This window comes from Lasioglossum baleicum, chromosome 5 (genome assembly GCF_051020765.1).
Source record: "Lasioglossum baleicum chromosome 5, iyLasBale1, whole genome shotgun sequence".
NCBI lineage: Eukaryota > Metazoa > Arthropoda > Insecta > Hymenoptera > Halictidae > Lasioglossum > Lasioglossum baleicum.
Genome location: NC_134933.1, coordinates 9,714,250 through 9,826,981, shown reverse-complemented (window position 1 = coordinate 9,826,981; position 112,732 = coordinate 9,714,250). Strand labels below are relative to the sequence as shown.

At 42.5% G+C, this 112,732-nt stretch overlaps 1 protein-coding gene across 1 annotated transcript; it reads right to left on the bottom strand.

Annotated features, from left to right (window-relative positions):
* Positions 1–488: 488 nt before the first annotated feature.
* LOC143208660 (uncharacterized) lies at positions 489–103,794 on the bottom strand. The gene is made up of 11 exons (XM_076423256.1): positions 102,991–103,794; positions 17,797–17,842; positions 17,332–17,499; positions 14,036–14,255; positions 8,663–8,746; positions 7,132–7,265; positions 5,725–5,861; positions 4,819–4,973; positions 3,563–3,804; positions 3,253–3,439; positions 489–2,768 (listed from the first exon to the last, which is right to left on the bottom strand). The coding sequence occupies exons 1-11, from the start codon at positions 103,023–103,025 to the stop codon at positions 2,572–2,574; spliced, it is 1,605 nt and encodes a 534-aa protein (XP_076279371.1). The 5' UTR covers positions 103,026–103,794; the 3' UTR covers positions 489–2,571.
* Between the last annotated feature and the right edge of the window lie 8,938 nt (positions 103,795–112,732).

Sequence of the window (112,732 nt, the reverse complement as noted above, 5' to 3'; positions counted from 1 at the left end):
TATCGAAAAGGTTTTTAATTTTAATTTTTCACTTTTTCTAGTTTAAACACTTTTAATTTTACTTTCAAACTTCTTTACCTAATATTTTTATTAAAATCCCAAAATTATTGCAGAATTTTGCGTTGTTAGACGATCGCTAAATTACGGATTTTACACATTTATGATTAAAGTGAAAAGACAGAAACACAAAGTAGTAAAAATATAAAAATTTCAGAATTTTAAGATTTCAATACTTCGAGAATTAAAAATTTTAAGACTAAGATTTTTTCGAGAATTAGAGAGTTTATAAATTTACTTATAATGTTTGGTTGGTGCAACCAGAGTTATGCCGAATTAAAATTGAATTACTCCAGGAATTATAATTACAAAGTAATTTTGAATTGCATTGTAATTATGTAATTGCAATTGTGTAATTGAATTAGAATGTAATTGAAATAGCACAGCTCTGGTTATAACAACTGGACAGCCGCGCCGTTGATCACCAAAGTGAAATGAAGACTCGACGGGTACTCCTTCTAAAGTTTATTGGAAACCTTGATACACACGAGCTTAATTATAAATATTATGCCATCGTACAGTACTATATTTACAAGTAATTCGATCGAGCAGTGGATCAGTGGATCGAGTAGATCCTGCTGATTGGTCCGTGTGAGAATTGGGATATTCTTGACGTTGTTGTCTATGTTCGATCTTCCCGAGAACGAATGAAACGGGCTCCGGAACGACCAGGAGGGGAAATTAATATTTCACCGGCTGACGATTAAAAAGTGTCGCGCGAGTAAGAGATCGGCGAGATAATCTGGAATAAATATTAAGACGAGAGCTGGGCTACGTTTCTTTGGCTCCCCCGATTACGCGCGGGGTGGTCTCGCAAAATATTATTTAATCCTCGCTGGCCGTTCCCGCGAGATCCTGGCGATTCTATCGATTCTCTATCTTTCTCTCTTTCTCTCTTTTACTCTCTCTCTCTCTCTCACTCTCTCTCTCTCTTTCATACATAAAAAGATGAAGACGATACAAAATATTGAAGGAAATCAAGACACTGGTCGCTGTATATACCGTATATGATAGTATAAACCTAGATATTGTGGCTGCTTGTTATATAGCGTAATGTATAAATCATACGTTAATGTATTATTCGCGAACATTCAGAAACCTCGAGTTTCCATTTTGCCTCGACGAAGCAGCCCTTCCTTCATTTTCTTCTTTCACTGTCATTTCATGTAATATTGCTTTCTTTATCAAACAAGAATATAAGGTGTTAATAAAAATTTCCAAGCAGAATTCAATCAACACGTCTGGTTTGCTCAGCTGCGACGACGAGGCTCCGCTAATTTTTGCGTTCCTGAATATGGCGAGTAATGTGATTGGACATACTTAAACTACTGAATCTCATCAACGGCATTAGGTGCCTGTTATCTAGATATTTATTTTAATCTCCTGTGACGCCGACCGTACGAGCAAAGAGACGTCTCGTTGATACGATCATTAAACTAATTTTTACGCATTTATATTGCATGCGGAACTACGGACTACAAGAAAACACGTGTCACTAAAAATCGACAGTATTTTCATTTAATCTTTCTTTCGTTTCTCTATTTTTTCATGTATCAGGTCGGTCGGAAAGTAATTTCGTTTTTCGTGTTGCGATGACAATCCATTTGTTATTATACTACCATGATCATATACATATTCTTTGTCTGTGGATTGTATGCATTTATTGCAAAAAGGGAGTGACAAATATACTGCAGATCTTTATGCATTTATAGCAAAATTGAGTAGATGAAATTCAAAATTGTTGCAAAATTTAAAAAATTGAATTGCCTAAATAATTCATAAAACTGATTCTATTGTAAATGGTAAAAAATTGGCTCTTATTTTCCCTGGAGAAAACGAAATGACTTTCCAAATGATCTAACATATAAAAGAACCTACGAAACATGATGATTTGCATAAATTTGCAGTCTAACCACCATAAAATCCTCCGTCGTGTCGTTTATCTCTGAACATTTTCAAACTACGTTCTTGCTCGCGCGCTCGACAAACAGGTCGTGGCAAAATCCTCGACTTCTAAATTCGCCTTTAATCGTTATTATCGACGGACGGCAACTTGCTTGTACACGCGATAAACGAGAAGGTTCCTTCTCCATCTGTAGGAGAAGAAGAAGACAGATTATAAAGAGAAAGCGTAGTCGATAAAAGGACGAGCGAGTTTAGTCGGCAACTCTGTATCTCTTTACCGACAGTGTTTCCTAAATCGTGTATACCTAATTACACGATCATCGCAATGCTTCACTCCTCCATTTATTTTCTGAGCGTAAAAATTCGCACCTATTTTAATAATCCTCGACTTGTTAATTTTCAAGTACATTTCTCGTGGTGTTCCTTATTGGCTGTCGACACTGTCGTTCACAATTTCTTACCGACTACTGTCTACATTTACCGAGTGAGATTGTCCTTGTGTTATCGACAGGGATTTTCTCCGGTCGCTCGGCTGGTACACGCGTACCATAGAACGGTCAAGAAGAGGGAAGTAGAAAAGGTTCGCAAGTACAGTCGTAGAGGCCGCGTTTAGTTAATTCTACCCTTGTGGGTCATGTAGCTTATGCTGTCGGACAGCAGCTTCTCCCTGGCCTGTCTTCGCATCCGTGAGCACATGGCCAATATCGTTCCTGCCATTATGCAGAGGAAACCGCAGGTGATCCCGACCATCGTGCTGAGGACTGTCGATCGTAGGCACACTCTGTCGTTCGTCGCCTCGCTGGGTCCTGCCAAGAACAACGTACACAGAAATCAATAGACGCCACATGCCCATCCACCCCCTTTCTTCCCTGTTAAGCAATCTTATTTTAATTTCTGGTTCATTGCGAACTTTACTAATAATCATATCATGAAATGACAAATTATATATTATCACTAGACCTACCGAGCACTAAAAGCGATTAAAATGTTTCAGCTTATAAAAATGACAAGGCTCAATTTATTTAGATTTTGTGCCATTTTTATCGCAATATATGGTTGGATAAAAAATTTATCAGATCAATTTCCATGTAGATAACTCCAGACTTTCAACAATCGTAAAATGAAAAATATATAACTGGTCATTTATTGTATATTATATATTAAATATTTTTTAATTATTAGTTCCATTATCAAATTGGACTTGACTCTCCGTTTCAGAAACAACAAAATGTCCACCACGATCGTGGAAAACTGGACAGAGATGAAACCGAAGAGGAATACCGAAATTACCATTTCTGTAGGCCGTGGTCGAGTTCTGGAAGAACTCGGTATCGGCCTCGCCTTCCTGTAGAACGCGCAATGACTGGAAGAGATTCACATTCTCCGACAAACTGGTCGCAGGTGTCGATGGACCGCCGATTTCCGGCAAGGATCGTTTGGCCACGTTCTTGGCGTTTCTCCAGTGGCACGGCTGGCTCTGAACATAGTCGTAAACCGCAACAGGTGAGTGGAAAATATGAATGAACCGTTCCATTCAGATACCGGCCAATTCAACCGGACTCGGAGAAGTTGTTGCTTATCAAGGTATGTAAGTACGTACCGGACATCTGCCGTGGCACATTCTGACGTCACACTCGATGTACAAGGCTGGCGAGCCGGTGAACCTGAACGTCTTCATGTAAGCGAATACTTGAGTCTCGAAAAGGCCGCTCTCCGACCAGGATCCGCGGAATCTGCTGATCAATTTGTCATCCACCGGGCAACCGTACTGATCGATCAGCTGGATCCGCTTGTTGCCGCCGTTGTGGGCGTAGCAGTCGTTCACGACGATGTCGAAACCATCTGTTAAAAGAAGTAATCGTTGCACTGATTGATGAAAAACGATGTGGATGCGAGAAGTGGATCAAGAGAGAAGGATTTAAACATCAGCAAGGATCCTGAACGATAGAGAATCCTAGAGTCGTTTCCACAAGCATCATGAAGAATAGAGGATCCTAGAGTAGTATCTACAAGCATCAGGAAGGATAGAGGATCCTAGAGCAGTATCCACAAGCATCCTGAACGACAGAGGATCCTAGAGTAGTATTCACAAGCATCCTAAAGGATAGAGGATCCTAGAGTAGTCTCCACAAGTATCCTGAACACAATAGAGGATCCCAGAGTAGTATCCACAAGCATCCTAAAGGGTAGAGGATCTTAGAGCAGTGTGTCTACAAGCATCCTAGAGGATAGAGGATCATAGGATAGTCTCCATAAGCATCCTGAAGGATAGAGAATCCCAGAGTAGTCTCCACAAGAATCCTAAAGGAGGAGGATAGAGGATCCTAGAGTAGTGTGTCCACAAGCATCCTAAAGGATAAAGGATCCTATAATAGTATCCACAAGCATCCTAAAGAATAGAGGATCCTAGATTAGTATCCACAAGCACCCTAAATGATAGAGGATCCTAGAGTAGCATCCACAAGCATCAAAGTGGTTACTCAAGTAAAACAACCAGGCAGACTGCAGAAGGGACAGAAACGCAATAACAATGTTCCCGGAATAGAAACTCGCAATCTTAAGGTCTACCCTTCAAGACCCTCCGACAGAGTCATCCCGAGAAAGGGACGACCCTTCATCATCGGAAGCGGAAGTTCTCAACGGCATCGATCCGGGGGAAACAGTCTAATATTAGTTTCCCGGGAGGGAAAACGACGTTAAGCTAAGTGGGTCTCGGCGTTGTCCCGTTATTCCAACGAATAACACTCGGCAGATGTTACGGGGCGCCGCGCGATTAGGTTTATCTCTCGCTAGTGGACGGCGGCGCGTAGGGTAGGGGAAGCTGTAGCGAAAATGCGTGCAGTTATGCGCGCGTACCGTATTTGCTGCGCATGTAGATAATGAGAGTCAGAGGATCGCCGACACGAACTGGTCCAGCCACTCTAGTTCCAGTGGTCCCGTAACCGTATCTGATTTCCATGTAGCACTCCGGTGGCTGCAGGGTGAACACTACGGGATTTCCCGTCGCCACTCTGGAAGAAGATACTCGCGTTAGGCTCATGGGAGGAACGGGTGCCCGTTATCCGGCACTAGGACATCATCCATTTCCTGGGCCACCTAAAATCTGCTGGAATGCTTGTATCCACTAACCTAATTTCGAAAGTACACATTAACGCGGTAGCTACCACACACCCATTAACCCCTTGCACTATCATTTATCTTACTTGCGAGGTCTTAAAACTACTTTGACGTTCATAATTTCCTAGAACAAAAAGAATATTCATATTTATCGTTGTATTATCTATTGTTTGGATTATTCGAATTTCAAAAGTGATCAAAATAAAAATTTTTCCCTACGGGATATTAAAACTACTTTGACGTTCATAATTTCCTAGAACAATAGCAATATGAATATTTATCCTTTGGATTATCCATTGTTTGGATGTTTCGAATTTTATTTAGTCTTTATGCGAAATAAAAATTCTTCCCTGAATTGCGACAAACTGGAGTGAAACAGAAATTTGTGTCCTTCTATTCGTCTAACAAAGTGCACAGGACAGTAAGAGTTAATAAATCAAGATCATCACGATGATTTCAGATCGTTTCCGTTCCCTGTCGAGTGTTACACAGTCATTATTCGCAGATCTCAATTTTAATTCAGCGGAAATTCTCGGATCGGTGTTTTTCGTCGACGAAGCGAACGAAAGTGAATCGGCAGTCTGTCGGCGCGGTGGCAGCCGATTTGCCGGGGCGATTCGCGTGTAAACCGATTTGCACACTTACTCGACGTCGAGGAATGGGAATGTGACGGTCTTCCAGAAGTCGTAGCCGTATTCGCAAGTCACTTTGAAGTGCTCGTCGAACTCCTCCTCGATCAGCGGGTTGTACTGCACCGTGACCGTGTTCCACATTAGGTTTTTCTGAAAGGTTTTACGGGAGTGTCGTAAATCCCGTCTGGCCAGAAAGAAAACGAGAGAAACAATGGAAGAAACGAAAGCCGATCGGAGAAATAATAAGAAATCCCTCGCTTGCGCGCCCGAGCTATTAAAACAGACAAGTCTCGGGCGGATTAATCGCGTTTCACGGGCAAACAAACACGTCTCGGTGCGCCGCGCGATAAATCATGGGAACGTTCGCGGCCGGGCGCGTTTAATAAATCGTATAAGCAGAACGTAACAGAATTATTAACATGAGGGCCTCTCCTTTATGACTCGAGCCGACCTGACCGTGCCTCGGAGAGTCGCGTGTTGTATTAACCCTTAGCACTCGAGCGGAGACTCAGAATCGCCACTAAAAATTGCTGTACCATTACTTAAAATATTGTTTACATTATTAAACATTTCGGTGTCTGAACGATTACCAAACATTTAAATATTGAATCAGGTATTATATCAATTTCATATGCATGAAATAAAAAAGAATGGTGAATATACAGGGTGTGGTCGCACGGGTGGTACAAATAAGTCGAAAAAATCGAATAACATTTTTTCTCGAAAACGAAGCGTCAAACGAAGAAATGTTATTCCTTTTTTTCCGACTTATTTTTACATGTAGTGTCACCCTCCGCTCGGTTGAACCACCCGTCCGGCCACACTCTGTATAATTGATTAATAAAGCTGTACTCTTTAAAATTTAACTATTGAATTTTATTTTCAAATCGGGCACGAACTTACGCAATCTGAAATCTTTCCAAATGTTTAACACTAAACCTACCACCACCGGTTAAATGACCGATCCCAGATTTTTTATTTCACAATTATTGAAATCATAAAGATGGCAAATGATTGCATAAATATATTTAGTATAGCGCAGATATTATAATATGAACCGTACAAAGTTCAAATGAATTTAATCTTGTTATTTTTATAAGGCAACATGTGCCGGCTACTTTTAAAGCTCGGTAGATTTAGTGTGAATTATCGAGTGAAAACAGCTCCGAGTGCAAAGGGTTAATACGTTCGAAGCAAACGGACATCGAGCCGATCGTTACACGTCCAGATCGCTCGGGCGATCGCGAAATAAGAGCTCCGAATGATCAGGGGCAGGGTATAGGTGAGGCAGTGATGGTGGTGGTGGAAGGTAGATGATTTTTCCCGCGGGACGTTAATCATTATTATTCCTTGTCAAACGACCCACTCACGCTGCGATCCTAACGAACCGAGAGGAGAGACTATATTCGGTTTTACGTACTGTGGGATTCTTTCTGCTGTCCTGATGATGAGTGTTCTCGCCGAGGGTGCCGCAACGATTCAGCTGAATGTAGAACTCGTAGTAATCCCGGCCCGTCCCGTTAACGTACATGCAGTCCGGGTCGTAGGAATAGCCTGCAATTAAAATCGATCGGTTCTTAACTTCTTAATGCTTCGATATTCCACGATGTTCGCCAAATGTCCCTAATAACGCTTCATTCGAAAGATATGATGGTTCACTTGGTCCAGAACATCGACTTCTAGAAACCGTTTTATTCTGCATCCCGCAGCTTTATGAATATAGCTACATGCGCAGCTGTATGCTTGTATGCAAATTACGCCTTGTAAACATAAAAATAGGACTTTTGAAGGCGATCGCGGCCTGAATTGATCTTCTTTCTAGTGCTTTTGACTACTGGAAAACCCCATCTTTGCATTATCGAGAAATGAGACATACTTTACAGTTACAGTTATTTACAGTCACGGACTCAGACTCGGCCGATCCTAGAGTAGGCAAGATTCGTTACCGAAACCGTTTGCCATATTTTTCAATATTAATAAATAAATGACAAATTTTAACGCCAAAATCATCTTTCATCGTTGAAAAATATGTTAGGCAAAACCTGTAGATCTGGACAGGCTGCGTCTTTTTGTGGTGTTGTTTCACTATATTTTGTCCATAAACATTTTTTCATCTTGCGGAACTTATTTCTTTTTAATTGTAGATTATTTTGCAGGATTTTCCATATATGTGCTTTTTTGAAGTGTTAAAAATTTTCGGGTTTCACTTTCTCAAGGGTTAAGGTCTTATAAAGGTACCAAAGTTCACGTGGACTGATATAGTTCGATGACGGTGAATTAGAGGAATTGCTCAACGAAAATCCGGCCCAGACGCAAGAAGAATTGGCAGAACGATTGGGAGTCGCCAGACAATATTTTATTACATTTTATGTAATTGTATGTAATAAAATATTTAATTTGGAAAAAAGGGGAAATAACTTATTTGCACACCTAATAGAATATACGTTCCACAGTATTAGTTTTGATGGATACGGTAGGATGAAACACGGAATGGTAAGAGGGCCCTACGAGCGTGAGAGAGAAAAACACATTGGTTGATTGGTCTACTCTTGTACCTCGTCTGTGCTATAGTCACAACCGTACGATGGTCAACAAGGACGCGCTATTTCCAGGCGCATCGCGTGCGCCACGCGTACAAGCCTCTTTCAAAATAACGGAAGCGCACCGTCGTCCGACCGTTCTGGTGTGGCTGGTTCGCGAAAAAGGAAAATTCGCCGGTCGAACGATGACTCGTCACGATAATTCCTGCCATTAGCTCGTCACCGCCAGCATCAATCGGGCCGTGAGCCTCGCGCGGATAATTACGAGATAGATACTGCGGTGTGGTGTGGCATGGCGCGGTCGCGAAAGGTTCGAGACGTGATACGAACGGACGGTCTCGATTGGCTTCTTTCGCGTCACGTCCGTGATCCCAGATCGTCATTTCGCGAGTCTTCTCGAAAACCTCTTACCTGCGGAGTACAGGAGACCGGCGAACGAACCGTTGAAGCCGATCCGGATCTTCATGTAGTCGTCCTGGCACTCTGCCTCGATGTCTGAAACAGTATTAAAATTCCTCTGATCAGAGCCTGATTTGTTCCAAGATCCTTGCTGCAATAGAGAATTTCACTTTGCGTAAAGATGAACAGTCTAATTATCACTGTGGATTATAGTGTCAGATACTCTTACTATTTTATACTTGTGCTAGCCTTCTTAACGATAAGGGTCTGAGTACCACACGTGTAGCACATTATAGTAATTTTCCAAACGCAAGGTTTCCCCCTCATACATCTGAACGATCCTCTTCAGTCTCTCTCTCTCTCTCTCTCTCTTCTGTGTCTTTCCGTTCTCCCATTACAACCATATTCCTACAATATTTTATCTCATCCTTGACATAGACGAAAACCAGACGTTCTCGCCAGTGACCATCCCTTGTTTCACTACCAACTTTCACTTTTCCTCCCCTACAACTCCACTACTCTAAAATCGTACTTCCTTCCATTTTTTCAGACTATCCTAGCTCAGAATTCATTCGCATTTGGTACTGATCACATCGCTAGAGTTCTGATACAAAAAATAAAGGTTTTCAGCAAAATTCTAAAGTTGTTCTCCTTCCGGGATCACGACAATCCATTTTTCCATTTTTCCTGACCAACCAAGCTCAAAATTCACTTGCACTACGTACTGTTCACATCTCTAGACTTCTAATATAAAATAAAGGCTTCCAACAAAATTTGAAAGTTGTTCTCCTTCCGGGATCACGACAATCCATTTTTCCTGACCATCCTAGCACAGAATTTATTCGCACATCATATTGTTCATATCGCAAGACTTCTGATAAAAACTTTCAACAAAATTCTGAGGTTGTTGTCCTTCCAGGATCATGACAATCCATTCTTCCTGACCATCCTAGCTCAGAATTCATTCGCACATCGTCCTGTTCATATCGTAAGACTTCTCATACAAAATAAAGACTTTCAAGAAAATTCTAAGGTTGTTGTCCTTCCGGAATCACGACAATAGACAGGGTGTGCAGAAGGTTTTTGAATCGGTGGTCCGGTGTCGAAATGATCGGAAAAGTCGAGCATCCGGCGGAAAAGCCGGTCGCCGATTACCGAGTGAAAGTGAGCCAGTAGAAGAAAAAGAAGAAGAAGAAGAAGAAGGCCCGGCGTAGGCGCTCTTAGTGGTAAGGCAGCCGTTTCCATCGCGAGGCGACGTAATCCAGGTGGGAGTGTGGAAGATGGACGGCGGAAGATGCAGGCTGTAGATAGTCACAGTCGGTGGTACGGGCCGATGATACAACTTTTGAGCGCTCTCTGTGCCGTCGATGCTGCCGCGCGGACTCGGACCTGTCCGGTGCACACACGTTGCACGCGTTGCAGGGACCCAGGTATGCACGCGGCGCTGATTAGAATTGCGGATACGTGCTTTGTGTTCATCGGCCGGCAAAACGTCCGAGCGTAAACAATGGAGGCGGTTGCGCAACAAAGATATACTCGCTCGAGTACGCGCCGTAGACTGTTTCGGAGATCTCGGCCGTTCCTCGCTTTCAGAGAGATTGCCACCGTTTCTGGGACACTGCCGAGAGGATTTTCTATTATTATACGCTACAGCAGCATGGCATTATTTTTGCAGCCGTGCTTCGATTAATGAATCCTTCTTTAACCCCGTTTACTGCAGTTCTCTTTCGACAACTTATTCATGTTCCTCTAAAAGTATTACAAAATTTATTTATAATGAGAATTTGTGTAAACATGTTAAATACAAAAGACAAGGGTTGTCCTGTTCATTTAAAGTTACAGTGTTCAAGGAGATTTCGCGATAAAAAGAACAATAATCCCGAGCAAAACGAGAAGAAGAATTCAGTTATCAGAAACCTAGCATCGGAGCACACCAGGAGGTTGCGCCAGCTTTTATGCGCTCGTCCTCGGCCTGCTGTCCAAAAGATTCGTCCGCGTTCGTGTTCACCGATGATGAATTCCTCGGGGGCCGCGTTCGTATCTCGAATGAAGTCGTAAAACCCATCTCTGCGGGAAACGCAAGGCCACCCGCGGTATCGTCAATTACGCGAAAGAAGGCCCATTAGGTTTAATGTATCCTCGTCTGGACGCGCGATTCTACGACCTCGGGCACCGACTTCATTTCGCTTCTTCTTCTCCTCCGTCTCTTCATCATCATCAACATCCCTCTAGTCCACCGCGTCCACCACCCACGGAATCCTTCTTTCCTTTTTTAAGCAAACAACGGACCTCTTCGGATTTAATGCATTTATCGTCAAAATAATAATGATTTCTATGTAGAACGATTCTGTAGACTCTCCCAAATACGATGTTATAGTTTTGATTCTTCTACCTTGATTATGTGCGTGTCTACGCAATTTTCACACTGGTTCTGTTCCGTCGTAAAACCCTCTGCGAAGGGACAAACGCGCGACCGTGAAGGTCAGCTAGCGGCATTACGACCGTGAATGCACTTGTCTCAAAGCACTCTGCAAATACTTTAAATATTTGTTTTAATCTATCATCACCAGACTGCGGATTTTATGCGTTTATGATAAAAATGGGTAAGCACAATTTAAAGCAGTGGACATATTCAAGAGATTTAAAGACGTCAGCGTATCGGCTTCAGCTTAATCAGACGATTAAAAGAAGAAAGAAATTTTTATTTCGCTCCTGTGTCTTGCCATCAAACATTTTCTTATTTTGCATGAAGATCCGCAGTCTACTCATCACCTTTCGAAGTTTCTGAAATCGAAGCTTCGAAACTTCGATTCTCATCACTGAACTTCGGATGTTTATGCAATTTGCAATTCTTGTAGACGAACTTTAAGAAACTCGAATCAAATAGAACCTTATTTTCCGTGGTGGTAGCCTTTTTAGATCTGAAATTGATTAAACTCGTACTATAGCCTGCATATATTATGTCCTAGCATTTTCTGAAAATTTTCAAGAGTTAAATTTCAAGAGTCACATTTTCAAGAGCAGTCTACTCATCACTTTCGAAGCATCAAAATCTTCGACCGTCGAAGGAAAGTAAGATGAGTCTAACTTGGAGACAGCAAGCCAAGTCTTGCATCTTGTACAAAAAAGAAACGTGTTTTCCGGTGTTTGTCTATAGTCTATACATTCGCCGTTAACCCAGCTGTGATACGACCTCCGAATTCCGGGATCGCCACGATATTACATGTTCTTTGTCCAGTTTATATCGGGTGCCATGATCGCCGAGAATACGAGAGCACGCGAGCTATTAGCCAAATGGCTGTTTAACGACGGAGCCTCCGCTTCTGTGAGAATCGTATCAAAGGAAAAGTCGGATTGGCTGCTGGGTAATCGCGTCTCGATGGCCCGCATCAATCTGTATTTATTCGTTCCGTTTCATCTGCCGCAATTTTCCGACTGACAGACCGTAATGGGATTTAAATGGGAGTCCGCAGCGATTCCGCATCGGGACCGTTTACATTCTTTGTTCCGTCGAACGCCGCCTCCTCTTTTCATAAATGCAACCGGTTTCCAAGCAGGGCTACCATTTCCTTGGTACCCGGGTATCCATCAATGCTTCACACCTTGATATTAACTCTAACGCGTTGTGTACATCGTTAAAGATCCCTCCGCGGACTCGCTCAAATGACGAAGGTCGTACACGTCCTCTATCACGGACAGTTTCTTACTGTTACCTGATGGCAGCGGCCAATGGCCGTCGAGCTGGAAGTGGCACTTCTACCCTTTAGGCCTCGGCGACGTTTTTTCCGGCACGTAAGAAATATGTCAACTTTTCGTGCTGCTTTTTCTCAGTGATCGTTCAACTGATCGAATTAGAATTCAGTGTATTTTTTTGAAATGAGGACTATAACCAGATCGACAGCATTATCTAGATCGAAGGTAAACAAAAAGATTGCTGTCTAAAAAATTTGTAAATGAAGAATGATCAGTGTACTTTTTCCAGTAAAAGTGAGACGTGTTTTAGCAGAAGAATTTTTTGAAATGAGGGCTATAGTCAGATCGACAGCAGGCAGAAGATTGCTCTCCAAAAATTTGTAAATGGAGAATGATTCATTTTGAGTGCGTATTTAACCAATTAGAATGTATGATTTCGTTAGTCTAAAAAATTCTCGGAATGTATTGGAACGTGTACCATCAAGTTTCCGTCCTTCTCGATCATGTTTTATTGCAATACAACTCGAGTTGGACAGTTGAGGCGTCTCACAACAAATTCCAAGGCTCGATTCAGCGAGAAAAAGTCAACAGTAACCAGGTAATTTGAGGAATTGCAGGCAAGGGTCATCATCGTGAAGAGGCAGGATTCGATCTAGGCGTGATCCAGGGGATAATAGCGATCGAACGATCGAAGAGGAGTGGACGTTCAAGGAGAGGACGAAGAGGACGTAGCGTCGAAGGTGTACTCTCGATGTCAGGAGTGCCGTACGACTCTCCAACACCGTTTTAATTGCGTCCACTCTAACGGTAGCTCTACTCGCCATCGCGTTCTGGATCCCGGAGTGTCGGGACCACGACGAGACCAGCGACGCTCGAATCGATTCTCCTGGATCGAACGATCAGACTCGATCGTTTCCTTGCAATCGATCGATCGATCGACAGACACAGAAACAGTAATAATCACGGGTACGTGTCGGGACTGTGGATTTTATGCGATTATTAATAAGCGCAATTTAAAACAGGGAAAACATTGCGAGACAAACACGAATTTACTATTTTTAATCTTTTAACATCATTGGAGAAAGGAGGAAGGATTTGCCTTCTATGTTTTGTATCAGATGATTGCATAAGTTCGTGCCAGATTTGAAAATAAAATTCAATGGTTATATTTTCAAGAATGCAGTTTTATTAATCTCAATTATTATCGTCAAACATTCTTTTCTACGATTAGAAAAAAATTCAGACTATATATAATTCTCTTTTTTTAACTCCGCCGTGCAGTACAGTTTGCGACATTTAATGAAAATTGGGCACGAACTTGTGCAATCATCTAATAGTTGAAACAGAAAATTTTTATTGTTGTATTTATTGTTTATTGTTGAAATGTGAAAAATTGGAATTTTGTTAAACAATTACTATAGTTCACAGTATTTTACAGACGCAAATTTTCTCTTGAAAATGGTCCACATTTGGATCGAACAATTTAAATTGCAAAATTGCTTGTGAGTAATATTTGATCGAACCTGTGGCGCCGAAATCATTAACTAATTTATTTGCATTATCTACGATCGACAAAACGGAATATTAAAAATTGGAATATTTGAAATTGTGAGTTATTGGAAATTGGAATGTTTGAAAATGTGGATTTGAGAGTTGCATAGCGCCTGATTAATTAGCAAATACTGGACTTACGTTGCACACGCGTCGTGTTGGGTCTGTACCTCCTGTGCTCACGGTCCCAGGGCTCAGGATGCCTTTTCCAGTCGTCATCGCCGACCACGCCCGTCCCACCTCCTCCGGCAAGACCTTGCAGACCCTGAAGTGTCTGAAGTGCTTGAAGGTTCGGGCTAAGAGGTCGTCCTTTCAACGAGGGAACCGGTACGTACGCCGCACCCTCTCCAACATAAACCACCTACACACAAATTACACCTCATGTTAACAATAACATCCTGACTCTACACTAATTCAACTACGCCTTCAGCCAATACTATATTTTCGCATTCGTTCCTCCTCCCTCTAATTAACCATCATTATCCCAAACCCTGCAGCGCTGGCCATTAACACGTTTACTACCAACATGATCATCACTTTCTCTCGCTTCGTATATAGAAAATCAAATTAACATCGCGCGCGTTGTTATTTCAACATTAAACGGCCCGACACAGCTAACGACGTACCTAATGTCTCTTTTTTTTATAGGAACAGTTTTGCAGTAACGTCGACTCGCAGGTTTTGCACTAGAAATTCACCCTTTTGCGAAATTGATTTATATAAGGATGAATTTGGAGTGCAAAACCTATATTTGAAATTAGGGAAACTTTTCAATTCTTTGGTGAAAGAAATCGCAGCATCCCCCACAAAAGCTTACCCCATAAGATTCCAATTGATCTCACCACCGTGTTCTTCGCCGTCTCGTTTCGGTATGCTTTCTATTTCCTCGAAATTATTGCTTTTCACGGATTCCGCGTTTGAGGAATCTGCGGAATTCGATCGCACAAACGCCGCGCCGCGGAACGACGCTTCGCAAGCGTTTATGGGCCACTAGAGTAGTTAGAGGATCATTCTTTCGCCGTATCCGCGCTGTCTCTCCGCTTTATGTGCGGCTAGCTGACGAACTGCCTCTTTAGAGGTTTTCTTTCCAGCCACAACACCGAGATAAGAATGCGCGGTGCCAGTACCGAGGAAGAGGATTCGGCTTGGCCAATCACCGGTTTCACAGAAACCGGATCATTTTCCCGTCCCTCTTAACCGCTTTTAGGAGCCATCGAGATTATCCTCGATGATCCCTGCACCGGGCGAAATGCACTCGGATCCAAATGCAAGCGGGTTGCATTTCACCAAGCTCATTCCGTATACACTCGTCTCGGTATTGCTGACCGCTTTGGGTTCTCAGAGTTGAGTCATAATCATTTGCGATGGCTATAGCGAGCGCGCGCGCGTTTCCTCCTGGCGCTAAATGAAGATATACAGGCTGATCTTCTATTTGTCAGTGTTTATTTATACGTAAAGGATTCATTTCTTTGACTGTCCGTATCGAAGAGTACATTAACAAATATCGTACAATTTATTTGAATTTATGCCTCCATTGAAGTTGTTCGTCAAAATGACTTTGATTAAGTTGACGATGAGAATTATTCAAAGAAACGTTCATCGAGAAAGGACATCAAAGTAAGACAGTGCAATTGTTTTCAATATGTTCCTCCATTAAAATTGTTCGTCAAAAGTCTTCAATTAAGTTATCGATAAGCATCATTCAATCAAGTGTTCGTCGAGAAAGGACATCGAAGTAAGACAGTACAATTGATTTGAATTTATTCCCCCTTGGAAATTGTTCGTCCAAAAGTTTTCAATTAAGTTAACGATAAGAATTATTCAAAGAAAGGTTCATCGAGGAAGGACAACAATTGTTTTCAATGCGATCCTCCATTGAAATTATTCGTCAAAAGTCTTCAATTAATTTAATGATAAGCATCATTCAATCAAACGTTCGTCGAGAAAGGACACCAAAGTAAGACAGTGCAATTGTTTTCAATATGTTCCTCCATTAAAATTGTTCGTCAAGAAGTTCGTCAATTAATTTATCGATAAGCATCATTCAATCAAACGTTCATCGAGGAAGGACATCAAAGTAAGACAGTGCAATTGTTTTCAATGTGTTCCTCTATTGAAATTGTTCGTCAAAAGTCTTCACATAATTTAACGATAAACATCATTCAATCAAACGTTCGTCGAGAAATGACATCAAAGTAAGACAGTACAATTGATTTCAATGTGTTCCTCCATTGAAATTGTTCATCAAAAAGTTCGTCAATTAATTTAACGATAAGAGTTATTTAAACAAAGATTCATCGAGAAAGGACTTCAAAGTAAGACAGGTTTTTGAGTTAGGCTTTACAGGATCGTTCAAAGATGCAGAAAAGTGCACAACGCGTCGACCAGCATAGCGTACACAGGTACTGATTATGGTACCACGGTTCTGTCATGTTTCCCCCGGGCTTCAATGGACGAAACTTTAGCTCGAACGCTTGTTGTCATCATCTAAAACCGCCACGCGTCATTTTAAACGGGAACCGACGTCCGCGGATGGCCTGTTCTTCTTCGTACGATCATTCTCTCTCGTCCGTATAACCCGTTGCCTTTGGTCTCTCGAGTCGGAACATGACACGCGCGCTCATGCGATGATTAACGGTCGCGCGGTTAGGGTGTCGAAAGTCATTAGTACGGCTACGATCGGTCGGACAAGCTGGGTGAATGTACCTATCCTGTCTCCGACGTTGCTGTCTGTCGGACTTGTCTCTGACCTACACCTGCTTTCCGACTGAAACTGGTTTAATTCGATCCAATTTGCGAGCCGCTTATGTCACTTCGAGGAATGCTGCTTTCCTGCTGGATCACTCTTACGAAATTCAAACTAGAACGGACCGGCACGATTCTCTAAAAGAGATTGTCAATTTTATTCGGACAATTTTATAATTATCTATATTATTAAAATTACATTATTGATCAGCGTTTCTTTAGAACGGGTCCAAATAAATTACAGTGCGATGCTGTTCCACGAGGAAGTCTTTAAAGTGTTGTTCAATTTTTATTTAATGTTATATCTCGTCGGCAATTAATATCGTGTCATTCCCGAAGGCTTCGATTCCCCGTGGCCATTAGTTATAATTATCAATAATTTCCGTCTAATCGTCCGATAATTAAGCATCGCTGACCAATCGGACGTAGCGCAGACGGCCAATCAATTGCCTCCCCGATCTTTCATTTTTCCCTATCAAGCGAATAATCGATGATGCATCGGTTACGCGAAACGGCTGCAGGAAATCGTTATTTTTACCGTCGGCTCGTCGGGATCTTTCAACTCTATCGAAGGAAGTCCGACAGCGGTTCTAACAATAGGTGTAACATGAGTAACGGCCGTTCAGAGAGGAGTTTGATTGCTTATAGGTGTTGCAACAACGATTCCGATCGCGAACGATCATGATACTTACGGCGTCGTGATCGCTGGCCTCGTGCGTTAACGCCTCTCTGGTCTCGTTGTGTAGCGAGTCATCATCTTCGGGGCCGGATCCACTTCCGGCCCAATAGTCCTCGGTTGCTTCTTCTAGCACCGACTCCTCGGCGTTACCCTCGCCCTCTGCGTTTTCGTGATTCGTCGCCTTCAAATGTACAAGGTCATTTTGATAAAGATGTTTTTATCAAACTATTTTGGTATGTTATCATTTCTCTTATTTTCTTAGTTAAAACTATGAGAACTTGAAAATTTTAAGATTGTTTATTTCGAAATTATTGAAATTATAAAGATGCTTTCGTGGTAAATGATTAAATAAATATATTTATCGAAGCAGATATTATAATATGCGTCGTACAAAGTTCAAATAGGTTTAGCTCTCCGTTTGCACAAAAATGTGCGCCACCCAACCACCAGCAAATAAATAAATAAATAAATACTGTACCTTACAGTGCAGCGAGGCAACGGACAGCAACCACACGATCGCATATCTGCAACAAAGCAACACAACCTTTGTTAATATTCGCAAAAAGATGTTCCACAAGAAATATACTCTGAAATAACTATTTCTATTCTTCAGCGACAAGATCAACCATGAAGAGCATCATTTTCTTGCCTCACAATATTCTAGCCAGACAAAGCAACAAAAATTCCTCGAACAAAGACATACGTCTCTGAGACCAGCAATACCGCAACGTCATAGGATCGAGGCTCGAACAATCGTTGCAGTAATTCAAAGCGATTATACAGCATGCATAAATGCAACAGCTATCAACTGTCAACAGAGTAGAACCTGCAGGAAGATATCGCTTATCTCGATCCCGCGATAACGACGATTTACCACAGTGATCACGCGAAGTGAAACTCAATTCGCTTGCAAAATCCGTAACGAAAAACCTTGTCTCACGGAATCCCGCAGTACCAAGAGATCAAGGATGAAAGCCAAGGCCTTCCAATTTCAAAGCTTGTCATCCGATGCTGTTGCGAGGGAAGGATTGAATGCACTGTTGGTTAATTTCTCAGGAGAAAGAACGGTCTGAGAAAGCGGCGAACGCTCACGTCGGTCGTTTGCACGTCCGTTTACGCGGCACCACGTGAATCCGCCATAATAGCGAAATACAACGGCCGATAGAATCGCGGGGAACCATAATCGGATCATTGCCACGCGTGACTCGGTTTATCGCGGGCAAGGATCGAGGGAATCCTCGTCGATGCGTCAGCGAGTACGCGCGGCCAGCATGCGAAAACCGCTTTCCGGGGACCCTGCGATGGAAAAGGGCCCGAGATCCTTGGGCCCCGACCCCCGTCGGACTCATGGGAACCGCTGGGAACGAGGAAGGAGCCGCGTGACTCACGCGCGAGATCGTCAAGATACTTTCCGGCGACCTAACGTCAAAACCGTCGCGTCGGCCCCCAAGTCACTTATAGAAATACACGCGTTAACGATCATCTTATAACAATAAAATGAATTTTATTGCTAAAAAGTATTCGTTCATGCTTAGAAAAATTCAAGAATATTGTCTTTAATGTTGTCTTTAACGCAACAAAGTCGTTAAGGGATGAAATCAATTTTTGTTCTATTCCTGCTTCCCACAATCAATGCAGAATATTTTTATTTTGCATAAAGATCCTAGAACGAGGCTTGATCGAAAGCAGTGTGCAATTAGAGAAAAGGAACACAGCAAGATGATGGATGTCTTTGGAACGGTGATCTAATGCGTTGCGATCCGTGTCGTGTTCGGTTCTCGTAGATCCCAGCCGATGAATTCGTTCTCTTCCCCCTTTCACGGCCAGTTCCTTCTCCTCCTCCTCCTCCTCCACCTCCTACAAGCTTTTCTTCGCGTCGACCGTCTCTCCTCTCTGCTCTTGCGCACTTTAGTCCTCCCCACTAACTCGCCTCTCTTCTTACTCGTGTTCCGTCTGTTGCACTTCATCGACTTCCTTTCTACGCTGTAACGGGTTTCCTTCTTTGACATCGATCTCGCCGGTTTTAACCCCTTGCGGTCGGCCTGTCTCACGCGAGTAACTAGCCGCCGCGCTCGCCTGATCGGGGTGAGTGACACTTTTCGTCGAGGGTTCTAACCACGAGACCGAAAGGGTGAAAATCTGGGCCAGAAATTCGTCTTATAGTTCTAGTCTAAATCAGCTTCTTTTTAACAATTTATTTTTGATCGTATCCGAAGAAACGTTCAACACTGTTCGATTGAATGATTTTAATCGGAACCTTTCGATCTTTCATTTCAGTTATTTCTTGAGAAGACTTTTGGCAGAGTATCTGGCAGCATAGTCAGCACATGAATCATCAGCACCAAATCCCGGGCGCGTTCACACCGTATCTACCTCGGTCGATTGGGTTCTTAGGTCATCGTTGAAAATCGCCCGTCCACTTTTCATCTCTCCCGCTGCGTCTAGTCTCGGTTGCTTCTAGCTAACAGAAATCCAAACGTAATCGACCTAACCGCACAATAACACGGCCTCGAACATCTGTCGACAGCTCGTGGAACGTTTCCATCGTCGAGAGCGCTACGCTTGGTCGCGGTTTGCTCTGTTGCGAAAACTCGGACGTCCGCCCACGTGTGCACGTGCGGATTGGAACATTGCAGAGCGTTGCATTTCGGAACGCCGCAATGTGGAGCCTTACAATTTGGGACGTTCCAATTCGGAGCCTTACAATTCGCGAAGCATCGCGGAGCAAAGCGGAGCGGATTGTGTAGCAGTGATTAACGGCCATCCTGGATCACCGTGCAACGATCCGCGAGCGCGTCCCACGACTAACACCTTCCGCTCCATTTACCAGCGCTGCCTACGAGCAAATAATTACCAGCCGGCCGAACAGGATGATACGCGAGCGCCACGCAAACAAGAAAACCGTACGAAATGTCTTAACGAGACCTGGCCGGCACAGTTCGCCGCCTTCCCTCGCTATGAACTGCCGACACGCGGATCCATTACTCAACCGGCCATTAAGCGCACGCCTGTCGCTGCGTTTTCTACCCCCCTCTCTGCCCCCACAATCCACCTTCCCTTCGCATACCGCGATTTATGAACAACCCTTTTTCTTGCAGATTGATCAATATTGGCTCCCCGGGACCTGTGGTTCAAGGATTTCAATCGGCGCGAGTGCACCATTGGTTCAGAGTGATTTATTGACTAGCCTTTCAAAGTGGGGCAACGATCGGAGTCAGCTGAAATATCCCTTCTGATCGCAGGGGATTTTGTGACCTGACTGACCCCCCTTTGATTTTCAGGGGAATTTGGAGCGTGATAGATCCCGCTATGATTTTGTAATTTGACCGACCCATCTTTTATTTTGCGGGAAATTTGGGACCCGACTGACCCCCACTCCCCTGTGGTTTTGATAGAAATTTGGAACCTGACTGACCCCCACTCCTCTTTTGATTTTAATAGAAATGTGGGACTTGACTGACCCCCACTTCCATTTGGTTTTGGTAGAAATTTGGGATCTGACTGATACCCACTCCTCTTTTGATTTTAATAGAAACATGGGATCTAAGTGACCCCCACTTCCCTTTTGATTCTAGTAGAAATTTGGGGCTTGACTGACCCCCACTCCCCTTATGATTTTGATAGAAATTTGGGACTTGACCGACCCCCAGTCCTCTTTTGATTTCGGTAGAAATTTTGGACTTGACCGACCCCCACCCCTTCTGATTTTAATAGAAATTTGGGACCTGACTAACTTCTACTCCTCTTTTGATTTTGGTAGACATTTGGGACCTGACCTACCTCGTCTCCCATCTTGATTTCAGTAGAAATTTGAGACCTTGTTTGCCCCACTTGAAATTCTGTTAAAAATCTATGAAGCTTAAGAAAACCGATATTAATCCATCATTTGTTCCACCCGGATTTTGTGAACACCCGGTATACAAGGCAAGTACACGATACGTTGGAATCGAGTTCCAATTCAACGACTAAATAGTTGCAGAAAGACAGGCGTTCCTTCGTTTTGGTCTGACATCATCTCGAACACTCGCCAATAAACACACGCTCGCCATAATCACTATTATACAGCGAGTAATGGGACGCTCGCGGCTCGCGTAATTTCAGTTATTCGCATAAACGCGCGCATCAACTCCTCCCGGCACGGCGCGGCAGAAATTGACTTTCCTTCTCGCTTGTCAAACGCTACTTTTTATTGCCAGGCCAGGAAAAGGCTTGGTAAAAACCATTAAACGTGAAATAAAATTGCAACCTGTTTCAAGCAGGACATCCCTCGAGCGAACATCTCTAAAGACCTAGACACACCTAAATCTATGCGACTACTCCACCTTGCAGAAAACGCTCATCTTTCATCGAACAACCAAATTTATCTTGAAGTGCCATCTTCCTGTAGACTGTTCTTTCCCGGTAAGAAAATAACCGGACGTACACCATTAGTCTCTCGAACTGTCCACCCCACTGTAATTACTCCGCGCTGATGACATCTGCGCAATGCTGGTGGTGGGGTGGACAGTTATTATGGCTGTCAACATCAGTTTAAAGAAGTTTTACTGAACTGGCTCCTCTGCAATTATTACGAAAACTTCGGCGAGAGCTGCTGAACTTGCGCCGGGGTTGGACCTAGTTCAGAACTAGTGTGCAACAGGAACATCAAGAAAGTAGGGTAAATGCACCTATTACTGCGGGTGTACGTTTTACTGCGGTATTTTCTCCCAATGAGATTAAGAAACGTACAAGTAAATACATTGCCTTGAATAAATTTGTACAATTCAATGAGGTCGGCGAGGCAAACAAAATTGTCAATTATTCTCGTCTTTTTACCGGCTTATATTAGCTTCCTGTGTTGTTGTTGTTGTATATGTCAAATCTTGTAATCGAATTATAAACCTCTTCCCATAGTCCAATCTTGCTGAAATATTTGCCGCCATACTCGTGGGATCAAAAATAACTAACCTAACCTCTTCCCATAGGAATATCCAAATTTAATAGGATATTTATTTATTGGCTATTAGAACGGGATAATAAATTATCTAATCATGACACAATATTTTCCCTTTTACAAAAGATCTTGGTTGAAGTGGTAATTAAAATCGTTTACAAGATATGTAAAGACTGAAAAATGTAATATAAAAAAAACTTTTTAGAACCACGCTTATATTAAAATGCCCTAAAAGGGAGAAAATAATTTTTTTCCCGGTTCTCCCAAAAATTTAATATAAATTTAAATAAAATCATGACATTAGTGACTATAAAATTAAAAGCGTGGAGCGCTAAGCCATAGTGACGTAATCTTCGTGTGTGCTCCACGCTTTTATTTTTATGTAGTCAATAATGTCATGATTTTCTTTAAATTTCTATTAAATTTTTGGGGGGAACCAGGAATAAAATAATTTTCTCTTTTTAGTGCATTTAAATATAATATAAGCGTAGTCTTTAAAAAGTTGTTTATAATCTCAGGATGAAGATTTATTACATTTTTCCCATCCTAGAGACACGACCTTCCAATGTATAGCAATAATACTTTGCTACAGTAATTCGACGTTCATCAATATTTTCTAAAAATTCCAAGGGGGTTGAAATTGACGATTCCGCTGACCCTAAGCCAGCGTCCCCGACCGAATCAACTCGCGTAATTGCTTCACGGTCGGAAATTGCCAGCTCGCGGAGCGAAATGAGTCGATGGCGTGGGAGGGGTAGGGAGCAAAAAGGAGTCTGGCCCGGAGGTGGATCGTCTTTTGATTCCGTTATCCGTGCGTCAGGTAGCGGGTGCCGGAGAACGCTTCTATCCGCCGCGGGGCAGAGCGGAAAAGCCGCGCGAGAGCGCCCGTGAATCCGCGCGTCCAGGTCCGCGGGAACGGTAATTGCGATGACCAGGGCGTCGCCGTTCGATCGAGCGCCGATTAGCGCCGCGACGCCCCCAGGCGGATCCGTCGGAGAGCTGCCACGAACGCGACCCTGCTGAGAATCGAAAACCTCTCATCTCGGAATATACAGTTACGTATTTGGAATTCAGCCTGAGATTGTTAGACGACAATATTGCTGAGGAAATTAACCCTTTGCTCTCGAAGCTATTTTAACTTGAAAATTGAACATTTCTTTCGATTTAGAATATTTCCATTCCCTGTGAATTTTTTTTTTTAAATGTTATGTATATGAAATTGGTATAAATACCTCATACAATACCTGAATGTTTAGTAATTGATAGTATTTAGTATTTTGAATAATGGTACAGCAATTTTTATCTCTTTTTCTATCATTTTTATCTCTGTCTCATCGATGCTGAGCAAGCGGTGAATCGAAATCAAGGTCATTTTTTCGAGATTTCAAAGTAACAAAAACTTGTAAATAATTGGCACTCCAGATCACGCCAAGATCGTGACATTGTAAATGTAAAATTATTTAAATAAAAATAAATTTTTAAAAAATACCACGATTTTAAAACGGACTACAAAGTATTTTTCTACTTTTTAGTCTTTTTTAAATATAACGCAAGATATAGTAATACATACTGGTATGAAATAGTAAGATATATATAGAAACGCAAGATATGGAACCACGCGAGATAGAACGAGGGTTTGACTCCGAGAGACGACGTCTCTTGGTGGAGTCCGAAATTGTCCGAAATGGAACTGAATGAACGGAACACCACGCTGACTGAGCTCCTTCGGTGCGAAATGGGTCAGTGGAGTGGGGATGAGTCGGAGTGGGAACGCGTAGTGGAGTAGGGAGCGCTGACACGCGGAGTGGGGATCGCTGAACGCGATGATGTACTCCGAGCGTCGCGCGGCGTGATGTGACGGTTAATATTAAAATATTTTTTTCTACTGAACGCACAGTTTTTTTAAAAATCTGATTTTTAATATTGCATTGTCATCCAGTTCTCAGCTATGTTTAAAGTTTCAAGACTCTAGCTCATCGGGAAGTGGTTTAAAATTCGATTACAAGATTTGACGCATACAACAACAACAACAACAACAACTCGGCAAGCTAATATAAGCGTGGTAAAAAAACGTGGTAAAAAGAGAAATACCCTTCAAGAAAAAATTACTCCCACCACAATACGACTACCTTTAAGCCAAATAGTTTGCAAAATGGCAGATCGCCCTGTAACAGAGTTAGTGTTACACCCTGTAGACAGCGTAGACACGCATAGCCACGCGGTTAACGGAAGAAGCACTCGAGGTTTCCTTCGAGCAGAGTTTCACGGGGGTGTAGACCCAAAGAACTGCAACTGCAAGGTAAGAGGGGTCGATATGCACGGCTGCATCGGTGCACACTGTCTACATGACGCGATCGCAAAACCTTCGAAGAAGGGTGAAGGATTGTATCTCGGGTCTCGGGGCCGCCTCCGCGACAAAATTCTCGCTCGAACGATCGGCGTCGGCTTCAGGTCGGGTTCTCACAGCTCAGCTCACAGGTCCTCAGCTTCACCAGCGGCCGTGGCAGAAAAGCAATATATATCCCCCCCCCCTCCCGAAGTTCCCGTGGAACAATAGACCCGGCTCGCGCGGCGGTAGATTGAGCGACTTTAACCTTGCAATCAGACAAAACCCGTGAAACGCGGACACCTGGAACCTGGAACCTATCGGGAACGGTAAAACAGCCATTAACGGCACGGTGAAAAAGGATCGCGGGCACGGCTTCCCATTCGACGGCAAGAAATTAGCGGCTTTATCGGCTTCGGGGGATCACACGGCACTTTTCGTTTCAATGGCTCGCAGGCCATTGGCAGAGCCTAGGCTTCCGTAGTTCCACTGTTCCCTCGGTACCCTGATCGATAAATAAATGGGATTCTTGGACGACGTACGTGCGCATTAGTGTCACGGTCCGTGGAGACGACCTGGCTTACACAGTAGTCCTCTCAGAATCCTGGTTCTTCGAAAGGCTCGATCTACAGGTGACTCGAAATCAAATTCGTTCCAGGAAATTGACGGTTTTATCTTCGTCTGGTGAACGTACAAAGAATTTGTACACCTTCTAAAAACGAATAACTTTTTCAACATTCGACCCAACAGCTTCAATTTCTTTCAGACGTTAGAAGGATTAGTATACTAGCTTATGTGTGCGTAAATAATTCTTCTTTTTAAATTGTTATTGGTCGGAACTTATTAATTAATAAATTTCCATTTCACTGCAGTTTGTTGCAATTCAGCTAGAAAATTTTTATTTTGATCCACTGTCTACATATATCACTTACTTAGATCTGTCAAAGGCATCTTCTAAATTTTCATTACAAGCACAGATAAAAAATTTAAAAATCGTGACATTTACTTTTCCTAAACTAATCCTTCTAACGTCTCAAAAAAAAAAAGAACTCAGGCTGTCGGGTCCAAATTCGAAATTGTTATTCATTTTTAAAAGGAGTGTATGTATTTTCTTCATTTAGTATACAATAAAATTTGCAGTCTACTAATAATGTGTTCGCGTTCACCGTTGCGTGAACTTTCTTGGTCCTCTAGTAACAAGTTCTCTCCCCTGCTTCTCTATAAGCTCGCACACGGTCCGGTTCAGTGGTCTCCTTGCAAGGAGGCGTAGCTGTCTCTCTGAATTCTTTCAGCGATTTTCAACAACTTGTTCATAATGTACATTCTTCTGCAACGTCGTGACGTAATGTGTGTTCTCCAAGGTGAAATAATAGTCTCTGTCTATTTTCGTTGACGGCCGCAGGCACGAGGGTCGCGTCAAGGGGTTAACTATAGCCAGCGAACCTTGTTACCATTTTCCAGGACTGGAAATTTGAGCCCTGGCAGAACCCGTCTGCCAGCCGGTTCTCACAGTTTCACCTGGACGGACGAGCTTATTAATCGGCCGGCAAAGGTATTCGCGAGGATAAACGCTGACCCCGAATTGCCTACAATCTTTGGAACTTACGAGGATGCGCCACGGTTTTCCATGCACCAGTAGACCATCAGGACTGTACACGACCCTTAATGATAGAAGCCTGATTAAGACGGTAGCTCTCCCACTCCCCTCTCTCTCTCTTTCTTCCTAATTATCGGATTCTCTTGGTCAGAGCGCGCTTTTATCCGTGGGATCCGCAATTGTGCGTGGAAGGAGCCCAGGTTCTCACTGGTTTTTGACGGTGACTAGGCGGTTTTCTCAAAGACTATGCTGATTCAGATGATTTTGTGAGAATGTTGCACGGCTGCGTCATCGCTGGCACCTTCCTCAGGATTTGCGACACTGATGGGAGTCTAAATCTGCTAGCGTCACCTTGAAGTCACCTTGAAAGTACGTCAAGTACATTTTAAAAGACGTTGGGTCGCGACCACGAAAACTTGGCAGAAACTCAAGATGAAAATTCAAGAATTCATGATTATCCGTCAGCAAATTATAGCTAAGAATATGCTCTTGTAGAATCAGTAAAAAATAATGATGTATTTTTCAAGGGTTTCCGATTATTTTAAGGAAAAAATGTTTCCAACAAAAGTATTCAAACATCCACCAACTTTTATATGTATCTGGTGATTGCATAAGTTCGTGCACGATCTAAAAATAAAATTCAATGGTTAAATTTTAAAGATTTGGTTAAAGATTGGTTACGTTAAAATTAGAAAATGATTAAACTTCCTACAATTAGAAAAGAACGGTGACTATATGTATAATTGATTAATAAAGTTGTATTCTTTAAAATGTAACCATTGAATTTTATTTTCAAATCGAGCACGAACTTATGCAATCATCTAATATATAAACTTTCGTGAAAAACATCTTTTTTCGATAGAAAATAAGGACCTGATCTTTTAAATATTAAGATGCATTTTTATTCCATAACTGTGAGACGATTTGAACCGAGCGATATTTTGAAGAATAACTATCCGCTACACTCGAACCGGGACACCCAGTACCTGCAGCATCATCTGAATTCAATTTTCCCGGGGTAAATCGTCGAAAGATCGCGCGGTGCACCGGTAAACGACAGGAGACAGGTCTGGGAACCTGTATTCCCATGGCGATCGTAGTTCATTACGCATCGTTAAGCACCGCTAACGTCGATCCGATTACTTCCGCCAAATATTATGCCGGTCCACAAGTGATCCCTGTCGAACGATTCGCTAAATCGTCGATAATGTCTGCGGCATCGCGGCGACAGGTTCGATTTATCGCCAGCGCGGCGATCCTTATCTCGGTATTACATTCAACTATCCGCTGTCAATATCTCCGGTCAGGGTAACGTTCCCGGTGATGAATCGCCCGTTCACCGGTCTCCGCGATCATCGTTGCCATTACATCGTCCCTCGAGGATGCTGGAAATCGCGAAAAAAATCGGTGTTACATAAGCCTCGTCTTCCGCTCTTCTAATTAATATGCCAAGGCGGTGTCTTCATTAAGTCCCGGCACGCACGAATCACGATAATCGCGCTCGCGCCGCACCATATTCGCCATACCAGACTCTTTTGCTCGTTCTGCTCGCGTTTATGCGCTACCGCAGCTCGCGAATTTGCATTTAAACGCAATTAAGACGAGGAAGCGTCGCGCGAGACCCAGGTGTGATTTACCGTCGAGGAAACAGTCATAATCGAACCGAAGGGGATGCGTGTACTCGGCCGAGATCATGCTACTGGGCTTATTCCGTTGATTGGAGCCAGTTTTCAAAGGGGCCGACAAGTTTATTGCGAATTTTGAGCGTTTCTCATAAGTAAACTAATTCCCGTTAATAGATATTAGGTTGGCAACCAAATTCGCGACCTTTAGTTTTGTAATTCTCTTATTGTATTATTATAACCTGATTCAGTGACCATTCCTTTTGAACGGTATATTTTGCAATTTTGCAATTAATTTGATATAAAATACTCATGCTTAAAAAATATATATAATTTTATAATTTTGAGCGTCTCTTGTAAGTAAACTAATTTCCGTTGATAGATATTAGGTTGGCAACCAAATTCGCGACCTTTAGTTTTGTAATTCTCTTATTGTATTATTATAACCTGATTCAGTGACCATACCTTTTGAACTGTATATTTTGCAATTTTGCGATTAATTTGATATAAAATACTCATGCTTAAAAAATATATATAAATGACTTTGTTTCAGAAAATGTGGAGGTCGCGAACTTAGTTGCCAACCTAATAAGTAAAAATAATTCCCACTAATTTATTTTTAGCACTAATCCCGAAGAATTTCCGGGATAAAATCATATTCATGCACCCCTTTGGGCTAACGGCTAGCTGTGTACCAAATTTCAGCTCTCTATGCCTTCTGTGTTTCGTGATTTTTCTACCATTACAGAGGACAAATAAAATTGTCCAGCTGAATTGCAACAAACTGGAGTAAAATAGAATGAAATTTTCTTTCTTGATGTGTTTGTTGACTTTTTATCTTTTCAGGTAAAATTTTCAACGACAGCCTCGATTAAATTATTAATCGTCGAACAGTGGACCATTTTAATAACAAGGTAACAGGCTGAAATGACAGAAGAGAGAAAAACGAGCCAAGATGGCGCCGGGAATCATGAACACCTCGCGAAGTGCTGAACATTATCCGACATTTATTACGAACGCAATTTCTACTAGCATAAGTGCGACGTCTAGAGGCAACAGTTTTACGACTGTGATATCAATGACGTCGACTGGAATGCTTCTCCGGTAGTGTAATGACGATACCATACCTCCGATACGTTTTTACCGTATCGTCATTAAAAATTCCATAAATTTCCCGCCATGAAAAAAATCGGATAAATAAATTATATCATTGTCCAGGGATCTACGAAGTGCAATGCTCGGGAGAACGTGTTTCCCTCGTGATCCAGGGCAAGAAACTGCTAAAGATAATGCTAAATTCACAGGCAGCGCGATACGGGACGAGGCGACGACGCTGCATTAAATTTCATCGACCTTAATTACCACCATAAATCGATCGGCGAGAACCATTAAACCCGCGAATCCACGGAGTCCTATTAGATTGAATTTATGTTTGCAGTGAACGGTGTAAATTGGCTGCGCGAATGAAATAATTAACTGGGAACGAGTGAAACTGTCGAATAGTTCAGAGTGGGAACGTAATGCAAATTATTGTGTTCTGTAATTAGCGTTTGATGTAAGGAGCTAGCTGATTAGCATACTATTGTGGTTCTAATAAGATGATTAAACCGTGATGGACGTTTTAATGTGCTGCCACTGTGTAAGCATTGCTTTATAATAACGTGATTGAACTCGGTCTTGCCATCTTCATTACAATATGTGCTAAACTAAACAAGTTTAAACTAACATATTTCATAGAAACATTTTTTATAATTAAAATAATTATGATATAATTAAAATATGTACTCGGTGTTTCATTACTGTCTTTATTTTTAGGTTACCCACAGTGTGTAGGTATTGCTTTATAATAATAACAATAACACGTATAAATAAACGTATTTCATAGAAACATTTTTTATAATTAAAATAATTACGAAATAATTAAAATATGACTCGGTGTCATTCCTGTTTTCATTTGTAAGGTACTCACAGTGTGTAGGTATTGTTTTATAATAATAATAATAATAATAACACGTATAAACAAACGTATTTCATGGAAACATTTTTGATAATTAAAATAATTATGATACAATTAAAATATGTACTCAGTTTCATTACTGTTTTCATTTTTAAGGTACCCACAGTGTGTATGTATTGCTTTATAATAATAATAATGACACGTATAAACAAACATATTTCATAGAAACATAATTGATAATGAAAATAATTACGAAATCATTAAAATATAACTCGGTTTCATTAAATTTTTATTTTTAATGTTCGTGGACGTTTAGAAGGCAATGTAAATCTCGAGCAGAAGTCGATTAAAAAAATAACCCCTCGTTAAAAGATGTTTGTTTACCAAAATGTCGCGAAACCGTTCGATCTGGGCCAGGTCTGTGGGACGTCGGAAAATAAATGAGGGAACGCAACGGCCTGCAACGGAACTCGTATCACTGGCATCGTTCGGAGGGGAGGATCCGATGAATCAGGTTCGACCGTTCAAGGTCATCGATCGGAGGATGGCTCTCGCGTGTATTTATATGCTCGCGGATCGGCTGTCGGTTGGTGCCGCTATTTCGAAGCGTTTAACTCTCTGGTCTCTCTCTCTACGGCGGTACACCAGTAGTTACATCATTACAAGCTAATAGCTCACGATGACGCACGGCCGACGCGGACGTCGAATTACGATCCCGGATTAATGTTCAGGCCGATAGCTACCGTTCCTGGATCCACCGAGCGAGAAGAGAGACCCTAATCGAACGGGCCACGACCCCGAATGCCTCGACGTGTTCTTGCGCCGACGCCTGCTCGCTGACTGAAACCTCATCTCCGCTGACATTTGACGGGAACCTTTCGAAACCGGTGGCCTCTCGACACTGCTCAACCGAGCTGCGAATTCGCCACTTTGCTAGAATTTTTTCGGTAGCTTCTTCTCGGTAGATTTCGAAATTGTAGACTAGCCGTCTAATTCTTAACCCCTTCTATTTATCTCCTCACAGTTAGAATGATTAGCAACTTCTTTGCGATTAATAGCTTCCCTGTAGCGAAGAAATATTTGCAATTATCCTATGTCTACATTTACATGATGCTTTTAAATGCAGTACAGTGAAGAACGACGATTACTTGAAATAGTATACTTCGAACATCCACCTGACAAATTGTACCCAACGAACGGTACAAAATCCCCGTAACAAATTAAACCTGATCGCTGAATTTCTTTCGCCGCGAATAGATATAAATCGCATTTAATAAACTAATGTATCCAGAGAGGCGGTTAGCAAAACAAATTACCGAGAGGCGAACCGCCAAGTGGATTTAATAAAGTCGATCGCGAAGTATTCAAGGGCATTAAGCTCCAGGGAACGTCTAAGAAGCTTCTAAATTCGACGATCTTTCCCGGCGATCGTAGCCGCCGTAGCCGCGGTATCGATCTTCATAAATCCCCTGTAAATCTCGGTCGGTTCAGCTCGGAAAGCCGGCGATTACATAAATTTCTTGCTCGGCAGCCGTAACGCTTCGCAAAAAAGGACACCAGGCGACTCGACGGAAAAAAGGAGCCGGGGCTGCACGGATCGACGACATAAATTCATATTTCTCAGCGTTTATGCACGATAATGCGCGCCTATAAGGTACGTGCTCGCCAACAATCCGTGATTTGCGGTTAACCGAACCCAAGAGCGGCGCGTTGTTCTGCTGGTTAAAGCAGAATCGACAAACTGTTTGAGATCTGGCCCTTGGATCGCTTCTTTCCATAGATCCGACGGTTGTGCAGGTGAATTTATGTGTTTAATGTACCTCCAGGTGAACTTTTCCGAATGTATTTCATACAACTTCCTCTGTCTGTGACCTGCTGCCACTATTAAGACAATTTATATATTTTGCATAAACATACGCGGTCCAATTAAACATAATGAAAATCTAGATCGGACACAACGTTCGAATTCTGGAGCAAACGTATGTATGTATATCGAAAAGATAAATTGTATAAAAAGTCAATTTTGATTGGAGTCATAAGAAATTGCGGACGTAGCTTAAAATTAGAAAGATCAACAAAAATACATGAGGTAAATGGTCAGAAAGAAATTCTCCAAAAAAAAAACAGACATGAATACTCCAAAAAAATTGTCCAAAAAAGATGGAGTTGACCAGGGAAGTCCGCGAGAGCATTTAGTAGGACAAGCGCTCGCATAAACGTGCCGGTGCACGCACCCAGCATGATCGCTAGCCTAACGGGTTCCCGTCGGCGAGCTAATTCCCGATAATCGCCATAAAACAGGGAGTCGCGCGACTTTAATGCTCGGTCGGTCTATACGAGAGAACCGGTGAATTTCGTGCGATACACGCGGGTCGCGTTTATTTAACATAATTAAATCGAACGGGCCAGCGCGGCGGATGCGCCGATCCAGGATTAACGGAATCCTTGATCGCGTCCTGCAGAGCACATGCTGTCCGAGTCCTCGCGAATGAGAGAAAACGAGAGAGCAGATGCTCTCTTCTTCGTTGGCTATTGCGATCCGTTTTCCCTGCGTTTAACTCCCTTTAATTCGATACGAATCCGGTCGTTAAAGCGAAATGCGCCGCGGCTGCAGCCTGTAATAATGTTCCATCGGCCGGTGCTTTACTTCTTGTGTACCTAACTTCTTCGATCTATCGCACGGGGCTGCGCCTTTGCATTCCTTCCGCTAGATCTGCGCTGATCGCCTACCATTTTTTATTCATTACGATGAGACCCGGCAGCACAACAAAATATTTCGTTTACTAAACTCCGTCTTTACATGTTTCACGTGTTTTATCCTTCACGCAGAATAATTTGAGACAGTACTTTATTTTATTTTGTGGATTGTGTACCCGGAACGAGACGGAACCCAGAAAAATTATACAAGATACTTATTAGAATTGTTCTGAATTAATTGATTCTATATTTCTTTTTAACGTCCAAAATATACGTCGATTTTTGCATTAATCTTGACAGATTCAAGACTTTGGAGAGCGCTTAGAGAATCCGCTAAGATGAAGAAATATACGCGGATCATTTTCCAGCAGAATGTCACGAGCACTGTCTAAAGCAGCCGTAAACACTGAGGCATTTTTCTCAATGCTCATGTTAAAGTCAGTACTTTATTTCCCGTAGCTCTCGAGCTTAAAATCAGCGTAGCGCTCGGAGTGCTCGCCTAACCGCGCGTCGAAGTCTCCGGCGCGACAGCAGCGCTTGCCGCGCTTAGAGTACTTTGCTCGACCGTTTCATCGTAACCGCTTGCGCGACCGCTATTAAAACTTCAAACCGCCGTGCACCGGGGCATCATCTCGGCAAAGTTATTCGTCGAATCTGGTCGAAAGGTGTCAGTGCTCGAAAAAGGTGCGGAGAGAAGCGAACCAGGCGGCCGCCATCTGTTCGTTTTTTACGACCTCGCCACGTTCCACCGGCGCTCGCCGGCAATTATGCCAAGTTACCGATGGCATCCGCGACACACGGGCTACCAACTACCATCCAGACGGTCCGCAGAGATGATTCTGACCCCGTTTTACGGAAGACGAGCCCGGCGATGGCCATCGGACCGTGAATAAATTATACGCGGCGGCGAGTTCATATTTCTTGCCCGGACGTAATAGGAATGATTCCGCGCGGGCCCGATTTTCCACCGTTGATTTTATCGATCTACGGTGCAGACCCGGCTGCGATCACCGCTGCTCCGATCGTACCGGATCGTAGCTTCTCTCGGGCCGAGCCCCATCGGAATTTAATTTTACTCTTATCGGCGGACGTTTATTAAAACGAGAGAGGGGCCTCGGGATGACCGTTCTTTCGAACGTGACGCGCGTTATCGAACCGTTCCACAGCGACAGCGGAATGAAATAAGGCACAGATAGACTGAAAAACCTAATCGGGAGTAACGAATGATCCGTGAGGCCAGTTACCGTTGCTTTTAATCAGCGACCGATGGAGGAGTACCCGCTACGAAAATATTTTCGCAGAGAAAAAGTGAGAACTGTGCAACTATCATTCATTTCACATCATTGCTCAGCTTCGTGCGTATTTCTACAATTATTTTATTAATGGATATTTTAGTACGTGAACGTTTATTGTCTTATTTGCACAGAGTGCAAAATTTAGGAAAATGGAGCATTATTTGAAATAATTATTTGTTACCAGAAATCGAATCGTTTCAATCAACACTTCCAATTTGTACACACATTAAGTACTATCTTACTTAAATGAAAGTATTTCAACAGGTGTTTCCACGATTTCAATTATGGAAATCAGTCAGCGATTCTAGTCATGAATATTTTAGTACGTGAATATTTATAATTTTGTCTGCACAGAGTGAGTTCAGGAAAATGAAACATTATTTGAAATAATTATTTCTTACCACAAATAGAATCGTTTCAATCAACACTTCCAATTTGTACACACAGTAAGTACTATCTTACCTAAATGAAAATATTTCAACAGGTGTTTCCACGATTTGAATGGTGGAAATCAGTCAATGATTCTAGTCATGGATATTTTAGTACGTGAAAGTTTATAATCTTGTTTGTACAGACTGAGTTCAGTAGAATGAATCATTGAAATAATTATGTCTTAACACAAATCCAATTTGTACGCATTAAGCAGACTTTCTGAAACATTCCCACGAGACGCTGACAAATAAAGTATATCTTGAAATACTATCTCACTGAAACGAAAGTATTTGAACAAGGTATTTCCATGACTTTTTATTGCAAATCTTGCCAGCCAGCCCCAAGAATCAGAGACGAACGAATGATCCCTGAGACGAGTTACCGTTGCTCTTAACCGAGTTCGATGCGAGCCCGAGATTAGGCTAATGCGCCGCTCGGAATAATTATTATGTCCGCGGGTCGCCTCCAGGCGTAAAAGCAAGCCCTGAAAAAGCCCGCTAGTGAATTCAATACATTTCATGCGTCGAGTGAATTTCTTCTAAAAAGAAACGACCAGTCTTGGAAAAAATCTAGAATCGTCTTAAATTGATCTTGATGGAGTACTAATTGCGAATCACGGCAAAATCCGTAGAGCCGGTAATTGCTCGATCGCAACACTCACGGAAATTCACAGGCTCCCGATGTAATTACATTTCATACGGTTTTGATAACGCGATATTATACGAGATAATCGATCGCGCGATATGGTAGCCGATCAACTAATGGCCGCGTTTGGTTAACGTTTTCGTGTGTGTACGCGAGATACATATTTACCTGGGATATTTTTTCTCGCTCGCGAATGATCTGGCATGAGATAAGAATTGCGTAACAGGATGATGATGCTGCTGGTTCGGATCGTGTTGCTCGTCGGATAGATTGATACCGGGAATCATAATTTCGAGGGAATGCGAGGTAATTTGAACGATGATTATCTGGCCTCGGACATTTACGGCTAGGCTAAACAGAGGAGCAGTTACGCGCTGATTATAATGGTTCGCATAGAACGTTCATTAGAAAATCAGGGAAATAGTTTTCGACGAACTCTACTGCGCATTGATTTTGATTACAACGTTTTTCAATTAATGCATACCAATCTTTCATCAAAACATCCTCGATACGGTACCCAGTTAATGCCTGTGGTTCAAACGAACGATTATCGCAAGGGGAATCACCTGCAAGGTAAAGGGGATGTTCAAGAATAGTGTGATGTACTTTTTTAATTTTTTCTTGTGTTCAAACGAGAGATTATCGCAAGGTGACGCCTTTGGACAGTAAAGGGATGATCAAGAATAGTGTAATGTACTTTTTCAATTTTTTCTTGTGTTCAAACGGAAGATTATCGCAAGGCGACGCCTTTGGACAGTAAAGGGATGATCAAGAATAGTGTAATGTACTTTTTCAATTTTTTCTTGTGTTCAAACGGAAGATTATCGCAAGGTGACGCTTTTGGACAGTAAAGGGGATATTCAAGAATAGTCCAATGTGCTTTCTAATTTTTTTCTTGTGTTCAGACGAACGATCATCGCAAGGCGACACATTTGGACGGACAAAGGGGATGTTCAAGAATAGTGTGATGTACTTTTTTAATTTTTTCTTGTGTTCAAACGAGAGATTATCGCAAGGCGACGCCTTTGGACAGTAAAGGGGATGTTCAAGAATAATCCACTTCCTCAAAAATTTTTTCTCGTGATGCTTACGTCGGCGTTCATTTATTCCGACTGGCTATTTAGCAACTGTCGATCGGCGACGAAGTGCCATGACTTTCGCGCACGACACTGCACGTCGGGTTGGCCACAGGAAGAGGTTGATTGGCCTCTCGTTTGTAAAATGAGTAGAAATCGAGTGACACGGGAAGTCCTCGCATCCGGCGTCCGTATAAATGCGCGAGCCGCCTATCAGCCCGAACGGGACGAACGAGTCACCGTTCATATTTCTTGCTCCGATTCTCCAGAAAGCCGACGATAATGCTCTCGGCCCGGTGCGGTAGCGACAGATGATTTCCAGATGCGATACGTCCCTGAGGCGAGAGGGCCTTGGCATATCTCCCTCGCGGAAACAGCGAGAGAAAGAGAGTGGGACTTTGATTTCACGGATAAGCGGATAAGCGAGCGCAGAAGCGGAGTCAACAACCGCGAAATACGCGCGAAATTGTCGCGATGACGGCTGCCGCCTACGAGTCGTTCCCTTTCCCAGGATCAACGACTTGCTGATTCCTTCTGGGAAGTTTAGCGAGTACAGTACTCTATAAAATTGAAAGGAGTCACAGTCCCATAGTTAGAAATCAAACCGTTCCTACTGGAAAGCATGAAGGCTCAACGAGAGAACGCAAGAACGAAACGTTCCCGATGCTCGAGTCCGTTCGGAAACTGCAAAAACAAAACGTACCGAATCGCAACCACTAAAACCCAGTCTCCAGCTAAAACCATTCGAACCTTGCAAGGCGTCCGAAGCATCCGCGACAAGAAGCACTGATTCTGGACAACGAACCCGCTGCGCTAAACATAGAATCTGGATCACGGTGGCAGTTAGTTGACCATTTCGAATGGTCGTTATACCATATCATAGACTCGATTACATCGACTCGAGGCGATAGCATCGGCGAATCGTCTAGAATTCGCGTGTCTACGGCGAAACAGAGATTCAACTTCAGGATTCCTCCGCCTGTGGAATCGTCTGCTTTCTTTTCCTGGCCGATAAGTGGTCGAACTAGCTGGCTAGCGGGCAAACTACCGTTCCAAAAAAGGACGAATTTCTCTGTGAAAGGGTTCATGGTGTGGCGGCGTCTTTGAGCGACGAATTAATTTGCAAGGGTGTATAAAAAGTAATGGTCATCTGTCCTAGGGGTGGATCGGTGGAAATTTGTACGAGGAACTTGCCGCAAAATTGTTGTTAAACATATTTTTTACATCAACACGTGTGCGTGCATCAAGCAAATACAATTTAAAGGGACATTCGTCGCTAGGCCTGTACCAGATAATAATCCTACATTATGAAAGACTAACGTAAAGTATAATTTAAAATGTTTAAAATGTTTTATTAAATATCCTATTATCCTGGTATTTGTTGAATACACTTTGTTTGATACACGTTCGGGTCGGTAACAAAGACTATGGTCGTTGGAGGATATTGGAGCGAACGGTTGTCCAGAAATAAACCGTGGACGATTCGCGGGATAATCGCCTGCATCGATTATTGGGTATAGCAAAGTCTTTCGATATATATCCGAAGAATCCGGGGCTGGTTAACGACGGATTCCGGGCCCACGATAGAATCGAGAGCTGGTGCCCGCGTGCCGTGAACGGAGACGGAGCCGCGGAAGAGAATGTTTGGTCACGCGTGGTTGCGGCCCTTTAGAAACAGTTGCCTCGGCTGAATCGGCATTAGAGACCCCCGCGATTTACATGTTACATAAATTACGCAGGATTAGAACGCGTTCGCTCGAGGAGGAAAACAGTTATCCACCGAGACGGTCTCGTTACACTAAGGCCTGCCGCGTAATGCGTGCCATTAATGCGTGCCATTAATGCGAGCCATTAATGCGATAGCGCGGGGTGGAAAGGAAATGGACGGCGGAGCCACTACCTGCAGCTCTGGGGCCATCTCCTGGCACGTTGCATCGGTTTTTCTTGGCCATTTCGGTCGAAACTGTCTCGTTCTTCTCGATGTCGTAACGAGGCAGACATTGCGTCGCGACGATGTTGCGAATCGCGAGCCAGCAGTTTCAAATGCTTCGTAAAATCACTTCAAAAGAAATGCTTTAAAAAATATCTTCAAAACTAATCCTTTGAAAAATTACTTTAAAATAAATGTTTTAAAAAACCACTTCAAAACAAATGCATTAAAAAATGACGTATAAAGAGATGCTTTAAAAAATCACTTGAAAATAAATACTTTAAAAAATTATTTTAAAACAAATGCTTCGAAAAATCAATTCAAAATAAACGCTTGAAAAAATCACTACAAAACAAATGTTTTAAAAAATGACTTCGAAACAAATGCTATAAAACATCGCTTTAAAACAAATGCTTTAAAAAATCACTTCAAAACAAATGCTTCAAAAGATCATTTCAAGATCGGCTCTACTAAAAATTTAAACATACATTTTTCCATTTAGGTACACGTCGTTTTGTAGTTCAAAAGCCACAAATGTGCGAAGATCCTCCACATGTAGAGACTATACTTAAGGATCGATGTAAGAAGAAAAAAGGTACATTTCGATACAGCTCCAGATAACAGATGATCGAGCAGTCAAGGGATAATTTTCGGCCTTCACCGTATCATTTCCACTGACACAGAAAATAGGCTGTTCTGATTACATCGCAATGTTACATCGAGCACGAGTAGATGCAAGCCAAGTAGATACGGCGAGCAATGTACGGACAAGATTTCCCAGCAAGTGGAGAACTAGTCCTGAGATTACGACCGATATGATTTATAGCCAGGTGATTAACGTTGAGTGATCAATTGTTCTACGTCTGACGTAGTTATCAGTGAACCTTGCTCTAGAATTTCGGAATTCTTCGGACTGTGTAATTTGCCTAATTGAATTCATGCGGTTCTTTGCTGGGGCTGAATCAGCGGACATCGTTGCCTGCATACTGCATACCACTGTTATGAGAAGCATATTTACAACATGTACACGTTGTTCTCTTAATTATTCAATGTATTATAAATGTCTGAAATTGTTGAATATCTCCGCCATTATGCAATATTTTTAATTCTAAAAAATTGCGATACAACGCTGAAAGTCATATTTAAATATCCTAAAAAAAACTGTAATTTTCCATTCACTAATTGCTCATGAAAAAATTCCCAAACCGCATATTTGCACGTCGCAGATTGCCGTCGCGGCCCGAACACAAATTCCTCCGCGTCTCACGCTGTTTATGTAGCGTGCAACTCTAATCTTGCGCAAATAAGTTAACAAATACGCGTGGCGCATCGCATGCATCGCGGGAAAGCAAGAAATCCGAGAAAAAGCCGGCCTGGAAATTTATTCGGCGAGTATAGCGTCGCGCGACGATTATCGGTTCATTAATTTCTTCTCGCTCGGGTGCCGCGATTAATCGCCGGCTATCACGTGCGAGGAAATATAAACTTTTTCTCCGATGACGTATTTCAGTCGGCCAGTTTCAGCCAGGCTTTTTTGCAAAATCCGTGCGATAATAGCTTCGCCTGAAATCGTAAAGACTGTTTCCCGACGCTTCGCGATACCCGCGCTTCTTTTCCTGGTCGCCCGTTTTTCTCTATTTTCGCCGCTCGTTTTGGAATTCCGCGGCGTTGGCGATGCGGGCCTGGCTCGATTAGAATGTTCGATGTCACGGTGCTTGATGAGCCACGAAGAGAACGCGTTCGCACCTTCCGTGGACCGTTCATTACACCGGCGGCCATAATCCTGCTAGATCGATCGAGGAAAATCGTTGAAAACCTGGCCTCAATTAATGTTTCCTATGCTGAAGCCAATTATCGTGTTTGGGACAGATCACTGTTTTAGAAATCTTTTAAAACATTAATTTGTTCACTATGCACTTCCTAGTTCACTCCAATTTGTTGCAATTCAAATGCAGTCTATTCATTAAGGTCCACGTGGACTTGCATAATCAAACTGGAAGAAAGGAGTCAAAGGTGAAGACTAAGGTGTTCGAATTAGGTGAAAGATATTCTAATAAAAACGTTTTACGTGTGTAAATCACTGCATGATTGTCTACGAGACAAGAGTGAAACAGCTAATGACCTATTGTCCGTCTGAATCCGTCTGAATTAGTATAATCCTCGTAATACCAACGCGATTCACGGTTCAATGCTAAGAGGATTTCATTCAGGATCCTAAAGATTCGCGTTTGCAAAGCCTGTTGGAAGGGGCTAATTACAGGCATTGCTGGCCACGAAGAGAAGCATGTCTCGCCGGATGACCCAGTGCATAATACCCTAACTGCTTAATACCGAACCTTCGGCGATCCATCACCGGAAGGCCAAGTGGTATGACGTGCTCTACGATCCTTCTGTATGTATCCTTCTTGCTTCTATTTGCGCCGATTGTGGTTTACGGATTGATTCGTTCCCGATTTTTTTCAAAACGGACGACCGAAGGTAAGAAAGATACAGCCATAGCAATCGGTATCGCCGGGAGCATGCGTCCCGAGCAATCAGAGATATCATGGTCGACGCATTGTGATCGTGATCGATTTAAGGATCGTAATCCGATGTGTAACGGTACACGGGAGCAGAAATTATCATAGAGTGATCATCGGAAGAAACGCGGCTTTCTTGCGGCACTGTTTCGAATCGATTCCGCGAACGCAGAAATTACGAGAGCCGGGTGTTCGGCAACTTTTCTTTCCATTTGGGAACAGTTTGCCAATAGCTTTGTTGCAAATCGACGACATACATCGCGGCCCTGGATCCGCCTATGAAGACATTGACAGACGTAACTGTACCGGGGCCTGATTCATCGGACGCAACCGATCATTTCGCCGCTGGAACTTGGCAATTTATGGTCCGCGAAACGCAAACGAGATACAGAAAGATTAGACCCACGGCGTCATCAGCGTCATCAGGCCTTCGTTAGCCGGAGTCGAACGCGATCCCGGTAGCCGTGAGTTGGGGACGCATTCCGGGATGCTGAATTAGGAGGATCTACCGTTAACAGGGATGATCTGTGACAGGTGTCTTTTAGGACTCTTCCGGAATTTTTTGTCCAAGTTCAGGAGGAGTTGTTCACCTCAGTTTTCATTCTCAAGTTCGAATTATAATTTAATGTATAATTTAATGTAAAAATTCAAGGTACATATTCAATGTACAAATTCAATGTACAAATTCAATGTAAAAATTCAAGGTACAAATTCAATATATGTATATATCTACAAGTTCAAGGTATAAATTCAATCTAAAAGTTCAAGGTACAAATTCAATGTAAAAATTTTAGGTGCAGAGTCAATCTAAAAATTCAGGGTACAAAATCAATCTAGAAGTACAAGGTACAAATTCAATCTAAAAGTACAAGGTACAAAATCAATCTAAAAATTCAAGGTACAAATTCAATCTAAAAATTCAAGGTACAAATTCAATCTAAAAATATAAGGTACAAATTCAATCTAGAAGTACAAGGTGCAAATTCCATCTAAAAATTGAAGGTACAAAATCAATCTAGAAGTACAAGTTGCAAATTCAATGTAAAAATTCAAGGTACGAATTCAATCTAAAAAATCAAGATACAAATTCAATCTGAAAAATCAAGATGCAAATTCAATGTAAAAATGCAAGATGCAAATTCAACGTAAAAATTCGAGTAAAGATACTCGTTCGAGCTGGTCCATAAACCCCCAGAACACGGAACAGAACATCCAAAGTAGAAACCAACGTCGCTATCAGCTGAAGAATCGTCCGGCGAGGATTCGTTATTAATGGTGATCACTGGTAGATCGCTAGCGATCTATCGATGGCGCGGCAGATAGTGGCGTGCATTGTTCCGACGGCTGCCTGGTTTGCTGCGTAACAAGCCACGAACGAAAGTACGACAAATTACGGTTGGCATAGCCTGGTCATTGGAAGAAAAAGGAGATCGAGAAAATGAGAAAAGGAAGGAGTCCCTGCAGAAGAAGAAGAGAAGGAGACAGTGACAGAAGAGGAAGGAGGAGAAGAAGAGCGATGGCAGGAACGTTCATGGAGATTTATCGTTGCGTAGATGCCGATGATGTAGATTAAAATAAACAGTTATAATATCCGATGCTCTCGCGGAAAAAGGAGAGGAGAGCGACGCAAACCGGGGAAAGAAAAGAACGCCCAGCTACTCTATGCGAAATGAGATAAGCGAGTAACGTGGCTCCGACCCATTTCCCAGACAATGTTCACCGGGGATCGCTCCTTTATCTAGCAACGAGGCGGCTTCAATAGGGAGCGAATATTCTCGCGGGACCTAATCGCGTGACGCACCGCGAACGCGGTCCGGAGATCCTCCTACACCTCTTCTTTCATCTCCTTTCCTCATTTATTTTTTCCTGAAGATAATATCTTTGGATTCTAGACTCTAGCTCCAACTGCAAATGAAACTTCTGGAGGACTTATGAGCCAGGCAGAAAATTTCCCGAGTCAATTAAGGATTCCTCTGGATCGTAGCAGTTCAGTGCCGATTGGAGCGTTCGGACGGGCTGTTAGCGAAACTCGCGGCGCGGCGGTGAAAGAGATGATCGCGGCCGTTGCGTTTCCAGCCGCAGGTATCAATTTTCCAGCAAACAGTGCCAGCATCCGCTGTTTCATTTTGTTCCGCGCGGAGGAACTGTATCCTGCCCGCGCGAACCGATGAGGCGTCTCCATACCGTTATAGGAGCGTACGTTCTCTCTCCCTCTCTCTCTCTCTCTCTCTCTCTCTCTCTCTCTCTCTCTCTCTCTCTCTCTCGCCCGCTCTTCTCTCTGTTCGCGTTAGCCGCGCGCACCTGCGTCGATCGTTAAACGCAAAATCGCATCCATAACATTTGAATCCCGATTTGAGATCGTGTCGGTGCTGGAAACCGCTCTGGAAGACCCTTCTTTAATCGTCCGTTTACCGTTCGCCAGCGGAAATCTCCAGTCGAAACTAATGCCAGGCGAATGCCAGTGCATTAAGCCTCTCTCGCCGACGATATCGACTGCGTTACAATTTTATTTTTAATAACCGGCCAAGGGAAATCCGTGGCATCTGCCGTTTCCGAGTCGATCAAGTAAAACCGACCATTTTTCTCTCCGACTTACTCATTCGCGTGGAAATTCCATTCCGTTCCGACGAATGTTCCCACCCTCTTTTTCGTTGGTAACCGGTAGACTGCGAATTAATTTATTCGTCTGGAAATTATATATTCCTTTCCACTGTCTTCCCATCCTCTTTTTCCAGCACGATTGGCTCCGAAGAAGCATCATGACCGAATCAATGAAGAATCACCGATCATTCTTCTACAATTACGTATTTATTTATTTATTCATTCGTCTGGAAATTCCATTTCATTCCACTGGTTCTTCTCACCCTATTTTTCAATGAAGAATAACCGATCGTTTTCCTACAATTATGTATTTATTTATTCATTCTTTCGTCTGGATATTCCACTTCATTCCACTGGGCCTTCCCACCCTCTTTTCCATAATCGAGCACGATTGGCTACGAAGATGCACCATGAACGAATCAATGAAGAATCACCGATCGTTTTTCTACAATTATCTATTCATTCATTCATCTGGGAATTTGATTTCATTCCGATGAATTTTCCCACGCACTTCACGGATAATCAAGCACAATTGGGATCAAAGATTCAGCATGAATGCATTTGCGTTAATAATATTAATTCTCTTGTAGATCAATGATTCCGCTATCCCTACCTTCACTTATATTCACCACTGCCTCTCTACCTTTTCAAATTCGAAGAACCCCCGACTAATAAAAATTCTTCAGCAAAAAGATGAAACCGAACGCACAGTCGAGCAATTCCGCGCGGCCATTTTCCCAATTGTTCGATGCTTTCACGAGCTGCAAACGCGTAAAATTCCGGCGAACGCGGCAGTTGGAATTACGCGAGATGAGACGTTTCGAATGGAAGCGTAAAAGTGCGGCGCAATTTTCATCGGTGGAAGACAATGTTGGAAGGATGCTGTTAGGCCAGTTTCAGTGTGGGGATTACAAAGAACCGGCCGGCTGCGACTATCGGGGCGCACGCGTTACTTTCCGTCTAATGAGCGTTTACCGTATGCAGCTGAAACAGTAACGAGCGATCCGAGAACCGGCCACGTGCCACGGCAATAATTTATCACCCGGCGTAAATTGGTAAAAACGTGAAGCTGCCCGTTTCTCCGCGGGAGTAATACCACGGACGTGTTTCCATTCGGAGCCATTTAGCATCGTCCCCCTGGTGGAGGCTTGTTTACGATTCCGTTGATTTCCACAGACACCTCGGGTCGAGTAACATTACTCTTCCCCTTCGTTGCAACCGCTTATTGCGTCTCTGTTCTTTTCGTTAATTATTTTATTAGCATAATGTTGCAGAGACGGAATCCACTCGCGCAACTATTTTATTGTTATCTCTCCGCTCGGCGTGTAATGACTGCGTACCGCGAAAACTCGCAACCCCGCGTCACAACCAGTCTGTTATTATCCTCTACAATGCGCTGGTTCCTTTGAATACGCCGGCGCTGCCAGATCGACTCACGAGATACCGGTTTTCTAATGAATTGTCGGAAAATCAGACATCACGACCCACGGAAAGAACTGATGCACATCTGTTCCGGGATCTGGATTAATCCTCGTGTATTTCATAAACGTGTCCTGTTCAATATTAGAATATTATGCAAATTCCGATTACCCAATTATTTTCTTAACTGTCGACACTGGCATCTTGAATTTTCCCGGATGCGTATAAGTGGACTGCAGATCTTTATGCAAAATCAAAACTGTGCGTGCATTGCGAGAGACCGGAGCCAGCTTGATAATTCATTCTTATTTGAATCATTTTAACTAAAATTATAATATGAAGAAGCTGTTAGCATGCTACAAACGCGTACACATCCTCTTCGAAATTTCCGGAGGGAAACGAGAGTTCCCCAAACAACGAGAGGTACTGTTAGCGCCGAAGGTCTGGGTTAGGTATTAAGTGAACTGCAGGTCTTTATGTAAACCGGAACCAGGTTGATAATTCATTCTTATTTTAATCATTTTAATGTTCTATTAGCATGCTACATCCTCTTCGAAATTTCCGGAGGGAAACGAATGCCCCCCAAACAGCGAGAGGTACTGTTAGCGCCGAAGGTGCGTGCTAGACATCGCAAAGTGAGGATCCTAGCGAAACAATCACGATTCCCACGGGGATCTAAGAAACCAGCGGCAAGAAACCACAGAGGACTCCCGACGGGGTAAGCGTCGAAGGCTAATTAATCAGCAAATTGATTAATCGAGACCGGGACGCGGGGCGCTTAGCGTGAGAAGAAAGAAATCCGAAGGATGCGCGGCGTCGAAGACAACGGGGTGGATGGATCCGGGAAAAATCGCGGTTTAATCGTTTGCCGCGTTGATTAATAGGCAGCTGTCTATGAAACGTCGCCTAGGAAACGTTGGATGCTGTAGGATCGTATCCGATATCATCTCTCACCCGGGCGTGTAATGTATGTTATTATCCCGACGGGTTTTAAAAGAATCGCAGCTTGGCGAAACAGTAAATAACGAAAGTCCGAAGGTATACGGAGGGCTGTTCCAGCGAGTGATGAACCCCTCTGTCGATCGAAAGGGTTGGGCAGCAGATGAAGACGATACCCGAGTGATTCAATAACAGGGCCCCGGAAGGGAGCCTTACATTGTAGCGACGTTTAAGCTTAACAACGCACAGGAACGAGATTACTATTGCCGATAGAACCGAGCCGACAGTATCACCCAGTTCGATCGAAGAGCAATCTTCCCAGCAAGCTAGTCAGCGAGAAGCACGCGATCCGGCAAGGCTCGCTTTCGCACTGCGAAATGATATCCGATGTCCCAGGCGGAGACTTCGTGACCCCTTGATCCTACCGCAGGATGCGATCGACGATCGAGGCAGTCGATGTTGCTCCGTGAGGATCGGCCTGAGAGACTTCGTGGTACTTCCTGGGACTCTGAAGAGTTGCAAGAAAATCTGGAGCAAGAAGACATCACCTGGGGCCAGCGATTCCACTAATCAATTGGCAAATTGTTTCCCCCTAAGTTAGTCGGAACGAGACACTCGGGGTCCCATGATACTTTTCTGGGGCACACGGTGCTTCGAGATCGATGAGACTTTGGTGGTGTAAAATCTGGAGCAAGAAGACATCAGCTCCGGGGCCAACCGTTCGTCTAATCCCAATCGATTGGTAAATTGCCGCCCCGTTACTCGAAATGGGACACTCGAACCTCCGCACCGTCTTCGTGGCACTTCGTGGGACCTGGAAGAGCTGCAAGAAAATCTGGAGCAAGAAGACATCGCCCGGGGGTAGCGATTCCTTTAATCAATTGGCGAATTGGTCCCCCACGTTACTCGGAACGGGACACTTTGAGTCCCGCGATACTTTTCTGAGACTCGCGTTGGTCCAAGATCAATGAAACCTTGTGGCGCTTCGTGGTAGATTTTGAACAGTTCCAAGGTCACCTGCAGCAAGCAGACATGGCCTAGGGGCCGCGCGATTCCTTTAATCAATTGGCAAATTGTTCTCCCCTAAGTTACTTGAAACAGGACACTTGGAGAGAGTCCCATGATACTTTTCTGGGATTTACGTTTATCCAAGATCAATGAGACTTTGAAGAGTTGCAAGGCCACTTGGAGCAAGAAGACGTCAGCTCGGTATGCTAGCTTTCATTCTCGTCTCGTCTATCAGCTCCAAGGCCGTCATCGCTGTTTCTTTACTTCCCGAGCAAGTTCTCAATCGATTAATCGAGCCCAGCATCCTATGACACACGATTCCCTGGAACGGACAAGCGATTTCCAACAACCAGATCCAACAGTGATCTCGATCGATCGAATCCAATTATTGGCTTCCCCAAGATAGAGTCGTCGATCCAGCACGGTCCCGGGAAACTGGGTGATCGAAACCGGTACCAGAGGCTGACCTATAGCCGGCTGGTTATCGTTTTCTCGGTAACTACTCGATACACCATTAATTCGGCGATCAATAGCTTCTGGGATTTCCTACGAGTTATCTCGAATGGCGGTATATTGCGCTGGTACGAGCTAATATAGCTGGATTTAATGCGTTGTAATTGGTGTCGTGTCAATTTCGAACACTGCACGGGGTAATTTAAATGCTCGAGTATCGGTGGATGATTACTGGCTTGCCTGGGTGTGCGTGTGTTGTTAAATGGACTAAATTGATTCATTTGTTGAGCTACTGGTTAAAGTTCAGTTATGATTAGTCAAATTAAAGAGGGTTGGTAAATGGTTTGGATCGAGCGATCGCAGTTTAGCAGTTCAATAAAATTCGTAGATACTGATCTACCCAGTTGTGCTCATGTTGATAAATGTACTAAATTGATTCATTTGTTGAGCTACTTGTTAAAGTTCAGTTATGATTGGTCAAATTAAAGAGGGTTGGTAAATGGTTTGGACCGAGCGATCGCAGTTTAGCAGTCCAATAAAATTCGTAGAGGCTAATCTACCCAGTTGTGCTCATGTTGATAAATGTACTAAATTGATTCATTTGTTGAGCTACTTGTTAAAGTTGAGTTATGATTAATCAGATTAAAGAGGGTTGGTGGAGGATGATTATTGGTAGATAGTTTGGATCGAGCGATCGCAGTCTAGTAGCTCAATAAAATTCGCAGAGGCTGATCTATTCAGTTGTGCTCGTGTTGTGAAATATATAAATTGATTCATTTGTTGACCTGCTGGTTAAAGTTCAGTTATGACTAAACTGCGGATCTTTCTGCAAAATAAAAATGGTCTACATGGATTACAAGCCACAGAAACCAAGTAAAAATTTCTTTCTTCCTTTAATTATCTTATTAAGCTGAAACTAATGCACCGATCTCCTTAAATCGTTTTAACATGTCCACTGCTTTAAATTGTACGTGTCTATTTTTCTCATAAATGCATCAAATCCGCAGTCTAGTTATGATTGGTTAGATTAAAAAGGGTTGACGATGGAGGATGATCGTTGATGGCTGGTACGGATCGAACGATTGTTTCGCGATCGAGCGATCGTAGTCCAGCAGCCCGATAAAATTCGCAGAGGCTGGCTTGACAGCAGGATGTTCCCAGAGTTAAGGCATCGCTTGACAAGCAGAACGAGGGTAAACAGAAACGTGGCATTCGCGATACGGTCGACGCGTATTCGTCGCGGAATAATTCGCGCTAACCCAGACCTGGCCTGATTCGTATTCCCCGAATCGTTGAAAATTCGCATTGTTCCCCGCCAGCCGCCGGAATTCTTTGCGGCTTCGTTGCTCTGTTCGGTCTATCGTGACGTCCGTCCGTGTCGGTCTATAAAGCCCGATCCTCACGATACGCAGTAGTGCTGGTTCTCTCACGTCCGACAACCCTAAATGCCTAGCGTCCTCCAAAACATTTTTGGGAGCATCTTAGGCCATTGTTTTCAGAAATTTTCCCACTTTTCCACATTATTTTTCTTAAAGTTCTCATGAATGTACAAGCTCGAATCTTTTCAGCCCACTTCTATGAACCTTCAGCTACATGAATACATGTTTTAATCGCCACAATTGCCGTCACTGACATTTTGAATGTCCCAGAAGAGCGTGTCTCATCGTTGCAAAACCGCGGTACCGGTTTATGGTTGTTACAGCTGTGAATCAAAGGTGCAACGAGCCGAGGTTCTGTATGCGTTTCCATCGACTGCAAGACGAGTGTAAATGTCGTTTGGATCGAATCGTGACCGAGTATGGTCGGCGCACTTTGTGAAATTCCACCGGCCGACGACTTACCCACACGTCCGACGAAATTAATTAGAGACCGTCTACCGGAATAACTTACGGTAAATCTAAAATGCAAAGACAGGTCAATTAAGATGACGGGGCAGATAAGGATCATTACTAAATTCTAATTACCGGCAATCAACCGCGCAACGATTAATCGATAAGTAACGAGATTTATGAGATTCCCGCGGGAACAATTCCAGCGAGATTCCTCGAGGGTTATCGGTGCGAACTGGATGGACGTGCACACACACACACACAGGTGTCCTATTATTTAATGCTCGACTCGAATCCCGGTATAAATGCGTCTTGGAAAATCTACCATTGTTCCCTCGTTTCCGATGAAAACATTCGACGTGAAAAGAAACCGAACAATACAGCGCTCCAGATTTTTACGAGGACGTATATCTCTTGATCTACTAAGAAACGCAAAGAGAACATTAAGATGAGAAACGGTACAAGATCTTCATAATTTATTTAATCTGCATACAATGGCATATGTAATTAATTACGTTATAACTGAGGCTATTAGACGTTTCTCCTAATTTCAATGAATTTATGCGTGATTCTTCCCTGACGTCTTGTTTCGATATTTTCTTTAAATGGATCTGAAATAATCCCACTGTATTTTTCTTTGTTAATGAAAATTCTGACGAGATATATGAGGGAATTATAATAATATAAGTGAATGAAATGTGTGTGATGGTAAAAATGAAACTGAAAATTAATTCTTTTAGCTGAGGCTATTAGAGACGTTTCTCCTAATTTTAATGAATTTATGATTCTTCCTCGACGTCTTGTTTCGATATTTTCCTTAAATGGATCTGAAAAATCCCACTGTATTTTTCTTTGTTAATGTAAATTCAGACAAGGTATACGAAATGATGATAAAAATGAAAGTAAAAACAAATTCTTTTAGCTGAGACTATTAGACGTTTCTCCTAATTTTAATGAATTTATGATTCTTCCTCGACGTCTTGTTTCCATATTTTCTTTAAACGGATCTGAAAAATCCCACTGTATTTTTCTCGCTGAAAATTCAGCTATATAAGTGAATCGTAATATAATGTAAGTGAAGAAAATGATGATAAAAATGAAACTAAAAATGAATTCCTTTAACAAAGTGTGCAGTTGTAAATGTCGGCAGTGTCGACGGTCGAATCGCGAGGAATTCGTCGTTGTAAAAGGATCTGAAATTAACGGAACATCCCGTGTGCGGTGCGGAGAACCTGTCGATGACGAACGAAGAGAACGCGACGGCCAGGCAACCGAGTGTCAATGAATTTTTTCGAGAAATCAGCTGCGGTCTTTATTTTTGATATCGGTCTCGCAGTCCCCGGCATCGGGAGCAGCAGGATGTCTGATGGCGACTGGTCGTGTAACGCGATCCTCGTAACCGCGGGCTAGGATAAAACTAGGTAACGGGTAGCAGAGGCACTAAACGCGTTCGTCCTCTCCGCAGCCAGCATCCTGAAACCTTCACCGACTACTGCACATCACCTGGCCAGGCTGTTATAGCGGGACGTCCTGCCACGTATTTCGAAGAGCCTTTCCCCGGAAGCAGGATAAACGACAATTTTAACAGAGCTACTCTCTGACAGACTAATCAACTAATCAACTTGTTTCAATTAAAATTGCGTTCGTTGCAGTCTGTGCAATTTTTTCAACTAGTTAGAACAATATAAATCTTTTCATTCTAAAACGCACAGATCTAACTTCTTGTAAATCCAGTTACAAAATTCGACCATAAAAATTGATTAAAACATTCTCATCATTTTTACAGATTTCTTGATCGAATTTGTCGTCGATTTTCTACACCACGCCTCCGACAAAATCAAAAACAACCACTAACTCCTTTTGTAAATCCACTTACAAAGATCATAAAAAAAATTGCTTGAAAAATTTCATACTCTTACAGATTCCTCGAGCAAATTTGTAGTTGATTTTCTACAAGCCCTCTCCGACAAAATCAAAAACAACCACTAACTCCTTTTGTAAATCCACTTACAAATTTGACCATAAAAAAAATTGCTTAAATAATTTCATACTCTCACAGATTCCTCGATAAAATTTGTCGTCGATTTTCTACACCACGCCTCCGACAAAATCAAAAACAACCACTAACTCCTTTTGTAAATCCACTTACAAAGACCATAAAAAAAATTGCTTGAAAAATTTCATACTCTTACAGATTCCTCGAGCAAATTTGTAGTTGATTTTCTACAAGCCCTCTCCGACAAAATCAAAAACAACCACTAACTCCTTTTGTAAATCCACTTACAAATTTGACCATAAAAAAAATTGCTTAAATAATTTCATACTCTCACAGATTCCTCGATAAAATTTGTCGTCGATTTTCTACAAGACGCTTCCGACCAAATGAAAAACAACCACTATGTAAATCCACTTACAAATTGTAGTATCAAAAAATGCTTTTAAAAATCTCACAGATTCCTTGATCAAATTTGTCGTATATTTTCTACAAGACGCCTCTGACAAAATCAAAAACAATCATTATGTAAATCGACTTAAAAAGTTGACCATCAAACTTTTTTAAAAATTCTCACATTCACACAGGTTGCTCGGTCGTCGTCGATTTTCCACAAGACGCCTCCGACAAAATCAAAAACCATCACGACTCCAGTAGGAAGAAGCCGCGATCTGATCCACCGTGATTTTTACAGCATCTTCATTAGTTACAGTATCTAGTCCACAAAAAAGGAAGATAATCTCGGACGTGTAACCCGCGGCAAGAAGCGTCGTAAAATTTGAGAATTCATTAGCCGCGAATATCGGCTTGCACCGCGTACAACACGGTCCCGCGATATAATTATGATTTATGGGATCCGTATCCCCGTCGTATTCCCGACTAATCAATTACCGTGTTCGATGGACCGTGTAAATAAATTCCGCGAGCCGCTTAATAAGGGGCGAGGTTAGGCGGTTCCGTACACGTATTTCTTAATTCACGCGACATTTGAGAGTCACTGTGTCTCGAACAGCCGGCGGCCAGGACGTTTAAATTCTGTCTCTGTTGAATGTGTTTTCTTGCTTCCCCGGGCAAGAGAGAACACATTTCCTCGGGGTCCGGTGGAAAATTAATCTCGGCGCTTGCTCAGGACATTCGAAACGAATTCCGTGGCCGTGTCGTTTGCTGCTCGTTAGAGGTACGAGTTCATCTCCGACCTGTATTGTCGGCCCGTATAAGAACACCATTTTCAGGGTGATAAGCCTCGACACCTGCCGAGGCTCACAGGTGGTCCATGATTGTTGTGCGTGTCGCAGAAACGAAGCACTGAGCAGAGGAACAAGAACGAGAGAGGAAACACGCGCGCGCACTGTCAACACGCCAGGGAATTTAGCCGACCATACGCAGACGTCAACGGGAGGACATGTCGCTCTTGATTCTACCGCTATCACTGGACTTTATTTGGCGAAACAAATATTCGAACTATAATATTATCTAATATTCCAGATTTTATTTTGCTTAAAGAAAGTAGTACTTTAAATAAGATGTACAAGTTCGAAAATAAAGTATTTCTATTTTAAGAATCTGAACCACAAAAGAAAATATTCCTATTTTAACAATCTCAAACACGAAGTAAAATATTTTTAAAACAGTGTATCTTATCATTGGTAAACTATTTACACGCATAGACGAATTGGTCAATAATATTTAAAATTGAGATACAAGATAAGACAAAATACGAATATTTTCAATATTCTTAGAATAGAATACTATCTCCAATAATTACTGGTGCAATTATTATCGATATTTTTGGGATCACTATTAGCACTATGTCTAACAGGTACACGGTGAATATTATTAATGAAATGTCGGTGCCGCGGACACGCCTATTAGTCAGCTGTTCCGCGAGTGAGCAGTATCGCGTACGAGGAGCTACATCGTGATCCGAGCTCGACAGAGCAATGTTCACTCTGTTCACCGTTCGAGAACCCGTGTTCCTCGGCACGCAGTTAGGCGAACCGCGATCGACGACAGAAATCACGCGTCGCGTTAACACGTTCCTACTTAACGGACCGTTATCACGGCCGTGCGAGGACCTCGCGGCTACATCAGGCACATCCTGCATTCTTGCCGAATGTGTATCCCGAGACATCGAGGATAGGCTGATCGTAAATTACCAGGGAATTGGTAGCAAAAGGACCGGATCCCTTATCGTTGTGATCGCAAGATCAAGATCCTCTAGCGAAGACGACGCGCGATGTTACGGTAATACGAGCACTGGATCATGCGGCGGATTCTTATGCAGATGATTTTCCCATATGGGTGCGGAGAAGCACCCTTAACGCGTTTCCTCTTATGAGACATAAAATGAACAATTTCATTTAAAACCAGTTTAATTTAAAAATTCAATTTCATTTCAAACCAATTTCATTGAAATTCCATTTTATTTAAAACCAATTTCATTTAGAACCAGTTTAATTTAAATTCAGTTTCATTTCAAACCAAGTTAATTTAAATTCCATTTCATTTAAAACCAGTTTAATTTCAATTCAATTTCATTTAAAACCAATTAAATTTCAATTCAATTATGTTTAACACCAATTTAATTTAAGTTCAATTTTATTTAAAACCAACTTAATTTACATTGAATTTCATTTTAAATCAATTTCAAAACCAAAATACTTCGTTCAGAGAAGCTAGGACCTGTTTTCCTAGTAGCAGAGACTTGAAACTTCAAACGCAGAGCTTGCAATGCCACCACAGCTTGCTAGGGGATGAGAGCTGTAGATCCTGAGCGATTCGGACCTGTCTCGGGACGTTCTGAACCCTTGACGAGCCATGTAAATCGCGAAAACGGTTCCGTACCGATGGATAAACTCGTTCTTCCGGGAACGAACGGTGTTCCACGTAAAACAGCAGCTTCGTTTATCAGAGTAGAACGCGTTTACGCGGCCCCCGGGATCGATTTACGGTTTCTCCTTCTTCGTTTGCCCCATGCAGTTTTTCTAGCCAGCGTATCCGACTGTCCTCGTTCGAGGATAACTTTGTAGAGGCTGCGCACAGGCTGCCTCGTTGCTACACTTTTCTTACCGGGGCTAGCTTCTTAATTCCGTTCTGAAAGCAGGATTTACATGGATACGTTCCGCGTCATTTGTCCCAGCGCGGCGCAGCGCGGAGCGGCCGATCGGGACGCGTGTTTCTCGAACGCAGCTCGTGCACCGTTCTTGCTCGAATTATCTCTATCTGTTCGCTGCACCGGGACAACTTTATTAGCGCGTCGTCAATGTCAGCCACCATCCCAGCCACCGGCATTCCTTCGCGAACGTGCCTCGTCCCGAACAGATTCTACGGGATCCTAAGCGGAATGGGCTCCGCGAACGTCCGGATTATATCGCTGCAACCTGATTTTCCGTATCTCACGTCTATTCGCGTTGCGTGAGAATGCGCCGAGGATTTTTCCTCCAAGTGTCAGCGTTTTACTGGAAAATGTTGGGTTGGAGGGACAGCTCTGTCGTATTTTAAAGAATATTTGAATGAATTTATAAAAATATATGCTTAATTTTTTATTATTTGTAACAACTTGCTGCCATCTTTCAGATAACCTGTCAATTCCTGTTTCCTATGAAAATTACCTGCAATATATTCGCAAGCCAATATTTCAAAACATTTACCAGAAAAATGAGTAGGCGTAACTGATCACAGTAAGGACATTAGGAGAATTACCAAAGAACATAACTTTCTATTTCACTCCGGTTTGTTGCAAACCAGATAGAAAATTTTTATTTTTTGCATAAAGATCCGCAGTTTAGACGTTTGTCGTAAAAATAACAATTTTTAAGTCTCTTTCAGTCTCTCTGTTGTTGTGTCAATGTCAAGACAGTTTGGATTTGAAATTGTAAAGGTTCTCAAGGATTGGTCTAACACAAAATTATCAATTGCTAAGATAAGTAACAGAAAATTGTATTTATTGAAATGCAGATCAAACACAAAAACCTTCGCGCCGAAAGCATTAGATATTCAATACTAACAATAAATACGATCGATATAAGGATATAATTCTCTGTTGTTTCTGATGTGACAGCTGTTCGATTTCGATACTACGGGTCGAGATAGACCCGAGCCCGGCGTTGGAGGGTTTAAACTTGAAGAGGGTAAAAGCCGAAACGCGGTCAGCATGTTCCCAGCACGCTCCAGGCAGCCTGCGAGCTACGATTAGAGATACATCGAGCGACGAAGTAGAGGAAGGCGTAGAAGAGGATGAAGAAGAGGATGACGAGGAGGTCGACGATAGAAAAAGGAAGAGGCAGATAGGCGAGGTATAGAAGAAGAAGAGAAGGAAGAACGGGACAGAAGAAGAAATGCATATTTACTTGGTCGCATGACCGCCCAAGAAATTTAATCCCGAGCGATCGACCGCAACGACGAGGAAACGAGGCGACGCGGAAGAACAATGGCCCCGTCGCCGACTGCGTCCACATCCCCGTACTCATGCTCGTAGCAACACGCTCTGGAATTCTGTCGAGGAAACGTCGATTGGCTTCCCCGTCGAACTGCAAAAGCATCGGCCAAGAAACCAATCGATCTTACACACAGGTGACGTAAGCTAACACGTGCCTGACTTCTCATGATACTCTCCCGTGTGAACCACTCACAATACGAAGCCAAACTTGAGACGTACCTTCGGAATTTCTCCATCTTGTTGTATGAACAATCTTGTTACAATGGGCTCCGAATTTTTTAAGTATAACTTTTACATGTTCTCTAAAGTGTGATATAAATTTCCAATGAGAAGTCAAACTTGAGACGGTTCTCCAGAATTTCTCCATCATGTTGTATGAACAATCTTGTTACACTGGACTCCGAATTGTTTAAATATAATTTTTAAATCTTCTCTTCGGTATGATATAATTTTCCATGCGTTATAAAGTCTGCATCCCTGGCAAATCACTGTGTAAACCGTTGTTACCCGCGTGAGTCCCGGAGAATTTCATCGATTTCGCAACGTCATCGCTTTTTCCCACTTTTCATTTTACGGATTCGATCACGTCGACTCGCTGCAGTCCCCCGGACCCGTTGCGCTCACAGCTTGCGCTTTTTCCGCACGATTCCAACGTCCGTTATTTGCATCGGTGCATCGACGTACGCCTTTCGCCTGAATGTCCTCCGGCGGCTAATTGCTGACGGGTGATCTCCGTCGATCGAAGAATACCGAAGAGTCACTTCCCCGTCGTCTTTTTCGCCATCGATCCTCTCGATCCCGAACGAGTGTTGGCGTTGTTTTAAAACAAGACGACAGAGAGCGTCAGGAATAATGGGCAAACTAATTGGCTGGGACTTATCTAAATAGAAGGTAATGAAGGGAGGCTGCTCGGGGCGAGAGCGAGCTCCGTCAGATGTTCGAGATAGCTCTTTGTATCTCGGCATCATCGCGCTGTTACGATCTAGATAAAAGTGCGAACGAGATGCGATCTATAATCCCATCGGCCGTTATCGGCTTCGAGAACCAATTCCGGTTGACGCAAGCCCACGCATTTGTTATCTTGTCGGCGGATCACAAACAATGGCGTCAGCGATACGCTACTTTCGCTGGTGTATTCAACTATCTTTGATGATGATATCCAACGGCTGTTTTAATAGACATGCGACTCAGATTTCATCTGAAGTTTTATCAAGTCGTGAGTTACGGGCTTGCAAGCAATCGGGAGCCATAGTTGTTATTAATTTGTTCTGCGGGGCTTATTATTGATATGTCCGAACGTTTGACAGGTTCCAAGGTCGTGTTTATTATTGGTGCCGTCTATTATGAACATTTGACAGGTTCCAAGGTCGTATTTATTATTGGTCGCACCTATTATGTACATTTGACAGGTCCCAAGGTCGTGTGTATTATTGATGACACCTATTATGGACATTTGGCGGTCCCCAAGGTCGTACTTATTATTGGTGGCATCTATTATGCACATTTGACAGGTCCCAAGGTCCTACATATTATTGATAGCATCTGTCATGGACGTTTGACAGATTCCAAGATTGTGTTTACTATCGATGGCATTTTTTATGGACATTCTCTAGATTCCGAAGATTTATTCCTGACATTTTTGGGTTTCCTCAAGGTCATCATAATTTGCATACTGCCGAACAATCCCGCCACCAAAAAAGTCTCTGCTACATTCTCTGCCTCCCAAGTCACAAAACCGCGAGCTCTCCAAGCCCATCAAATTTTCCTTAACGAGGCTAAGTCTGAAAGCTCGCCTAACCCTAGCGCGTCACATGAATCAGGCTCGCGTCTGTTCGGACTCTCGTTAAGAGCGCGGCCAACTCCGAAGCCCCAGCAATTTTGCGCCAATAAAATCGTTCGTGATAAACGATTGCATCTCGCGGTAATCTTAACCGGGCCTCATTTATCCGTGGAAAGAAACCGGCGTGCCGTGAAACATCGTCGAAACAAAGGAATCCCGGTGGCGAGCAAGAAACACAGCGCGCAACGAATCGTTCTGTAACCGCGCGCGCGCGTTGGCGCCCCCCTTTGCGTCTCGCGGGAATTTTTACGGGGCTGTTGTTCTACCTCTCACGAGGACTTTTTTCCCCGTAGTATCGCGCGCTCGCGTTGCGCTTTCACGTAGCGCCGTTATTTATTGCTTCGTTATTATTATTTATTTATTTACTCCTGCCCGGGCTCTAATGGGACCTAATGACGCTAGGGGGCTCGATGGTCGCGCGACGGGGGATGAGAGGGGTCCGTTCGTAAATCAACCCTTAGGAATACTGTGGAATCGGCTCTCTATCTCTCTCGCTCTCTCTCTATTCCTCTGTTAGGGTTAAATGCTGCCTGCTCGTTATCGCGTCCATTTAGCCCGCTGAAAGACGGAATTGATGACGGCTAATTGATAGACCTTCTCTTGGACGCTATCAATCGACCCCCGTCACGATTTGTTAGATTCGCCAGGCTTTCTGAGGAACATCGGCCAGCCGAGCGTGAAACCGAGCGTGAAACCGATCGTGAAACCGATCTTGCCCCACCACCTTCAGGGCTCGGCTACAGTGCGCCACGATAGACACATTTTTCATTGATACTCGACCCGATTGCACTCCTTGCAATCTCAAATATACACTCCCTTCCATAAGTCACCGGACATTTATTCAAATTTGGATGCAGACGATTTTTTGTTATTAATGGACCTACATTATGAAATAAAAATGGTACTTGCCAATCTTTTAATTATAAAATATTTTTAAAATTTATGTGGGGTAATTTTTTTCCAATTTCGTTTCTAGAGCTGTCTATAATCATCCAACAATTTCTCAGTCTCCTTTTCCAACATTTATTCAAAAACCATATCGTACAATTGTTACATCTAATCAAAATGACACAATCAAGACAAGCTGGAAGTTTTTATTCTTTAATTACTATTTCGTTCAAGATAAGAAAGTGTCCGGTGATTTATGGACAGTAGGATAGATACTAAAAGATCATGATACTGTAAATCGAAATTTCGTTAATTGTCCTAGAAGATGGCCGGAAACCGGGGCCGATTAACCGTAAAGGATCGCAAATTTTCAGTTGATGAATAATCACAACCGGATGGTTCGCGGATCGACGCAACGTGCTGCCACCAACTATAATGAGAGAATAGCCGAGGACATTTACTCGGGGCGCCACATGGAACGGACCGTTATCCTCGGTTCGCAGCTCGCCGTCACTCTCCTTCGTCATCCTCTTCTTCTTTTTCTATTTTTCGCCGTCGTTCGCGGATGGACAAGAATGAACTCGGATTTTCCAGCCGTTTCCCGACGGTGATACTCTGTCCCAGCTATTGTCCAACCCGCTATGAATTCTCCCAGACCGTTTTACGGGGAGCCGTTCTCCCAGTCAATGTCAAGTCCGGTGAAATTCGCTGAATCACGAATTCGAACGAGAAAATCGTCAGAGAAATGGTTGTAAATATAAAAATGTCTGTATAAAAGACGCTATATAAAAACCTCTGTGTAAACATCATTCTATAAAAATCGTTTTAGAATAATGTTCTACAAAAATCGTTCTATAAAACTCGTTTTAGAAGAACCATTCTATAAAAATGGTTCTATAAAAATCGTTTTAGAAGAACCATTCTATAAAAATCGCTATACAAAAATCATTCTATAAAAATCGTTTTAGAAGAACTATTCTATAAAAATCGTTCTATAAAAATCGTTTTAGAAGAACCATTCTATAAAAATCGTTCTACAAAAATCGTTCTATAAAAATCGTTCTACAAAATCGTTTTAGAAGAACCATTCTATAAAAATCGTTTTAGGAGAATGTTCTACAAAAATCATTTCATAAAAATCGTTTTAGAAGAGTCGTTCTATTTAAATCGTTTTAGAAGAACCATTCTATAAAAATCGCTATACAAAAATCATTCTATAAAAATCGTTTTAGAAGAACTATTCTATAAAAATCGTTCTATAAAAATCGTTTTAGAAGAACCATTCTATAAAAATCGTTCTATAAAAATCGTTCTACGAAATCGTTTTAGAAGAACCATTCTATAAAAATCGTTTTAGAAAAATCGTTTTAGGAGAATGTTCTACAAAAATCATTTCATAAAAATCGTTTTAGAAGAGTCGTTCTATTTAAATCGTTTTAGAGAAATCGTTCTACAAAATTCGTTCTATAAAAGTCATTTTAGAAGAATCGTCCTAAAAAAAATCGTTTTACAAAAATGACGCGAACGCACACTAACCTACCGAAACGCCAAGTCCCCTTCCGGTTAGTTCGCGCTGCAGATTCATCCACAACAGATCGCAGAACATTGTTACAACCGAAAGGCAGGTTTAATTGTCCTGAACCGTTAGGAACCGACCACCGGCGACCGTGCCAGCTGTTAGGCGTGTTCCCATCGTTTACTATATTTCCGAGTGGAACGGTCTCCCTCGAATCATCCGGGCCGACCTTCGTCCAATTTAATTGACCGTGTCCAATAAAACTGGCGAGAGATTGCAGCGAACAGATCGTCAGGATGTATCAAGCGGTGCTCCCGCGAAAAGCTTCGGCAAAAACCGCGAGAGAGATACGCATCGGCGAGGTAAAACAGACGATGTCAGCTGGTTGATTCGCGAGGGAAACATGGGAAAACGATCGCGATCGTTATTGTACGAGTGCGCTAACGATCACTGTGTCCGTTCCCGTCGATCTTCCCGAGGATACTAAATCACGGGGCCGTTTTAGACGAGCGTCCATTAATCGAAACCCCGGTACAATTACCCGGGTAATATTCACGAGTCGCTCCCGGAGAGCGTCTCATTGTTCATCAAGAATCGTGACGAGGATCTAACCGCGATACCACCCAGAGATCCAAGGAAGTTGGGATCCACCCTCGATCATTCCGGAATTATCCCGGCCCGATTCGATACGGTCTGTCGCACGCTCGATGACGATTCCGTGGAAACCATTCGACTTCCTCGAGACAAGTCTCGCGATCGACCGACGCGTTTCCTTTGTTTTCACAGTCTGATAGGATCACAGCTTGCGGTCAGACATCTTTTTCCCGTGTTCTCGATCTGTATTCGTGATTCGTTTCTTTCGATTACCGATCAAATCTTCTGGAAGTTTGGGTGCTCTCTTTGCGTAATTGTTTCCTAATCGGTCTACGATTTTATAACGTTCTTTGATCAGATTAACAGCAGGTTTAGATTTTTTTAAATGTTAGTAAATCAACTCAGTATTAGCAAGACATTAGAAAAAGAAAAATGTTAGAGTTAGATGTATATGTAATTTGAATTTTAAAAAAGTCTGAAATCAATTAAAATCGTACTAAATTCGGTCGAATTTGATATTGCAGGATTTTTTTTAATTTTCTGGAACGTCAGGGACAAGTCGAATCGATTTCCAAAACAGACCGAGCCCCGATCGGGCCCGAAGAAAAGCCGACGATCGACGTGACGCGATCATGCGGTTCGCGGGACGATGTCTTAGTCATCCTTGGCAAAAAGTATCGGCAAGAACGATTCGTTTCCTGCGATCGGTGGCGAACGATCGGCCGTCGTCGGCGTTTCACTCGGCCGCGTGGCTGAGTGGGAAAAAATCATTCGAGCTTTTATGGATGTCCTGAACGTGGTTCTTGCCATGGTTACCCCACTCTCTTTCTTGTTCTCTATACCTCTTTCTTGTTTCGCTCGCACGACCACGCACTCTCGCCGCCTCTTGACAGCTTCGACATCGAATAATTTGTACTACACGGCGCCGCCAGGCTGATTCCCCTCCGGGAAACACTCGGAGAAGCGCATTAAGATGCCGTGAAACGCGTGTCGCTGCGACCAGACACGAATCGAACACGGTTGTCTGCTTTACCGTATCTATCCTGTTGAAAGCTCAGATTAGGTAAATTCAATTTCAATGGTGCATTAGTACCACTTCAGATTTTTTCGAGTGATCAACTTAATTCATGATCCCTATGAATCTAGCTCTCGTTATTTACGAGTATTAATATTAGGTGTACAAATAAATTCTTTCCCCTTTTTAAAATCTTGTCTGATAACTGCCAATTTTTCTGCCAATTCTTCTTGCATCTGGGTCGGATTTTCGTTGAGCAATTCCTCCAACTCACTGTCATCAAACTTCCTCGGTGCACCAGAACGATCGTCATCTTTCAAATTAAAATTTCCGGCTTTAAATCTTTGGTACCACTTTTTGCATGTTCTGTAAGATACAGCGTTCTCTCCCAGTGCCGCGCAAACCATTTCAGCAATACTTCTCGCACGCCGTTGCTTGAAATTGTTGCATAGGACTGGAAACTCTTAGAGCGCTCATCGTGACCCTTCATAAAACTAAAAGGATGGCACCAAAATCGGGAAGTAATTCGGATTCAGTCAGAAGTTATGATCGTAGAAGAAAAGGGGAAGGAACTTATTTGCACACCTAATATATTATGACAAACTTGTTAAAATTATCAGTGGAATAAGGAAATTTTTATTTGGTCCCAGTACTTTTTAAATTCACCGGTAGAACATTTTCATTTTGCATAAAGATTCGCAGTTGGCTGAATTTTCACTGAGGGGACCAAAAACTTTCAACTCTTTTGAATGTAATATTATACAATTCGACGAGAAAATCATAGAACTTTCAATTCTAGTGCGAGGAATCCAAGTTTCAGTGTGCGGAGTTATTGGTTTCGAGACATATATAGAAGCGGATATGATGCTAGAATTTAAAGTTTTATCATTTTTTCGTCGAATTGTTCAATATCACATTCAGAAAAGTTAAAAATGCTTGGTCCCTTCAGTGAAAGCTTAATCCCGCATTCTACTAGCAATAAACGAACGTTCTTCCACAGTTCCATCGGGAGTCAGCTCGTTAATCTCGCCGCGGCGGTATTTCATTCATTCTCGTCCGTAGTATAGTTAAGCGTAACCGAGTTGAATCGTACGCGGTGTTCCGGGTTTGAAAAGCAAACGGCACGCGAAATTGATCAACGTTACTCGGCCCACAATTCCGAATAGCAAACAATCGCGAAGCCGGCGCCCGTGAGAATGAAACTCGCGTGTATTGTCTCGGCAGACCGAGCACCCGCGCCAGGTTTTACCGACGCTGAATGTCATCGACCATGAGAACGACAACGCGTTTCTGTTTTCTGCTCTGAATCGCTTCTCGGCGCGGCGTCGCTGTGAGAATGGCGCGATCGAACTGCCGGAAAAGAAAACAGACGCGGAAGAGCCTCCGATAAATCCTCTCAGCCGATATCACAATAAAGCCGCGCGCGCACTGTTCGCAAATTGGAGGCACACGAGCACATACAACGGATGGTCTATCGGTTGCCGTAATGGCCGTTTCGATGGCGAGCGACAAATCGTTCGTCGAGTCGTGACGAAGTTTGTTAGAATTTTTGAGACAATAATCGAGACAATGTGCCGCCATTAGGGTCTGGATTTTTATATATGTATGGTGTGTGCAGATACAGTGGTCCGCGAAAGTATTCGAACGCCCTTCAACCCCTTGCCGTATTTTAACGAGACAGACTCGTCATGAAAATTTTAACAAAGTCTGACAAATATAAATGTTACGCGTTTCTTTTTACTTGACATCAAATTTGATTCGTTTGTAATTAATAGACTTCGGATTTTATGCATTTATGACAAAAATCGGTGGATGTAATTTAAAACGGTAAAAACATTAAGACGATTTACAAACGGCCATAAATTATTTGCGATTTATTGAAATTGTTGAAAATGGAAAGGAAGTTTTGTATGGCTTATGTGTTTTGCAATTGATGAAGACAATTTTTATTTTGCATGAAGATCCGCAGTCTAGTAATTAATATTTATGCATGCAAATAAATGTAGCCATACAAAAAATATAAATTTTCGTTTTCCTTCTACGACATTTTTGAGGATAAAGACGTTTTAATCGCCGTAACTGTAAAGAAAATGGCAAGGCAAGGGGTCAATACTAATCGTACCACGGTCAAATGACCAATTTCACATTTTTTATTTTTTAATTACTGAAATTATAAAGTTGCTTCCATCAGAAATTATTTAATAAATTTCTGTATTTAATCACGTATTATTATAAAAATTGTGAAAAATCTGAACAAGCTCAGTCTTGTCATTTTCATAAAACAATGTGTATCCGACACATTTTGCAGCCGGTACTGTTAGTGTCAAATCAGAATAACATCTTGAAAATTGGACCAAACGATTTCACTTATTTTCGTGAAATTAGAATCATTGATTTACTAAATGAAGTGCGCAACAGGTTTTGGAAAGATTTCAAGTAAAAAATCAAGCAGGTGCTGATCTAATTAATTTATGGCTTGCAGCAAGATACATGGTGCTGGCTGACTACAGGAACAACCTCATGAAAGTCGTGGGTCAATATTCGTACTCAGATTAATCTGATGAAGAGTATATGTGATACATATATTCCTGTCCAAGAAGCAATTAGGCGGCCGGTCCGCGCCGGTTTGGCCTGGAAATTGCCGGTTGCTGGGTTGTCGAGCAGTCGAGCAAGTGGCGAATTGTCGTCCGGCTTTCTGTGTCTCCCTATTGTGCACCACCGAGGAACAAAAAATTGAGGACGTAGAAAGAGAAAGATGTTATTAAAAGTGCATTACAGGCGGAGCCGACGGGAAAAGGCACGCTCTACAGGTCCCGAGTCATCCGGTTAGCCGCGGGTCGCCTGTGAAACGCACAGGATGTCTCAGAACAGCTGGTATCTACAAGCGTAGGATGATCCTATTTGGTTGCCCGAGAGTAGCATAGTTTCTATACAGGAATCCCGCGATCTAAGTCGATTCTCGATTCTGCGCTGTGACAGAGATCGTGAAGGGTTACTATTGGATTGGCAGGAAAGTAGTTTCGGTATTTTAAAGTGAAGTGAAACCCAATTTTTTTAATGAAGCAATGAAATTTTCTTATTTATTCTTTTTGGCAAAAAATATCTCATTCATGAAAGTTTATTAATTGCTTGAATAAAAAAATTGGGGTCTATTTCACCTTAAAATACCGAAATTACTTTCTTGCCAATACAATATTTGTTTGTGGCCGCGTTAAAGGTGCAACAAAAAATATCAGTAAGACAATACTAGTGCAATAATAAAACTTGCAACATTTTTCTGATTAAAATCACACCAAACAAGACAACCGAGGCAGCTCGAGCTTCTTGGCCCCTAGCTTACAATTAGAACGCAAAGCTCAGTCGCGCTTAGATCGCGGAATTGCTCTACTTCAGTAACGAAAAACTTAGAGAAATAAGGAAAAATTAATAAATTAATCAATCAGCTTGTATAGTTTTCCTCTTTTCAGACACACTCTAGTACCGAGTAACGTTTCGCCGGCTCTCGTCGATTTCATTGTCAACCGGCAGGCCGTGAGGAAGGTCGGGATCCCCTGTCCCGCCAGCTCGTGTAAAGCTTTCGCTTCGTCATCGGAGTTATCGCGGTTACGTGCTCGCTTGTCATTAATCACGCTTGATAATTGCGTCGCAACCGACCCTCTTCGACCCCCGCTCGCAGTCATTGTTCTGGACAGGCTTGATGACTCGCGGTTAATATTTCCTGGTCGCGATCCGCTCGACTACAATGCACTGAATAGTCCCCTTAATGAGATCAGAATAGATTTCGCGGAATCGACGCGGCGGATCGATCGATCTCGATGATCCGATCATCCCGGCCAACGCTATTGTTGCATGGGAACATGTGTCTTCATCGGCTCCGAGTCGAACGGGTTGCTGTTTTCTTTGCTGCTCGAGAACGGGCTGTTTAGATCATCTACGCTAATGTGCAAGCAGAATCCTTGTATTAGAAAGCTTTACTTTTGTCAATGTACTGTATTTGTTGAATTACAACGAAGTACGCGTTTCCATCAGCTTTTGCTTTTTTATTACCGGAAGGGGTAAAAATGCAGAGCATGAGAGGAAAAGTTGTGTGCTCTGTTTACGGAGAGGATGTAAAATAGGATTACCATTTTTTCAACATTTTTATGCGGTGTAAATCTCATTTCAAATGAAGTCGTAGAAAGTCAAATACCACCTCAATATTTTGCTAATAAAAAACAGGGATTCAAGAGAATACGATCTTCAAGTTAAAACTTATTCTAAATGGTAAAAAATTGGCTTTCATTTTTTCCCTTGAGAACGACCTAATACTTCATTTGTAAAAGGATGTAATTGTTTTGCAAAAGGATGAATTTAGAGCGCAAAATCTGTAGAAACCAATTGAAATATTCTTGATTACCCACGCTGGTATGAAATGGCCCAACAAAGTAGCAACGCTGGGAAAATGGCGGAACGAAGCGCAGAGATTGTAGCCGGCCCAATGAGAAGATGAAGTTGATTAAAGATGAATATCAAACAGCCATAGAATACGCAAATAGCGAATTAACTCTGCCGATCCAGCGGGCAGGGTAACATGCAAATTGGCACATCCCATCCGTGGCCAACCATCAGAATCGCTCATGCCACATGAAATTACAGCAATCTCGAGACGGGATCTAGTCGGACACGAGCCCGAACAATGTTTCAATCCCCGTCGACTTCAAAAAAGACATCATCCCCGGAGGAAATCCTCTCTCCGGAGAGTTAACAACCTCTTTCAATCACTATAACATGCGGCTGGCAGCTCGGGCTACCAAAAATCGGTACGCGGATGTATTCAGTGGGCCATTTCCCGGACGCTGTTCATGGATCTCGTGTACAGACCGTCGAAAAGGGGAAATACCAGGGCAAAATCGAGGTAAACGAGTGGATGGCTGGAATCTCTATGCAAAAGGGAGTGTGCCGGAGCGGGCCGAAGCGAGGAGAACAAGTAGAAGTAATAGAAGAAGATCCGTTAGAACGACTGACACGTTGTTACCGCGGCGTCTGCCGGGTTCCCTGTTATTGGCCCGTGAACGGAGCTAATGAATGCATCGCCCACGGGCTGCCACGACTGGCTAAAACAATTTCAGGCCGCGCCGGAGCCGTTCGTTTCGAGGTTGCCCGGCCCAGTCTGCCCCCAGGGGCCACTGTTGGCCGTGTGGCGCCCCTTTAAATTAGCTGCGATTCCGATTCACGGCCAGCTGATGCCACTATCACGAGCTCAGGATACTGTTACCGCCGCTAACTGTCAGTCCCGGCTACGATTTATTGGGAAACGCATCTTAGATAAGGCAGCAGTTGATTGCATGCAGCGTCTGACTTTCAGAGCCTGCCAAAACCGGACAAATGGGATTTTCGAACGGAACCTGCATGAAAAAATATCTCGAATGTAGCTGGACTCGGTTGAACTAGATAGTTGGAATACTTTCTTAAAGCATAGTGTCAATTCCGTTGGTTGCCGCTTGCACAAATGAGCTGTGAGAGGCTGCGCACGGTGTATTGTGTGGACTGTTTGCTATTCGAGGCAAGATTTCAGCCAGGTGTGCTAACAGGCCGCCGCGCCAGAGCGTTAACGACGAGCAGCACTCTTTCTCCGCTCATAGTCACGACTGACCTTGGATCGGCCCGCTAACGGCCCGACCTTGCCCGCTCATTGTTCCCGCTTTCTTTCCGGGGATATCTGCGTTCTTGGCGAACGTAGGGCCCGGCCCCCAGACCAGTAACGAGGGTAAAACCCGATGGGAACCAACGGAAACATTCCACGAGATTAAGCCTAAGCCTTGGTTCGATGGTGGATAGCCGTACGCTCTACTTGGCCTACCGATCCTAGAAAAGATCGTTTGGAATGCGAAGCTTATTGGCCACGGCGGCATGGCAGTTCGGTTTTCTAACGGTGAACCGACTTTTTGACGAAGCTTATCCACCGCCCAAGCACCGAATTAGAAAATTCTTTACGATTCGGGTTCGGCTTCCTTTCCTGTCCCGCTTTTTGCGGATAATGAGCCACCAGCCTCTGTTCTACCCGGCATCGAGCGCGTTTCTTTCACTGCTGTCTCGTTTGTACCCGTAATTAGGGTACACTGTGATAACTGCCGGTAATATTACTACCAGTAAGCGGTAAACTTGCAGACAATTAGCGGCGGAGAGCTCATTAACAATTGGGAATTCGGTTTCAAGTGACAAACCGCAGGAACCTGGCTGCTGTCCGTCATTTTCATGAATTATTCTCTTCAAGTCCGAACGAGCAGGCTAATTTCTTCCATGTGTAATTGTCAGAAATTCTTGAAATCGTCAGAGTTGTGTTGAATTACAATTGAATTACTCTGCGAATTATAGTTACCATGTAATTCAATCATATTGTATTCACTCATTTCAAACTTTAATGGAAAATATTACATATATGCTAGTATAATCTACACCTTTGATTATTCTTGAAGTACTTTCAAAGTTTTGAGACTCTGTAAGTACTATATGCAAGTAATTAGAGGTTAAGCGAGTAATGTGTATATTAAGTAATTTACATTGTATTGTATTTCAATTACATTTTATTTAAATCACATTGAAATTTTCACAATGAAATTAAGGAAAAGGTTCCAATTATGTAATCCAATTACAGTGTAATTCAAATACTGTCTGCATAAAAAACAGTGTAATTCAAATACTGTGTGCATAAAAACCAGTGTAATTCAATTACGTAACTCAATTAGAATGTATCTAAATTAGCACAAGTCTGGTTCGTATCGGGGTAACAGTATCCCCGTATAATCACTAGACAGTTCATCAGCGGTTAATTTCGCGAATCACGTCGCCATGCGCCAGGCTTGCGGATGCAAGTCGCCCGGATAAGGTGGGACCTACTTTTCGAGAACTCAACAGCTGGAATTCGATGGATCGGCCAGCCATGAAATTATGTCCAACGGAACGTGGAAATGAAATGATCAACGCGCAACAGTCTCGCGGAAAACATCCGTTGTCCGTTCGCAGGTGTCGATGATATAACCAGCCCCGCTAATCGCGCCGCGCCGGTTCTACGCAACATGATTGATCACTGTTTCCGTCGATTTTTATCCGCGATTTCGATTCGTTAATCTTCGAGCAGAAGTTCGACCGATGGTTAAAGGAAACGAACGGTGCTGTCGATCCTGGTTCCCGTTAACTACTCACAACGGAATTACACAACAAAGCTGCATTATCGCGTGATAACACCGCGTTACCATTAATTTCGTAAACCGCAATCGCGAGAAGTCGGTCGGGCGGAATTGTCTTCCGGTATACCGAGTTCTCGGGTTCGAGGCGGCAACGTGGTCTGACCTTGATGGGGAAACGACTTACGGTTCTCTTGGGGTAAACCTTGAAGAGACGAAAATTTCATGCTTTGACAAGATACTTTGAAAATTCCGTTAAACTATTAGAAATTGATTCGGTGGAACCTTGTTTATTCTATCTTTAGAATCGTTGGCAATCTATTTGGAAAAAATAAGACCACAAATTATTCTTTCTTGTACCGATACGTATGAACCTCAACCGTTTGAAACATAGTGAAACGTTAAGCAAAATATAGTTTGATAAACAATTATGTCAGAATAAACGTCATAAGTAGACAGCAGATTTTTGTGCGAAACAAAAATTTTCTACCTGAATTGCATGAAATTGGAGTGAAATATGAAAATAATATGAAAGTACTTTTTTCATATTACAGTTCAAGCGAAAAATGTTTATTTTGCATGAAGATCCAATGCGTAATCACAGCGTACATACAAAGAATCATTAATAGTGGTAGATTCTTTTTTGTTTTAAATTTTCTACCTGAATTACAACGTACTGGAATGAAATAGAAATTTATTTTCTGTCTAAACATGTGTAATATAGATTCGAAGTAATGTAACAGTATTTTAAAATTCATCTAATATTTTTACTGTTTTAAATGACACCTGCCCATTTTTGTCATAAATCAGAGTTGGGCAAAAATTTAATCAACGATTGACGAATAAATTTCTACTTCAATCGTTAATCGCGATTAATAATTCATCACCTAGTTTAGTCGTTAAAAAATTGCGGTTAACGATTAAATGCTTATTAATTGACGATTAACTTCATCAATCGATTGAATCAGTCTCCAATTTTTCGATAATTTCTTTTTTTAATCAACGTTTGACGTCTAACTTCATCAATCGATTGAATCAATCGTCGATTTTTCAATGATTATCTTTTGTAATCGTACGCATTAATCAATCAATCTTGATTAAAATTTTAATAAATGCATAAAATCCGCTGTCTAGTCATAAGTCTCACATAACGTCAGACTTGTCATATGACGCGAGGAATTGGATGAAAGAAATATTTTTATTCCATCAAGATTTGAGTGGTGTTGTATAGCAGCGTGGGCGTCATAAATGGCACGCTTGCGCCGATGCTCGCCGCATCCTCATCCCCCGGGGGTTTCTGGGACGAGGACGTGGCCGACCTCGAAATCTCTCTCGAGGTAACGAAGCGACCTTGCGCCTCATCGACCAGCTGCGCGCCGATGACGGCTGCGGATCGAAGTGAATGGCCGATGTCGTTCCCTCGACGAAGCGAGAGAGCTTCGTGTGCGCCGCCGGGCAACCTTGACATTATGCCACCGAGAGAACACCAGCCTGGTCGTTTGCAACCGCGCTTACTCCCTCTGGCCGCGGAATCGATCGAGGAATTCCTGCTCGACGATTCTTCTCCCTAATGTTATATTATCCGATGGATTGCTACCCAATCCACGGTTAGACTATAGATGGCGGAACCGGGCGGACAAATTGCTCTTTCGGATTTTGCTGAACACAGCACGTTCATGATGCTTTCGGCACTGGAGCTTTCAGGGGAGGTGCTTGAGCGTTGTGTTGACGGAGAGACTTGGATTGTGTGAAGACATTTGGAGAGTGGATCTGTTTTGTTGAATGCAGTTGAATTAGTTTGTATGTCATGCTTTGAAGATTGGCTTCGTTTTATTGAAACCAGTTGAATGAGGTTGTATGTCATGTTTTAAAGATTGGCTTCGTTTTATTGAAACCAGTTGAATGAGGTTTTATGTCATGTTTTGAACATTGTCTTCGTTTCATTCAGTCAAACCGGTTGTGCCAAAATTTTATTCGTTTTGTTTAATCCAGTTGAATTCGGTTGTATGTCATGCTTTGAAGATTGGCTTCGTTTTATTGAAACCAGTTGAATGAGCTTTTATGTCATGTTTTGAACATTGTCTTCGTTTCATTCAGTCAAACCGGTTGTGCCACAATTTTATTCGTTTTGTTTAATCCAGTTGAATTCGGTTGTATGTCATGCTTTGAAGATTGGCTTCGTTTGTTGAATCCAGTTGAACAAGGTTGTATATCATGTTCTAAAGATTGGCTTCGTTTTATTGAGTCTAACTGGTTGTCCCAAGGTTTGCTTAATTTTGTCGAATGCAGTTGACTTAGGTTGTATGTCATGTTTGGAAGATTGGCTTTATTTTGTTGAGTCCATTTGCATTAGGTTGTACGTCATGTTTTCAAGATTGGCTTCGTTTTACTGAAACCAGTTGCATGAGTTTGTATTGTTGTGAATGAGTTTGCAATGTTTTGAACATTGCCTTCGTTTTATTCAGTCAAACTGGTTGTTCCAAGATCTGCTTCGTTTTGTTGAATGCAGTTGAATTAGGTTGTATGTCATGTTCTGAAGATTCACTGCGTTTAATTGAGTCAAACTAGTCATGCCAAAACTGCTTCGTTTCATTTAATCCAAAAGAAGAACCAAGTCAGAAAGAGAAATGTTTAAAATGTGCTAGAAGGAGACGTATCAATAAAACGGGGAAGCTGTTCAGGAGCATGGAAGAAGATTTAAGCAGTCTGATTCAATGAAAAGAAAGCAGATCTTTCAGAGAACATGGTACAAAATTGAACAATCTTTTTGATTGGCAGTGTACGAACAGGAGAAACAAGGTAGAGCCGCGAGAAAATCACATCGAAGGGTTAAGCGATTCGATTGCTGGAAGGTAGAGGATCCTGAGCGATAGAGGATGCTCGTGGTGGCTAGATCGTTGAATCCCTGGCGGTCGGTGTTTGTCCGTTGACCTTAACGGTTCAGGACAGGCCTCGCCACCCACGGTTTCGCTCGACCCGCGAACAGGAAACACTCTCGCCCGGCTCGTTTTATGCAGTCCGGTCCCTCTCACTTTCGTATTTGCATGGCAGCGGCGAGAGAACCGATCGGTTTTTTTTTCTCTTCGCTTCTCTGCGGAGTATGGTCGCGAGAGCGATCGAGGGGATCCGTAGGATCGTTCCTCTCGATCTCTGGCGCGGTGTTCGTGATCGTTCCGCGAATAATCGTCGGGCGACGGTAACGATTTCCGTGTCACGTTGAACCGCGCGAAGACGAATCGACCCGTCGTCGCCGACATTGTAATTCAGCCACGTTGTGTTCACGGACACGCGAAACCGCGGGAAATTTGAATAATGCACGGGTACCACGGGCGAGCTTGAATTACGGACGGCGCTTCGGGCCTCGGGTTTTCGGTACGCCACGATACATACGGGGTGAGTCACTTAACTGTACCACTATGAGATTTACTCATTGCCCGTTGCGGAACTGAACGTTCCAAACAGCTCCTTTTTATCGAACGAGACATGCGATGCGATCATTAGTGTTTTCGCGACTTGATCATTTAGATGCAAACGTCACCTTGAGTCATCACACTATTAATTTCTAAAATGAACTTATAATCTTCAGTTTTTGTTTCATGATGGGTAATATTGGAATAGGCAATTTGTACAAAAATAATACTCATGATGATAACTTCATTTTAGAAATTAATCTAAATTTTTTATCCAAGATTATTCAATTGATATGTGCCACGTTAATAATCAATTTCGATGAACTTTTCAGTATGTGTATAACTAACATAGATCTATAAAACATATATTTTAAATTTTCATTAAAGGCCCAAATAAAAAAATTTCAGAAAATGCCTTTTTATTATTGCGTGTAACCTTGTAAATTATAATTTTAGGAAATTTTTTTGCACATCATTTAGTAAACCAATGCTTCTAAATTGCTTACAAAACATCAGGTCGTTTGGTACAATTATAAAAAAGTTATTCTGTCTTAAAGAGCGTACGAATATTTTTGTGGGCCACTGTACCTATAAATGTCTACCAAATTTTGTTGGAAACATTTCTGATGCAACAAGTAGATTACAAGTGGGTGGTACAGTGATTCACCCAGTATACAGGCTGTCCAATATAGTCGATATCGATCGAACTAACATAACCACGCAACTGGCATCGATCAGCCCAGCAGAAAGAAGTGGAAAAGCTCCAAGCACGATTCTCGACGGAATTTGCACTTCGCCTCGGAAACATCGATGTTTGCGATCCGAGTTCGAGGCACAGCTAGGGTTTGCTTTAATGCTCGCAGACTGCCAATCGAGGATTGGCACTTTGTGGCCAGCCGTGGGATTGGCTGCGCATCAAGCGATCGCTAATGACTTCGTGAGCTTCGGGGAAAGTTGCCGGCCCGATGGCAACCACCATCGTTTAGGGGAGGATGTTTGAACACTGTTCTTCGAGATTGATTGCCGGATACCGGTGCTTATTTGTCGGGTCCTCTCCGCTGCCATCGCTGCGGGAGGCGTCTTTGAAGTTCCTGGTATGCTGGATCGAGGAATGCGCCTTGCAGTATTGTTGGCGGATCTTTAGGCGAAGTTTCATTTTTGACGTGGAAGGTGCAGTAGCTTGTTTAGTCAGTGTACCGTGGTTGTACATAGGCAGAGTAGCATTATTTTTGTACGGTTTTCTCAGAAATGATTGAGGAAGATCCTCCATTCCAACAATCTATATATATAAAAAGACAATCCTGACTCACTCACTCACCGACTAACGCCCAGGCTAAACCCTTGGACCTAGAAAGCTGAAATTTTGCACAGAGGTTTCCTTTATGATGAAGGGATAAGAAAGGATATTTCGAAATTCAACCTCCAAGTGGGTGAAAAGGGGTTGCAACGTTTGTATAAGGAATATTTTGTTCGTGGTCGGATTTACTTCATACGTGCTCTTAATGCTCTTTGATATAATTAATTAAACACCTGTTTCGGCATTTCGAAAAATTCAACCCCCGTGGGGGTGAAAAGGGGTTGCAACGTTTGTATGAAGAGTATTTTGTTCGTGGTCGGATTTGCTTGAAACTTGGTCTTAATGCTCTTTGATATAATTAATCAAACACCTGTTTCGTCATTTTAAAAAATTGATCCCCTAAGGGGGTGAAAAGGGGTTTTGAAATCTAAGATGGCGGCATGACATAAAATTAAAACTGTATAGGGTTGAATGGCGGGTTAAAAGGTTTTATGGAGAAACAATATCAATTTCTGAGGGCATTAAACGGTTTTCTGTGCGAGCGAAGCCGCGGGCAAAAGCTAGTTAGCCATAAAAATCGTTGATGAAGTTGGTAATCTTTATTTTTTATTACTAAACAGCCGATCTTTATACAAAATAAACATTTCGTATATGAATTAGAACAAATTAGAGTGCAATAGAAATTTGTTTCCTTTCTTAATATGTTTAATAGGTTGGAAATAATATAACAGTATCTTCAAATTTTTCGAATATTTTTACTGTTTGAAATTACACCTACCAATTTTTGCCTTAAATGCATAAAATCCGATGTCTATCTATTACGTTATATTATATATTTTTGTGTGAGTTTGACGGAAATCACTGACGGAAATAAAGATCCTCAGTCTCTCAATTAACCATAAAAATCGATGTTGAATCTGCACGCAGTACTTCAAACATGCTGGAATTGCATAAAGCGGGAATTTCGCAAGTCTTCATTTTTTATTACGTTGTATTATACATCTTTGTGTGATTTTCTCAGAAATGTCTGAGGTAAATAAAGATCCTCAGTCTCCCAATTAACCATAAAAATCGATGCTGAATCTGCACGCAGTATTTCAATCATCCTGGAATTGCATAAAGCGGGAATTTCGCAAGTCTTCATTTTTTATTACGTTGTATTATACATTTTTGTGTGATATTCTCAGAAATGTCTGAGGAAAATAAAGATGCTCAGTTTCCCGTAAAAAACATTGACGGGATTGGCACACAGCGATTTCAATTAGACGTAAAGCGGGAAGTTCATAAGTTTTGCCCCGTTTACCTCGAATCACATGAATCCGCTGCGGCGCGTACGCTACACCAGTAATTGTTTGTAATACGGAGTAAACGTATTCGCCTTTGGGTATCAGTCCGGATCCGTCCGCAAACATTCCTCGCGGAAACGTAATGCCGGTAGTCGTTGTCCGAGTCGGATGCGTTCCGAAAGATCGATTCGTCGCAGGATCGCGGCGCGCGCTTCGCCTCCGGACGATTCAATCTTCCTTCCACCGGTTAATCATAGATCTCCGAGGCTCGCTGGATCATCGTGGTTGAGTTGAACACACGTGGAACACGGTGCTGGTAGGCGTCGACGTCGACCCCGGGCGAGAACATCTTCGGGATTCGCGAAAAATATTCGACTGACGTTAACGTACGCGCGTATTACCGTTCGGCCAGGAAACACGGCCGTGTTCAGAGTCGGTCGATCTGCAATCAGAACTTGGAAACTGCCAGCTGATGTACCCGAGGGCTGTAGTTAACGCGCTGTTACGTTTTCTTTCGAATGCGAGACTGACAAGGAATCATGGCGAACCCGGAAATTCGAAAAATCATTTTATATTCAATTTATTAATTGCGCTCAGAGGGTTGGTAGAGGTGAGATAAGGGTGCTTCATACATGAAATAATTGAAAATGTTGCAGGAAGATTGTTTGTAAGAGGTTTTCTTTGGGAGCAAAATTCGCGTCAAGTAGAAACGGCGGGCAATGGTCAGACACGTTCTACTGATACAAGTAGACGGATGGATTTTTTATTGAATTTTTATGTGAAAGTCGATGCGAATAATTACAGAACTTCATTCTATAATATTATAGAATTGAACTCACTTTTTTCATTCTTTAATGTAAGTAATTTTCTTTATACTTTAATGTAATCTTGAAATTCTGTAGAATTTTAAAATCATCTTTCCTCACAATGTTTATAAGTTGTTAGTATATTTGGAACGTGATCATTTTTGATAGAATTAGAATGAATCCTCTAATTACGGTACTTTCGAATCTCCCGATCGCAAATCGTCACAATCACTCGATTCGATTCAACACGCGAACGTTCAAGTGGTACGCAGCAAAAGCAACACATCGTTAACGTACCAATTAACGTAATTATCACCTGCCCGAGTCACGCAATTCCTTTGCTGTCCCTTCACGTACCAATCTTCCATCTCGATCGACGTTTAACCCGTCGATAGATGCTCGTCATCCCCCCGCCACGCACCCTTCTCAAACAATTAAGATCTTTATCCCCGCGAAGAGTCCTCTTCGAAGGTGCCAGTGATAAATTGAAGTCGATCATCTTTTATCTGTGCTATCAATTATCTGCGACTCGGCGAGACCTACCGCCGTTGTAATTGAAGGGTGGTTCTCGTGTAACTGTTCTGGAAGCGTCGTTTTCCTGAATCACTTCCGAGAGAACCGTTCACGATATTGGTACGCGATTCTGTTGGACAAGTACATATGTACTCGTATACAAGTTTTGCAAATCAATTTCACCCTTTTGTATTTGAAAGTCTGTTGAAAAACTCTGGTGAGGTAGTACATGTGTACTCGTGTACAGGCTTTGCACTCCAAATACACCCTTTTACAAATTAATTTCACCTTTTTGTAAATCAATTTCACCCTTTCGCATTTGAAATTAATTTGCAAGAGGGTGAAATTAATTTACAAACAGGTGAAATTGATTTACAAAAAGGTGAAATTGATTTGCATAAGGTTGAATTTGACTTGAAAAGGTTGAATTTCGAGTACAAAACCTATATAAGATTCGGCAGCGACACCTGATCACGATGAATAATATATAAGAAAAGAAAAAGAAAAGTGGCGTGTGAATGAGATCACGTGTGAAAGACGTAAAGCGTATCCAAATCGGTGTATACCAACATTAATAAATAATTAAGAAAGAAGAGAAAAGAAAGAAACACCATTTATTTTCTAGAAATTTCAATGTTTGAAAAAAGTCGCAATAAAACATCTTCTTTCACCCTCAAATACAATCGCGGTCTTCAAAAAAATCCCAGTATTTTAATAACAATCTACCCAGCCATAAATCGCGTAAAGATTTTGCAGCGTTCGTTACCGGAGCTCGTCGTAGCAAGACACGGCGCAGAAAATGTTTGCGGAATATATCGTCATAGCATGAAACGTTGCAGAGCACGTGGGTACAACGACGTCGATCGGTGGATTAGCATTACAATGTATCATTACGGGGCCGCGGCGTTATTTCGCGCGAGCAAGATAAATTTCATCTCGGATCGGTTAACGTTACTTTGCCCCCAACCCGAGAGACCAAGCCCGATAGAGAGAGGGAGAGAGAAAGACGGGTCCGCAGAAAATTTCCTGGAATTATTCTCGATCTCACGGGTAATCGTTAAGGTTTAACGAGCATCGATACTCCGCGTACGTTTTCGGAGAGGAGAATGTCTCTATTAAAATTCCGCCATTGTTCTTTACGAGCCGGACCCGGTGCGTGAACCACGGCACACACTGGCCGCACTTATTTGCTTCCTTGCTGTGCCGCCGCTAATGCTATGTAATACTATAATATATATAACGATTATTGCCGCGCGTTCATCCCTCTTCCTACTATTACCAGACCCTGGCTCTGGAATTTCAAGTATTCGATGATCTAGCCGATCCTGCGATCTGATTCGGCCAAGCTCGGTCGCGGCTGATCGATTCTCCTGGGACGTCGGATCACGGTTATGCTCGTTTATTTGCTCCGTTCATTTTATTCGATTTATTCGGTTCGGTGGGTTCTATAATATTGTATACAGGATGTGTCTGTTAAGTTATGTCACCATTTTCTAGACATTTCCAGTAGTGCAATTAAAAAATTTGTCTAAAACATTTTTTAATTACACATTACCGGAGATGCCTAAAAAATGGTGACATAACTTAAAGGACACGCCCTCTGTATAGACAGTGGATTTTATTAAAAAGTTTAATTAATAGACTGTGGATCTTATTTAAAAAAAATGCTGTAATGTACAATTCGGTAGAATTTGCTACGATTTTTATTTTTATATTTCAAAAGTACGAGGAAACTAAGATTTGCATAAACATCCGCAGTCTGTTAATTAAAATCGATCACCCCACCACTATGAGCTCTCCACGTCAGTCGTTTTCGTTCTGCTGAATAATGGTTTTAAATGATTATAATTTTAGAAAAAAGTCTTCGGACGATTTGTTCTACTGCGCACGGCAGAAGAAGTACGTAGACTTCGAAGAATGAGAAAAAGAAGCGAGTACCATTTAGCTTTTCTTTCGGAGAAAATTGTCCCGTAAATCCGAACGACACATTTCGATACGTTTACTGTGCTTGAACGATGCTCCGTTACATTTTACTGTTCCGAACAGCATTATATTTCGTGTCAAAGCGGTATCTCGGATGCCGTAAGAAAAATCGAGCGATTTCAAGCACAATGGCGTCCGACGTTAGGACGGCGCGTGTTAGCCCCGCGACGTTGCGTTACGGCCTCGCGTAATTTCATAAATTAAACATTTCTCCCACCGGTCGAACGAAGAAAGGATCAATGGCTCGTTAGGGAAGCGGTCTGTGAGAGTACGTACGATCCCGTAACGGGAACCCCGTGGGTTTCAATTTCCGAAAAATCCGCTGATCATTGTCCGACGACGGCCGCGAGTAAGAGTGGAGAACCAGAGGCAGACGCGAGAGAATGAAACGAGATTCCCAAGGCGCTTATGGTCGCGCGACCTTTCCCGCCGGTGGAGGCCGTTCACGATCCCGCAGGAAGCTTTAAGAAATTTTATCGCGTTCATTACGACGGAATGATCGACTGAATGGACGTAAAAACATCGGGAAGAATGGATGAAAAAATCTTTAATACTTTAATTGCCGTGCAGTTGTATTAGGTCGTTCGGAAAAAGTCGTTTCGTTCTCCCATGGTGAAAATAAAAGCTGATTCTTTACCATCTAGAATAAATTTTATAACATTTTGTTGTGTGATCTTTTTCTTACGATCTTTCAGGCAACTTACTGATCCCATGTTATTAGCAAAAAATTGAGTTGTATCACTTATTACGACTTTATTGATTTATGAATTTCTACCGCATGAAGAATGTTAAATAATTGATAAAAATACATCCTTTCCCTATTCAGTAGGGATGGGATCAAGTTCAACATGTACTCACGAATCCGAGTCAATTTCAATAACCAAGTTTCATTTCATAGGTTTCGATTACTACTTAAAAGCAATAATGTTTCAATTATTGTATTTGAAAAGTGTTCATTTTATACGAACTGATATCGAACCTTGGAATGAGTACTTACAAGTTTCGAAAAGATACTTACGAGTACTTCGATGTTGAAAGGAATCGATTCTTTCACAAGCAGTACTCGAATCTTGGAAATCAGAACTGCATAGAAGGTCTTCAGCACTTTCTTTATTAAATTCGTAACTACTTAAGAATAATATTTCCGATAGATTATGAAATTATAGTTATACATGTTGAATTAAATTGTGCATTAGATGATAACATAATTGATTTTAAAGGTACAAAAATTAGTAAATTTCCGGTACGATATTCAGAAAAGTTTCGAATCTGTTCGACCAAGATTCGAATATATACTTGCAAGTATTATTTCCATTTACCAAAGTACTTGTAAAAGGTTCAAACTGTCTGGCATAGGTTCGAGTATACTTAGGAGCACTATTTCTGTTTTTCAAAGTACTTATAGAGAGTTCGAATTCCATCAATCAAAGTTTGAACCTGTTTGCGAGGTACTTGATCCCATCCCTACTAAACAGCACAAAACTTTTTCTTTCGTGGAATGCATTTTTACCCTTGCGTTAAGTAGAAAAGCAGAAGGTGATGAGAACAATGCTTGAAATGTTATAAAGCACTACAAGGAACGGAATGACGCCTGTCAAAATATATTACATATTTTGCAATTTAAAATACGGTTGAGTAATAACTAGACAGCAGATCTTGTTGATGCTTAACAAATTGAAAATAATATGCAAGTATTTTAAAATTCTTCTAATGTTTTCAGTGTTTGAAATTACACCTACTAATTTTTGTAACAAACGCATAAAATCCGCTGTCTAGTAATAACAAATGGAAGCAATGCCATTCCTACATTGAAAACGAAATTACTTTCCGAACGACGCGACGTGAGGAAATGCAGTTGTTCAACGACTGGAATCATAAAGATGCTTTCAACAGACGTGTTGTACGAGCAGACTTCGAAAATATTGCAAACCGAGCACTGCAAATTACATTACGCATCTCCTAACTCGCGACTGCGCGCTCTGATTTAATCAAGATCCTTGATCTCTGTTATTCTACAACCATAAAGCCACTGCGAAAAGACGATCCACAAATGTACCATCAGCTTCGCAATTTTTCCGAAAGGCAAGAAATCGAGCAGCACAATATCAGAAGCAGACGTCCGTTATCTGCGGGACGCCAATAAAGGATCAACCTACTAAATAATAATTACGAGTAGCCACTATCTCTCGAACCGCTAATAAAGAATCAACTACCAAACAATTAGGAGCGAACGCGCTATCATCTAATTCGAGGCAGGGATGAACGGGAACGGAAATGAAGGAAGGCATAAGCGCGATTAAATGGAAACAGCTCCCGCATCCCTTTATTTTCCGGCTAGGCTACCTAAGTAAAATACCAGAACATTTCCATCCCTTCTTTTCTTGGTCGAGGGCAATCAGGAAGCTGCCGGTCGTAGAACCGAGGCCTCGGGGAAAACAATGTCCGAGCGTAAATGAAAGAGTGCTCGTAAAACGAGATGTGGGAGTGGCGGGGGTGGCCAAAGCTGGATAAAACGGTTCGCGACGCAGATCACTCGCCGGAAAATGATCGTTCGGAGATTTAACGATCGGCTTTCCTTGAGGGATCGCCGAACCAGCGAAAGCTGTAGAACGTCTTCTAGCGGAGGATAGGGAATCGTAAACTCTGGGCCCGCCTGTCGGCGTCGTAAGACGAACAGAATGAACGAAAGGCCCGAAGAAAGTGGCTCCAGGGATGGCCTCGTCTCCCAGGAACGAGTCTTCCGGTCACCGAACAGAAACATCGTAAACAGGATGCCGAGGCTTCGATTTAACGAGCGGCAAACTGAAAAATTCCCGATCGAACGCGCCGCGCGGCTCGAGCCTTCCCGAACGGGCCCGCGATGGGATCCCGCTTCCTGCTGGTTTTAGTGGCATCGGGAAATTTTGTTTCAATTTATGGAATGGCCTAAGGTGTTCAGAAGCGAGTTTGGAACAGATTTAGAGAGTTGTTTAATGTTTACCTTTAAAATCAATTATTTTGTCCTCTAATGCACAATTTAATTCAGCGTGTATAACTATAATTTCATAATCTATCGGATATATTATTGTTAAATAGTTACGAATTTAACAAAGAAAGTGCTTAAAACCTATTATGCATTTCTGATTTCCAAGATTCGAATATTACTTGTGAAAGATTCGCGTACTACTTATGAAAGATTCGATTCCTTTCAACATCGAAGTACTTATACAAGTATCTTTTCGAAACTTGTAAGTACTCATTCCGAGGTTCGATATCAGTTTGTATAAAATGGACACTTTTCGAATACAATAATTGAAACATTATTGCTTTTAAGTAGTAATCGAAACCCGTGAAATGAATTGTACATATTGAACTTGATCCCATCCTTACTCATAGTATGACATAATGCGTGATAACTAGACTGCGGATCTTTATGCAAAATAGGAAGTGTTCGCATTGATAGCAGGACACAGGAACCAAATAAAAATTGTATTCTTCTGTTAATTATCCTATTAAGCTGAAAGCAATAACTTGGTGGCCTTAAATATTTTTAACATGTCCACTGCTATGAATTGTACGTATCCTTTTTTTGTCATAAATGTATCAAATCCGCAGTCTAGTGATAACTCAATAATTGTGGAATTTGTTGTTTTATGTGCTTTGTATCTCGTGCAACATTATTGGAAAAGAATAAAAAATATAGCATTGATTTTATCAATTATTATCAGGTAGTTGAACCACCGGACGTAACAATATTAGTTCCATATCCATCAAATGAAAAAAAAACCTATACAATAGAATTATTCGAGCTAGGAAAAAATGTTTGCCAATAAATGTTTCCGAAAATAATCTTTCAGTTCGAAATCAAGTCTACAGAAGTTCGTACCGAACCTCTCGGTGCCTATTTGTTGATGCCACCACAGAAATCACCATCTTGTTTCCACAAACAGCCACTATATACGACTGAATCGTGCACGGGTCATCAGCGCGAGCAAAGTACATGCTTCTTCACCTAGCCTCCGCCATAAGTCACTGTCCTAAACCGCAATCCTGTTAAATCTGGAGAACAGCGAATGATTTGATAGACTCGGCCAACTATGTGCTTACAGATTTCGTCTGGTCATCCAGCGTGATTTAACTTGCTCGTACAAGGGTTCCACGATTGTTTCGATTCATTTACACGAGAGAGCCGACGGAAAATCGAAGGCGTGAAGCGTCTTACTGCACGGTGTAGAGTGACGAGCAATTTTCTTTGGCGGCAGAAAAATGCGACCGGAGAATGTGGTTCAAACGAGGTAATGTCACAATCTTCTGCTGTCTAGAATATTTTTTGTGCTTCTATAAAACCGTCTGACAATACGAGACACGAACAGGGTTAACCTTTTGCCATACCATTATTCAAAACAGTTTTAATAGAGGTTTATCACGAAAATTTATTGTAACATTTAATCATTGTAGAGCAGATCATTATCATGTTGCAGCATCTCTTTCACGCCTACATACAGGGTGTTTCATTCATCTGATAACAGAAATATCTTGTGACGCACTGAAGTTACGAAAAAAATTTGTTTACAAATATTGTTCGGTATGAAGGGTACAATCATATAGTCTAACTTCTTTAGGACTAAAATGGTGGGGAGGGAGGATTTCAAAGTTAAATTAAGATTTTCAAATGGAATGTCCTATTTTTTATACCATAGATCGATAGAGTATCAAATTCTGAGTATAAAAGTGTTGACCTTCATATGTCCTAAATCTAACAGTTAACGAGATATTATCCAAAGAAGAAAGAAAATTGTTTCGATAATATCTCGTAAACTTTATTAGGTTTAAGACATATGAAGGTCAGCACTATTATACTCAGAATTTGATACTCTATCCGATCTATGGTATACAAAATAGGACATCCCATTCAAAAAACTTAACTTGACTTTGAAATCCCCCCTCCCCACCATTCTAGTCCTAAAAAAAATTAGACTATATGATTGTGCCGTTCATACCGAACAATTTTTGTAAACAAATTTTTTTCGTAACCTCGGTTATCAGACAAACGAAACACTGCGGCAATGAGGTGCAAGATCTTAACCATATCATTTGGCAATGTACCTTCTTGGGATCACGAAGAGTTGATCTCATGAAAAGATTAAGAAAGCTCAATTTGTTGCCACCCTTAAATATCAGATCGTTACTTTATGAACCGAATATTCAGGCACACATGTCATCTTCTTTTAAATTTCTTCAAGCAATGTAATTTAAAGATTTAAAGTTATGTACTTAATGTGTTATATCTTGCTGTACCTACGCTACTAATGTATAACTGTAAGAGGTATACTTTCTCTCAACTCTCAATAAAAAAAAAAAGAAAAATCGTTTTTAATATTATTAAATTCGTCTGTATTTCATAAATTGTACAAAGCTCAACCGTTGTGTGTGTGTGTGTGTGTGTACGAGAAAACAGGTTCAATTTGATGTGCACAATATAAAAAAGATTACACAGAATAAAAATGATCTGAGTTGAAAGAAATGTCTTGACTTTCAAATTAAAATTGCTTCGACTCCAACAGAGTTAAATCACGTGAATCCATCGGTCGCCATCGTGCACCACGAGTAGCAGGATCCATGCGCGGGATAGTGATCTATACATCGCGGAATATATTGCGTACGTAGCTGTTTAAGTTGAAAAGCAGATTCAGCCGCCACGAAGATCTAATCCGAAAGGCAAACACGCGCGACGTAGCACGCTCGCAAAAAGCGGAAGCGAACCGTTTGCCTGTTTTGTGATGGCGACGCTCCCGGTCCCCGACTTCTAATCAGAATTCCCAAAGTTGCCACGTAAGGATTACACGTGCGTTATTATCGTTCATTGATCGAAGAGGAAGCGCGACTGTGCTCGCAAAAAGGACGAGGCAGCTTTTCATTATGATTTTACGTAGAAGAATAGCTTTTACAGAGAAGAATAGCTGGTTCGTAGAGAACCATAACAATCACTTCGTGCGCAGGAAGGGCTTATTATGTGAGGAGAAATTTTTTCTTCTAGACTAGTTCGTATGTAATAGGAAGAACTGTGATGTATAGACTGCGGATTTTATGCATTTATGACAAAAATGTGTTCTCGCTGATTGATCGTATTCTATTGGGTTCAGAAGAAAGTAATTTCGGCATTAGATAGAGCTCAATTTTTTTATTCAAGCAATGAACTTTAATGAATAAGATATTTTCCCTTTCGTGCGATTATCTTTTCACAAAAAATTAATAAATAAGAAAATATTTTACTGATTAAAATAAAGAATAAAGAAATTCGGTTTTATTTCACCTTAAAATACCGAAATTACTTTCTTGCCAACCCAATATTTACTTCGCTCTCGTTTTCGTTTCCAAACAACCAATTCGACGGCTATCTACACGCTGAGTCTCCCATGAATATGAAGTTACGAACAACAAGAAAAGCAAGTGCGTCTAAACTTCTGATACGGCCCTCTTTCATATTTTTCGTGCCATATGTGAATAGTTTCAGTATTACTCATAATTTTTCTAAGTAATCTAAACAAATCAGTCGAAGATCGACCACAGGGTACGCTTTTGTTAAAACAATAGTGTGCGTCTGAACTTCGGATACGCACTGTAGTAATCAGGAATCAAGATTGATGAGAGCTTTAGGATCATGCTCGAGTAGGAGATCGGGATATCCGGTGAGGCTTTCAGTTGACGTCGGACAGTCAGCATTCTGTGAAACGGGGAATGAGGAATATCAAGCAGCGGCGGTCTCGATAGTGATCAGCATAAAAAAGCATATTTCCATAGAATTCAGGATCGATTCGCAATCTGGTCGACCGATCTTCGACACGGGCATCCCGGTCGGGATCATCTGGCCGATCTTCGAGGTTACCGTCTGCGAGGAACACGGAAAATCACGGAACGGTAGCCGGAGTGTTTGCCAGGAAGCGGAAGTTCGATGCCGACGAGGTTGTAGCAGGATCAGTTGTAATCGTGTAGGAGGAACTTTATGCCGTGCTGGTTTTATGTGTCGAACGATGAACGCCGCCGCTTGCGCTGTTCGCGTTGCTACAGCGGCGTGCTGCACGTCGAGAGAGCATCGAGAGAGGCTCCAAAGAAAAGGGGAAGAAAGAAGGCTGAAGACTGTTTCCCTATTATCCAACCACCACCACCTGGTTCCCGGTATCCTGTACTACCGAGAATCCGTTCAGGAAACAGCCCTCGGCCTCTCGGCAACGCGCTCGCTTTCTGTGCTTCCGTGTTACCTTGCTACCTTTTAGCGGTGCTCGCATTTTCTTGCGCCAGGCTACCTTCGAACCTGCGCAGGTGGTTGCTCGCGGCTCCCGCAACATTCTACTCGAGACGATCACTCTGTAGGATAGTTATCAGACCGCCGGTGTTCATGCAGATTAAGATTTCTTGGATTCTCCGAGGAAATTGACGGTCTTTACGCGTTTTGACTCGGAGTGGAGGGTATGCTTTCGCGTTGGATAGGTGAAGGTCTTGCATGTTTTCCGATGTTGATCTAAGTGTTGGTTAGAATTACTGTCTGCCTCTATAATTAGACTGCGGATCATGCACAATAAAAAATGTCGACATTAATTATTTCTTTTTCGTAGTTCTCTGACTGAACGTAATTCTTTTAGCAAAACGATCCACACAAGGGTTGAAAGGTGTTTTGCATTTTATTGGACGTTTATCCAATTGCTAATTGGACTCATAATTACACTGCGAGATCAGTGTTCCTTATTGTAATTTGGACTGAACGCAATTTTTTAGTAAACTTATGCGCGCAAGAGTTGAAGGGTGATTGAACGATCAGAGCCAAAATCATACTATGTACTCGAGGAGTCTACTGGTCGGAGGAACACTGTAGAGCACCAGCTAGCTAGCATTCCTCGGGGTGCTCGAGTTTCTGCGGATCGAGGAACTGTCAACGCGGCGGCAGAAACCGCACAGAATGGTCGTCTCCTTCGCCAGAAGATCCGAGTACACGGCTGATCAAGCTGTTGAGTGTCACGTGACACTGCGAATGACCAGTCGTCTACAGTTACATTGTTACCCACGCAACAAGTGCTTCCTACGCAACGCATTCCTCTCGCGGAGCCCGTGCGGTCGCTCGCTGGGGCAAAAAAGATCAAAACCGACCAAAGAAAACCGTTAAACCACTTCTCAAGCTACGGATAACCTCGTTCCATTCCCGATCCTGATCCTGATCCTGATCCTGATCGCGCTGGAGTCGTTGCTGAAGGTCAGCACTGCTGCGAAGGTCAACCTAAGCCCTGCCCTGGAGTATCTAAGATCGAACCCAGCCCGAACAGGCCACGAATAGTCACGCACGGGTTCGCCGATCAGCAAACGAGAGGGAGAGAGAGAGGAGAGGAAAAAAGGGACGATGACTAGACGGTTCACTGAAGACTTCGATCGTAATTGCGACCGCGCCGAGTCATGCTCACGACACTAAGGCCCTGTCCTTCCGCCGGCTACATGCACCCTGTACATATACTGCCAAGAAAGACAACGCCGAGTACCCAGCCGGGAACAACCATAGCCACAACCATGGGCGAGTCCGATTTAACCCCTTTACAGTCGTTAGTCCCTCAGGAATCTCCAGCTTGTTTCTTGCGCGCCGCAAATCGCTCTACCGAGAATTCTTCGGGAATTCCGATCAATATTCCTCGCGCCCCGTGGAGATAATTCGATTTTTTTCACCGTAAAAAGGACCATAAATTGTTTCAGAATGAAATGTGACTATTTTCTTTAGAACCAATTTTTGCGTGAAGGAATTCCTTGTATTTTTCAATATATTAGGTTGGGGAAAAAGAAATCCATCATTTCTCCGCTTGAGATAACGTAAAAATAATGGACTTCTTTTTCCCCAACCTAATATGTACATAATACAAAAGTTGTAGAAACTCTGCGATGCTGACAAGTTGAAATTTTTCGATGCAAAGGCTTCGATCTTCAAGTCTATGATAGATTCAATCACGAATAAAATTGTTGGGACATTTCAGGCGCAGTAGGCACCCTGTGGAGATAATTCGATTTTTTTTTACACTGCAGAAGACCATAAATTTTTCAGATTGAGATGCGACTATTTTTGTTAGAGAGGAGAATCAATTTTGTGCGTAATGCAAATGTCGATTCGGTCTTTCCTTGCCTATAATTTTTAATATAGACTCGCATAACAATGTTGTGAAAAGCAACCACATTTTCTCCGCGATGCTGACGAGTTGCAATTTTCCGTTGCTAATGGGAGGCTTCAATCTTAGGTCACAGAGGCCCATAAAGGCCGAGAACAGGAGTGGCACAAGCCCGGATTACAGCACAGTTTAGAAGATGTGCAAAAAGCGGGGCCCTGAGAGAGGAAAGGGTCGAAGGTCCAGACGTGCGGTTTTTTTTAGTGGATATTGGGGAAACCGAAGACCTATTTCCCCCGAGTCCCACACTACCCCCTCTAGTGGCAAGGGGAGGTGGTGTACATAAATGTATTTTTTCCGTACGTCTTTCAATTTAAAAAAGGTCACAGAGGACCATAAATTGTTTCAGATTAAAATGCGACTATGTTTAAGATTTTCAGAGAGGAGAATCAATTTTGTGCGTAAAGGAAATGTCATAAAAAGGTTGTAAAAAGCAACCTTTAACATTTCCTCCGCAATTCTGACAAGTTGCAATTTTCTCTGCAAAGGGAAAGCTTGAATCTTCAAGTCTACGGTAGATCCATCAAGAAAAAAAATTGTTGAAACATTTCAAGCGCAGTAGAATAGGCCGTCGATCGGCAGACACGATTGAATCCGACGCAAACGACCAGAAGTGTCGGCACCGGCGCAAAAGGACCACGGTCGATAACTATGCGGCATTCGCAGGATTACAGTGATCAGTGGAGGGCCCAATAATTACAAGGACTGGGAGTGGTTCGACAGCGTTGCGTTTCCGTTTTCCGCGAGGCGCGTTCCCTTCAAATCTCGATACCTCTTTAAAGACCCGTGGACTGGTTGATGCGCCAGTCCGAAGGCAACGAAATAAATAAACAAAGGACAAGGTTTATTACGGTTCGCGCTGATGTCTGGCTGAGTGTGAACAAGCGGAAAAAAGTTTCGACGAGGTTGTACGTGCGCGGCGTGCAAGATGGGAAGAAAATTGCCACCGAGTGGTAAAAAGCCCGGAAAGGACTGACGCGTTAGAAATGGCCACAATTAATCGCGAACCGTCCGTGCCGGTGATTTTTTCCCGGTTCGACATTATACGCAGACCTCGTTTATCAATCTAATCGCTGACGCGGATCTAAGGTTCTCGCCTAGGAAAAATCGGCCCGGGGAAAACAGAATGAAAAACATGTCAACTGGGCAGTCCGGGAAGAGAGAGGGGGGAATCAGGGAGAGAGAAAACAGCGATGAGAAGGCTTGTTCGCGTAATTAAACGCTTATCAGATTAGCGGGAACGCGCGTCATTATCATCATTTACAATGTGCACGTGGCAAGGCTGCGAGGCGACGCCGCGCACCGTGCGACTACCGTAATTATGAAGTTTCGTTCGTTTACACCGGGCCCAGGGGCCCGTTGCCGAGCGTCTCCGTCGCGTTACGTTATCTTACCGTGACATAATCGGACGGTGTTTTGTCGTAACAGTGCGTGCACGCTTGGTCGCGCGACAGGTTTCGGCCCCGACTACGCGGCAACAAACGTTACTCGCCTCTTCAGAACCTGCTGCATTACGAGCAACGCGAAAATGTTCTCACGCTTCACACCCTATAGCATTGACCACCCGTTTTATCAAACTTTTCGTCGGAGAATCAATCTTCATCGAGTGACATCTGCTGGGAAATTCGTAATTTGATCGATTTTTGAGCCGCTCTTTTCCAGAATCGTCTTTCCTTAACCCTCCGATTCTTGGCAGTTCTACGCATATTTATGACTCACATAGGATATTTTACTAATACGGTTTCATTCCGATAATAAGACGATCGCCCGGGACCGTCTGTGTGAACTCGAGAATTAAACTTTCTCTTCCTAGCTAATAATTCCATTCTTTTTTCATTTTGTAGATATGCAATTGATTTAATACTTAATACCTGATACAATACTTAAACATGCAGTAATTGTCTAGGTACCAACATATTTAATAATGTAAACTATTTATATTGTGAATAATGGTACAGCAATTTTTAGTGGTGACCCAGAATTTATTATAAAAATTGACTACTGGAATGCGGAAAGAATTTATTATAAGAATTGACTAATGTGGAAAGAATTTATTAAGAATTTATTATAGAATTAACTACTGTAATATGGAAAGAATTTATTATAAGAATTGACTATTGTAATCACGAAAGAATCTATTATAAGAATGGACTAATGTGGAAAGAATTTATTAAGAATTTATCATAAGAATGGACTACTGTAATGTGGAAAGAGTTTATTATAAAAATTGTTATAGTTAACTTTGTTGGAAATGCCTATTTTTACCATAAATGGCTAAAATCCGCAGTCTAATTATAATCATTGAACTATTCGTTTGTCAGTATTAAGACATCAGTTCTCCAGACTCCAGACATCATTTTCGAGTCATGTTCAAGAAGGTGTGCGATCCTAATCTCACGATCCCCGGGCCAGCCGGGGCCTCGGCTAGTTAGTCACTATAATAGTTTCAAAGTTTAGGAAACCCTGCCAGTCTTGCGGTACTTGGCCATCAAGCAACAAAACCATCGTCTCGTCTCGAGTAGAAACAACTCGGTCAAAGATAATAAAGACTCTCCAGTTCGGTAGAACGGAATTCGAAATCTGAAAAATGTATCTGTAAGAATTGAACAAAGTCGGCGATTAATTCCGGAACGCAATCGATTCCAACACCAGATCGCAACAAAACGAACGGCCCGGTATTCGCGAGAGTTGAGCGATCGTTATCACCGTGGTATTTCTATATCAGGTGCGGTGGTCAGTGCACGAAACAGACCTGAAGAAATCGCGGGGCGATGCGAGGAATGCGATCGATCGCGGATCTCCTCTGGTAGAGGGCCAATAAGGCAAATTAACCACGCGTTTTCCGCGGCTCGGAGACGCCAAGATTGTTGATCGCGATGGAATTTCCCGGTCAATTATTGCCGGAAATGTTCCAGTATCGAGGTAGTGTACGTGGATGGCCCCGGGACACACCTAGATCGTGCCATTCCTCATGAACGGCACGCGTGTCTCGCGCAGAATCGAAACGCGGCTCGACGTTCGTGCGTGACAATGACGCGAAACGCCCGATTCCAGAGAGGAGAGAGAGAGAGAGAATTGGCTCTCTCTCTCCGGTCGATATCCACCGATGACTTCCTTCTCATCGAGGTCGTTTACCGAATAACTGCCGCGCACCTTCGTTCGTTCGACCGATTAATGGTCCACTTGATCATTCCCGCCAACAGTTACAATGCCGTACCGCTATCTTCTGCATACAGTCAAACACAACCGCGAAAAACTGCTCGTGAACCGACCGCTGACAAATCGAACGCGGTCTCCCGAGAGGAGGATATCGTTGCCGCTCGAGAAACGGACGAGGAAACGACCAAGCTCGCGGATTTCGACGGGTCGATCCATCGCGACGATTACTTCGGACTCGTCCGGCTGCCTCGAATAATTGTTGTCTGTTCCGATGAACGAGTCCGCGAAACAGCTGGATGACAGCGGAGATCGACGATGCCTGCGATCTAACGGTCGGCGAATCGGCGTTTCGCCTTCCACGATCATTGCTCGATCGCTCCTCCTCTCCGGGCTGGATAAGCTGCGGAGCCCGTTGACACAACTTGATACTGTACAGGGTGTACGAAAAGTATTGGTCACCCGTGCTAGGGGTGAATATACACCTCTGGATCGATGGACATTTGTAAGAGTAACTTGCCGCAAAATTGTTTTGTTAAAGTTTGTTTTTGCATCAATACCTTCCACTCGTCGAGAAGATAGAGTTTGAAAGGAGCCACATAACGCAAACAAATAGTTACCGAGATATAAGATGTTAAAGTTCTTGTAAAATTTGATTATGTAGAATTATACGTTAGTCAAAAGTGCACACGACCGTGTCGATGATACAGAACACATAATCGTGTGCGTGGCTTGAATCAAACGAAGTTTAAAGGAACATTCGTCGCTAGCCCCGTTAGTACGGGGCTACTCTATTCTAGTGAGTTGGGCATTAATCAATTAAAATTTTAATCAAGATTTATTGATTGGTGTGTACGGTTAAAAAAGGTAATCATTGAAAAATCGCCGATTCATTCAATCGATTGATGAAGTTAATCGTCAATCGTTGATTAAAAAAGAAATCATCGAAAAATTGGAGGCATAAATAGAGAAATCAAATTTTTGCCCAACTCTGATCTCAACAAAAACTCAGTTTACATTTTCTCCAGTATGCATACAGTTTTGATTCCGTATTTCATTTCGAAATTTCAGCAGTTAATCATTAATCATTTATCCGATTGACGATTACAATTGAAAAGAATGTAATCGTTAACCGCAATTAACGACTAAAGAAGGTTGATTGTTGATTGCAACTGTGGCGATCGTCTCCCTGCCCATTTGAATCATAACACTACACAACCCACTTTCCGAAATCGTGACAGCGAACGGGAAGAAGTTATCGATCACGGTCAAAATAGTACTACGATTGTCATCTCGGTTTTTCATGAATGGTTAAGGGTGGGAAATGTTGCGTTTGTTAATTGGACGCGAGTGTGTCGGAAGGACTTTAGGTTGAGAAGAGGGGAAAGTGTCAAAGAAATTCCTTTCGGCATTGTCTACGGTCATCAATGACGTGATTTATAATCCGTCGCACGCGTTTTTTGCTTGCTATAACGTCCTTTACAGGTAAATCGCCTAGTCTTCTTGAGATACGGTGAGGTACGGTAACATTGTATAATACAGAATTAATATTTTTATAACAGGATATAAGGTATTCTTTCATATTTTGCAACTTCAAATTTATGATCCGAATGGGCAGGGAGACGATGACGTCGTACGGGCCTAGCGACGAGAATGTCGCTTTAAATTTCGCTTGTCTCGAGGCACGCTCAGGATTATGTTCTGTCTCACCGACACGGTTGTGTGGACTGTAGTAGTAGGCTTTTGTCTATACGTATAACTCCACCCAATCAAATTTTGCAAAAACTTTAACTGCTGATATCTCAATAACTATTTGATTGCTACATATGATTTCTTTCAAACATTTTCTCTTCTGTATGAGTGGATGGTGTTGATGTAAAAACAACTTCACCAACAATTTCCTTTGTTATAAACAATTTTGCGGCTAGTTTCTAGGACGGACTAGGACGGATGACCAAGCCGAATTCGATTTTTCAATCTGCAGTCGGTGCTTTGACTTCCGTATTCGAATTTAAAACTTCAGATCTTGAAATTCGAAGTTGGAGATCTATGAATTAATTCAAATCATTTTCAATTCGGGAAAGGGGATCTGTAAGTTTAAATATTTGCATTTTTAAACTCAACTTCAATTTTGAACTTGAGAGATGTCGAAATGAATTTGCATTAAAACTTGACAGATAAATTTAAATATTAGATAATGAAGGCAGAAAGTAAAGAATTAAAATTCCGAGTACAAGAAAAATTCCGAGCAAAGAAGATTTTCAGTCCAAAGTTTGTGAATATGAAATCTGGGCCTCAAGAAGGGCCCAACCCGTATCGAGATCGCTCAGCAGCCGCAATGAGTCACGAGGCTGGCGTGGACCGGCCATAAATTAGTAGCAGGGCGTGCTGGCAGGTAAGCATGATCTCGACGCCAGTTTTCTACGATCGTGGAGCTGCGTGGGTCACCGGGTTACGGTGGTAACGCGCAGTTGCACGGTCACGTTCGGCAATCATTCCCCCGTTATGCATATCAATTTACGTCCACCTGTGCTCCGGCGATCCATTGCGCTCGATTTATTATAATCCCGGGCAGTCCTTGATACGGGCCGGGCCGATCAACAGCGTGGAAGGAGTGGTCTCGGCCGTGTTTCCAGCGTGGGCCGTAGATACATTTGTCCTGCCGTTAAAACGCTCGTATTCCGACATACGATATTAGCGGAAGTGCATCGAGCTCGCGATCGTTCGTCATGCGTCGCGAAAACGTTCCTATAGCTGGATTCCAGATATTAGATCAGCCCGAGCCGAGGGAACACTGCAGAATTGCCCGTCATTCGTCACACGTATCGGCCACGAGCTTCGGTTCTGCCTCGATTCCGAGAGCTTGTTGCGTGTCCGTTCAACGATTGTTGATTTGTGGCTCCGGGGCTCGTCGATAGTTCGCGCTTGATCGCCGAGAAACAAATGGTCGAACAGCATTGTTACCGGCGAACCGATGTACTCTCCGGGTATTTTGTATCGCGATCCACTTAAGCTGTCTGTCATCCTGATTTATTTGCGCTACGCGTAATTTCGCTTCCGAGGCTGAATACATTCGCCGTGGCTCTGGATGCCTCTGTTCTCCGATCACCGGACAAGTCATTAACACTTTCAATGCCACATCACAACACTAATCCAGATTTCAAATTTATCATCGGGATACTTCTTCCTTCGAACTTACAATTATATTCGAATTTACGAAATTCTTCTCCCATTCGGAAACTGAAATTCAGGAAACCAACTTCGAATTTGAAGGTCTCCCTGCTGAATTCAAAATTGAGTTTGAATATTTTATTATTATCAGGATATTTCTTCCTTCGAACTTACAATTAAATTCGAATTTACCAAATTCTTCTCCCATTCGAAAATTGAAATTCTGAAATTCTGTAATCCAACTTCGAATTTGAAGGTCTCCCTGCTGAATTCAAAATTGAGTTTCAATATTTGAATTCGATTTAAAATTCGACATGTCGACCTTCACACCACCCGATGGTTCCAAGTAGCATTCGATGGTAATAAATAGGCAGCGGATCATTTATTTATTTTTTCTCTTAATATGTTCAATAAATTAAAAATAATGCAACAGTATGTTTAAACTCTTCCAACGTTCTTACTGCTTTAAATTGCACCTGCTCATTCTTGTTCTAAAATGCGTAAACTCCGCTGTCTAGTAATAAATCACGGCTGTCATACAAAAAGAATCAGCGAATACAATTCCACTGAATTCTAATACGAATTCTTTTCCTCTGGCCGATTAGATCAACGGATCGTGAGATCCGGTGTTCTAATACGGGATCACAGAGAGAAAAGACACAAAAGCTCGGTGGCGCGTTTAATTGCATAAAATTATAGAAGAATCTGGCATCGGTATGCAGTGATTGCGCCGCGCGCGAGTTACTTTTGTTTTCCAGAAAGTATCTCGAGCTGCGATGGCGATGGCAATGGCACGGAACAGTAAAAGGTTGGTGTTTGCACGGATTCCCCGATGAGAAACGGTTCGGCGGCGATCGCTCAAGATTTACACATTTTACTGGCAGAATTGCGAGGGCAAAATCGACCTATAAATACACGCTTCAACAGCCACTTAAGATTCCTTTCCGTCTTCCTCTCCACCGTTCCTCGCATTCATTACAACGTTACGCGAGAGATGGAGAGAAGAGAAACAAAGAAAGAGAGAGAGAGAGAAACAGGAAGCGTCGAGGAAACTGTTCTCCAGGAACAATGGCGACCGGGCAGCCCAAGAGAAGCTCTCCCGAAGATGGGAATTAAACGGAGACCGGCCCGGAGATTAATGATAATCTCGACAATTAAACGCGTCTACGATGATTTACTCGGTCGGAAAAGTGTTTGCCACGAAAACGCCGGGTAATCACGTAATCATTGCGCCGCGTTCCTTTTGTTAGGCAACGGTTTACAAGTGCTTTGATGCGTTATAATTGTCAATTAATCTGATAACGCCGAGCAAACGTTCCACGTTGCTTTAGTGTGTCATTATTATTATTATCGCTCATCTTTATTGCAGAAGCGAAGCAGAGTTCGCCGAGACAGTGACGGCCGGGATGATAATTATTATTGCTATACCTGGGATTCTTCGCGTATCCTCGGAAACGTAATGGCTCTCGTGTTTCGCGATCCTTCCGATTGCATTGAAGTATTTAAAAGTTATTTGAGAAACGTCTTTGTAAGGATAACAGTGACGAGAGGAACGAAATAAATGAATAACAACCGCAACGTAACTTTTGCTCCCTGATTTTCTTCGCAGCTAAAATAATTATAGCTGTGATCATTTGATAAAAGCAAAGGAAATTTCATATTTATCGAATGTCTACGTCTAAATTGCAGGGAAATCATCAAGGAAAACATGTCGAAAATGTTTGAGAATCCTCTTCGACAGATCAAATGTAAAAGAACAGGGCAAGGCGAATAAAGCACGGTATCTATGATTATAATTGACGATTGTAGTTGTTGCGGCCGCGGGTCTCGCTTTTTACACGCTCCACAACAAAAACTGGACAAGTTTGCCGCATCTGTATTCGATCGTAACAAAAGGAACATGAAGAAATCGTAGACTTCGACGTTGAAATTCAAGAATAAGGCACGCAGCTTCATTCAGCCCCGATCTAATCGTCCGGAACGCCGGAATCCGAAGATCGATCGATGGAACTCATTCTACCGGAAGACCGTTGATCTTCCAGCGATTTTTCCGCGTTTCACGCTTCGCGACGCGACGCTCGCTCTGTCAACGTGGCACGTGTCTGGAGTCGATTTAAATAATCATTCGCAGATTAATATCGGAGAGATATGTAAGGAAAAAATAGTCCTGTTAGGAGGACGCAATTAAAACGCACTTCGATCACACGGACGATTAAATTATAAATTAACTGTCGACACGGGAGGTTGGAAATCGTGAGTCAGCAATGGAGGAATTAATTGGCTGCTGATTGCACTAGAGGCGTGGACATGGTAGGTATTAGAGGAATTATGGTAATGAGGTGAACTACCGAAGTTTTGTAGGTACAACTGTGTAACACGAATTTATATTTTTAAGCTGTTAGAAATTGGCTGTCGCCATAAAATAGTGTAAATAAAACTGGGAAAAATAATTAACTAACTATTAGGTTGGAGGAAAAGTTCTGTCCAGAGTTGGGCAAAAATTTTATTTAAATAGAAAGTTCGAATGAAATGGATAAATTCGAATTCGAATGGGTTTTACACCCACTTTATTCGAAATTTTTATTTCAATAACATTTTTCCCAACTCTGGTTCTGTCGTACCTGAATCAATTTATTCAACGATATAATTTTCATTATTCGTGACAACTTGTTGCCATCTTTCAGATAACCTGTCAATTCCTGTTTCCCGATGACTCGCTAGCAACATGTGTTTTTGATTTACAAGCAGAATTACCTGCTTATTTGAAATACGACAGAGCGTTTCCTCCAACCTAATAGATGAAGCACGACGCTGACATCTTTCATGCAACAATTTCTGAATCTGAAGAGGGATAATTCTCGCGTGGACACGCCTCCGGAAAGGAAGCGAACGTGCCGTGCCCACAATTTTCATTGCAACCAGATCCCATTTTAATACCGAGTGTCATCGTCACGCAATCTCGACGAGATTAACGCTGGATTACGGTCCCGGGTATCGTGTTCAAGGATCGGGGGGACCTAAGAGAGCTGTTTTCGAGCAAACAGGCTGCCACGATCAGTGGTTTAATCTCTGAGAAAGATGTCGGAAGATCAAATTCGTCGCAGCTCGCGGAAATGGACGAATAGGACCAGGTGTTCAGAGAAGAACATTAGAGTCGGGTGGCCGACTAGTCCACCTATCGATATTTATCACGCGGAGTAGTCGGCTCGTAAAACCGGCGGCTACATTCCTCGCTCTATCGTCCCGCATTCGAGCTTCCGCGTCCGACGTGTTCGCCAACGGAAAAATCACTGTTTTACATCGAATTCGCCAGAAACTCCTTCTCGTTTCACCGTCGTAAAGCCGAGAAATTATACGTTCCGCCGCCGCTCCGCGCTGCGTGGAATTTTTGCATAGACGATGGTAGAAATGACACGCGTCCATCAGCGGGCCGTAAACCTATCTGTTGATCTGCCGGGATAATTTATGAACCGACGATTTTCAAATTGGAGCTGATACGGACTGCTCCGACCACGAAGAATTTTCATTGTGGCCAATTACGGCTTTGGCCAGCAGGAAGCGTTGCTTTCGCTGGAATGCCAAGTGCTGACATCAATTGTAAATTTGTTTGAAAATAAAATCGGTAGCATTTGGAAGATGGAGCAGCAATTTTAAAGATTATTTTCAAGACTGCGTTATAATCATTAATGAACGAATAGCAAGAATGAATTTGTGTGTCGAACATCTCCGGAGGGCCAAGTGAAAATTGAAGTTTCAAGGTGATTGGAGAATGCCAAGTGCCGAGATCAATATTAATCTTGTCTGAAAATAAAGTCAGTAGAATTTGGAAGAAGAAGCGGCAATTTTTATGCCAATTCAAGAACATATCTCTAAGTAAAGATTATTTTCAAGACTGCATTATACATGTGTATGTATATGATCGTTTATGAATGAATAGCAACATGAAGGAAAGACCAGAGGAATTAATTTGTGTAATTGGAAATCAAAACGTAGCTTTTGCTGGAAAGCCAAGTGCCGAGAACAGTTGTAACCTGGTTTGAAAATAAAATCAGTAGAATTTGGAAAAATTTAAGAACACGTCTCTACATAAAGATTATTTTCAGTACTGCATTATGATCGTTAATGAATAAATAGCAAAATGAAGAAGAGACCAGAGAGGAATGAATTTGTGTCGAACATCCGGAGCGTCAAGTGAAAATTGAAGGTTCGAGGTAATTGGAGATCGATATTGGATCAACGGGCTGGCAGACACCGGAAGAACGAATACCGATTGTAGTTTCTTGATCGGCAGGCCCGATCTACAAGCACACTTCCGGGATTACGATCCCGCGCCAGTTGACAGGGACGTCATAGACAAGATACGGCGCTCGAGATACGAGGAGGATACGAGCTGTAGAACTAGCTGTAAATTAACCACACACCACGGACCCGCTGTGTTCGTCGGTTCTTGTTCCCGCTTCTGTGTGCATGTTACGTTATACGCGACGTATAGCTCACGTATCGGGCTGCGTGCACGACCGGCTAGAAGTGCGTCACGATTTCTGATATCGCGTACGCACGCACGCGTATACGCAGCTTCCCGTGGGATCTGTATCTCGGAGATGTGTCAGCGCGAAGTTTAAGTGCCGCTCGGCTAATATAGTGAATGATACGGTATTATCTTTCGAGCGAAACGTTTGCAATTTGTGGGCTTGCTTCGTTCAAGTCGATTCGAATTTTTGTGGTCGAGATTTTCTGATCGAGGGTTCAATTCAGCTTTCAATTATTGGAATTGATCATAGAACTCGATACTTTAGCTTGTAGTTGAATTCGAGGTTGGACACTGATTTTTTAATGGATGATGGGATATTAGATAGTGGTTTGAATTTTATCAATGTTTCAATGAATTTAAATTGTTTCTAAATGAACTTGAAGAATATTAAAGAAATTGTTTCGTCGTTCCCCTTGATTAGCCACACATTCCAACTGAAATTGACACATTCTTCAGGGTCAGATGTCACTGTGATACGATTTTAGTCGAACGAACTACTCAGGAAACTGAAGTTAGAAGCTAATACGTTGCTCGGTTAGCGTTCGAGTCCATTGGCCGGTATTTCATTTCACGCCGGCTGCGATTAACCCTAGCATTCCCCAGCTCCGATCCGTCACACGGACTCCAAAGGTGGGGCTCCTCGCGAGCCCATACTCTTCTTTACTCATTTCTCGGAAGTATATATATTTCTCATTTCTAGGAAAAAATTATTTAAGAAGAAAAGGTTGGTAATATTTAAGCGTATGATACTTTATGAACATTCTATGTTCATCATCAATACTACTCTGAACTCGATCCTTCAGATGACAAACATAAATGACAGGATACAATATTTATCGAATGTTTTTCGCATACATGATTTTTACATTTATAGCATTTTGGTTTGGGTTTCGATATATATTATTATATTTGTTCCGAGATTATTTGTTAATCTTTGATGATAAGAGTGTTCTTCTTTTCTACGCACTGTAATTTTTTTTCTGTAGCAGCAGAACCTTCTGGATATCAAACTATAATGTATATAAACGACAATAAATAATTTCTTCAGAATTTTTCACCCAAGAAAAATAGTCCAAATCTCAATTTTTCCAACCAGTCGGCTCGAGGAGCCCCTCCATGGGAATGCTAGGGTTAACCAAGCAAATCACGCTTCCTGACGGTGGAATTAATCGAGGATTCGATAAAACAAACATCCGTTCGTGTTGCATGTAATTCGAGCAGGTCGGGGATGTTAATGATTTCATTTCCCAACCTGTTCTACACTTTCGTACGCGCACGCGCGTCCATTTTAATTGCCGTAGTGCTACACGTTCCTGTATCCCCTCGGGGTTGGACACACATACGATTTACGCGAGCACACGCACCGTGGATCGTCGAGATCGGCGTTTCGATCGTTTCCTATCGCCGCGCGGCGCATGCAAAGCAGCGATCCACGATCCTCCGGAGCGCTGTGGTTAATGTCCCGTTTGATTGGTCGACTCTCCTCCCTGAGCGACGACGATCGATCAAGAGATCAAGGCCAGCCCGGCCGATCGCCGATCGATCGGTTTTTCCTTGCCTCGGATAACGATCGTTTCCGTGATCCACTTATTCGCCACCTTTTCCTACCCGTCGACCCGCAATAATTACCTAATTATTATCCAATCTCGTTCCGTTTTTATAAACAAACTCTCGTTCGCCTAACACACCTGAACCGTCCCGCCGATTCTTCCGATGCGAATGATCATTCGACTGTGAATTACACGCATTCTTAGCAGTTCTTGTTTTCAGGCTATCTGCAGGAAAATGTTTCAAAGAAGAGCAATCGGATTTTCTTTCGTTCGATCCAGAGTTAATCATAGCACAAGCAACTTTCTTTTTTCATAATAAAATAAAGTAGGGCATAAATGTTTCTGTACACGCATGGAAATGCGTTGTAGATACATGATTAATGGCGAAGGATGTTGTTCGGCGCGTGTGGGAATTGTAGCGGATTTGGTTTTAACGGTTCACCGACTTTTCTGCGTCTGTTTTTGGCTGGATAAGCCAATATCTATTTGATTCATCGATTTAGGATGGATCGATCGATCTTCAATTAATTGAACGAGCTTTTCGATTTATCGAGGATTTTTGAAATGTTCGAAGAATTCAACAGAAAAGTAAAATATAAAAATGGAATAATGGTAGATCAATAGCGAGTGGGACCATCAGATCGTTAACACTAAACCTACCACTGCCCCGGTCAAATTATTTTATATTTTTCATCTTACAATTATTGAAATAATGTAGTTGCTTAAAAGTTTCACAAAATCCAAAAATAAATAGGGCCTTGCCATTTCTATAAGCTAAAACCTGTTTATCGCTTTTAGTGTTCCGGTAGGTCTAGCGTTAAAAAGAAAAATGAAACACGATTGCCGAGGTATCAGCTGTCAATCTACCAATTAGAACAGGTGAAGAAGCTGCGGTAGAATTTGATAGATCACGGTGAAGCGTGGCTGTTATGTAGAAACGCGACGAATTTCGAAGAAAGTAACGCGCGGCTGCGGCAGTGGAGAGAGACTTGTTCAGCGGCGATGACAAGGTTTCCCGGTCGAGGCGCGTCGTAAAGGCGCGGAAACAGTAACTCTGATTTAGCCCCGTAACGGGAAGATCGTATCTGAAGCCGCGTTCCATCCAAAAGAAAACGGCAATTATTATTTACTCGTCGGGCCTCCGCGCCGCGCCGCGAACGTTGTTATGCTGTTTCTCGGAAGATTGAACGCAGCTTCGCTCGGGACGCGCTGGATAACAGATTAACGAGAGATACGAGGTGTTTCACGGTCGATGATTCCGTTCCTAATCGATTATGTATTTTTGACCGGGTTCCCACCCGTGATCGAAGCTTTTCGTATCGGCTGGGTGGATCACCACAACCCGCCCAACGAAAACGCCCGCGATATTCGCTCAATTTCCTATAAACGAGACGGGCAATCAGCCTCTTAATACGATCCCGAGAGGAATAATCTGACCGTATGATCGATCCACGTTTTCCGCTTTTGTCGATCGCTCATGCGCGAACATTACCCGCAATCTTTCTTTCTTTCGCGTTCTCCTTTACCGTGCAATCGTATCCACTCTTTTACGCTCCGATCAACAGATGGTGCGAAACCAGACGTTTTAGATTCTATTAACGATTATTGAATCTCTCTGTGGTCGCTCCCTGTAGCTCTATTCGTTTACCATCTGTCACGGTAATATTCAAACACCTTCCGAAAGACGATAACTCTCTTCAGATTTTTCTGAGAGAACAAATTTTGTTGAACACTGCCAGAATCGTGGAGAAAATTTACAAGGTCGCCGTTTACAACTTTTTTATGTAGATCTGTATTTATTAAATTATTACCAAGATTTAAAAAATTGGTTGAAAGAATTTCGAAGATCGTGGAGAAAATTTACAAGGTCGCCTTTTACAACTTTTTTATGTGGATCTGTATTTATTAAATTATTACCAAGATTTAAAACATTGGTTGAAAGAATTTCGAAGATCGTGGAGAAAATTTTGAAGGTCGCTTTTAAGAATTTTTTTACGAGATCTGTGTATTTATTAAATTTATTACAAAGATTTAAAAAATTGGTTGAAAGAATTTCGAGGATCGTGGAGACAATTTTCAAGGTCGCTTTTAACGACTTGTTTATGAGATCTGTATTTATTGAATTATTACAAGGATTAAAAAAATTGGTTGATAAAATTTCGAGGATCGTGGAGACAATTTTCAAGGTCGTTTTTAACAACTTTTTCCATGTGGGTCTGTATTTTTGAGTTGTTAGAAGGATTGAAAGAATGTCCAGGATCGTAGAGAAAACTTTCAAGGTCGCTTACAATTTTTTGAAGAAAAATGTTGTTTTTCGTTTATGAAGAATTAGTCGGACACAATTAAAATTCCATCAAAAGTATTCAATGTTTTAGGAATTGTCTGACGAAGACAATTGCACGACACTCTGAAAAATTCACTCCTATAACAATTTTATGCAATCATGCATAGGAGAAACATTGTATCACGTTCATAAAGAACTGAAGTTGATCTCCTTAGCTCCTGTTCCAGGACGAGGAAGTGTATTATAAAATGTTTCTCTGTGCAACCACGATTTGGAAAGTTAAAGTGTTTACTGCATGCAACGTGTATTTGCAACGTTCCAATTCTCGTGGCGGAGTAGTACAATTTTCGCGTGACAGTTGTGATTTTACATTCTACGGGAGACACCCCCACGCGAACTTCTTCCATCTTCTTTCTCAGAAAGATTGTAGTGTGTAACATTAAACTCGGAAGAAAATTATCTAACCTGTTTCTAATATTTTTCAGTGAAGAATAAAGCGTAAAGCTGGTGTTATAAACTAGCACGATCGTGTTTCACAGTGATTGGTTTCTGAAATGAACGGCAACAGTGAAAGTGTTAAATCTGTATCGAACTCCAAGTAGATTGAACCATCCATAGCCAGACGCGCACGCCGACTGTCTCGGAATCAATCTGCTCGAGGGAGACGAACATGTGTTGGTTCGCATGATTTTCTCCAACCTGAGCCGCTCAAAAATACGAACACGGTATATATTTAATATGTACATTAATAAAATGTACATTATTTATACACGATATATACGTACATGAATAACATGTGCTTTCTTTACACGGTATATACGTATGTAGATCAAAATGAAATTGCGAAAAAATTTAAAAGACGAGAGAATCGTCCATTTCGAACAAAAAACATCTTTGTCTAATGATTAGTAGACTGCGGATTTTATGCAGTTATGACAAACGTGGGTAGATCGAGTGCAAAGTGGAAAAAACATTTAACACTAACACTAACCTACCGAGCCTTAAAAGTGACTGGAACACATGTTCCCTTATAAAAATGACAAGATTGATTTTATTTAGACTTTGGGCGATCCCTATTGTAATAAGTGCTCTACTAAAGATATCTACACAACTATTCCTTATGAAATAATTTTTATTATTTCAATAATTGTAAAATAAAAAATCTGGAACCGATCATTTTGATATAGGTTTTATATTTCTAATTTTCCAATAATTGAAATTATGAAGTTGCTTCCATGGAAACTAATTCGATAAATTTCTTTATCCAAGAGCATATTGTAATAAAAATTGAACAAACTCTAAATAAATAGGGCCTTGTCATTTTTGTAAGCAAAAACATTTTAATCGCTTTTAGTGCTCGGTAGGTTTAATGTTAAACAGTACAAAATGTATTTTTTCACCTGTTTACAATTATTATTAAGGAAAGGGATAAATGTAGCTCTTGCAGTTAATTCAGAATATTTTCATTTTCTATAAAAATCCGCAGTCCAGTGCTAAGTTCATTCACCATCAGAACCTGAGGAGTTCCACAGACTCTACAAAGATCCAATTGTAAAAAGTCAAAATTCCTCCAAATTCCTCAGAACCACAAATCCCAACAGTGAATCCTAAAAACTTCGCCGCGCCAATTCGCTCAAAGACAATCGCCGAACAAAAAGGAACGAACGAAGTTCGTTGATCCGAATCACAGAAACCGTCGAGGAAGCCCGGAAGGTTGGTCGGTACGTTTTCAGGTAGCTCGTCCCGCAAAGGAACTAGAGCGTCGTGAATAAAAAGTAATCACTTACAATCTAATGTTCCAGTCGGTCCTGGTGGCAGCCATGGTTCCGTGGATCCTTGCGACCTTCGTGGTGGCCCTCTCGGAAAACCAGTCCCTGGAAACTCACTGGAGCGTTCTCTCTCACGAATCACAGTGCACACTGTTCTCCCGTCGAAAACGAAAGCGGCGATGGTTACGTGATAAAATGGTCCGCGTGCGTTCAAGAGTAGGATTATCCCGTTCACCACCGGTCGCGGACAGTCCACTTAGGCTCTTCACCGGAATGAGACACTTCCTCACGAGGAAGTGTAATCTTTATTTTCTTAGAGAACCAACGCGGTGCTTGACCGGACGGAGGTTTATTCAGAAAAACGATTCCCGGTTAGGAATCGACGAACGCGGTTAGGCGTGGACACAGAGAAACTCGCGGTGGCCGTTCGCGAATGTATGACAGCTCTAGGTAGCTGTCTGCTCTGGCTTCCTGTGCGTGGTGCACGAAAATGGAGCAACGTGCGTTCTGTGCCACTGTTCTCCGTTCTCCGTAACACTCTGCCAGGATATCCGCGCGTGGCTGCTCGTCTTCCACGGCCGCGAAAGGTGGGAAAATGAGGAGGAGGAGGACGAAGAGTAGTAGAAATAGAAGAGGTTACTCTCCTGGCGGTGGAGGCGGTGAAGGTAGTGTGCTGGTGGAAGTGGTGACGACGGTGGTGGCGATGGTGGTGGTGGTGGTGGTGATGGTGGTGGTTGTGGTGGTGGTGGTGGTGGAGGTGAAGGTGGTGGTGGTGATGGAGGTGGTGGTGGTGGTGGTGGTGGTGGGTACTCGTGAGAGGATCCTCGCCGTGTGGAGTACTAAGCCGTAATGACATGGTCTAGGAGATGCCAGTCAGTTTTGTAATAACGCCCGTAAAAAGTGAATTTCTAGCCGAGGTGGGGAAACACGCCTAAGGCCAATCCGAGAGCCTTCGAGTTCGACACACCGGCCAATCGGAGCGCGACATTTCAGAGCGCATTGGATTCTTCGGCATTTTTTGGTTTTCGTCGCGCTTTTGCCGAGGCGGACCGTTCTTTGGTTTTTTGAGCATCGGCGGAACGGGATCGAATGGTAGGGAATAAGATATTCTGATCGTCGGCATGTTTCCAGGATCTTGGAAACTGGGTCCAAAAGTCCTGCGAATCTTGTCTTCTTCTGGAACGGCGCGTTTTGGGCCATTTTTTCTGGAGCCGTAATTTTGTGAGAACAGGATATGGTCGGGATCTCTCTAGGATCCTGAACGGTATTTTCAGTTAATTAAAATGATCAGCAGTTGTCTCTTTCCCTGTAAACGACGCATAAACATTTTATTCTTCATAAGGATCCGCAGGCTAGTGTCACACCTCAGAGGAAGAATTGTAAATCGGATCAACGATCGCTGGTTCGCATTGATGGACGCCAGTGACGGGTATTATAATAATCTGTGGGCGCGATATACGGTGCAGGGATCAATGGCAGCCACAATAACTTCTTCTTTATTGCATAACAGTAACTTACTTCTTTCGGTCACGGTGAATGCCGCCGTACGCCTCTCTTTAGTCCTCGTTACTTCATTTATCACTGGGGATCGCTGGCGTAGCCCGTGGCCCGTGGCTTTCTGCTTTTCGTGCCTGGACTACTTTGCGCAATTGAGCGCAAGGACGCATCCGAACCTATCAAATTATCGCTGAATTGCTGATCTCGAGATTTATCACGGTTTGCGTCCGTTTACGACCGTTCAACTTCTTGTACACCGTTTATATTCACACTAATGGCCATTTCACTTTGGCTTCGAACATGTTCTTAGCAATCGCTGTAATAAACGTATGACAGATTTTAGTCTTCGGTAAATGTTCGAATATGGTACTTACTGGTAAATAATTTACTGTTCTAGTTGGAAAAAGTGTGTAAGATAATTGTTTGATCGTCTTGATGACCGTTTTACTTTCGCTTCGAACAAGTTCTTAGCAGTCACTGTAATGAACGAATTTCAGTCTTCGTAAAATGATTGATAATGACATCGGAAAATAATATACTGATTTATACATATATAGAAAAAATGTGTAACATAATTGTGCGATCGTTTTGATGACCATTTTACTTTGGCTTCGAACAAGTTCTTAGTTCTAATTTACTATCCGATTTGTAAACAATTTATAAAATAACTGTTTAATCGTTTTGAGGATTTATTTAGCCAGGGAAATAGATCTATCTTTTATATTCTAATGTGTCTAAAAATGATTTCTGACAGAAAAAGATTTTCAGCAGAACAATTTAGAAAAACGGCCACACATTTGTACATTCAGAATAAAAAATTGCGATAGAAGAGCATGAAAGGAGCATCGAAACCAGTTTCGAATTCAAGGAAAAGCCGCTCCAAATTTGAGCAGGAGGCACGCGGAGAAGTGGCCGCACGCCGGCCCGTTTCCAGGAGCAATAAAAAGGGCCATTGTTCAACAGCAGGAACTACTGTCGCTTCGAGGAGAGCGTTTCCGCGAAGATTCCGTTTCGCACTCGCCTAACGGCACCGGGCGCATCCTCTGCAGGGAAATCGTCGAAGTGTCGGGGCACTGGAAAGAAGAATTCCTATGATAGGCAGCTCGGGCGAGCACGGCCGCCGGCCGTGGAGCGCGGCCACAAGAAATCATAATTTTTCACGTCGATTTCTCAAGCCTCCGCGGCCGCGCTCGCCAAGGCCGCTAATTGCCTCGGTTAGACTCCGCGGGCCGAGTCATTAGTTCGCGATACTTTGCCAGAAAAACTCCGAATCCGCCGTAAAATAAGTCGGTGTGTTTCGCGATTATAGATCGCGATCCGCTTCTCGGGAAGCCATCGATCCGACGAATTACACCAGCGAAAGAAACCGATTTAGTTGCGATCGCTGACTGAACGAGGAATTTGTTGCGATTTGTTGATGATTACGCGAACGAGATCGCTGTGGGAAATTGAGGAAATTCATTCACAGGTGTGCCGTTAATTATTGTCGGAGAGTCACTATTTTATTGATTATTTAGTTTTTCTCTCTAAATTGCCAACAGGCAAACGATCCTTGAGAAAACGATTCTCGATTCGTTCGGAATACTGTTCATCTCGTAAAGAGCATGCAATTTTTTCCTGCAGCATTCCTACTCGCAGTAAAAGAGAAATGTGATTTCCGAAATAAAATAATTGTTAATGAAGAGAGCTTTTCGAAAAAGGATCAATTCGAGTCAACGATCCTGCCCAACGATCCTAGAAGCGAGCTCGACTACTCGTCGTCGTCGTTTTATTAGGAAGAGCGCTCGGAAAATGGATGAACTACCGTTGCGGAGAACGTTTCCGCGAAGAGACTGCTTTCGCGTAACGGTCCGCGTACCCACGGAAATTGACAAAATTGTCGGCGACTCTATGATGAGGAAACTTCCTCGGGTCGGGCTGTTTCGCCAGCGAGATGGTATACCGAATAATAAAATCGCGTTACCTTGTTTACCGATGCAGTTGCCGAGCTGTTTTACTGGCAGTCAGGTTTAAACTGCGCGATTTATTTAGCCTCGTCTTTGATTTTCACTTTGCGCTGCTGGATTCGCAAACATTTGTGCAATGTTCGTCCACTAAACGTTCCAGGAATGTCTCGAAGCTCTACATATTTTTATGTATTACTTAATATATCGCTGATTGGTTAGAGTAAGAACTAAATCATTGGTAATTGTGCATAAAAAGGTTGCACCTCACCTCTTCCGATGATTTTTTAATATGTTGTCAGGATGAAGATTCTGAACAACGTTTTCATAGTCTTTTTCAGAAAAAAGAAGAGATATATGTACGTGAACTTTTTAAAACAGATGATGATAAAGAATGACAACGACACCACACACACCTGGGAATGCTGAGAAGAAGGTCCTCGCATTGTGTATTATTCATGATATACTGTAAAAATAACTGTGTAAAAGAGAAGATCAAAATAATATGTTAGCAAAAGTTGACATTTTTAACGGTTGGCTAACGAATATTGCAGCCAAGGGCCAACAAAATGCCAACCATGAATGCTACTAGGGGTGCGAGGCAAATAGTTATGACCTGTGGACAGAGGCTTGTTAGGGGCGAAGATATACGATTCGCAGTCGCTCAGAAAAATTCCAACCGGAAGCAAGGGAGTTGTGTGAAAGGAACAGGCGCCGGGGCAAACAAGAATCCCGAATGGGTAACGGAAAACGCATCCAGCGGAATGGACAAAATCGACGATGGGATAACTCACGAGGCAGTTTCGCGTGGCCGTTGGTGGATGCCACGGGCAGAAGGCACACCACCAACCCGCCACAAGAGAAAAAGAATATCAAGCCTGGGGTTCCGGGTTCGATTCCCAGGACTGACTCGAGAAACGCCGCTTCCTCCGCCGTTACCGATCTAGATTGAGAGAACGAAGCCGCCTACCAGCCAGAAACACGAGCTGGTAGCAATAAATTATTATAGTACGGATGATTTCACGGGCAAGGGTCAAACGAGCCGAACGGAACCGGCTACACGAGCTTCCCGTGGATTATCAAGACGTTGTGTCTCGGATCGGAAGTTTATCCTGCCTTCTGCGCCAAGGTCTGTACACTGTCTGCCTCTCTGATCGAACAGGCGATCACTATACCCACTCGCCGAAACAATTGAGCGGTGCCATGAGCACTGAGAAATTTCTTGCACTGATCAGTGCACTGAAAATCTTCGCGCGAATTCTCGTTCTTCCAGGCTATGTCGAATGTCGAATGTTTAATGTGAGTATTCAATGTAGAATGTAGAATGTTGAATGTCGAATGTTCAATTTCGAATGTCGAATGTTTTATGTGGGTATTCAATGTGGAATGTTCAAAATTCAATATTCAATGTGGAATGTTGAATGTCGAATGTCGAATGTCGAATGTTGAATGTCAAATGTCGAGTGTTGAATGTTTGATGTGAGAATTCAATGTGGGATGTTCAATATTCAATATTAAATGCTGAGTATTCAATGTCGAATGTTGAATGTTTTATGTGAGTATTCAATGTGGAATGTTCAATATTCAATATTCAATGCTGAGTATTCAATGTGGAATGTCGAATATCGAATGTCGAATGTCGAATGTTCGGTGTTGAGGCTCCCGCCCGGTGTTCCTGCGTCCGAAGATTTCTTTCTCTGTCAGTGCCCGTCCTGTTCCTTTTTCCGTTATTGCGTACGCCCACGAGACGATTCGCAATTTGCCGTCACGAACGCCGTGGTTGTCGTAGTTGGTGGAGTTGGAAGAGTTGGTAGTTGGCCGTTTTCTTGTCTCCGTTATTATCACAGCGTCCATTGAGCCCGAAACGGGACGGGAGCCCGACAGCTTGGCGAGCCGTGGCCTCTAACATCCAGCGAGAGGTCGATCGAAACCCACGATAGCCCCGTTGACGGTGCATCTTCGCGGGCCGCGCATAATGCAACAGTTACCGAGCTTCGACTCTCCTGCCCGGGGACCATTGTTCCTCAGCTGTGCGAACTTTCGGGGCCGTCGACGCGTAAAAGGACGATGCACATAGGCCAGCTGTTTAACACGCTAGCCGGAACGACGATACGCTTCTGAGAGCCTTTCACGGAATGATCGGGATTCTTCCGGGTGCATCCCGATGCATTCGAATCAGTGCAGTCCCAAACGATTCGATTTGCGTTCGACAAATTCAAGAATTTCTAATTGATTGCGGATCTTTATGGAAAAGAAAAATGTAATTTCTTTAATAATTTTACCAAGTCGAAATTAATATATTGCTAATATTAAATTCGTTCAATATGTACACTGTGCCAAATTACAGTTACTCATTGTTGCCCTAATTGGGTGAAATCTGTAGTCTATTCATTATACTTGATCGATTAATTGGTATAATTAGTTTTAAACTTGGATGATGATCACAAGAGATTCGATTGATTTGCAATATATCTGAAGATTCGATCAGCTGCTAAAGCTCCCAGACAAACTTACCGTTCTTTTTACTTAAAATTAAAATTAACTGTAAAACACCTGATGATCGGAAAAAATCCAATTGGTCTTCACCTGATTCCAGGATTTGATCAGTGGTTTCGAACGAAGTTTGCCTGCCCCCCGAATCAGAAGCACCAACGAGCCAGTAGCACATTTTCCATGTAGCATTGAACGAGTCAGAGCTGTCGATCGATTATACTTGAACGTTCTACCTTGCCGGACATCGGATAAAGCGGGATTGGAAGCCGGAGGTTGTAGGTATTCTTGCCAGGAAGTAGTAATTCCATTAAAGAGACCGTATTGGCGTTTATCCGGCGTGAGGATCTCTGTTCCGGAAAAACTTCATCCGAATCACGTTGCGATTAATTAAAATGCATTACTCTATATGTACAAGCTGGCAACCAATTAACGCCAGCACCTACAAACAAAATTAATTTGCTCCTGTTTCCTTCAAGAGACATCCAAGTCGGAACAACTTAATCGCGGAAAGAACCACACAGGCGCGATGATGATTAGGAAAATCGTTTCTACCCAGAAAAAAGGAAGAAAGAAAAGGAATAGGAGAACGAACGTGAAGTATTAAAAGACAGAAGATCCAGGGAGGACGGTTCCCAACTTTGATCACCGCCGACCCGCACAGAACGAGATTATGTGCACGCGAGGCGGAACGCGTTAGACCGAAAAAGAAATTACATATTTGCAGAAAAGCAATTACACGGGCTCTCCATTGTTGCCGGGGCGCATTGTCACTGTCAATGAGTCTTCCCACGGCGGTGAAAAAGACCTGGAACGACCTCCTTCGTCGTCCTCGTCGTCATCAGAGTTGCACGCGCAGGATGATAGCGACGTTGGTTTTTGTCGCCAGGTTGGGATTTTCGCGGTCAATTCGCGCGCGCGAGCTCCCTCGCACATACGAGTGTTCGCAACAAGTAATAACTCTCCGAGCCGCACGCGAGACAGGATAATATCTCACTTCGCGCTCACTCGTAAACGCCAATTTTCTTTTTCCACCGGGCCGAGCCGCCACCGCTGCCGTTTCATGCTGCTGCTGTGCTCTTCGCTAAGAACTTCTTTCTGGACGACTGGAACGGGACGAGAACGTCCGCGAGGATCATCAAGCGATCCCAGAATCCATTGCGAGCCGAGTTAATCCGAGGTAACGTTTATGAACGCTGACTCGGTGCTCCCATTACCGCACAGGACTATGTGGCAAATGGGAGACAAATTGAAGGACAGCCTTTGTGGAGGGTTCATGGGGACGGTGAGTTTCGGGACGCGTTTGTTCTGGTGGTCAGTCAATTATTCAATTTATAAAAAGGAGCAGTATGTTCAATTTTGAAAGACATTGTTCATCAAGACATAGGGGATAACGAGGATATATATTTTTCAGTGTTTTAATCCTGTAATTTTTGGTTTAATTTTTTTAGAACGTGAAGGAGAGCCTTTGTGGAGGATAGATGAGGACGGTGGGTTTCGGGACGCGTCCGTCCTGGTGGTCATTCAATTATTCAATTTATAAAAAGACATTGTTCACCAAGATATAGAGGATATTTTTCAGTTTTTTAATCCTGTAATTTTTGGTTTAATTTTTTTAGAACGTGAAGGAGAGCCTTTGTGGAGAGTTGATGAGGGACGGTCAGTTTGAGGACGCGTTCATCCTGGTGATCATTGAATTATTCAATTTAGAAACGGAGGAGTATGTTCAATTTTTAAAGACATTGTTTTTGAAGACACACAGAAGCTAGTTATTATATTTTTCAGGAACTTTTTTGGAACTCTTGCATCCCGAGGAATTTCAGGATAGGGTTAACACAATGGGGATGGAGACGATCCGTTGAACCCGCCAAGCCGGAAAGGATCACGAGCAACGTGCGGTTACGATGTCCTGACGGACGAGGATAATAGGCGGGAGCAGACACCGAAGGTTAGAGCCTCGAAACTCTGCTAAGGAATCGGCGTTACCGATCCTTCCCGGTGCAAGTAGCAACGTAAAAGTCCGATCCACTTGCTGCCCTCGCTGCTCGTTCCTCTCTTAACAGCTCATTAACCGAGTCCCGCCTCTGTCTGACCCCAGTTTGCATAAATCGTTTCTGGTCTTGCGCCTGACTGGGGACGTGGCCGACCTTTGAAGGCCCGTCGATCACCGGCACCCAAAGGGCAAAGCTTCCTTCAGGAAATCCTACAATTCCTCTCTGTTCAAATCGTTGACCTTCAACTGACCTTGACACTCTTTTACTTATTTTGTCATCGAGTTTACAAGGTTAGCTCTCATGAGATGGTGTTTCGTACGTTCGTGTTGTATACTTTAAGTTTCTTAAGTTTTTACAACTAAGTTTCAATCCTAGGGGGTCAGTGGTTCAAAAGTTATGAGAAGACTACGGATCTTTATGCAAAACATGTTTGTTTTGTGGAAAGCAGGAATAATATAAAAATTGATTTCATCCCTTATCGACTTTGTTACATTAAAAACAATAATACAGCATTCTTGAATGTTTTTAATCTTTTCCTGTTTTATATTTGACCCATCTAATTTCTTCATAAATGCATAAAGTTCCGCAGTCTAGGCATGAGTGTCTAAACTTGAGCGGTTTGTTATTACAGCAATAACAATAACAGCAGACAAGAATCTCACGTGAATCGTTTGAAACTGGTTTCACCAAAAATTGATCACTCTTTCCTCTACAATAATTAGTGTGAATTCAATGAATACACTCTCCGCCGGGGCACTTTCATTCCCTGGAGCGAATTACGCAGAATGAATAAACTTCCAGAGGAATTAAATTAATTCCAAAGCGTAACCCTCGCTAATTGTGAAATTTGCATTTTTCGCGCGTTCAGTGCACCGTCCAACGCTAATATCTCTCGGTAGGATCGAGCCAAAGCGGCCGTAAGTGATTTAGAAACTCCGCGAATAAAGAAACCGTGAGATCGCGCCGCGTCGGGGCGATTAGGCGACAAATAGAGGTGAATTAAGATATCACGGGGCAGAATACATTCGCCACGGATTAGCCACGCTTAAGTGTCGCGATGAATCATCGGCGGTCGCTCGAAAAAAAAGCCCTATGAAATGGAAGGCCGTGGCCGGCCGCAGCTGATACCGTTAAATCATTTTAAGCGTTCGCAACAATGCCATGCCAGCCGTACGGAGTGGGAAGCACAGCGATGACGTCCACCATCCTCGATAAGCTCGTCGGATAAAAGTCCGCGGAGATGAATCTCGCGCGCGACTGCCTCGTTAAATTTACCAAAGCGGATAATTAAGATACATATTTCGTTCGCACGGGCCTGAGAAACGTTCACCGTTACGTCGTTTACCTTACAAAATACTTAATGGGCGAACCACTCGGCGACAGAACAGATCGCTGGACGATAACAAGTCCTGGCTGTGAACTAAAAATCTACAGGAAAGTGTCTCGATGTTTGCGACAGAGATGTGCACGATATCCCGTCTCGATTACCCGCGCTAATCGCTGGAACACGAGCGTTCGGATAACAGAGGTCCCACTATATCGTGGATTACACGAGTGAACACGATCTGAATTGCATCGTGTTTGGTATCATTTTGTTCGGAAAAGTGTCAGGAATACATCAGTGAAGAATTTGTAAAATAATCAATAGAAACAAGATTGTTATGTTGAAAAATATAGGACAGGTCCTGGAGGTTCTTCTAGAAAAAAGGACTTTCTTGCACTTCCGCAACGGATGAACAAAACACCTGATGGATGAACCTCTCGGCGACAGAACAGATGCCGTCTCGATTATCCGTGCTAATCACTGGAACGAGCGTTCGGATAGCCGAGGCTCCA

Bases quoted from the DNA above. Each gene is read 5' to 3' on its own strand.
- LOC143208660 (XM_076423256.1), bottom strand. From the start codon at position 103,025: ATGGCTGCCACCAGGACCGACTGGAACATTAGATT. The intron at 17,500-17,796 runs GTACAGTATTTA...GTACATTTGAAG, and splicing joins TTGCCTCGCTGCACTGTAAG to GCGACGAATCACGAAAACGC. The intron at 2,769-3,252 runs GTAATTTCGGTA...TGTTCTTGGCAG, and splicing joins GACCACGGCCTACAGAAATG to GACCCAGCGAGGCGACGAAC.